At 31.3% G+C, this 137,655-nt stretch overlaps 12 protein-coding genes across 16 annotated transcripts; 6 read left to right on the top strand and 6 right to left on the bottom strand.

Moving 5' to 3' along the window:
* The first annotated feature begins 4,173 nt into the window (after nucleotides 1-4,173).
* On the top strand, nucleotides 4,174-12,981 carry LOC109795924 (uncharacterized). The gene is made up of 4 exons (XM_029271202.2): nucleotides 4,174-5,246; nucleotides 5,433-5,905; nucleotides 6,283-6,886; nucleotides 12,345-12,981. The coding sequence occupies exons 1-4, from the start codon at nucleotides 5,157-5,159 to the stop codon at nucleotides 12,798-12,800; spliced, it is 1,623 nt and encodes a 540-aa protein (XP_029127035.1). The 5' UTR covers nucleotides 4,174-5,156; the 3' UTR covers nucleotides 12,801-12,981.
* A 9,739-nt stretch (nucleotides 12,982-22,720) lies between these two features.
* LOC109795919 (uncharacterized) lies at nucleotides 22,721-25,628 on the bottom strand. The gene is made up of 4 exons (XM_029271198.2): nucleotides 25,459-25,628; nucleotides 24,856-25,328; nucleotides 23,629-24,232; nucleotides 22,721-23,255 (listed from the first exon to the last, which is right to left on the bottom strand). Exons 1-4 carry the CDS (start codon nucleotides 25,546-25,548, stop codon nucleotides 22,797-22,799), a joined length of 1,626 nt encoding a protein of 541 aa, XP_029127031.1. The 5' UTR covers nucleotides 25,549-25,628; the 3' UTR covers nucleotides 22,721-22,796.
* Nucleotides 25,629-30,144: 4,516 nt separating this feature from the next.
* On the bottom strand, nucleotides 30,145-33,840 carry LOC109795917 (WRKY transcription factor 72B). 2 transcript variants are annotated; one of them, XM_083073035.1, is made up of 4 exons: nucleotides 33,739-33,840; nucleotides 32,146-32,658; nucleotides 31,820-31,933; nucleotides 30,145-31,299 (listed from the first exon to the last, which is right to left on the bottom strand). In XM_083073035.1, the coding sequence occupies exons 1-4, from the start codon at nucleotides 33,838-33,840 to the stop codon at nucleotides 30,397-30,399; spliced, it is 1,632 nt and encodes a 543-aa protein (XP_082929161.1). In that variant the 3' UTR covers nucleotides 30,145-30,396. The 2 variants fall into 2 exon arrangements, with proteins under 2 accessions (XP_082929161.1, XP_029126622.1); XM_029270789.2 differs by lacking the exon at nucleotides 33,739-33,840 and adding an exon at nucleotides 33,094-33,569.
* A 10,384-nt stretch (nucleotides 33,841-44,224) lies between these two features.
* LOC109797281 (plant cysteine oxidase 2) lies at nucleotides 44,225-49,723 on the bottom strand. 2 transcript variants are annotated; one of them, XM_020357266.2, is made up of 5 exons: nucleotides 49,011-49,719; nucleotides 46,802-46,920; nucleotides 46,438-46,600; nucleotides 45,424-45,642; nucleotides 44,225-44,711 (listed from the first exon to the last, which is right to left on the bottom strand). In XM_020357266.2, the coding sequence occupies exons 1-5, from the start codon at nucleotides 49,243-49,245 to the stop codon at nucleotides 44,590-44,592; spliced, it is 858 nt and encodes a 285-aa protein (XP_020212855.1). In that variant the 5' UTR covers nucleotides 49,246-49,719; the 3' UTR covers nucleotides 44,225-44,589. The 2 variants fall into 2 exon arrangements, with proteins under 2 accessions (XP_020212855.1, XP_082929160.1); XM_083073034.1 differs by lacking the exon at nucleotides 44,225-44,711 and adding an exon at nucleotides 44,792-44,814 and having other exon boundaries at nucleotides 49,011-49,723.
* Nucleotides 49,724-61,276: 11,553 nt separating this feature from the next.
* On the bottom strand, nucleotides 61,277-66,260 carry LOC109795894 (uncharacterized). 2 transcript variants are annotated; one of them, XM_020355452.3, is made up of 10 exons: nucleotides 65,919-66,251; nucleotides 65,272-65,326; nucleotides 64,837-64,872; nucleotides 64,717-64,761; nucleotides 63,864-63,947; nucleotides 63,556-63,627; nucleotides 63,370-63,408; nucleotides 62,235-62,334; nucleotides 61,715-61,865; nucleotides 61,277-61,605 (listed from the first exon to the last, which is right to left on the bottom strand). In XM_020355452.3, exons 1-10 carry the CDS (start codon nucleotides 66,107-66,109, stop codon nucleotides 61,596-61,598), a joined length of 783 nt encoding a protein of 260 aa, XP_020211041.1. In that variant the 5' UTR covers nucleotides 66,110-66,251; the 3' UTR covers nucleotides 61,277-61,595. The 2 variants fall into 2 exon arrangements, with proteins under 2 accessions (XP_020211041.1, XP_020211043.1); XM_020355454.3 differs by lacking the exon at nucleotides 61,277-61,605 and having other exon boundaries at nucleotides 61,711-61,865; nucleotides 65,919-66,260.
* Nucleotides 66,261-80,789: 14,529 nt separating this feature from the next.
* LOC109795911 (E3 ubiquitin-protein ligase AIRP2-like) lies at nucleotides 80,790-82,032 on the top strand. Of its 2 annotated transcripts, XM_029270732.2 has the most exons (4): nucleotides 80,790-80,899; nucleotides 81,074-81,224; nucleotides 81,840-81,906; nucleotides 81,980-82,032. In XM_029270732.2, the coding sequence occupies exons 1-4, from the start codon at nucleotides 80,892-80,894 to the stop codon at nucleotides 82,015-82,017; spliced, it is 264 nt and encodes an 87-aa protein (XP_029126565.1). In that variant the 5' UTR covers nucleotides 80,790-80,891; the 3' UTR covers nucleotides 82,018-82,032. The 2 variants fall into 2 exon arrangements, with proteins under 2 accessions (XP_029126565.1, XP_082929448.1); XM_083073322.1 differs by having other exon boundaries at nucleotides 80,819-81,224.
* Nucleotides 82,033-82,716: 684 nt separating this feature from the next.
* On the top strand, nucleotides 82,717-86,975 carry LOC109795910 (protein neprosin). The gene is made up of 7 exons (XM_020355472.3): nucleotides 82,717-83,350; nucleotides 83,435-83,521; nucleotides 83,810-84,001; nucleotides 85,044-85,208; nucleotides 85,377-85,430; nucleotides 85,531-85,680; nucleotides 86,517-86,975. Exons 1-7 carry the CDS (start codon nucleotides 83,219-83,221, stop codon nucleotides 86,907-86,909), a joined length of 1,173 nt encoding a protein of 390 aa, XP_020211061.1. The 5' UTR covers nucleotides 82,717-83,218; the 3' UTR covers nucleotides 86,910-86,975.
* Nucleotides 86,976-97,180: 10,205 nt separating this feature from the next.
* On the top strand, nucleotides 97,181-101,196 carry LOC109797982 (V-type proton ATPase subunit d2). The gene is made up of 10 exons (XM_020358166.3): nucleotides 97,181-97,524; nucleotides 98,108-98,228; nucleotides 98,579-98,686; nucleotides 98,775-98,877; nucleotides 99,301-99,381; nucleotides 99,489-99,574; nucleotides 99,667-99,726; nucleotides 99,833-99,881; nucleotides 100,430-100,564; nucleotides 100,776-101,196. Exons 1-10 carry the CDS (start codon nucleotides 97,344-97,346, stop codon nucleotides 100,905-100,907), a joined length of 1,056 nt encoding a protein of 351 aa, XP_020213755.1. The 5' UTR covers nucleotides 97,181-97,343; the 3' UTR covers nucleotides 100,908-101,196.
* A 2,221-nt stretch (nucleotides 101,197-103,417) lies between these two features.
* LOC109795909 (receptor-like protein 6) lies at nucleotides 103,418-108,592 on the top strand. Its single transcript, XM_083073032.1, is given in 4 exon segments — nucleotides 103,418-104,037; nucleotides 104,039-105,573; nucleotides 105,576-106,061; nucleotides 106,064-108,592. Coding segments are annotated over 4 exon segments (2,808 nt in total). The 5' UTR covers nucleotides 103,418-103,591; the 3' UTR covers nucleotides 106,405-108,592.
* Nucleotides 108,593-108,679: 87 nt separating this feature from the next.
* LOC109797770 (AP2-like ethylene-responsive transcription factor AIL6) lies at nucleotides 108,680-112,300 on the bottom strand. The gene is made up of 7 exons (XM_083073033.1): nucleotides 111,132-112,300; nucleotides 110,939-111,021; nucleotides 110,604-110,692; nucleotides 110,431-110,504; nucleotides 110,161-110,211; nucleotides 109,866-109,942; nucleotides 108,680-109,749 (listed from the first exon to the last, which is right to left on the bottom strand). Exons 1-7 carry the CDS (start codon nucleotides 111,359-111,361, stop codon nucleotides 109,184-109,186), a joined length of 1,170 nt encoding a protein of 389 aa, XP_082929159.1. The 5' UTR covers nucleotides 111,362-112,300; the 3' UTR covers nucleotides 108,680-109,183.
* Nucleotides 112,301-118,652: 6,352 nt separating this feature from the next.
* LOC109797422 (pectate lyase) lies at nucleotides 118,653-120,738 on the bottom strand. Its single transcript, XM_020357459.3, has 3 exons — nucleotides 120,392-120,738; nucleotides 119,633-120,296; nucleotides 118,653-119,503 (listed from the first exon to the last, which is right to left on the bottom strand). The coding sequence occupies exons 1-3, from the start codon at nucleotides 120,586-120,588 to the stop codon at nucleotides 119,036-119,038; spliced, it is 1,329 nt and encodes a 442-aa protein (XP_020213048.1). The 5' UTR covers nucleotides 120,589-120,738; the 3' UTR covers nucleotides 118,653-119,035.
* An 11,258-nt stretch (nucleotides 120,739-131,996) lies between these two features.
* LOC109797733 (auxin efflux carrier component 8) lies at nucleotides 131,997-135,623 on the top strand. Its single transcript, XM_020357856.3, has 6 exons — nucleotides 131,997-132,860; nucleotides 133,630-133,804; nucleotides 134,174-134,259; nucleotides 134,414-134,571; nucleotides 134,659-134,735; nucleotides 135,373-135,623. The coding sequence occupies exons 1-6, from the start codon at nucleotides 132,356-132,358 to the stop codon at nucleotides 135,437-135,439; spliced, it is 1,068 nt and encodes a 355-aa protein (XP_020213445.1). The 5' UTR covers nucleotides 131,997-132,355; the 3' UTR covers nucleotides 135,440-135,623.
* The last annotated feature ends 2,032 nt before the right edge of the window (nucleotides 135,624-137,655 follow it).

Genomic DNA, 137,655 nt, shown 5'->3' with positions numbered 1-137,655 from the left:
GCACTGCAATTACTGTCTCTATCAATCCAAAGGAAGTTCACCGTCCAAGGTTTGTCCACCAAGGAGAAAATATCAAAGAGATAAGAAGCATGAAAGTGTAGGTAAGCTTGATCTCTATGAAGAAGAGACTGCACGATATCCATGGAGTCAATCATACATTGAACAGTTTTAAATCCCAAATGCCATGCGATCTTGAGACCTTCCAGAATGGCCAATAACTCAACTAAAGAAGGATCACCATGTGAAGAATTGCCGGAGAAACCAGCTAACCAATGACCTGATACGTCCCGGATTAGACCACCAAAGCCCAGACGAGATTGATCAGAGAACCAACAACCATCAACATTCAAGTGAAAAGTGGACGAGTCAAGAAGAAATAGGGTAGGTGTGAGTTGAAAATCAGAAGAGAGTGCCAAATGAAGATTCAAAGCATCCAAATAGATACACCTGACTACATAGTTCACCGACCAACAAGAAGAATCCAAAATCATGTTATTGCGCCAGCGCCAAGCCCACCAAATTGTTAACATTCTGAGTTCTTTATCCTCTGCCGAGAGTTGTTTAAAAGTCCAAGCCACAGGATCAAGAATATGAAAATCATTACTCTGAGCCAAATCCAATCTAGTCCAAAGCTCTCTGGAGTGGGGGCAGTCATGAATGCAATGAAGAATAGTCTCAATGTTACCAGAACACCTTGAACAATATGGAGAGTCTTGAAGATTACAACGGTTTCTAAAGGCGTTAGTTGGAAGAGCTTGGTGAATCAACAACCACAATAAAAATTTTATTTTCTCTGGAAGTTTAGACTTCCAAACCTTCCTCTATTGTATTGTGTCATTAGTGGTCCCCTTCAGCCAAGCATAAGCAGACCGTGTGGAATACACACCAGAGGTGCTAGCAGCCCACACAAAACTGTCCTGAGCCGAGATATTGGAGGGACCTGGGAATGGAGAGAGTTGATCTAAAAGATGGGAAGGTAGCTGGGTGCGTAAGCAGTTAAAGTTCCAACCATCAGCCGTGTAAAAATCCTGCACTTTAAGCTGAGTATCACTAATGTGTACATAATCCACCAAGTTGCAAAGACATCCTAGACCCGTCCAATCCTTATACCATAGAGAGGAATGACCATTGTTCAGCTTTGGTAGGAAACCATCTCTGAGTTCCTGGAGTGCAAGCAGAATGCTCCGCCAAGCAGGTGAAGAGGATGAAGGAGCTTTAGCATTTAAAACAGAGTCCCCTTTCAAATACTTACTAGAGAGAATCTGGACCCACGGTTTATCATGATCATGCAACATGGACCAGATCAGTTTCCCCAAGAGGGCTGAATTCATAAGCCGTAGATCCTTGATGCCTAGCCCACCAACGCCCTTGTCCGTCGTCACCTGATCCCAACCCACTAAGGCTTGGAAACGATCTTTATCCTTGTTAGCCCAAAGAAATCTTCTCATTGACTTTTCCAAGTCAGAACATAATCCTCTAGGAAGCCAGTTAACCTGCATAGAGTAAACTGGTAGAGAAGATACTACTGACTTGATTAAGCACAACTTCCCAACTCTATTCAGAAGCTTCAACTTCCAGGCTGCCAAACGCTGATTTGTCTTCTCCAGAATATGAAGAAAGTCTCTACGTTGAGGTCTCCCATTAGGTAGGGAGAAGCCTAGATAGCGACCCAAATTTGTAGTAATTCGCATTTGAGAGATTTGAGAGAGGTGTTCTTTGACTGATCTAGACACCCCAGTTGAGCACATCATTTTTGATTTAGAGAGGTTAATTTTAAGCCCAGAAGCTTCACAAAATACATTCAAGGCAGATTTGATCACTTTAACTTGAGAAACCTTTGCTTTTGCAAAAAGAAGAACATCATCTGCAAACAACAAATGAGTAATTCCAGGACCTCCCCGAGAGACATGGATGGGCTGCCAAACATTACTATCGACCAATTGTTGGATAGATAACGCTAATTTTTCCATACAGAGAATGAACAAATAATAATAATAATAATAATGATATGAACTGTCACTTCTAAAAACCAAGAAGATGTTTATGTAAACTGTAAAGGCTACAGTACTTAATCTCCTGCGAAGTGCGAAGTCAGCTTCACCAATCTATTGGATGGATTTAGATATGTCCAAACTTTGATAAACCTCACATCTACGTTATCCATTCTTTTTTTATATATATTTTTATGTGAGCTCATTTCAGATTGGTTTTATTTATACCTTCGCCGGCTAAATTGGTCAATTTATTTTGATTAGTAAAAAATAATAATAATAAAAGGCTCATGACTTTTGAGAAAGTAATTATAAGAAAAAAAATTATTCACATTAGAAAAAATTAGTTTACATTTAATTTTTTAATTTCATTAAAAAGAAATTTATTTTCTTAAATTATCCTTATTTGAAACTTAATATCAAAAATAACAAAATATGAAAAATATAATTGAAAGAGTATGTTAAAAATATAATTCTAAACCCTAAACTTAAAAATGATGTCGTTAAATACAGTAAAATTAATTAAAATTTATTTATATTTGAGTCATATTTTGTTTTTTATTTGCATTTAATTAGAATCAAAAGTAGTACTTTACACGTAAAATCTAAAGAACTCGGGTCAACCACGGTTGTGTGAGAAAAATGTAGGAAAATCCTCAGTTGGGAAACTCATCTACGTGATTCATCCACCCAACTAAAACTTTGCATGTTAACTTTGCCCCGAAGTTAGAGCTGAACTTTGGGCCATATTTCGTATGCCGTCAAAGTTGACTATGAAAAGAGGCTTCAAAAAACTCTTAACAGAGAGGGATTCAAGGTGTGGTCATCAACCTCATTAACAAAGGGTCATTAATATCATATGCACCCTCTTGAGAAGTTTTTACACTCGTGATGTTTTTTGTATAATGCCTTGCTGGTTGACATTTCAGCAACAGTGTTCTGGCGGTTGTTTTATGTTGTTTTTGCCTTTCTGGCCTTTTCGCCGTTCTTGCAATAAAATTAATTAAATAAATTAGAGTTCAGTTGAATTGAAATTACCCTAATAATAGAAATAATATAATTAAATAGAAATTCATAAATTTAAAAAATAATATTAAAAAAAGAATATTAATTTTATGTTGTTCGAATAGTGAGTGGTGGAAGAGTCTTTGAGATGAAGCTTGAAGTACATTCCAAAAAACTAGTGTCCCAAACTACAATGTGTGGCGATGGTAGCCACCTAATTGAGGTTAATAGGTAATTTACGATTAAATCACTGAAAATCCTAAATCTTAAATTCTAAACAATAATAGTAAGAGAAATAGAGAAAACAAGTCAAACTTATTGTGATAAAGAGTCTTACTTAATTATTACCAAGGAGTAACGTAAGAGTTAGGTGCTTAATCCCCGAGCTTGCATGGGGATGTCATAATGAGAAAATGTTTGTAGGGGAGGGAGGTATGACAGATTTTATTTATGCATATTATCAAACAGTTTGTGGATGTGGAGTTTATGCAGAATTTTTGGACATGTCTTTTGTCCATCCCATTTCTATTCCAAAAGGCTTTTTAGCAATACCATATGTAATTTTTCAGGTTAGAGTCAGGTATGTGTAAGGAAGTCATGGGTTGGGGCTATTATTTGTTTCTCCTACTTGAGAGAGGGTGCTATATGGTTTTATACAACTTAATTTGTAAATTTTTAATTTTTCTCAGGCGCATCTTGTGCTGTGTTCTTTTATAATATCGTCCTTGTTTAAAAAAAAATACAATTTTTTGTGAGAAATTTATTGCGAATTTTTCTATAAAGAAAAATGTAGGAATTCGATTTCTTGTTAAAGAATAACATCAAACACAATCCAAATCCTCTGCACGCCATGCATTTACAGAGAATGAGGGATGAAGTTATTTTAAAGTAATTCTTGCTAAAACCAATTTTTTTGTAAAAATTAAAGTTTTTCATTAAATAAATTAAATTTATTAAATTTTATAAAATTCCAAAACTTGTTGATACTTCGTTAAACAATTTTAATTTAATGTATAATATATTTTTAAGTAAATATTAATTATAAGATTCATACCTATATACATGTATGATTTGTTTAAATTTTGGTTTACATTGTTGAGTTAATATCTAAATATTCAACGATTGGATTAATACAATTTAGTTATGTACGGAGTAACTTATATCTAGGGCATGATTAAGCATAAAAAAAAATTATCTAGGGTATGATCTAGTTACTCTAGTCACTAATAAATTTTAGTATTGACCTCAATGGAGTTAGTAGGAATGTGTCAATCAAGAACTAAAATATCATGAATTATTGTAATTAATAACCATGACTTTTGCATAAACATAATGTAACTCAGTTACCAAAAATAGGCGTACTGAGTCTATAAATTATTTAAAACCATTAATGGTTGTTATTAATAATAAATTAATAAACATGACTTGCATATACAACATAATGTGTCTAATTAAATTAAGTAAAATAGGTAATGGCTATCTGCTCATTAGAATTGTTCTTTGTAAAGAAAATAGTTCGGGAATTCTTTACATTTTGTTTGAATGAGAGAATAGAAAAACATAAACAAAAATAAATAAATAAAATTGTATTTTTTTTAAAAGAAAATTAACATTTTTTTTGTCACCTAAATAATTAGGTCAATTTTTTAATTATTTTTTAATCCACAACATAATGTTAATTAAATTTTTTTTTTGAAGAAATTTTATGTTTTTTAGTTTTATTTAAACATTTTATACATTTCCTTTTATTAATTTAAGAAAATTAATTAATATATCACATCTTATTACATCTTTATCATAAAAATATTGAATAGTATTTTGGGCGACAAACATAATTTTAATTAACAACGAATAACTCTTCATCTTATGTTTTTATTATTTGTTGATGTCATTTGGCATTTCTTTTGTTCGTTGTTTGTTTCTCTTTTAATTTTTTGAATAATAAAAAAATTAACAACAAATAAAACTAAAAAATTAGATGAGAAAAGTTAATTAAAATTATATTAAACTTAGTCAAATGTTTTAATATCCGAGTGTACTCGTGCACACTTCACTTTTTCTTTTCTATACATACTCGAGTGTCGTTGGAACAAGTCCCTAAAAAATTATTACATATATATCTGGGCAATTATATCACACCATCTCCAGATCCAAATATCCATGGCACTGCCTAAATACAGCATGCACTTAGCACTTTCTTTACTGTTATTTTGTGTTCATGCAGTAGTAATCTTTGCTGCAAGTTCTGATGTAAGATAATACTCATCATTAATTTTTAACTATTTTATATCATTTTTATTATTTCATCGTACCACCGGTTATACTTATACCTTTCTTTTATTTCTTTCTCACAGTGTCTAAATAGATATTTGAGTGTTCAAAAATCATTTTTGTTAAAATTAATCTAATTACTTGCTATTGGTTTCTTGCCTTCAGGGGCTTGTACAACAATCACAAGACTGGTTAAACCATGGTGGAGATTTGTTCAACAGAAGATACGCTTTCAAAGAGTATAAGATCAGCCCCGAAACAGCCCCGAACCTCCGTTTGAAGTGGAAATTCTATGCAGGCAAAGATATCACTGCAACACCAGCAATCTCTGATGGTACCCTTTATTTTCCAAGCTGGAATGGTTACATCTATGCAGTTAAAGAAGACGATGGATCACTGGTTTGGAAGCAGAACTTGCAGAAATTGACAGGTCTAAATGCAACTGGTCGTGTTAACAATGTAAATTCGACAGTTTCAAGGTCAACTCCCACAGTTGCAGGGAATTTACTGATAATTGGAATCTATGGCCCTGGTGTTGTCATTGCTGTCAAAAGAACCACAGGTGAGCTTGTATGGAAGACCACTTTGGATCACCACCCTGCAGCAGTCATCACCATGTCTGGAACATACTACGGAGGGTCAGTACCATACTTCAGCACAAAATTTATTTCCCTCACCTTGTTAACAAAATTAGGTGTTATTCTCCCATCATAGATTTCAGATTTGTTATATAAATGTTGATGTGATCCAATCAATAGTCAATAAGTCAATAATCAGCAATCAATATTCAATATGACAGGTTAATACTCAACTAATATGTTATATAAAAAAATATGCAAAAATTTCAAAATTAAGTGAAAAATTGTGCAATTCCAAAATTGAGTAGTAAAATTTGCAAAATCGTAAAACAAGTGAAAAAAAAAAAAAAAAAAAGAGAAGCAATTAAGTCATTTAAATTTTATTCAAAAATTAATTAATATCTTTTTCATTGTATACATACTATAACGGTCCACAGATACTTTTATGTCGGAACATCCTCACTGGAAGAATTTGTACCCCTTGCGGAATGCTGCACATTTCGTGGAAGTCTTGTAAAGCTTAATGTTCTATCTGGTGCCATCTTGTGGAGGACCTATATGCTACCAGATAACAATAACATGAGAGGGGAATATGCAGGAGCTGCCATTTGGGGAAGCAGCCCCTCTATTGATGTTAACAGAAACCATGTCTATATTGCCACTGGAAACCTCTATTCTGCCCCACTACGCATACTTCAATGTCAAGAAAGGCAAAACAATCAAACTACGCCAACTGAATCAGATGAGTGCATTGAACCAGACAACCACTCCAATTCAATGTTGGCCCTTCATATGGGTTCTGGGAAGATCATATGGTACGAACAGTTTGGAGGTTACGATCTATGGCTCGCTGAATGTATTGTTCCTTCAACTCCTAATTGTCCTCCTCAAATTGATGAACCAGATATTAATTTTGGGGAGGCACCAATGATGTTAACCATATATGTTAATGGAACCAAGAAAGATATTGTTGTTGCAGTCCAGAAAAGTGGCTTTGCATGGGCCTTGGATCGTAATAATGGCAAACTCGTTTGGAGTAGGGTAAGTAATATATATTTTATCATTTTTTAAGAACAAAATAAAATTCTTATTAGATCATACGTACTCATTTAACTACGAAGAATACAAAAAATTATGCAGTAAAACTAAAAATGTGCTTTGAAATACACCTAAACATAGATATGCCTCAAAAAGTATGAAAATCTCATAACAAATGTTATCGAATGATATCCTTGTTGGAATATAAATTGATTTTGTATGTTGGGCTTAAAAGATAAAAGCCCAATATTAGCAAAGGCCCAAATAGAATTCTAGAAAATTATATCTAAAAGATTCTAGAATGATGTACAAAATATCTATAGATGTTTATCCATAAGATGTTTCTAGATAAGTTTAGAAAAGTTTAGAATTGTAGGAATGTTTTTAGAAAGTTCTAGAGAATGAATTATAACCCTTAGATGAATGTTGTGGTGGCAAGATCCTAACCATTGGTTAAGGAGGTGCCACTAGTATAAATAGGGGATGGTTGTATCATTTGGATGTAAGCCAAAAAGTTTAGAAGCATTCAATACAACAAGCCTTTCTTTCTCTCAAAATCTTCCAACCTCTCCCAATCTTAAACACTTCCTTCTAGCCTTTAAAGTTTCTTCCCAACAAAGTGGTATCAAGAGCCATAAGATCTTCAGAGAAATGACAAATACTGGAGTTCCTTTTCAAGTTCTGATGCTCACCAAGAGCAACTATGACAATTGGAGCTTAAGGATGGTAGCTCTCCTTGGTGCACATGATGTCTGGGAGGTGGTCGAGAAGGGCCACACCGAACCAGAGAATGTAGAGAGTCTTTCTCAAGCTCAAAAGGATAGCTTGAGAGACTCAAGGAAGAGAGACAAGAAAGCTCTCTGTCTAATCTATCAAGGATTAGATGAAGATACTTTTGAGAAGATTTCCGGAGTCAAGACAACCAAGGAATAGCATGGGAGAAGCTCAAGATCTCTTACAAGGGAGCAGATCAAGTAAAAAAGGTACGTCTTCAAACTTTGAGAGGAGAGTTTGAAGCTTTACATATGAAGGAAGGTGAACTAGTCTCCGATTACTTTTCGAGAGTTTTAACAGTTACTAATAACCTAAAAAGAAATGGTGAGAAGTTAGATGATGTAAGAATTATGGAGAAAATTCTTAGATCATTGGATCCAAAGTTCGAACATATTGTCACCATTACCGAAGAAACAAAAGACTTGGAGGCCATGTCAATAGAGCAACTTCTTGGTTCGTTGCAAGCTTATGAAGAAAAGAAAAAGAAGAAAGAAGAGATCGTGGAGCAAGTCTTCAAAGCACATGTTGATTCAAGAAAAGAAGAAAATGCACACAACCAATCAAGGCGAAGTTATAGTCAAGAACAAGGACGAGGGCATGCATATGGACATGGACAAGGACGAAGGCCTAACAATAATAAGCAGAGAGGAGAAAGCTCTAACAGAGGTCGTGGGAGAGGAAATCCGAATTCAAGGTATGACAAGTCACGAATCAAGTGTTACAATTGTAATAAGTTTGAACATTATGCTTCTGAATGTAGAGCCCCTAACAAAAATAAAGTCGAAGAGAAAGCCAATTATGCTGAAGAAAGGTGTCAAGAAGATGGTACCTTGCTATTGGCTTACAAGGGCCAAGATAAAGGCGAGGATAATCAGTGGTACCTTGACAGTGGAGCAAGTAACCATATGTGTGGGAAAAGAAGCATGTTCGTAGAGCTTGACGAATCAGTAAAGGGAAACGTGGCTTTTGGAGTTGAATCAAAGGTGGCGGTGGAAGGAAAAGGTAATGTCCTCATCCGACTAAAGAATGGAGAACATCAATTTATTTCCAACGTATATTATGTGCCAAGCATGAAGAGCAACATCTTGAGCTTAGGACAACTCTTAGAGAAAGGTTATGATATTCAACTTAAGAATAATAACCTTTCTATAAGAGATAACACAAGTAGATTCATTACAAAGGTGCCAATGACGAGAAATAGAATGTTCGTGCTCAACATTCAAAGTGATGGCCCACAATGTCTCAAGATGTGCTACAAAGACCAATCGTGGCTTTGGCATCTTCGATTTGGCCATCTTAATTTTAAAGGATTAGAGTTGCTCTCCAAGAAGGCAATGGTGAGAGGGCTGCCTTGTATTACTCACCCCAACCAAGTCTGTGAAGGATGTCTACTTGGAAAATAATTTCGATTGATTTTTCCAAAGGAGTCAGACTCAAGAGCTCAAAAGTCATTAGAACTCGTACACACAGATGTGTGCGGACCAATCAAGCCAAGATCACTTGGTAAGAGTAATTATTTCCTTCTCTTCATTGATGATTTTTCAAGAAAAACATGGGTATATTTCTTAAAAGAAAAATCAGAAGTATTCGAGAACTTCAAGAAGTTTAAAGCCCATGTTGAGAAGGAAAGTGGCCTTCTGATCAAAGCTTTGAGATCCGATCGTGGAGGAGAGTTCACATCAAAAGAGTTTCAGAAGTATTGTGAAGACAATGGAATTAAACGACAATTGACAGTGCCAAGATCGCCTCAAAAAAACGGAGTGGCTGAAAGGAAGAATAGAACAATCTTGGAGATGGCAAGAAGCATGCTTAAAAGTAAAAAACTTCCAAAGGAGTTTTGGGCTGAAGCTGTTGCATGTGCAGTCTATCTAACCAACCGCTCTCCAACAAGAAGCGTTAGTGGAAAAATACCACAAGAAGCATGGAGCGGTAGAAAACCAGGTATTTCTCATCTTAGAGTCTTTGGAAGCATAGCTCATGTGCATGTGCCAGATGAGAAACGAAGTAAACTTGATGACAAAAGTGAAAAATACATCTTCATTGGTTACGACGCCAACTCCAAAGGGTACAAACTCTACAATCCTGATTCAAGGAAAACAATCATCAGTCAGAATGTAGTGTTTGATGAAGAAGGAGAATGGGATTGGTCGACAAATTGTGAGGATCATACCTTCTTCCCGTGCGTTGAAGAAGATGATGTGGAACAACAACAACAACCGCAAGAGACACCTACTACTCCACCCACTTCACCAAATACAACCCTTCAAGATTATGAAAGCTCAAGTGAAAGAATGCCACGTTTTCGAAGTCTCCAAGAAATATATGAGGCAACCGAAAATCTAGACAATGTTACCTTATTCTGTCTATTTGCAGACTGTGAGCCCATGAACTTCCAAGAACAATTGGAAAGAAGAGTTGGAGAAATGCAATGGATGAAGAGATCGAGGCAATAAAGAAGAATGATACTTGGGAGCTAGTCTCGCTTCCAAAAGAACACACAGCAATTGGTGTCAAGTGGGTCTACAAAGCAAAGAAGGACTCCAAAGGAGAAGTTTAGAGATACAAAGCAAGATTGGTAGCAAAGGGCTACAGTCAAAGGGCTGGCATTGACTATGACGAGTTCTTGAAGAAGAAGTCTACATTGAGCAACCACAAGGATATGAAGTTAAAGGAGAAGAAGATAAAGTCTTGAGATTAAAGAAAGCTCTTTATGGATTGAAACAAGCTCCGAGAGCTTGGAATGTTCGGATTGACAAGTACTTCAAAGAAGTGAATTTCATCAAGTGTCCATATGAGCATGCACTCTATATCAAAGCTCAAGGTAAAGATATTTTGATTGTATGCTTGTATGTCGATGACTTGATCTTTACAGGGAACAATCCAAGCATGTTTGAGGAATTCAAGAAGGATATGACCAAGGAGTTTGAAATGACCGACATGGGGCTTATGGAATATTATCTCGGAATTGAAGTAAAGCAAGGAAACGAAGGAATTTTTATTACTCAAGAAAGCTATGCTAAAGACCTCCTCAAGAAGTTCAAGTTGGATGATGCTAATCCAGTTGGCACTCCTATGGAATGCGGCATCCAGTTGAGTAAGGATGAAGAGGGAGAAAAGGTGGATCCAACCCTCTATAAAAGTCTTGTTAGAAGTTTGCGCTATTTAACTTGTACAAGACCAGACATTCTCTATGCCGTTGGAGTCGTGAGTCGGTACATGGAAGCTCCAACAACTACTCACCTCAAGACTGCGAAGAGGATTCTTCGATCTATCAAAGGTACGACAAGCTTTGGCCTATACTACTCAAATTCTAACAATTACAAGCTTGTTGGATATAGTGACAGCGATTGGAGTGGAGATATGGATGACCGAAAGAACACAAGTGGATTTGTGTTCTACATGGGAGACACAGCCTTTACTTGGATGTCCAAGAAGCAGCCTATTGTCACTTTGTCAACATGTGAAGCAGAGTATGTAGCTGCAACTTCATGCGTTTGCCATGCTAGTTGGCTACGCAACCTATTGAAGGAGTTAAGCTTGCCACAAGTGGAGCCAACAAAGATTTACGTGGACAACAAGTCGGTAATAGCATTAGCAAAAAACCCAGTCTTCCATGATCGAAGTAAGCACATCCACACCCGTTACCATTACATTAGAGAATGCATCAGCAACAAGGATGTGCAAATGGAATATGTGAAGACGCATGATCAGGTAGCAGATATCTTCACCAAACCGCTGAAGAAAGAAGTCTTTATGAAGTTGAGAAGTTTGCTTGGAGTACAAAATCAAGTTTAAGAGGGGGTGTTGGAATATAAATTGATTTTGTATGTTGGGCTTAAAAGATAAAAGCCCAATATTAGCAAAGGCCCAAATAGAATTCTAGAAAATCTTATCTAAAAGATTCTAGAATGATGTACAAAATATCTATAGATGTTTATCCATAAGATGTTTCTAGATAAGTTTAGAAAAGTTTAGAATTGTAGGAATGTTTTTAGAAAGTTCTAGAGAATGAATTATAGCCCTTAGATGAATGTTGTGGTGGCAAGATCCTAACCATTGGTTAAGGAGGTGCCACTAGTATAAATAGGAGATGTTTGTATCATTTGGATGTAAGCCAAAAAGTTTAGAAGCATTCAATACAACAAGTCTTTCTTTCTCTCAAAATCTTCCAACCTCTTCCAATCTTAAACACTTCTTTCTAGCCTTTAAAGTTTCTTCCCAACAATCCTTTCACCTTCAACGAACTTATTTAACCAAGCACCTTAGGCAAGTCAATAAATACAAGGTCAAGAATCAACGGAGTGAATGAATCACTTTCTTCTTGTCTTCAACTAACTCCAACTTTATCTTTTGTTGAATCTACATTATCCAACAAATTTACTTGTTTTCTTTTAAACAATATATCATCCCTAGTTTCCCACATGGACCATATAGTAATATATATTTTATAAGATGACATTTATTCATATTCCAACTACTGAAACTGGATAAACTAAGCTTATGTGTGTACTGTGTACTGTAGAGTAATGATTTCAATTTTCAAACAAAACATAATATGTGATACATAAATTAAGTTTATAACATTATATGATCTTCGTAATTAATAAATTTGTGCTGGCAACTTAAAATTGCATAGAATTTGTGATACTATACAAAATTTGTTCAATTTCTTTATCTTTTTTTGCAGAGAGCTGGGCCTTACGGGCTAATAGGAGGTGGAATATGGGGTGCAGCAACTGATATAAGGAGGGTTTACACCAACATTGCGAATTCAGGGGCAAGAAATTTCACTCTTGCACCATCAAACATCACTACAAGAGCTGGTGGGTGGGTGGCAATGGATTCCAGCAATGGCAGGGTTCTATGGTCCACAGCTAACCCCACTAACAGCACTGCCTATGGCCCTGTTAGTGTTGCAAATGAAGTTGTCTTTGCTGGATCTGCTGATAGAAATGGATACATATATGCAATTGATGCCAAGAGTGGGAAGATTTTATGGTCCTACGAAACTGGAGCCAGTGTCTATGGAGGCATGTCAATCAGCAATGGGTGCATGTATGTAGGTCATGGATACAATGTTTCTGCAGGGTTTAGCTTAGGCTTAACGGGTGGATTCTATCTCTTTTGTTTCTGTGTCGTCTAAGAATTTACATGGCTAATACTCAATATGCCTGTTTGAATCAGTTGTAATTTTAAAAAATAATTATTTTTTATTAGCTTTTTGAAAAAGCTTTTGAAAAATAAGTATTTTCAAAATTATGTGATTATCAAGCACGTACAGAATATAATTGGATCAATAAAACAGAAACTATATTATTGTGGTATACTCTCTTTGTATTTTGTAGAATTTTAAACATTTGTTTAAAAATTATCATTTTCTAAATTCTAGATGAAAGTCTAACAGATTCATCAAATCAAAGGGGCTTGCATGAAAGATAATACCTTTATGCTATAACCAAAGACTCCACAAATTACATGCCACAAAACTTCCAAAACTTTTTTTGCCGTATACCTGTGATATGTCCACGATGATCCTCGGAATTGGAAGCACCACAGAAAAGCCAAGCCACATTGATAGATCGAAAAACAGAGGAATAATCACAAGAGGATTAGTTTTATTGTTTGAAGGATAATAATCTCGAGAAATAGTATATGATAGTTGAATAATAATTAATAGTGAATAATAGGAGTTTATTTGATTTGTAAGAATATAGATACGATGCAATCGTAATTTGTCTATTTAGAGGTATAATTTGGATGATGGTAGAAATTTTTCAAGTCTATACTTAGTTTATATTCTTTTAGTTTTTTGTAGAGACTCATAACTATATTTTAAGGTTTCTAAAATTTTCTTTTTCTTTTCTAAAATTTACATCATAATTTGACACATGTATAATGCATAAATACTACATCTTGAGGGCAAGTGGGCATGAGAAGAATAAATGTTTGACACCACACATACCACAAAAACATCCTGAAAATTGAGGATAACCTTTCTTTTGAACAAATTCAACTTATTAGGTAACATATTTTGAACAAGTTCAACCTGAAAATTATCTTAGTTATCATTTTTAGACCTGTCAGATTCTCCAAATTTTTGCTTCCAAACAAGCGATCCATCCTCTTCTTTAACTGCAAATATTTACCATTCCAGGAGTATCTTCCGTGGAACAAATCTCCACCATGGTTTAACCAATTTTGTGATTCTCTTGTGTAACCCCCTAAAACATGAAACCAATATATAGGAACTTAGATTAATTTTTATGCATGAGAGTAATCCTTAAACCTATACCTACAATTAAGCACTATATATTGGGAAATAACGATAGACAATGGGAATGAATATCGACAGATTTTAAAACAGGATACAGGAGCAATAATTAAAAGTATAATTTTTGAAATAGGTACACAAGGAGAACCGAGGCACAGTTTTGTAAAAAAAGTTAGTATTGCTTTGTTAAACTTTTAAAATTGATAGATAATACAAGATGTAGAAATAGAAGAGATAGTTGATTGGAGGAGTTTAATTTAATTTACAATCAGCAAGAAGTGACCAATTTATAGGCTCTTAAATTCGGTGAATTGTTTAACCATACTTCTAGAGTTTTCTAGGTATTTGTTTTTAGGTTTATCTAATATGTTTTTAGTTTTTTAAATTTAAGATAGATTTATTTTTTATCTCTTAAATTTAAAATTATTATTTTTAATCCTTGTAAATTTTAAAATATTATTTTAATTTTTCAGATTATCAATAACATATTTAAAAGTAGATTAAGACTTATAATTGACAAATATGTCAATATCTTTTTACCTAATTTAGGTGATTATCTAGCATATTTCATACTTTGGAGTCATGATTTTGTCCAAAAAAAATTAGTATTCTAATTTTATCCCTTAATTAATAGAGTTCTTTTAGTTTTGGGTATTTTTTATATTTTTTTTTTAGTTTTGAGATACAAGTAGGAAGGAGCTAACATCAAAGAAGTTAAACATTCATTACAAGAAAATGACGATTTTGCAACAGTTATATGGCCTACATTGCGACGGCTAGAACTGTCACAAAGACACCATTACGACGATTTACCAACTGTCGCTGACATGTCTGTCACGAGTAAATTTTGCGACGGTTACTGTAACTGTTGCACAAACCGTCACAAAATTGGAATTGCGACCTTTACAGCACCCGTCACACTAATTGCTTCTAAATCAATCCTAAATATTTATTTTTTATTTTATTAAATTTTTTAAAAGTCTCAAATTCGGTTACTATTCTTCTCAAGGATTCTATTTCACAATACTTCACTTTTTAGCATGTTTTGTCCTTACTTACACAGTTTCTGGGAAACTTCCCAGAAGGTCACCCATCCCTATATTACTCCAAGTCAAGCACACTTAACTGAGAAGTTCTGATGAGATAAGTTACAAAAAAGCAGATACATGTTGTCAGTATAAATAGTACAAATTAATTCATTTAAGTCATTCTCAACTATACAATCTCATACTTATACTATCTTTGGATCCCTCTCATTCCAGTGTGTCCGAACCGTTATAAATATATAATAATTATATTACTAATTATAATTATATTATATTTAATTAATCTTTATTTATATATATACACTTACTTTTATAATTAACAATCTACTTATTTCTATTTAAAATTAATATTATGATACAATTTAAATTATTTATTATAAATTTAAAAGTTTAAATAATAATTTATATATTTTAAAATAAGAAAGGTTATAATAACACCGGTGTAACTTTTACTAAGTATTACACCGCTTAATAATCGTATATTAAATGTGAATTTCGTAAATCCAAACGTTGGATTGAAAGTTCATATCACTTTATATATTTATATCAAACTTTGTTAAAATTGAACAACTTGAAGGTAATCAAAGTGTTTATATTTTAGTATATTTTGAAATGTATATATTACATCAATTTTTTTTTTACAAGAATGAAGTATAAAATCATCTTGAATTAATATAAAATTTTGTATATATGATGTAAGAGTAAAAAACTTTCAATCTAACGATTGAATTTATAAAATTCACATTTAATATAAAGTTATTGAGAGGTGTAATACTTAGTAAAAGTTACACTGGTATTATTATAACCTTTCTCTTTTAAAATATTATTTTTATAAATTAAATTTTAACATTTTAAAAAAATTATTAATTAACTTAATTTATTTATTCATCTTAAATCTAAGATATAAAATTCAAAAAATGTATTTATCCTTATTTTATTTTATAATCAATTTTTTCTATATTAATTATTAGTAAAATTTAATAACTTTTAATTTAATAATTGGATCGATAAAATTTAACTTACACCATGAGATATTGAGCGGAGTAACTTTATATATTAAGGGGGGTGTATTGGTTTAGGATTTCGTAGGATTTTAAAAGACTTTTTTTGAGTAAAAAAGTCCATTGGTATTCAATCAGGATTTTATGTCACTTAAAAACAATCCAGTGGTATTCAATCTAGATTTTCAAGATTTTTTAAAGAGTCCATTAAAATCCACTGGTATTCATTTGAGATTTTTTACAACTTAAAAATAATCTATTGGTATTCAAAAATATAAGGATTTTAAAGGATTGTTGTGTGAGAGGGATTTTGAAGGACTTTATAGTGTTATCTATAAATACCAGATTCATAAAATAATCTCATCCAAACCCATCGGATTTTGAAGGATTGTTTGAAGTGATTTTTCAAGTGTTTCAAGAATTTTTAAGTGAGTTTTTCATCTTTTTTTTCTATGCTCCTGTCTTCTCCATTTTTTCTCTACTAATAATACTACACTATTGTTCATTGTTCATATATAATATTTGTAGTACTGTTCTCATCCCATTCTCCTATTTTGTAAAACTCTAATATGTAAATGATAGTATTATTGACTTGCTCTATTTTTCTGTTCGTTCTCTTTAATTGACTTGTTTTATTTTATTCTATGTAGTTGAATTTGTTCCTTTATATAACAGAAAAAAAATGCTTAAAATTTTAATTTTTAAGTGGTAATTTTTTTTATAACACACGTCAAGAAAAGAAAAAGGTGAAAGATGAAATTGTTATCATAATTTCTACAATTATATATATATAAGATGAATTTGTTAGGGTTTCTGTGAGTAGAATGAGATGAAAATGGATCTTAGTTGGGGAAGAACCCTCTCAGCATATAAACTGTCTCCTTCCCTTGAATTTGTTACTCTTATCCCTCCCCCTTTTATGACTAAACAATTTTTTTATTTTTTTTACTATGAATTTTTCTTTTTATTTTTATATTATGAAATTAAGATTTTTTTATATTTTAAAAAAATGAAATTAACATAAGACATTGCAGTATCTAATTTTTTAGGGTTTAGGATTTATGCCTTCATTAGCTTATTTAAAAAAAAAAGAAATATTTTAAAATATTTGTTAGAATAATTTACATTTAAAAATATCGTTAAAAATTATCATATAATATATAACTAAAATAATATATATATATATATTCTCTATATCTAAATACTTCCGTTTATATAAAAAAAATTATATATCTAAATATTTTCTCAGTATCGAATATACTGATTTTTTTTATATAAAAAATTCTTATGTTTTTATATTTCCGTTTTTATATGTTTTTTTTTATAATGACTGAGGTATTTGATCCATTTGGATAACCAAGATATATTCGATCTTGTATGATTAGTGTGCTTCTAAAAATAATAATATAATTTTATTGATTTTGTCTCTTATCCATAATTATTTATATAACTAGTTTTCAACATATATTATTTTAGTAATTCAAATGGGAGATTCACAATGAAATAATAAAGAAAAAGGAAAAGAGAAAGAAAACTATGAAGCTTGGACCAAGGAAGATTCCGATGAATTGTTACAATTGATAGTGATATAAAAAGAGGATAAAATATTATGGAGAACTATTATTATTATTTATCTAGACATTATTGTTTTTTTTTATTATTTTTGTCTTTGACTCTTTTTAAATTTGAATGTATGAATTTTTTTTAAATCTTATCAAATGTCAAAACTCCACAAAATCCCACGGAATCCATTAAAATCTTAATTTAAAAGTCTTGCAGAATCCATTAAAATCCTGATTTTAAGTCTTGTAGAATCCTGCAAAATCTTAAAAGTCATGAAAATCCTGCAAAGTCTTTTAAAATCCGCAAGATTTTTTTTAACTAAAAAAGTCATTTAAAATCTTAATCCAATACACCCCCTTAAGAGTTACTTTATGAGTCATTTGATTCCTCCTCTCTCTCTCTCTCTCTCTCTCTCTCTCTCTCTCTCTCTCTCTCTCTATATATATATATATATATATATATATATATATATATATATATAATTTTTTTGATGATAATTGTATATCTCATATTAAACAAAATATATATAAAATTGTTAATAAAATATAAGTTTATTAAAATAATATAATACTTCCAAACAAAAAATATTACTTTTGGTCTAATCTACTATTAAATGTATTTTTAATCCTAAACCTTATCAAATTTCACCGTAATTTTTGAACAAAATAATATTTAGTTTGTACTAAAATTAACTTTTAGATTCTAATTAAATAGGGGTTATGTGTGTGTGTGTGTGTGTGCGCGTGCGTGCGTGCGTGCGTGCGTGTGTGTCTGTGTCTGTGTCTGTGTCTGTGTGTGTGTGTGTATTATATTCAAACCTAGAAGTGATTTTTAAGTTAATATTTGTGAAAAGATAATTTATGTGTGTGTGTGTATTATATTCAAACCTAGAAGTGATTTTTAAGTTAATATTTGTGAAAAGATAATTTAATTTATCAAATGTCTCATATTTAGTTAACCATTAAAAAAATAAATTTCATAAATTATTTATTAGTTTTTCAATGTTCTCGATTTAATCCACAATTAAGATGTATTATTAATTTCACTAACACATAAAAAAATGTAACATATATATATTTTTTTAATTTTTAGCTTCCTAGGATTAACATAAAACTTTTTTATTCTAAAATAAGTTAAAAGATAGAGAAATAAAATTAATATAGTATATAAAAGTATTTTTTCCTTTTTAACATTTCTAAATGTAATTACATGTCATTATGATTTTATTTTTCTATTTTTTTGAAAGTAAAATTATATAATTTTGGAGTGTGCATGACTTTGTGTGAATTTTTATTTCAATTTTTGTCTTGTAGATTGCGACCATTGGGAGGAACCGTCGCAATGTTGCAAAAGTTTGCGACGGTTTCTCCTAACCGTCGCAATGTTTGAAAATTTTGCGACAATTTTGAGAGAAACTGTCACAATGTTGAAAAATTTTGCGACGATTGGGAGAAATCGTCGCAATGTTGGAAAATTTTGCGACAGTTGGAAGAAACTGTCGTGTGAAGGGTTGCAATATCAAAGCGACAACGGTTTTAGGATAACTGTCGCAATTTGTCCGTCGCAATTCATCATTTTCCTTGTAGTGATTGGAAGCACTCGCTCAAAGCGTGCTTTAAGCGACTTCATACGCTCAAAGGGAATCATCTAGGCGCCCCGAGTGAGCTACTTAGAATATACTCTTGGACCACTATGAAGAGTTTATTCAACCAAGCCATCTAAGCGCTTTAAGCGAGTGGACATCATAAGCCCAATTGGAAAAAATCATTTAAAATCTTATAAAAAAATAGGGTTTGGAGATAATAGAAAAAGAGTTAATCATCCCTACACTGCCAGTGTAAAGTTTTTTACACTGGCAACCAATCATATCTTTTAATAGTGACATGTCAACTTTAAAAGATATGATTGGTTGCCAGTGTGAAAAAACTTTACACTAGCAGTATAAGAATGATTAACTCATAGAAAAATACTCCACATATTGTATATTTTAGAGAGATTTAAGTAAATAAAGTGATTCGTTGTTGGGAATTGATGTAGTTGACTCTAGTCCATGTTTTTTGTGGCCTGATGTTAACTCCTTGGCAAGTGTATCAAATTGTATAAGTAATTTAATCATAAGTATGAGTATCGTCTCCCAAGAGACTAACGCAATACTTGGCATAACCAATAATTATGCTAAACTCAACTACTAAAAAGGAAAATTTTGATTTGTTGCGAGAAAGAGTGTATGCGAACAATATAAATGTTATGAGAAGTCTTTTTGGAATTTCCACGAACACTTAAAGTGAAGAAACTGATTTTTAACACAATGCTGATAAATGTTGGGGTTCGACTTCACCAAACCTTTCTCTCGTGTTTACAAACAAGCTCAAATTAGTTATAATTCAGAATTTATCAACCATTCACAAATATAGGCAATCCTAAATTCCTTACAAGTTGGGAACTAAGTTCTTAGATTAGTTTATCAATTCCTTGAATAGTTTAACCAAGAAACCAACTTTCAAATCAAGAGCTTAAGAAAGATTAATGGCATTTACTCTATTCCTATATATAAGCACCATTAGTTTCTCTATTTTAGTTCAAAGGTTCATAAGTATCTTCCAATCACTTTAAAATCCCAAGTTCAAGTTAAGGGAGATTAAACCATAACAAGCATTAAATAAAAAAGATAGAGTAATAACACTAGATAACATTTGAGATTGATAATTTAGCGAGTATACATGACAATGGGTTAGGTTACATCAAACCCCAACAAGGGAGAGTTTAGCTACACATAGGCATGTAGCACACTACAAATGGTGAAAAAAGGAGGAAGTTTGATCTTAAAGGCTCCAGAACTCTCCAGCCACCACACAGACTTCAAGAATGATTCCTTAATGGTTGTCCTAGAATATCGCCCCTTTAGGTCATAAAACATTTTGTCTCATCTCAATAATGACATGCTAGCACTTCTGGTGCTAAGCGTGAGTAGCCATGCTTAACGCGAGACTTAGAACTCAAAAAGGAGGGCTTAGCATGGGAAAAAGAGCTTGCTCCACTGACTCTCTGCCAAGGCTGAGCGTTAGACTGAGGCTTAGCATGGAGAATGAGCTTGCTATACTAACTCTCTGCCAAGTTGAGGCTGAATGTGAGACTGAGGTTGAGTGTGAAGACTTAACCAAAAATTTCTTCACTTTTGAAACTTCTTTCAATGTTTCCCAACTCTTTTCTAAACTACAAAATAACAACCAAATGCTTCTGAGTTACCTAAAAACATGATTTAAGGACCAAAGTTAATCTTCTACAAATGAGATAATTTTTTCTTCAAATCAAGATATCAAGTCAACGGAAGTTGATATAAGTGCTTCAAATTGTACCATAAAATTAGTGAAATTATATAGCACTTATCACCTTATCAACCTCTTCATGATTTTATAGTTTTTAATAGTTTGAAAAATTATTTTAAAATTACTAACTAAATAAAATGTTGATAACATTTATTACCAAGGAATTAGGATAAATTTTATCAGTCGACTTTTAAACCTCTAATCTTAATGCATGTTGTTTAACAAACTTCACCAAGAAATTGATATTTTCCTTAAGTAACTTAGAATTTCCCATATAAGAAATTAGGGTTAAAATACTTTTGTTGATTATTAACCTTATAATTACTGAAATTGAATAATAATTAGAAATGATATGTGTGAGGAATAATAAATTTTCAATTTTCTTTTCAATCTTTTTTATTATTTTAAATTCCTAAAAGTATGTTCTTTATCTTTATTTCGTTCTTCAAATAAATCTATCTTTTTTTATTTTCCATAATTAATGTTAAATCTATCTAAGTGAGTGAACACAAAAAGGACATTGGAGTTCTCATAATATACATGCTTAAGCGACCACGGAGCTTTCTTTGAGCGAGTATATCAAAATACCAACAAATTAAAAATGACAAAAATAAGAAAGGAAGAATAATGTTACTCGTTGGATTGTCTCCCAACTAGCATTTCTTTAATGTCATTAGCTTCACGAATGATGAGACCTTCAAGAGTCATTGAATTCCATTTGAGGGTTTATTTTTTTCAGTTTGCCCTCAAGATACAACTTGACCCTTTCCTAAAGATTTGTCTTTCATCATATAATTAGAAGAGAAAAAGAATTATCACATCCTTTTCAAATTATCACAAATTAACTGATGGATTGTTTACTAATTAAATTAAGTCCCTGGTCTAGTCTTTTTTATCTTTCTTGTCTAAAGAAACAAAAATTCACACGTAAGAACTACAACTATATTTATGTATAAAATAAGCGATTATATTAATATATAAGATTTGTAAATATAACTTATATAATAATAACTTTCAATTCAAAAGTAGATTTTAAGAAAAATAGAAAAATATTAAATAATATAACAATTAGTATAATTTATAATATACAATTGTGAATATATCATAATTGATTTCAAATTTTTAGTCTTTTCCAAATTTCAAGGCATATTGTTTGGTCAATATTCCTTTTTCTTCATGTAAACTTTTATGACGATGATAGCATTAGCTGCTCATCCCAACTAATTAATGATAAATAAAAATAAAAAAAAGTAAGACATTTTTTTTATGGCGAAGACATCATCGTACGTTTTGAAATTCTTTAAGCAATGTATTTTTCCGAAGAATGTAATCTCTACCTTACAAAACTTTTTTTTTTCGACAGCCTCTAGTACCTTAACTTAACTAACAGAAATAATTAGTCAATTAAATTTAAAATAAGAAACATATCTATTCGTCTCTGTCAGATGAATGGTACGTAGCATTATTCTAGGCTTCTAGCAACAACAAAAGAAAATGTAGAATTGTGAGGGAAATATATTAGACAATTCAAAGGATATATATCAGTACACCGATCAGCTTTTCAGATCGAAAAATTCTTATACATATTCTTCGTCGCACCAATCAAAGGAGGTGTAATATTCGATGGACTAACTAGGATTTTTAGATGAAATCTCTAAAGTATTATTTGAGTCAAGTTCAAGGTGTTCAAATAATGCTCAAGTAATTTTAACATCAAGATGATGAGACTAAAATAAGAAAGTGAATATCTACCTTGAATTTTTTTAATATTTTTTGCCTTAATTATATTGTCATTCTTTTGTTGTTAGAGTGGATTAATAAAAAAGATGGTATCTAGGGATGTTTACGGGTATTCATAAACCAAAACATATATACTTCTGAATTTCTTTATTTTTGATAAAAGCGATCCATACATTTCAATACATATAAAAATTACTTCAGATCGACACAGAAGGCAAAGAGTGAAGTTCCACCTGTCAATATGGGAAACCCCAAACTTACATTATATCCATGACCCACGTATATGCATCCGTTGCTAATTGACATGCCTCCGTAGACACTTCCTCCGGTTTCATAGGACCACAAGATCTTCCCACTCTTGCCATTGATTGCATAAACGGATCCCATTTTATCAACAGATCCAGCAAAGACAACTTCATTTGCAACACTGACAGGGCCATAAGAAGTGCTGTTGCTAGGGTTAGCTGTGGACCATAGAATCTTGCCATTGCTGGAATTCATTGCCACCCACCCACCAGCGGTTGTAGTCATGTTTGATGGTGCAAGAGTGAAATTTTTGGCCCCGGAATTTGCAATGTTGGTGTAAACCCTCGTTTCATCTGTTGCTGCACCCCATGTTCCACCTCCTGCAAGCCCACCAGGTCCAGCTTCCTACAAAAGTATGAATGACTTTAATTTCATTCCATTGTTTCATTGATTGTGTAAAATATGAATATGTTTCTATTGAAATCTAACAAGATTCCACCATTTTGTGGCAAAAAGGTGGTTTTTCCTTTTAATAACATATATATTATTTATACAAAGTATTTATATGTAGGTTATTTTTAATAGAATTTTTTGTTCTGATCACATTTTTTAATTTCATCCTTAACACAACTTTATTCTAGAGATTCAAATCTAGAATTGGTCAAAACAACTACTTATTAATATGCAATAATGTAGTTTCTCGATAGATATGTTTGTGTAAAACAGTATAGTAATCTTTATGACAGTACATATTATATATTTATAAAATATTTATTACCGTAAACCAGACGAGGTTGCCATTGTTGCGATCTAAAGCCCAAGCAAAGCCACTTTTCTGAACGGCAACAACCATGTCTTTCTTGGTTCCATTTACGTATGAAGTAAACATCATTGGTGCCTCACCAAAATCAGCATCGGGGATGGGACCTGAAGGAGGACAATTAGGAGTTGAAGCATTGTTGCATGCAGCGAACCACACATCATAGCCTCCTAGCTGGCGATACCATGTAATATTCCCAGAGTCCAAATCAAGGGCCAAGATTGAGTTGGAGTGGTTTTCTGGTTCAACACACTCATCTGGTTCAGTAGGTTTAGTTTGATTACTTTGTCTTTCTTGACATTCAAGTATATGTGACGGGGCAGAATAGAGGTTTCCAGTGGCAACGTAGACATGGTTTCTGTTAACATCAATGGAGGGACTGCTACCCCAAATGGCAGCTCCTGCATATTCCCCTCTTGTGTTATTGTTATCTGGTAACATATAGGTCTTCCACACGATGGCACCAGATTGAGCATCAAATTTTGCAAGACTTCCTCGAAATATGCAGCATTGCTCAATGGTTGCGCCTTCTTCTAACGAAGATGTTCCGACATAGTAACTTCTGTAGAGGTAAAAAGGGGTCAAAACGAAGTTATTCGGAGTTTCTTGTTTTTTTTTCCCCTTTTTAAATGATCAACTTGTCAAGGTCATAGTATGAAAATAGTTAAAGTCGGACAATCTAAAATAATAATAAATTAAGCAAAGTTAATTACTTTGTTCAAATGGCATATAAACCTTGAAATCACTTGTCACATGTCCTGGTTTTTTTAATTAAAAAATGACACATCATTAAAAATAATTTATTTTTAATTAGAAATTTTGTAAGATGTTAGTTTTTATAATTGGGTAAGAGGGATCAAAACAGCGAGAAAGGTGGTTTTAATATCCATACCAGAGAATAGAGAAAGCACGAACAAAAATAAGTTTCTTTTTCTTTAATCAAAATGCTTTTGTTAATTACAGAATCAATTAATACTCAAAAAAGAATACGGTAGATGATGTACAACGTTGACTAAAGTGGTAAAAAGCTTGATTCTCCTTACATAAGGTCATGAATTCAAGTCAAAGAAAAAAGGATAATCAAACTCATCTTAATCATGGATGTTATAATAACTGAGAGTTCAAACAAACAAGTTAGAAAAGCATATAAGGAAAGAAGGTGAAGAGATGTTCAGTAGTACCAACCCGTTGTAATATGTTCCAGACATGGTGATGAGTGCTGCAGGATGATTATCCAAAGTGGTCTTCCACACAAGTTCACCACTTGTTCTTTTGAGACCAATAACAACAGCAGGGCCATAGATTCCAACAATCACTAAATCCCCAGCAACAGTGGGAGTTGATCTTGACACTGTCCAATTTATATTGAGAACAAAACCAGGTGCATTTATACCTGTCAGATTCTCCAAGTTCTGCTTCCAAACAAGGGATCCATCATCTTCTTTAACTGCATAGATGTAACCATTCCAGCTTGGAAAATAAAGGGTGCCATCATATATGGCTGGCGTTGCAGTGATATCTTTGCCTGCATAGAATTTCCACTTCAAACGTAGGTTCGGTGCCGTTTGAGGGCTGATCTTAAACTCTTTATCAGCGTATCTTCTGTTGAACAAATCTCCACCATGGTTTAACCAATCTTGTGATTGTGGTCTACGACCCTAAAAATGAAGTCAATTAGGAAATTAGAATGATTTTATTTCACGAGAAGTAATCTACTATTCCTTAAAACTATATATACAAACGCTAGAGGGAATTAATGATAGAGAGTAGGAATGAATTATATCGTACATCTGAGCTTGCCGCAAAGATTACTACCGCATGAACATAAACCAACAATAAACAAAGAACTAAGCGCATGCTGTATTTTGGCTGTGACATGGAATTGGATCCTAGATGGAGAGGATGTGGAAACTAGCAAGATATATATGTTAGGAAAACTTATGTCAAAGAGACTCAATTATTTGATAAAGAAAAAATGGCCCACGTACAGTCCGATATATACCAAAATCCTTTGACTTTGAATATATTGAATTTATTAAATAATGAAAACTTTATCTTCCCGGCCGTTATATTCATATGTCAATATTGGGTGATCGACAAGATGGAGGCTTTTTCTTAATTTTTTTTTTTTTTTTGACTCTTATGATATGTTTGAAGGGCTTATAAATAACGTTTGATATAAAAGGACGATTAGGTTTTGTTTTTTTAATGGTATGTAATGTGCGTAAAATTAAAGGCCGGGTATCCCATTACTTTTTATATATACAATAATCTACTCTAATCTTCCTGGCAGTTTATATTTTAAGGGAACTTTTTTTTTATATAGGTATTATTTGTATATAATTGGGAGAGATAAGAAAATAAAAAAGATATTTAAAAACGACATAAATAATGTGAAAAAAAAATATATAAAAAGTGTCTATAATATATATATTGTATTGTCCCATTGGTCGACGGATTGCGATTGCTAGTTTGAAGCCTCTTCACCTATATATGTACTCGAGGTTGAGAGACTGTCAACCATCCTATCAGCGAATCAGTTGGCTGAACAAGGTTGAGCTCATGGCTTGATGCCTCTTAGCTCAAGCGCTTCAAGTTTATGGACTCTATCTTATTTTAATAATAATTTTTGAAGCAATTTGACTTTTTCATTGGGATTATTTAGTCAAATTTTTGTTCATTTTTATTGTCTAAAGTAACAATGTCATACGCAACAACTGTGAAGAAATTAAGTATACTATAAAAATGGTTGAGTGTACAAGAACACGATGAATAGATAAAGTGATTTCCAATTTTTAGTTTTCTTTCTTTAGAAGACATTGTTTGGTCAAAATTCATTTCTCTTTACGATTTTACGTAAGCTTTTTATGGTCCTACAACTCATTATTTCAACTGAAAAAATAAATAAATAAATAGATTGCTATTGCTTGGAAAGTTATCCAATGTCATAAAATTTGTTTCAAAAATTACGTAGAATTTGTCCTCTAGTTTACAATATATTAGAAAATGTCTTAGTTGCAACACAATTTAAAAAATAATAATTTCCATTAAATTGTCTTAATTGTAATCGAAGATAATATATTTTTTTGACCAAGGGTATGTTTGATTCAAAGAGGAGAAATTGAAGACAGATTTCAAAGGAAGAGAGTGGGAGAAACAAGAAAGAGTTAGAAATTTTGTTTAGTTAAAAAAGAGAAGGAAAGGAGAAATAATTCTTTTCTTATTTAATTCACAAAGAAATGCGAAATTTTAAAAAAATTTATTTTGTATCATAATAATTTTAAATTTAAAGACATAAGTAAAGATATTTCAAATATTATACTACAAATGTTTTAAAATCTATCCTCCCTTTCAAATTCTCAAATATTAAAGGGGAATTAAAATTAGATTATGAGAAATTTTGTTCATCTCTCCTCCTTTCTCTTCCTAAGAATTGAACTAAACTAAAAGGATTATAAAAACAGTTTTCCTTCTTTCTTCTTGATTCTCCTCCAACCAAACACTTCAGATATTCTGCGATGCTAGAGGCAATGTCGTTTAAGTTTGAGTAGGACCAATTTCTCTCCAAGTATTTAATTAGTGCAACTATGTACTCATGATTTAAATTCAAGATCACTAGTTTAAACCAAAACAGTCTTGCACCAACTAATCCATGTATTTGTGGATTTAATAGATATATAATCACTTAAAATATCTTAATGGTTATTTTTTAATTAAATATGATTGTGATAAAATTTGCCATGTTTTGTAAATTGAGTGATAAAAGTTGAGAAAAAAATTAAGGAAAAAATTTACGATACCGTATATATAATTTTAGATATAAAAAGTGACATCAAGCCTAAAAAAAAGAATAAACGAAAAACTTTTAATGGAGAAATCACCTTTTTAAATTTTCTAATGTATCTTGGGAAAATAACGTAATCTCTACTACACAAAAATTAACAAACATAAATTATTATAAGGTCCGTAGATATGTTGTTCATTTAAATTTAGAGTTATAGAGCAAATCTTTTATGTCAACGATGAAGGATAAAATATATTATAGCAAAATTTAAATAAAAAAAAGTGTAGAACAATTAAGGAAAAATGAAAGAAAGTAAGAAGTAGAAAATTATTTGTAATAGCTTATAAATAACGGAGATAAGGACAACCATGATAAAATCAATTATAATGATCACGTACGTAATAATTTTATTTATAATATTTGAATCTTAGTCATTTATTGAGTTGCTATTAATTATTCTTCTATTTTCATATTAACAAGTGCTTTTACTTGCGTTAATGTCTCTTATAGATTAAAATATATATAGATGATAAATTCACTTATTCTAGTAAGTTTTGATAAACTGACTTCATTTAATGACTTATGTTTTACATTAAATTTCAATGATTTAATTATTAAATTAAAAATTTTAATATATAAATCAAGTCAACAAATTTTTTAAAATTAAAAAAAATTTATACTTTATTTCATTAATTCAAAATTGACCAATAATATCTAACCGTTAAACTAAAAATTCTTAATGTATAAATAAAGTCTATAAATTTTTATAAAAAAAAATTAAAAATCATATGATACTTTGTTATATAGAATCAACGTGTAGAATATTTTTATGATTATCCGTTAATTTAAATTAATGAAATGACGTATCAAATAGTTTTTATTTTTTTAAAAAAATTGTAAATTTGATCTATGTATTAAAAAAATTAATTTAAAAGTTTGATTAATGAAATTTAATATAAAATATGAGTTATTAAGTAAAGTAAGACTTATTCTTGAAATAAGTAAATCCCTTCTCAACTATATATGTGTGTGTGTGGTCAAGATCATTAATAAAATATAACTTCTTCCCATCGAATTAACTCTTATCGAAGAAAAGTGGTATCTCCATTTGCAACTCCATATTCAAGGTGGGTATTGAACCTCAATCATTGATTAAAAAGTACAAGTGTTGAATTACTTGAACTAATGACTTTTGATTGATGTATTTTAAATAAGAAAATTCTTAAAATAAGAAATAAGAATCACTAATAATAATCTTAAATTATAAATAAAAATAAATAATGGTTGAGAAGAAAACTCAATTATATAAATCTCTTTTATGAAATAATATATTGCATTACTACCTCTACAACTACCATCATCAATAATACTCATCGTTGTTGTCACAATGACAACTGTCACTATTGTCACTACCACTTTTGTCATTGTTGTGTGACAACGACAATAGTAGTAATAATGACGACAAAGATGAGTATGGCAACAAATGCGATATTAGTGGCAATTAATGATGTTAACAATAACGCTACCATCATTATTATTGGTATCGCCATTATCGCCATCCATCACTACCACTATCATCACTAATGTTACTATTGTCAATGACATTGCTACAACCACTATTATGTTTACCACATGATAACGACAACACCAATAATGAAGATAACAATAATAATGGTAATAATGATGACGATAATAATAATATAATAGTATGGACGTCAATAGTATTACCACAATATTGCCAACACAATTGTTAATGATGGATATAGAAATTTTAGATAATGGGAACAATATTTATCCATATATTTATAGTATTAAAAATTTTACATAACACTTTTAAAAGTATAAATATATATTATAATTATTTTTTACAAGTTTTTATATCTCTAATTATGACTAAAACTATGTCAAAATAGATTATCTATAATTTAGTAAACCTGAATTTAACCTTCACTAAAAATACATATCTTAAGTATGATTTATTTATTTGTCATAAACATTTTTTTAGTGTTTGGTTAAAACTACAGTCCTAAAAACTTATTTTATAATAATTTAATACTAATAAAAATATATAAATAAATATGTTAAATGTTATAAAAAGAAAATTTAATTTATTTATGATATAAACATATTTTTAATATTTAATATAAATTTTTAAATGATAATTTATTTTAAAACTTATTTTATAATAAAAATTCTAAATAGAATATAAATCTTACAATTTTTACTATTTTGATTTTTTTTAATCAATGTATACAATAAATAAAAAAGCACAAAATGTAAATATGCATGCTACAAATGTTATTTTATCAAAAGTTATTTCTTTTTTAATATATTACGTTATATATGTGAACATTAATTGAACTTTAAAAAAAATTCCTTATCAAGTAACATTCTTCGTTATCCTAGTTATTCCAAAATTTTAAAACCAGATAATTGTAAAGTTGGCACAATACTAAGCAAATCAATTAGTTAAATACTAAATTGAAAAATTTTAAAATAGGAATGCATGCATGCCTTGCGAACTGCGTTATATGGTCTGTTGATTTTAGAACAATCCAAAGCATAAAATTTATAGTACGGGCCTTTTGTAGTAACTTCTGTATTAGGTTGTCTATTACTCTGAACATCAGTTACTCGAGTATTACAAAAACGGCATCGAATAACTACACTGTAAGGAAAGACGATATTGATTTCTAGTTTTTTTTTTCAAAACTTAATTTCATTGATGAATGTTAGCAACATATTTTTTAAACACCTTTTCTTACATATATTTTATTATTTGAAAGTTACATAATTTTAGCTAATAATAAATAGCCTGACAGGGATTTTCTTGCTGGCATGTCTAATCTCTTGTTTGTGGAGTCCTATTAATTTTGACATTAAATAATAGGACCTTGGACCTTGGGGACGTCAGAGAGGAAGAGAAAGTTAATGATGCGTGTTCATTTCTGGAACATAATGGTTGATCTGGATTTTGTGTCAGTCTTGGAGAAAGATAATGGCAATGGTGGTTTAAGAAGAATGAAGTTTCCTGCCTCAGAACTTGTAGAGGACAAATTTTTGAAGTAGCCTGTCAAGAATCCTTTCCCATTCTGGTTCAAGGGATTGTGTGAAGCCAATTGAAGATGCTCCCCCAGTTTTAAGTTCAACCCTGAACCAAGAACATTCTCTGCTCCCTCTTGTTTCCCACTGTTTGATCCATGCGCCACTATTGATGTAACTGCAGCAGCTATTACTGAACGAAGACTTGGGTCTGTGCTGATTGCCTTGGTTATTGTTTCTGTCAAAGCTTCTCTGGAAGCAGTTTGGTTCGTTATGCATTGTTGGTAGAAGTTATTTTCTTGGAAATATTGATTTCCCTCGATAACTGGCCTTGTTTGTAGTTTGTCAATTGGTGTTGTACTTGTGCCATAACCCCAAATGGATGGTATAGAGTTATGCTGTGGGGAACAAAAGCTGAGACTAGCTGGAGAACATTTAGGGTTTGAAGATAAGCAATGATGGAATTGAGTTGATGCGGAGGAAGAAGATGGAGAAGTTAGGTCTAGAGTGATTGTTGGGAACAGATGTGGTGAGGCATGATTTGGTGGGTAGAAGATTTGTTTCGCTCTTGATTCATCAAATTGTTGACTGAAACTCGGACCATTGATTAGTGTGGCAGGAGAATTTCCAAAAGATGCAGAAAAGTGACCTGCATGGTGAGATGTTGAAGAACCTGACAACAGCATGGAAGCAGCAGCAGAAGTGGTTGAAGCCATGGCTGTGGCTGAGACTGGAAGAGGATGGTTGTGGGTTCCTTCATAGGTGGTGATTAAGATGGACAAGTCTTCAGCACACCTTTGCACCTGAAGTCACATCCATGTATGAGTTTAATTTGTATAATTATATAATTATACTGTAAATAATTATAATTTTTGTGGGTTCTTTCATGCATTAAATTTTGGAGTTGGAGTATTATTACTCAATAATATATATATGAAGCAATAACTTCAATTTGCACACAACATTTATAATGTATATGAGATTATATTTGTATAATTTGAATCTAAAATATATATATTTAGACAAATATTCAATAGGAACTAACTATTTTATCATGTTACTTTTTTTCTAAATCAAAATATTCTTTATTAGAAATAATTTTATTTAAGTCAGATGCATGAAATTATAATAAACAATAAAGTTCTCTCTTTAAGTATTACACAGATACATATCTGATATTCAATGTCGAGATAAAACTAAAATAACCTCGTATTAATTGATTTACATTGTCATACGCTGTTCTATGATATATTGATTAAGTGAATTCGTATTTAAAAATATTTTACATTGACAAGGTATATAAATTAAACTATGTGTATATACCTGCTTCCTGACTGGGCATGTTGGTGCAACTGTACAACGATAGTATGCTCTTGGACATGGATTTCCCTTTGCTACCTTCTGTCCATATTTCCTCCATTGGCACCCATCATTCATCTGTTTGAGAAGCACCCATCGTTAGAAATTAATTAAAGAAAAATAACAAAACCATTAAATCTCCTAGAATACAAGAATGAAAATATAAGTGCACATGTTTGGTTGTTTTCACAAATACCAAGAAAAATACCACTTTGATTTTACTTTTATTACTATTTTCAAAAACTAATTTAACGGTAGCCAAAGATATGTCCTTTTTCTTTGATACTAACCGTGGGAGTATCACATCTGGATCTCACGGATACCCTGGCTCTCTTAGCTGGCGTTTGGTCTGAAACATCGCCATTCGCATTTATCACTTTTGTTGATTGAATATTTGTTGACAATGTTCCCTTTGCTTCCACTTCCTTAGGTTCTTCTGAGCTCATTGGACTCAAATCAGACACAACCTTTGACAACACATGTTTGGAGTCTAATCCAAGAGTAAGGTTGGTTCCCACATCTCTCTCTTGTGGTTTGTTGGAGTTTCCAATTCTTGCTTCCTTCTTAGGCTCCCTTGGACTCCTTCCAAGGCAAAGTGACACAAGCTCATGAGGCTCTTCAGTTTCATCATATGCAGTAGATGAATCAGCTACACCCTTTGAAACGTCTTTGTGAAGGATGTCAAAGAAACGTAGTTGAAAGGAGTGGTAGTCCTTTTCTACTTGCTCTAACATCATCTTCAATCTCTCGTTTTCTTCCTTCACCTCACCCATCTCAGTTTTGCAAGATTTGACTTTATCATCCTAGATTTCAAAATAACAGTAACATCAATAATCACACCCACGGATTCAGTAGCACAAGAAAAATTATCTTTCAAAGACAACCAATAATAGCTTTAAAATTAGAAGAAAAGCTTTTGTTTTAATATCTACTTGCCATATTTTTCATGCCAAAATACAGTATGGTTTGTTCATACAATTAATTGGTTTGGTCTATTTAAGGTTTGCGTTACATGAACAGAAATCTTTGTGTATTTTTATCTATTTATGTAAATAAAAGTTTAATGGATTGATTCATATGATGATATGATGTAAAGGAATATTCCTGAGAAATATCACTTAAAATTGTATCCAATTAAAGACATTCATGAGTATAAGATCAAGAAAATCATTCAGAAACAGTATAGGATGCACAATAAGAAAGAAATGGAGAGGGAAAGGATCGAGTATAGCGTATACCTTTGTAATTCCCTTCTCTTCTATCTCAGAACCACTAGGACTAGACATTTTCGACATGGCCTCAATTATTATTACTATTTCTCTAGTAGAGCCCCCTCAATCTCACACATATAAATGCCATAAATATACAAAACATACCCTCTTATTGACCAATCAATTATGAGCTAGACACGGTATAAATATAATAATGAAACAAATACAGATCCCGGAGCTCTACCATTTACGCAGCCACCCCTAAAATGTCAACACCAAATTGCTAAAATAATTTGTGGGACTTTTCAATATTATTGTAATAAGGTTAAATTAATTATATGGTCTCCCAAATGGGAGTCATAAATGAGGTTGAGAAGGAGAATTTTGGCACACAAATTGTGCATTACTTAATATTATGGTTGAAGCTGGGCAGTGATGAGAGGAAGTCACATGGATATGTAGTCAAATTTGCAACATATAATACTAAAGTTTAAAGGTTGTTAGTTTAAAATTTGTTCGACACTTGTTTTCTTTTATTAAAGATTGAAATTTGATTTTTGATTTAAATAGGATTACTATTAAAATTATCACTTTATTCCTATAAGAATCAATCAAGAGGAAAAAAAAATTGCAACATGTAACCAGTTATTAGCCCTGGCGATGAGTGAGTACCTCTAGCTTCTTTGTCAATGGTGTAACCTCATTACGCGGTCCATACGCTACATGGTTGTAAACTATTGCTCTGCTGTCCACTGCCATTGACCTACTTTCCATGAATACATGTATTACTAATATAGGGTGTTTTAAATCATTTATGTACAAGTTGATTAAAAAAAATTAATACTAGCTATTATGCCCTTTCGTAATAGTTGTAATGTTTATTCTTATGAAATAAATATAGAATTATTTAGATGGAAAGGGTTTTCAAAGTGTATTCTATAGAAAATAGTCTAACGGGAGTGTAAGTGAGTCGAATTAACTTAATTAAACATATTCCTACATAATTGATAATTAAACTCATCTTAATCAAGCCTCGTTATTAAATGTAATTAATTGAGAATAAAATCACATGCTCATTTAAAGCCTGGTCGACGTAGAATATATATGCGGAAATAGCTGAATCAAGTTTTCAAAGGTTGCCAAACAGAGCATGGTTGCTAAATTTTAAATTATGAGTTTTCGGTCGTTAATTACAGTCACGTACTGTTACATTTTTCAAGTTGTAGATCCCAATCAAACATTGTAGGTTTGTCGACCGGTGGCATTCAGATTAAATTAATAAGCTACGTAACAACATTATTTTTTAAATATAGTTCATATATAAATCTTTGCATGGTTAACTCAATGCTTTTAAAAATTTCCCACTATAGCCCAAAAATGTATGACTCGGGATCTGAGTGTTGATTTAAATAGTGCGTTTTAAAATGTCGGAAAAATCTCACATATATATATTTTTGACTGTAGAAGACAGAAAGTAAAAAAGACAAAGAAAATGAAAGTAAAATATGTAATACTAATTTTTTATCATTATGAATTTTGCACGTTCTTTAAGCAATATTTAAAAGTGGTATGTTAAATTTAAAATATCCTCATTTAATATCTTTAACAAGAACAATTATGGAATAGGAATAATAATTATTACATATATAGGAGTATATGTGAAAAAAGTCAATTAATATTATTTGAAATGGGTAAAACATAAAAAAATTTAGAACAAAAGAGAAACTGTAAAACATTAAAAAAAATTATGATCTAGAAGGGTAGGTGATATGTAATATGATAAAAATATAGAAATAAAAAAATGAATATAATAGATAAAAAATATCATTCAGAAGAATAAATATCATTATAATTTTAAATGCCATCCATTTGAAATTTATTTATAAAAAAACTCGATAAATATGACGTGCAAAAACCTGTCAAATTAGCCGCGGTCCCAATGTTATACGAGTTCTGCTTGAAAAAAAAACAAGAAGCACGGATATATAACTATTGGATTTTCTTCTCTATTTTTTTGTGAGAAAATGAGAAATGACTGTTGGATTATAAATTATGTAATGGTATAATAAGTGTTAATAATTAATCCAAAGGTGTGTATAAATACATGCATTCATACAATAGTATGCATCGGTTATCCATTAAGTAACTCAAAGGAAGGCATGATTAGATTCAAAATACTAACATTCCATTCCCCATCTCCTAATTGGCAATCAACATAATATTTGCCACTGAGTAGTGGCATTGGGAGATTGTCTCTCCATTTCGAAATATGGCAAAGAGTCACGTTTTAACCCCTAAATATTTCAACCATCTAGGCATATATAGGATATTAATAAAGGCTTTGTCAAAAGAATAATAATAAAGGATATAAATAAAGATGCCTCTTGGAGCTTTGTAGGTTCTGCAGATTGGAGGTCAAGTAATATTGACCCATGTATAAACATGTTTTACCCTTTCCATTATGCAGTTTTAATTTTCTATAGAAACAGTCTTGTTATATATTCAAACCCAACGGTGAACCCCTATTATACTTGTCAAAGCACCTTTTCTACTAGTCTAAGTAATAATTGCTGTGAAGTATTGCCTTTATAGGCTAATAAACTAGCCTAATCCCTCTGTGTCAAGACTTATGTGATGCGTAATCTTGATGCTCTAAAACTAACATAATGAATTAAATCGTTTATAGTAATAGTAGTATTTATATATTAAACAATAATATAAATTTAATAAGACATGGAAAGGAAACTTCGTATGGATTGCATCACTTTATAGAAGCCTGGAGACTTTTCTTTTGTAATTAATTAAGTAGCCAGCCACTATAACGCAAGTTGGGTTTTTTTAGGGAGGTAGGTCAATGGTTTGGATTAGCCTTTGAGTTGAATGACTAGATGAGCATCTGACTAGGTTTGAAATGTATTCCCTCGTTAAAAGTTTGTGACTGCTATGTGTTTTTGAGAAAAAAAAAATCATATTATCTAATTACAATTTATCATTTATAGTAAATTTGTTGATTTTTAAGCTGATTTATTATGGAAAAAATAACTTTTTATCTAAATATAATCAAACATTTTAAAATCATTTTTTAACTAACTTGTCTAAATAAAATTTAATTATAATATTATAGCAATATTCACACCGGTGTAAAAAAAGATTTTTTTTTCGTACTTTCTATGTCAGGTGTTATCCACACAACACAAAAATTAACATAATAACATACTTATAAATATATTAAAGAATGTCATTTTATTATTTATACTGAGAATGTGAATATTTCATCATCTTTTTCACAAGCGATGTTATAAATGATTTCTAATGACTTTTCCATGCACACTAGCCACTCATTCCAACGGCCAGCACAACCAAAACGTTCTAACGACTAGTTCTCTTTCAATTCGACAAGCTTCTTCTTTAGTTTTCCTTCACGCTCCCAAGTTCAAAACTTTAATTCTCCTTCTTCCATGGTTTTTAGGGTTTGTGATGGGTAATAAGTATATTATTCTAAATGTGGGTTTGCACATTACCTATTTTCTCATTTTGGATTTGCACATTACCTATTTGTTCATTTTGGGTTTGCTCATTTTGAGTTTACTCCTTAATTATCTGTTATTTAAATTATTAACATGACTCATTTTATTTATATAGACTCATGGCTAGCATAGATGGTACTCTTCCTTTTTCTCCTCCTCCTCCTTCTCCTCCTCCTTCATCTCATTTAGGAGATCCAAAGCAGACTACTTAGCCTACCAAGAAAAAGGTTAGACAACCTACCACATTGAAAGATCTGACAGCTAGCCGAAACAAAGGTGAGATAAAGCATGTTGACATTGACATCGAGACAAGGCTTGCTTATGACCTCATAAGCAAAGGTTTCACAGCTTTGTAGCCTTGACCAGGCGAAGTAAGGCTTTAATTACCTATGACAGTTGGGACCATGTTCTAAAGAGTGTGAACAACTAGATATGACAGACTATCTGACTATCATAATATGAAACATCAACTCTGTATATATAATGATTGTTAACTAATGATTGAACATTTACTAATAAAATTGTTATATATGAGCTCACTTGTGTCATTCCCAACATTGACTAGCTAAGGAATAAATATGTTAGTTATGTAGGACAACATTGAAGGGTTTTAAAAGTCAACTCTGAATACATTTTTTGAGATAAAAAGGAGAAAAAAAACCATTGTCATGATTATCAATTTCTTGATCAAGAGAATTAGGACAGGTTCTACGAGTACCAACTCTCACCAAAATATTAAGTAATTAAGTCAACTCAATAGTTAAATAATTTATTTACATATATGTTTTGTTATTACTAATCAATTTTGTTTTTCTATTATGTATATAATAGGTAAAAAGGAAGCAGGCATAATAGTTGCAGACTCTTAATGCCTACACCAACATAATATCTCGTGGGGTATGACAAGCTTGAGGATGACATGATTAAAGAGGTTGCTACTTCTCTAGGTAATGGATCAAGGTCAGTCACTAGAGTCGACCTAGTTGTCATGCCAAATGGAAAGTGTCTCAATAGAGGAAATTAGGGGGAGTACACGAATGACACAACTCAAGAAGTAGTAGAAAAAATTATAAGTATCTTTTTTTTCATAGGTTGGATGGATTTTTAATCATCAATTACTAACAACTTTATTTAAACTATTATGTTTTAGGGAGAGTTAGAAGAGCAACTCATGCACAAGACATTTGTTGAGGGGCGTACAGACATATTGATGATTGCACTTGGTTGTTTAAAGAATTTGGGTTAAGTATGTACAACTAGATAAGGTGGAGGCATTTTCCATGTCTTTGGACCTCTTTCAACTAGGCATCTAAGTAGATCGTAGATTAGTGAGGACAACTAGGCACACCTTAAAGGTACATCGAGGGAGGATTTAGCTAATGAGGCACCACTAGAGGTACAATTATACATTGAGGACACCCCAAAGCAGTTTGTGGCCATAGGTAAGGTTTACATGTTGGAATCAACCATCTACCACCATGTGATTCCAGATAGTATAGTATAGGTGGAGGTTATCGACATTAGAGAGCATGACACTCAAGTCCTTGTTCCCATTGCAAAGGTTCAGACAATATGGCAAACCTTGGATACCTTTATTTTATGGTCGAGTAGGCTAACTAAGGTCCACGTGCCTAAGGCAATCAATGTTTCAATTTACTACATCTAAATGAGGTCCTTAATTAATTGTGTTTAGTTAACTTAATTATTTGTATTTTATGATGCTTAGGTTGATTCTAGAAAAGGGAAAGCAGTTTTTGTTACAAGTGCAACACCTTCTAAGCTTTCTCTTATCCATCGATTGGTTTTAGCAACAATTGATCTTGAGAAGCATAATGTAGAGATAACCATGTCTCGTGAGGTCGTTGGGAGGGACATGTCTATCCCTTTATTTTTATGCTAACGTGATGTCATGGACACCATTTTTGGTAATGACCTCTTCTTCATATTCGTGATACAATTATGGATTAAGTGAGTATTATTTGCAATTATTTTTTATTTTAATATATTTAATTACATATTTATAACATTATATATGTTTGTTTTCACAATTATAGGTCTTTTCACTACATTTTTATGGAGATGCAAAATGTTTTATATCATGGTTTCATTGACCCGATTGTCATCTAATATGTTGGGAATAAAGACACTAAGGTTAAACAATATTTGATAGACTGGTTCAGATTAGGAGGAAAAGAAGTGTACTTAGCACCTTATTTAAATGGGTAAGTACTTGTATTGTATTTTATTTAAATTTTACGATAACTTAGCGATTTCTAACACTATTACTAAATGCAATGTACATTGGTAGCTCCTCGTTATAATTTTGAGACAGTTTCTTGTAGTTTTCTTGTGTTCATTAGATAGGAAAACTATTGAGTTTTCCATTAGGCACCTCATTGACTCGTAAGTATCTACTTTTAATCTTTGTGGTTCTTCCTGAATATTTTCATGAAACAAATAATAACTTCATTCTTTAACTATTTTCATTTTATCATTCATCTGCATAGATCTTTGGATGCAAGCTTGATATTGTGAGGCTTCCTCTGATAGATCAGATGAAGCTTCAATATATTGTCCCAATAGTAAATCAACTAACAACCTAATAATACTTATAATTGAATTAAAATATATTTTAACTATGATTTATTTATGTTTTATATTCATTATTATAGTACCCACATCAACCGGGTAATCATGAGTCCTGTTATTATGTGATGAAACACATGTTCACCATTGTTACCAACAACATTAGAAACTCATTGAAAGAGGTAATATATTTTTAAATCAAATTAATTACTTTAAATATTTTTTTTAATGATTGATTAATATTTAATTTATCTCTATTTTGAATTATTTGTAGATATTCAAAAATCCAACCCCATTTAGCCATGAAAACTTGGTAAATATCCACAAAAGATGGACATTTGATTTTTTTTAAGTCAATTTAAGGATTGATTTATGTTTTTGTATATTATTTTAGTTTTATTTGTGTAAATAGACTAAATATTTATGTTTTGTTTACATTGTTTTTTATTTTATTTATGTACATTGTTATTAATTAATGATAATTATTATTAACTTTATCTTTATTATTATCTCTCTTTGATTACTATGTGATTTAATTTGTATATTATTTTAATTTAAATAATAGATATTGTATTTTATATAGGTTTGTATTGAACTAGACAACAATATGCTTTATTGAACTATATATCTAAATATATTTTTACTGTACATGTTAGAAAAAATTCAAAAAAAATAAATAGGATATTAAAAAAATACACATTCTATGACGAGTGTGGTCACATCTAACATAGAATGTACACTTTTTTATGTCGCTTGTAGTTACATCATCATAGAATAAAGATGCCAATGTGATTAATCATATATAGGTTTGTATTGAACTAGACAACAATATGCTTTATTGAACTATCTAAATGTATTTTTATTGTACATGTTGGAAATTTTTTAAAAATAAGTAGGATATTAAAAAAATACACGTTCTATGACGAGTGTGGTCACACCCAACATAAAATGTGCACGTTTTATGTCGCTTATAGTCACATCATCATAAAATATGGATGTCAATGTGATTAATATATATTTGGTATTCATACTATAATGGACGCTGACCACTTAACATAGAGAGTTAATTTTTTATGTCGTATGTTGACTTGTCATAAAATTATGGACATTGTATGTCGTCGGGATCTATGTTATATCACAAGCCAACATAGAATGTAAAAAATAATTAACATAAAATGTCCCCTAAACAATAATGTCAATTACTCAAAGAGTATACTCTAATAAAAATATATTTATCTATTATATATTATTTAATAATTTTTATAAATTTTAAATTTTAAGCATATATATTTTATAAATTGAGCATATTTCAATTTTAATCCTTATAAAAAAAATTAGGCTTATGTCCTCAAAATATAAAATTGTTATTTTTTATATCTATTGTCATGTAAGCAACTTTTTTTCTTGTGAAACTTACCAATGTTTACAGTACTACATTAAAATGTAACACCTTTAAAAGAGAATACCATTTATTTATTTGCTTCAAAATGAAGGTTAAGGAGTAGAAATAGTTATTTTCATACTTTGAAAGCATGAAACTCAAAGAAATGTTTCTTATAAGAGTCAAATGCATGCTACCATTACAAGAAAATGCTTTTTATTTTTTTAATGGATATTTACCCACGAATTTAAATATATCTGTAACTCAAAATTATCAACGATAAATCTGTTAGTAAAATATATATAGTGATTAATAATTGTGAAAGACTATTATAGGAATTGTTTTGAAAGTAATTAGCCTAAAAATAGTTTTGTAAGTAAAAAAAAAAATCATTGGTAACCTTGTAATATTTGTCGACATTTATAAATGAACAATTTTTTTTGAAAAATGTATATTAAATTATCCACATATTTGTTTCGTTGATAATAAATTCCACAATCAACAATAATAATAAAAAACCATAAATAATAAAGTGCCAAAATTTTGTCCTAAATTATTTTGCATAGTTTACTCACTTTTTCGTTCTTCCTCTTATTAATTTTATGCATTTTTCACGTAAGGTTTGTTTAGATATAAGATAAAAGTTCTTTTAAAAAAAATTATTAAAAAAAAACTAATTTCAATATAAAAATGCTTTAAACTATACACTTTTATCCAGAACATACTCATATGATTCTTCCACTCTCTCCATTGCTCTTATTTTTCTGTTTAGTCTATATTTGCAAGTCCTTATTCTTTACGCAACTCGCCTTCTTTCTTGCTTCTAGTTGGGTTAGGATAGAGTCAACATGAATCATGTCTTTGTCCAATCAACTTGCTCGACAAAGAAAAATGACTACAATTTTTAACGACAGATTTTTGTCCCTCCATATTCCATCGGTATAAAATTGTATTATTGATAGATTTTTGTGCGTCACATAATTAAAAAATAATGGTGTAAAATTGTTAGAATATTTCTGACAGACTAAAATCACTAGAGTTTTCTGGCGATATATTGCTAAACCGCCAAATATTTGAAAATTAAGATATTTGCATCAGCACCGTTATTATTTAAGGCAATTTTCAATAGCAAAGTTCCTCCCCTGTTCCTTCTCTCTTTTCTTCTGCTTTAAATTTTGTTTTTTTTCTTCCCTTCTTTCTCTCTCCATAGAAATCAATCAAATTTTTTACTGGAATAAAATTTAAAAAAAAAAACCCCAAATAACATTTGTACCAATTTATTTACCCAAGTAGCATTATTTAATGTTCACGTTCAGAATTCGGTTCTCGGGAAATCAAATTCTGAACATCGTTTTATATATCTTTTTTTTTGTATTTTAGGTTTAGGTCATGTGTTAATTTTGCATCTAGAACGGCCCGTTCTGCATTTAGAACGGCCCATTCTAGTTTTGAAACGGCACGTTCGGGCTTGTGACACGGGACCCAAGGCTAATGAGTTTTAATAAATTTAATTAATTATATTTATAATATTAATAAATAATAAATTTAATTAGTTATATTTATAATAAATATTATATTTAATAAATTATATTTATAATGAATTTTTTTTGTTAAATTAAAATTCAATAAATAATAATTATAATAAGTTATATAATAATGTATAATTATAATAGTTTATAAATTTAATAATACACCATGTTAATAAAAACAACAATTTTAATACTTCATTATAATTAAAAAGTTTATTTTTCACGTATACTAAATTTTAATTATCAATAAATTGTCCACATATTAAAGTTTATAATTTATAAAAAAAACATAATATACGTAATTAATTTCATTATTCATTATACAGCACATGAACCAGCGTGCATGCAGCACATGAACCAGTGTGAAGAGACGAGACATGTACACAATACGTTAATGTCCTTGACGTTTAATGTTCAAAAAATTTTCTAACGTCAATGGTGCTAACGACTTGTGTTGCACCTTGTCCTCGTCAACTTTGTTGATGTTTTCTTTTCATTTCTTCTCTATTACGTGTCCAAAATAATTTATTTTGGTAATTAGTTTTCTAAAAAATTTATTTTAATAATTTTTATTTATTTTTTATTTATTATGGCCAAAAAGCCGAATTATATAAGCTTTTTAATCTCTATAATGGTGTCTAGTTTCACAACGAGGGCGACGTCTGTTACGGCCTGGATTACGTCGTGGAGGTTGTTGCTAAGAAGGATTTGGTTCATCAAAGCACTGGTCGTTGAAATGCTACTAAAGAACTACCAGGTTCGTTAGTGAATTCCGGTTGGTAAAGAGATTGCATGTATGACTGTGTTGAAGATAGAGTTCTAAAATTTATTCCAAATAAATTATTAAATATAACTAATTAAATTTATTATTTATTAACATTATAAATATAACTAATTAAATTTATTAAAACTCATTAGTCCTAGGCCCACGCGTCAGTAACCCAGAACGGGCCGTTCTAAAACTAGAACGGTCCGTTCCAAACTACTAAAAATGCCTAAAACCCTAGTTTGGAACGGGTCGTTCCAACATTCAGGTTATGAGTTAAAACTCAACTCTAGAACGACTCGTTCTCTCTTAAGAACGGGTCGTTCCAGGTGCAGAACAAGTTGTTCCAGATGTAAAATTAACACATGGCCAAAGCCAAAAAGAAAAAAAAAAAAAATATATATATATATATATATATATATATATATATAACGTTGCTCAGAATTCGATTTCCCGGAAATCGAATTCTGATCGTGAATAGTAAACAGTACTGGTAAATAAATTAGTACAGGTGTTATTTGGGTATTTTTTTTATAAAAAAAAATATTCCAATAATAAATTCAAATCAATCACCACAAAGAATAACAGTGTATTTAGATTAGAGTTCAATTCTAATAAACGTAAGTTTAATTTAAAAGCAATTTTTTCTTTATTTCTGCTTTTTTTGGAAAATGCAAAATATTACTTATGTTATATTAAACGTGTTTTCAAAGATTCACTTAAGTCTTTTAGTTGCAACAAAATACTGCGGTATAAGACAAAAAAAAAAAAGAAGTATGACTTTGTAATCCTATCCTAAATAACATTTGTTTTCGTCATCTATAATTCGCTATATATACAATTTTGTTTTTATCACGATTGAAATGTCATAAAAAAATATTTAAAATAACAATAAAAATATTTATTAACATTTATAATATAAAAATTATATGTATTAATATTATTTTTGAAAGTATATGTATTAATATTATAATCTTCAAAAGAATGTAAAATAACACTAATAATGAATATAAAATTACTATAAAAAATAAATAATAGTAAAATAATATTAAAATGTTAAAAAAAATCATTAATATAGTTATAGGAACATAAGATTATAAGAATGAAACTAAACATAAATACATAATAAATAAAAGTCATACAGAATTTGTTACTATATTATGAAATAAACATTATAAAAATTGAGATATTTTTATCTATATATCAGCACATGAGCTTGCTAAAAATTATGAAAAATTTAAGGTTCAATGATGCTAGGATAGAGTCTTGTTTGGCCAAAAGTTCAACGGTATAAGAAGTCTCATGCCAGAAAAAACAAGCCGCTGACGAACAAGGACAAGAAAATGAAGCGCTCCAGACACCAACAACGTTGAAAACTTAAAAACTAATTTTCTTTTTATGTTTTAAAATAAATAACTTTTTTCTGCTACAAAAAGCACCTTAGAAAACCATCTCATTGCTATGCAGTATGCACCTTGATCATTTTCATCATACTTTCCGGTGTACGAAAGCATCACAATTGTTCTTTCCTGTTTTGGTATGTACACAGAGCACCAATTAATTAAGTGCCTCATGTTCCCTAAAAAGGTACAAAGACTCAGATGGATCAAATTTCAGTAGAGGACAAAGGGGTGGTATCAGATGGGATATAGAATGATCAATGATGAACAAATGGTCCACAGAAACATTTGACCGCAGCAACAGATCAGGAAGATGTTGGGTGACACGACAACCTTAGTACTCCACAATCTTAGGCCCGCTGTACATCTTTACAAGTACTCGAAATTTCTCGGGTTTCTCCTTCTCTTGAAGCCATTCATATGATGTTCTTTCCTCCTCTGCCATGGATATTTCATCTGCTCAAATTTTCAAGGTAAAGAGAAATCAGTCAAAATACTACATTTATTGGTCATATATGTCATGAGTATGTTTGGATTTTCGTCCATTAACTTCATCCACCTGAAAAACTCACGTCCAACCCACAAAAACGACTCTTATTAGCTTCTATGTGATGTGAATCGAACTCAACTTGATGGAGAATCAAGCATGCGCTGTATAGCCTTAGAAACCAACTTGTGATGACTATTGAAAAATGTTTATTTAAATCAAGAATACCCCAAGTGATAGTTTAAGTCGATTTTTTTTTAAACAGAGAAATTACTAAAGTGAATTCTGTCTTCCCAACAAAACAGTTTAAAAGGTTTATTATAGGAAGATCTTCACGTTTTGATTCACTAAAATAAAAAAGGTATACATTTCCTTCAAAAATTAAGATAACTAAAAGGATGCAACATATAGAGCTATAACAGCTTGCAAAACTTCATGGACAATAGTATAAAATTTTGAAACTATTAAGTAGATATTAAAATGAGTGCATCAGAGGTATTCCAAAACTCAGTAAACCATCGACCCAAAACTTTATGCTGAGTTGTCAGAAAAGATACGAGTGTTGTTTTAAGGACACTACTTAGTAATATTTGTCAAAAGATATCAAGAAAGATTCCTGAAAAGTTAGAGAAAGGGTAGCCATAAGGACACTTTGGCATTGATCAAAAGATATGAAGATACCTGAAGAGTTGGAGAAAGGGAAATTATGGTAGTATGTGCAGTCCCTGCCATCAGGATCAGAGTATGGAGGACCAAGCACATCTAGAACTGCACAAGCTGTCACTGCCGTGAAGCAATGCAAGTTTCCACCGTCAGCAGGATAAAGGATGGAGGGGTCACAAGGACCATCGAAATCAGCATCAACCTTAACTTTTGCCAACCTCATATCAGGAGTCTTTGCTGCATAGTCAAAATATGCAAATTAATTATTCTTGTAAATTTATTTACATATAGAAAGAATCAACTTGAAATTAGATACAGCAAATATCACATGGTCATTTGATCACATGCATGATGCATCTTCACTAAAACAAGATCTTAAACCATGAACATATCACTATTGTTAGATGACATAAAAATGAAACCAAGTTTTGATACCATCTTAAAAGTAGGTTTAATCTAACTCAACTTTATAAACCAAACTTTTAAGGTAAATATTACTCTTCATTAATATACATTATTTTGGCGATACTGCTAGTTAATGCAGAATCTCCAACAGTCAAAAGGATTTTTAACTAATCAAAGTTGTCTAATATTTGAAAATTCTCAAGGGTTTCACTCAATTATAGAGCTACACAAAAGAATGGTTGGTTTATTCATATTTGTTTAACAATGGTATTTTATTCCGCATTTCCTTAAACATAAAGCATGTTCCACATGTCAATGGGAGTGAACAAAGCTTCTCTAGTAAAAAAATATACATATACATCACTAGGTGACTAAACAATTTAATAAAGGAAAAAACATGAGAGAGACAAGGAAGGAAACAACTTCATTTTCTATTATATGTACTTTGTTATTAATTTAATCTAGTGATATGTCTTGGTACTCGGCTACCAATATGAAACTGAAAAACGGGAAACCTCTGAGAATTTCAAAATATTTTATTCAACTTTTTATAAGGGTCTCATTGTACGAAATCACATAAATAAGACATAGTGAATTCAAAAGATATGTATAAAAAATAAGACTCACTTTCTGATGGTTTCACAATGGTTGACATATGAGGAGGCGAGTCAACGACCCAATCATAAGATTTGATGTGCATGGTTCCAAAAAGAAGCTTACTAAAAACCGTCATTCCAGGGTGATTGTGAAGAGGAATAACTCCAGAAGGTGGCAAGCAAAATATTCCCATCTGCGATACATAAAAAATAATAATAATTATAATAAAAAAAAAAAAAAAAAAACTACACTCTTACACACCAACATGACAGCACTGCTAGGTTCTAGGTCCTTAATTGGGTTAGTATCCACGAGAACTTGAGGTTCAACTTTGTTGACATCAATAGAGAAAGATAAAAAGAAAAAAAATTGAAGTCATAGCTTAATTAATTACCGAGAATTGTTGACACTCATAAATGTGCAGGTATGTAATTTTTGGGATTTTTCGAGGATTGTTTGTAGTGAAATATGGCATGTCAGGTTTCAAGCCAACGTCTTCTTGTTTTATTCCACCTGCAAAAAGACAAGTCATTAGTTAAATATGCTTATCATAACGTATAAAATTAAGGAAAAGAAACGAAAAGTGGAATTAACTCTTGATAAATTAAACCAAGTTAAAAAATTAAAAGCGTGTTGGACTAGGAATGATAAAAGAAAATTAGACAATGTATAAAAATATGAATAACAGAAAACTAAGCACAAAAAAAAAATATATATTCTGAATTTTCTATTTGAAAAACTGAAGAAGAAATATCATTCTTAAAACAATATTAAAATCCTTTTATTATATAATTTTTAATATCAAAAATGGAAAATAATTTTCAAAAATAAGAAACAAAACATCCTTAATTAATTGATTTGGAAGAAAATAAGATCATCAAAGGCCCTTGAGAAAAATAAAAAGATAAAAGCCTATGAAAATTACTATATCTCTATCGAAGAAAATGACTAAAATACTTAATGTTCAGATGTTTATAATACTGTAGTAAAAGACAAAATAATTATTTTTATAATGATATGTCCTTAATATTTTTTTTTTCAAAACTAATTTAGGTAATTACTAAAAGATAAAGCCGAGTAGCTGTATCCAATTTCATATAGTGCCGCGTTATTTTTGACAGCTATGGTCTTAACTCTCACTAAATAACGTGTTTATCGTCAATGGCCTTAAGGTTCACCACGATTAACCTAAATGTGTTAATTAAAATATAATATATTATAACATATTTTAATAATATAATTATCTCTCATCTCTAGTATAATTTATAATTAAAAATCATTTATTAATTTCTTAATCATTACTACCTTTTTTCATTAGTTTGCTCGTTAATAAAACCCCAAAAAATCTCATTAGAAACTTGAAAACTTGATAATATCTACAATGATTGATTGTTTCCTGGCTAGTGACTAATAATAGGGAGTTCAAACCTTTACGTAAAGCACCTACATATGGCCCATGATCACGAAAAGACCTCTTACTTAGGGGCATAATACATCCAAATTAAGTTGACCAATGACGATTCGACACGATGATAGGAGAGAGAAGCACGTGTGCTTCACTTAACAAGACAGCACTTGGTTGAAAATGATTAAATTGAGAAAGCTATATATTCATGGTCTCCTTCGTATTATAATTTAGAAAGTGGACTTAAAAGACTTGACATCATATATAGTATAAGTAAGCAAAAAATGGTAATGTAAATTACTAGCATATATATCTCTTATAAGGGAACATCAAGCACAACAAGATAATGGGCACTTGCATCGATACTCGAATGCATATCAGACACAGGCACATCACAATTCACAACCTAGGGAAGATGGACACATACATAAATAGCATACAAAAGAACACACCCCCACCACCCAAAACCAATCTAAACAACATTTGTCTAGATCAGGATAAAACTTGGAGTTGATACAAACAATTAGATTATTAAAAAAACGTAATTAAGGTTAAAATTTTTTAATACAAATAGTAAATGTTTTTAATTAATAAAAATAAATATCAAATAATTTATATTTTGATAGCATCAAACTTATTTTATTTTTTATATTAAAATAAGTGCATTAAACAATTCATTAGTTCTCTAGGGGAAAAAAAACCTTTATCATTCTTCATTCAATAATTGAAATGGGAGATAAAAACAAATTGGTATCTGGCTTGATCTTCCCAGAATACAAAGTCGGATCCTATGAGAAAACAACATGATCAATCATCCCTATAAAAATTAAAATAAAAATTCAATCAAATCCGCATATAGATCACTGGAACTGAACTGACTCTCCAAAGGCTAAAAATAAAATAAAAATAAAAGCTTCAGTTTTAATCCAATTTTTTGAATCAGAAGGATACCCAGTTGAAAAAAAAAATGTTACATGTAATTGCCTAGGTGCTTTTATGTTATTCTTCAATCAATTTTGTTTTTCATAAGTAGGATCAAAATTGAAATTTTACTTCATTAAATTGCAGCCATTTGTAATACAAACCGCACAGAAAATTTAGACATGCGAATTCTACTAATTTTAAAAAATATGCACACAATTAAAAAAAAATGTGTAAAATGTAGAACTTGCAAGTGTTATGGTAGGAAGCCACATACCTAAGACAGAGCGAAGCATATCAATGTGTTGAGGAGAAGGGACGTGCCAAGGGCGAGAAGAAGCAAACACTTCTTTACACGTCTGAAACAGTTTCTGCCCCGCCGACATCTTCCTCTGACGTTGTTTCCGGTTCTTCCTCGATTTGTTGTTGTTGTTGTTGTTCGTGTTTGTGTCTTCACGCAATTCACGCAACTCTCTCCCTTTACTTTCAGACGAGTTCCTCCCAATCCCCATTTTAACCCCACCCGAATGCAGGACACGCACCCCCCAGAACAAAAAAGGAGAACTTTGGTAGAAAAATGAGTATGATCTCAGAACTACTGACACGTTCGAGGACAGAATGGGATTATGGGAAATGGGTACGGAAGAAAACTGTGAAAAAATGCAGAGGAACAAAAACCTCTGAATCCTGAAGAAGTAGAACAGAGGAAACAGAGGAAAACAGGGGAGGGTGTGTAAGAGGGGTGAGATTCTGAGAGGGTTTAAGGGGAGAGTGTAGAGAAATGAAAAGGGGGCATTGGAGGGAAGGAGAAGAGAAATAGCAGAAGCACAGAATGGAAAATGATATTTAATATTGCATGTTTGATATGGAAGAAGCAGAGGAAGAGGAATGAATGAGAAGTGAAAGTGAAATAGGGAGAGAGAAAGAGAGAGTGGTTTGGAAAGAAAGTAAAACTGAAAACCAGGGGCCAGTCAAGTATTCATTCCAGTGGGCTGTTCAAACAGCTGATTTCTTCTATGAATATATCCTATTGTGCACTTCATCTATTGTTATTACTTTTTTACTTTTCTTTATCACTCATTTATCCATTTTCCATTTATCATGCTGCAATATTAAACTGTAGGATTCAAGATTTGTTTTTATTTCAATTTATAAATATACAAAAATATAAATTTAGCTTTGATGTATTATTAGTAACAAAATTCATTAGTTAATTAAAAATATCTTAATTCTTATATATAATGATAACATGATTCTTTTAAAAACCAATGATACTATACCATTGACAATTTACATTTTTTTTTTGTCATGACAATTTACGTTTGACGAAATAATAATATAATAATGTTGTTTAAATGTGCATTGAATACGGTACTAATTTATTGCAATTAAATTCTTTTGCTTATTTCACATACGATAATAATAAATGTGTGTTCAATGTAAAATAAGTTATGCTTGAAATACGTATCGTGGTTTTCATTTTAAAAATCCTTTTCCTAAACCGTATATGAAGTATCATTGACTTTTATAAAGAGAAAATCTAGTTGGAGATGTTTAGTGAAATCTTTTTTTTAATTGTATTTTTTCATACATAAAATTTAAATTTGTTTCGTAAAAATTTAAATGAAACCTTTATTCTTAATTATATTTTTTTATACACAACTACTTATTAGTAAGGATGGAAATAGGTTTAAATAAACCAGATTTCAAAATATGGGTCAAATATATTTTGTAAAATTAAAGTTTAAGTCTAACTTATTTTATATTATAAACATTTTTATATATTTGATGTAATCTTTTCAAAAGTTTGATTTGATATAGTCTATTAGTTTATTTAAAAGTTTATTTTATGATAATAACATTAAATAAATTAATAAATTTAATTTTAAATAAGTCAGTAAATCTATTTTTAAATGTGTGTGCAAATCTTTTATATTTTGCGTGATAAAAAATATTTTACTGTGCATTGAAAAAAGATAAATTTATCAAAATAATTTTTTTTTTAAATATTTCATATATCTCATTTGAAATATTCTAAATAATCAACCATAAAGATAAAGAAAAAGAGTAGGTAAAGATATAGTTTGTGATACCCTTTATCTCGTATATCATAACACATAAAAATATAAAAATTAAAAAAACTCAATATGATAAATAACTCAAAATCCTAACAAGTAAAGAGAATCGCATTATATCTTAAACAAACAACATGACTGAAAGAATTACAAATAAATTAAAAATTGATGTTTTCAAAATGAACCAACAAAACATCCTAAATCCTAATTATGTTCGATGTCACATGTTCTATCAGAACAACCCAACATAAAACTTAAGTCTCATCACCAACATCTTCAGTATCATGTTGATCATCACCTGCAAAATCAACATTGTTGGTCAAAAGTTGCGGTGCCAACTTTCCAACTTTCGATGGCTCAAATTTTCAGCCAAACTCGGTGCAGCTTTCTTTGAATACAACATATTGTGTTCACACACATTTTTCTTCATTTGTTGCTTGATTCTCGGTGCATTCTTTGCCTATAAAAGGCACTCATTGCTCACCACAAGACACACCGAAGTTGAGAGAAAAAGGAGAGTTTTTTTTTACTCATCTTAATATCTTTCTAGTTCCATTTGAGAGAGTATTTTTAGTCAGAAAATTTGAGAGATCATTTTTGTTTTAAGTCTTCATATTATTGGGGATTTATTAACTTTCTGTTCTCATCATATTAGAGAACTTTCTTGTACTCTCCTTTTTACATAGTGAAATAATTTTGCTCTCGTTCTTCCGTGGTTTTTCTCCAAATTTGGAGTTTTCCACGTAAATATTGTGTGTCAATATTTTTGTCTCTCTACTTCCTTCTCATTATCTCCAATTGACGCGATCCAGCGCTTCCGTATCACGCTGATTTCATAACAACCATTACCCATTAAGACAATACCACTATCAACAGGTTCAAGAGTGGTAAATAAGTCCTTATAAGGACACATGTGAAAAGTACATCCAGAATCAAGAATCCACTCATCTTTGCTCCTCTTATCAGAAGAGACAGAGAACATAACATCACCATCGGAATCAGTTTCAATATTAGCAGCTTCAGCAGGTTGTTTATTTTTCTCTTGTTTTTCTTGTTTCTTTTTCAAGATAAAACAATTAGAGATATCATGCCCATATTTCTTGCAATAGTGACAGGTTTTGTTGGATTTACGCCCTCTAGATTTGGATCTGCTCTTCTTGTTACTGGTACTCCCTTTTTCTTGAGTTCTACCTCTGACACTTAATCCCTCACCCTTGTCCTCAGAATGAATATCAAGATCAAACTTTTCCTTAGACAATAAATTAGATTTAACATCTTCAAAGGATAAGGTATCATTGTTGCTATACAACATAATTTCTTTAAAGTGTTTATAGGTAGAAGGTAAAGAGACAACCAACAAAACAGCTTTATCTTCATCATCGATTTTAATATCGATATTTTCCAGATCCATAATAATAGAGTTAAATTCATCAAGATGAGATTGAATAGGAGTACCTTCGATCATACGGAGTGTGTATAGTCGTTCTTTGAGACGAAGTTTGTTTGCGAGACTTTTAGTCATATATAGAGATTCCAACTTTAACCACAAAGCAGCAGCGGTGGTTTCGTTGGCTACTTCACGGAGAACCTCCTTAGACAAACATAATTGGATTGCTGAAAGCGCCTTTTCATCCAACTCGTCCCATTGCTCATCTGTCATGGAATCCAGTTTTTCTGACTTTCCATATAAAGCTTTCCTTAATCCGTTCTGGATAAGAACGGCTCTCATTTGGACTTTCCAAATAGAAAAGCTAATTTTGCCGTCAAACTTCTCAATGTCAAATTTGGTGACTGTAGACATCTTGAATCTCCAATTGAACAAGCAGCTCTGATACCACTTGTTATGAAATCAGCGTGATACGGAAGCGCTGGATCGCGTCAATTGGAGATAATGAGAAGGAAGTAGAGAGACGTAAATATTGTGTGTCAATATTTTTGTCTCTCTACTTCCTTCTCATTATCTCCAATTGACGCGATCCAGCGCTTCCGTATCACGCTGATTTCATAACAAGTGGTATCAGAGTTGCTTGTTCAATTGGAGATTCAAGATGTCTACAGTCACCAAATTTGACATTGAGAAGTTTGACGGCAAAATTAGCTTTTCTATTTGGAAAGTCCAAATGAGAGCCGTTCTTATCCAGAACGGATTAAGGAAAGCTTTATATGGAAAGTCAGAAAAACTGGATTCCATGACAGATGAGCAATGGGACGAGTTGGATGAAAAGGCGCTTTCAGCAATCCAATTATGTTTGTCTAAGGAGGTTCTCCGTGAAGTAGCCAACGAAACCACCGCTGCTGCTTTGTGGTTAAAGTTGGAATCTCTATATATGACTAAAAGTCTCGCAAACAAACTTCGTCTCAAAGAACGACTATACACACTCCGTATGATCGAAGGTACTCCTATTCAATCTCATCTTGATGAATTTAACTTTATTATTATGGATCTGGAAAATATCGATATTAAAATCGATGATGAAGATAAAGCTGTTTTGTTGGTTGTCTCTTTACCTTCTACCTATAAACACTTTAAAGAAATTATGTTGTATAGCAACAATGATACCTTATCCTTTGAAGATGTTAAATCTAATTTATTGTCTAAGGAAAAGTTTGATCTTGATATTCATTCTGAGGACAAGGGTGAGGGATTAAGTGTCAGAGGTAGAACTCAAGAAAAAGGGAGTACCAGTAACAAGAAGAGCAGATCCAAATCTAGAGGGCGTAAATCCAACAAAACCTGTCACTATTGCAAGAAATATGGGCATGATATCTCTAATTGTTTTATCTTGAAAAAGAAACAAGAAAAACAAGAGAAAAATAAACAACCTGCTGAAGCTGCTAATATTGAAACTGATTCCGATGGTGATGTTATGTTCTCTGTCTCTTCTGATAAGAGGAGCAAAGATGAGTGGATTCTTGATTCTGGATGTACTTTTCACATGTGTCCTTATAAGGACTTATTTACCACTCTTGAACCTGTTGATAGTGGTATTGTCTTAATGGGTAATGATACCCAATGCAAGATTGCAGGAATTGGTACCATTCAGATCAAGACTCATGATGGCATTGTTAGGACTCTTTCCAAAGTTCGCTTTATTCCTGACTTAAAGCGGAATCTAATTTCTCTTGGCACCCTCGAATCACTTGGGTGCAAGTATTCAGCTGAAGGTGGAGTACTAAAAGTATCTAAAGGTGCCCTTACCTTATTAAAAGCTAACCGTGTTGGTAGTTTGTATATCTTGCAAGGATCTGTAGTGACAGGATCAGCAGCTGTTTCATCTTCTATGCATGATAAAGATGTCACCAAATTATGGCACATGCGCCTAGGCCATATGAGTGAAAAAGGCATGCACCTTCTGAGCAAGCAAGGTCTTCTTGGTAATCAAGGTATCGGTAAGTTGGAGTTTTGTGAACATTGTGTCTTTGGGAAGCAGAAAAGAGTTAGCTTCTCCACTGCAACTCACCGTACAAAAGGTATCCTTGATTACATTCATTCTGATCTTTGGGGACCTTCTAAAGTTCCTTCTTATGGAGGACGTCGCTATATGATGACCATTATTGATGATTTTTCTCGAAAAGTCTGGGTTTATTTTCTAAGGCATAAAAATGAGACCTTCCCCACTTTCAAGAAGTGGAAAACTCTTGTTGAAACTCAGACAGGAAAGAAAGTCAAAAAGCTCAGAACAGATAATGGTTTGGAGTTCTGTGAAGGTGACTTTAATGAGTTCTGCGCAAATCATGGTATTGCTAGACACAAAACCATTCCAGGCAAACCCCAGCAGAATGGTGTTGCAGAACGTTTGAACAGAACTATCCTTGAGAGAGCTCGTTGTATGCTCTCAAATGCTGGGTTGTGGCATCAACGTGAGCTGTGGGTTGAGGCAGCATCCACAGCTTGCTACTTGATCAACCGATCACCACACTCCTCACTTAACTTCAAAATTCCAGAAGAAATTTGGTCAGGTAATCCTGTTGATTATTCTAATTTAAGAATTTTTGGATGTCCTGCATATGCACATGTCAATGATGGAAAATTAGCTCCAAGAGCTATTAAGTGCATATTTCTTGGTTATGCATCTGAATCCAAAGGATATCGTTTATGGTGTTCAGACCCTAAGTCACGAAAAATAATTCTTAGTAGAGATGTGACTTTTAATGAGGATGCATTATTATCTTCTAGGAAACAATCTTCTGTCTCTTCTTCTAGTACTAATAATCTACAGGGTACTAGCGAGAAGGTGGAGTTGGATTTGAAGTCTGCAGCTCCTAATGTTGATGTTTCATCTTCCTCTACCACTGAGTCTAGCACTGATGATCATATTGATGATCACACTACTCATCCTATTCAACAACAGGATGATTATAATATTGCTCGAGATAGGCCAAGAAGACAAATCAAAAGGCCAGCTAGATACACTGGTGATGATAATTTGACTGCTTATGCATTGTCTATTGCACAAGAAGTAAATGATGATATTGAACCTGCCAGCTATACTGAAGCTGTTTCTTGTGCTGATTCGTCTAAGTGGCTAGTGGCTATGAATGAAGAAATTGAAAGTCTTCATAAGAACAACACTTGGAGTTTGACAAAGCTCCCTGAAGGCAAACGACCTCTAAGGTGCAAATGGATCTATAAAAAGAAAGATGGTATTCCTGGTGTTGAAGATCCTAGATGCAAGGCACGATTAGTTGTCAAAGGCTTTTATCAAAAGGAAGGCATTGACTTTAATGAGATCTTCTCACCTGTTGTACGTCATACCTCCATTCGTGTTTTGCTTGCTTTTGTTGCTCTGTTTGATTTGGAATTGGAGCAACTTGATGTAAAGACAGCTTTTCTACATGGAAAGCTGGAAGAAGAAATTTATATGCATCAGCCTGAGGGATTTGTTGTTCCTGGTAAGGAGCATCTTGTTTGTCAATTGAAGAAATCTTTATATGGACTCAAGCAAGCTCCTAGACAATGGTACAAAAGGTTTGATTCCTTTATGCTTCGGCAAGGTTATTCCAGGAGTCAATATGATGACTGTATATATTTCCAACAATTTTCTGATGGAACTTTCATATACTTGTTACTTTATGTTGATGATATGTTGATTGCATCACGTGATAAGTCTTTGATCAGGAAATTGAAAGCTCAACTCAACAGTGAGTTTGAGATGAAGGAATTAGGTGCAGCTAAGAAAATTCTTGGCATGGAGATTCACAGGGATCGTCAAGCTGGTAAATTGATCTTATCTCAACAAAAATATATTGTGAGATTGCTTGACAGATTTAATATGAGCAACAGCAAACCTGTTTCCACTCCACTTGCTGCACATTTCAAGTTATCATCAGACCTTTGTCCAGAAACAAAAGAAGAGATGGAGCGTATGTCACACGTTCCATATGCTAGTGCAGTTGGCAGTTTAATGTATGCTATGGTGTGCACTAGACCTGATATAGCATATGCTGTCAGCGTGGTGAGCAGATACATGCATAATCCTGGAAAGGATCACTGGAGTGCTGTCAAATGGATTTTTCGGTATCTTAAAAGTACTACAGATATTTGCTTGGTATTTGATAGATGCAAAGCTACAACCAATGATGTTGCAGGTTTTGTTGATTCAGATTATGGTGGTGATCTTGATAGAAGAAGATCTCTTTCTGGTTACATCTTTACTCTCTGCAATTCTGCTATTAGTTGGAAAGCATCACTTCAATCTATTGCTGCATTGTCAACAACTGAAGCAGAATATATTTCTGCAACAGAGGGTGTGAAAGAGGCTCTTTGGATTCGAGGTTTGGTCAATGAACTTGGTCTCACACAAAAGGTTCTTATTGTGTTTTGTGATAGCCAAAGTGCTATTCATTTGACCAAGAATAGTCGTTATCATGACAAGACCAAACACATAGATGTAAAACATCACTTTATCCGAGATATTGTTACTGTTGGTGAAGTTGTAGTAAAAAAGATTCATACTTCTGATAATCCAGCAGATATGCTTACTAAGCCACTTCCAAATGCTAAGTTTCAACATTGTTTGAACTTAGTTGGTCTTTACAGCACTTGAATATCCTTTGGGACTTTATCTGACGATGAGAAACTTATCAAATTTGAGCCAAGGTGGAGATTGTTGGTCAAAAGTTGCGGTGCCAACTTTCCAACTTTCGATGGCTCAAATTTTCAGCCAAACTCGGTGCAGCTTTCTTTGAATACAACATATTGTGTTCACACACATTTTTCTTCATTTGTTGCTTGATTCTCGGTGCATTCTTTGCCTATAAAAGGCACTCATTGCTCACCACAAGACACACCGAAGTTGAGAGAAAAAGGAGAGTTTTTTTTTTACTCATCTTAATATCTTTCTAGTTCCATTTGAGAGAGTATTTTTAGTCAGAAAATTTGAGAGATCATTTTTGTTTTAAGTCTTCATATTATTGGGGATTTATTAACTTTCTGTTCTCATCATATTAGAGAACTTTCTTGTACTCTCCTTTTTACATAGTGAAATAATTTTGCTCTCGTTCTTCCGTGGTTTTTCTCCAAATTTGGAGTTTTCCACGTAAATATTGTGTGTCAATATTTTTGTCTCTCTACTTCCTTCTCATTATCTCCAATTGACGCGATCCAGCGCTTCCGTATCACGCTGATTTCATAACAAACATAAAAGTAACAAAAGACAAAAGAAATGAAAAACATCTCATAGTACAAGAATACAAATAAGATAGTCAAACACAAATAAGGAATACACCAAGATATAGTATACATAGATAATATCATTATCACGTTTAGTTCATTCATGGCATAATAAACAATATTAGTTAACATTATAATGCATATGCAATAAACATAGACTAAATGTTATCATGCTATAGTGTCAATAAAAACATTACATTTGTGCATTGTCGCTAGCAATAAACATAGAGTAGCTTAGGAATATATGTCAAGTCACATTCTTTACGACTTTCACTAGGAGGATATACTACCAAAGTCTAGTCGAAATAGCTAAATCGCGCAAGATACATTTCATGCACACAAGGACAAGACTAGGACTATCAAATCGAGTTCTCCCTAATGATTGATCTATAAGCTTTTATACAAAGGGGTTTTTCCTAGTAATATATTTCATATTGTACCCTTAAAACACAACTTTATGTGAATGATGCATGTCAAACAAACTCAATACAATAACATATGCATGATCTCATTTCATATATCACATATTTCTAATATCACCTCATATATCACATGTATATTCTCAAATACATCAACTAGTCATTAGTAAAAAAGTAGTATCAAGATCACAAGGGTAAAATGCAACATCCCGAACTTTTTACTAATATTATAGTTTAATTATTATTTATTTTTATATTTATTGGAATTATTTTCTTATAATTGTTTTAATTAATTAAATGGGTTTTATAAAATATTTAAAGGCTTTTAATAATTATGAGTATTTTAATTAAATAATGAATATTTATGAAAATTATTTTGCATAATATTTATTAGAGAAATATGTATTTTTATGATATTTTGTTATAATATTGAAGAAAAATGTGTTTTCATTGTAATTGTTTATATATTTTATTTTAATTATAATTGTGTTGGAAGAAATAAATTAATTTTATATATTATATATTTATTAATTATTAATTATTTTATTTTTTTTATAATTATTTGGGTTGGAAGAAATATGTTTATTTGATATTATTTATTTAAGTTTTAATATTTGAGGAAAGGAAAAACATAATCATGGTTAAAGTATTTTTACTAAAGAGTTAAGTGTGAGTTAAGTTTTTAAAAATGGGTTATAATAATTCTTTTATTTTTAGAACACTCGGAGATCTATGTCCTTCATTAAGCTTTCATCATGGGATGAGTAACATCCCTCATATTTGACATCTCAACAGCTCTACTTTATGATATTTCACACGGTAACACTTCACAGAACTTTTCGTTGGTCAGAACCCTTCGTGAGTAGTCCTTTCTGAAATGTTTGTCAGCGTTTAGGATTAATGACTAACCTCACAAATCAACACAAGACTTTTCAATGTGTTTCATTCTCATTTACACGCTTTTAGATGTTCATTCGCTTTTAAGATCAACAATTAACCCACAAACCAACAAAATACTTTTTAATGTGTTTTGTCTTCACTCGCACACTTTTTGAGAAACTTTCCAAAAAGTCACCAATCTGTAAATTATTCCAAGTCAATTACACAGTTCTTATGGGATAAGCTACCAAAAAAATATATGCATCTTGTTGATATAAGTAGTACAAATTAATTCATTTAAGTCATCCTCAATTACACAACCTCATACTTGTACAATCTCTGGATTTCTCTCATTTTAGCTTGTTCGGGTTGTTACATAGAGAGAGAAAGAGAAGAGATTCACTTCTTTCAATAACTCACGTTTTGCATCAAGTTTTAACGATTTAACTATTAAATTAAAAATTCTTAATATATAGATCAACTCTTCAAATTCTTTTAAAATTTGAAAATCATATTATAATTCATTATATAGATTCAAATCAATGTATAAAATATTTTTATAATTATCCATCAATTTGAATTAATTAAATAAAGTATCAAATAGTTTTAAAAAATTTAAAAATTAGTAAACTTAATATATGCTTTAAAAATTTTTAATTTAACAGTTGAATCATTAAATTTAATATAAAATATAAGTTATATATCAAAAGTGAAATAAGAGTAAAAAAATTACTTTTGAAGTAAGTGAATCACTTCTCTCTTTTTCACACACATATATATATATATATAATTAAAAAATTATTTAATTATTTATTTGTGATACGGTTTCTAATTCTTAATGATATTCAAAAGGGAGAAAGTTTTTTCAACATTTGTATAATAACTTACAGACTTAAACATATTTCTAATCTAATAAATTTCAATTTTTTTACGCTTAAATTAAATTTGGTATCAAAAGTTTACAATGATACATACATCTACTCAAACAACTAAATTAGACTTCTTAGTGAATGTATTTTGATTTTAATTTATACATAAAAAAGGATATTTTATTCCTATAATCAGTATTGTATTCTGTATTTATAAAATGAAAAAAAATTAATTTCTATAAAAATATATTTTTATTTTCATTTTTCTAAAATTTGAATCTTAATATTTATTTTATGGCAAATAAAAAAAAATTCATTTTAAGAATATTGAAGAATTTTTTATTGAGGTAATACATATTAATTGATGACATCAAACCATAAATACTATTAGATATCACCTAGGATGATCACTCCATATTTTGTTAAGCACATATGTAAGATTTGTCACATGGCAATAGGAATCAAATCAATAGTTTCATATTTTTTTAAGATGAAAACCAAAGAAAGATTATATAAGGACCGATACTGAACATTACTCATGTAAACCAAAAATGTGTTGAACCCTAACTTATAATATCCCCTCCCCCCCAATTTTTTTTTCTTTATCTATCTCTACTGTATAACCTAAACTTTTCTCTCTTATCTTTTTATTTCTCTTGTTTATATTTTATATTATATATAAAAGAGATATTTATTTTGATAATTGCTTTTTTACTTTTCATTTTTATATAGATTTTTTTCTCCTTATTTATATATGTTTCACTTTACTCTAAAATTGAAAAATAACTTCTTACAAAATAACTATTTTTGTTTTCAATACAGGAAAAAAAGAAATAAGATAATATAATAATTACCTACTAGTTATATAAAATAATATTATACACAATTAAAGAAATACTAGCAAAAAATTGTTTTACCCTTTTTATTATTAAATGAAATTTATTATTTATTATAAAAAAAAATACAAGTTTTGTGAGTCCTCTCTTCTATGAATTGTTATACTAAAAGATACGAGAATGATTACCTACATGTTATCTAACTCGTTCTTTTAAACACACCTCTTATTAACCATTCGAGACTGTTTAATGGTGAAAATTGAAATGTAAATTCAGACTTTCTCATTGTTATAATTTCTACTAATTAATAATAAAAAATACACTATTTTTTTATCAGCTAAAACTTATTAAAATTCTCAAAATTACGAGTTTTTTCACTCCTTATTTAATTAGCTCTTGGTTATGATTTTGTAGTTAGCAATAAGTTTTGAATAATTATAAACAGTGGCGGTCGGCTCAAATTTCATATTTAGATTAGCCCATCCCCCATTTTGGCACCATCTTCCTTTCTCCGCCTTCCTCTCATTTGTTTTGTTTTCTCTTGTTCGGACGAGAAGGAGGTGGTGCTAATGGCTGCCGTTCTAAACCTGAGTTCATACAAATGTTGTTGAAAATATGATAAGTTAAATTTATATATAAAGTTTTCGGTAAAAACTTAATAAAAACTAATTCACAGTTGAAGAAATGACCCACTAATTAGTAACAAAATGATAATTGATCTAGTTTTGGTAACATTTGTTAAGAATGAAACCTTTCAACATTATAGACACAAACCGCAATATCTTAAGAAAGTGATAGCAATTGATCTGACTTTCATAACAAATGAATCATGCGTTTACTAGTAATAGAGAACAAATAGTTACCATTTACCAATTATTCACAACATTTCACCTTAAGACCTGAAGGAAGAAAATCAAAATTGAACGATTGTGTTCATATGGCATAATAGGGATTTAAGACAGATACAATTCTTGTAACTCCAGCCCTGTCTCATTGATATAAGTATACAACTCTTATAGATATAGGAAGGACTATAAGTTTAAATCCCTGAGAAGTCCACCCGCCGTTTCAGATCATCGTCCACTCTAGTATTTCTTGTTGATTAATTGCTCTAACAAATTCTAATGAAATGATTCAAAACAAATGCAACAACCACGTCAAACAACCATTCTGTCTAGATCTTGAAGAAAACAACAACCATTAAATATTGAAACAAGAACAAAATGTTACCTATTCACAGCTTTGTCAGCCAGCAAGGCAGCAGAATGTGCAAGTTCATATACCTTGCTGAAATTATGTTGTGCAATTGCCTCTTTATCAAATATTGCATCTGACAAAACAACTGATGATGCTCCTCGCGAAATATATTCCCCAATAGCAGCTACAAGCAATTAGAGATAAAGTCATTAACTTAATCTACTAATTAAAATGCCTGGTGTCTATTGGACGTATATGGATGAGGTTGGTACTGTGCATATTTGTCAAAAGCTGTTATAGACAAATTCTTCTAAAAACTAGTTCCATAAGAAGTTTGTTAAAAGAAGTGTATGCAAAAAATATCATACAGTGCATAAGCACATTGGATAGTGATTTTTTTTTTATATATATATGCATTATAACTTAACAAGAAACTTCACCACTAGTAAGTTATAAACTATATGTTTGGCAAAAGAAAACAATGGAGAGTTAAGTGAAGTAGTTAATATCACTCAATATATAATCCACCACACCAGGAAAACTGTAAAACTACCTATTGTTATTCCCTGAGAAGCAACCATAGAGACATGAGGAAAAGACTTCTTCAGTGCTGATATGTACTGAAATCCTCCGAGTGCAGAAACTGGATAAATCTATCATACAAGTTAAAAGCCAAGTATAAGAAATTCTCTTAAAATATAAAATGTGTTTGATGCTAGTCTATGAATGTGACCCTTATCTTGACCATTGGATCACTCATAATGTGACCTTTGAATAACTCAGTAATTTCTAATCCTGACCTTTAATGTGTACATACATATTAGTGTCTGATTCAATATATGACTGCAAAGTCTGCAACTGAAGTGGATAATAAAAACTATGAAGACAGAGAAGTCTAGATTTCAATCCATTTACAACTTCAGTAATAATTGCAGTGGATGACAATTTAATGCATTGCTCCAACAGTCAAAGGAGAAAAGGAGCTAGATGTAGCAAGAATATCAATATCTCAAGGCCTTTGTTAGGATGGAGGGTTGGACTATGATAAGGCAGAAAATTCATCCCAAGCAAGCAAGTAAATGCTTCCTCCGAATAAAACACCCGAAGAACCTAAACTTAGTAGAAGAATCATAAATATGTAAGTGAAGTGGGAATTTAACCTGAGTTGGAATCTTTATGATGTGAATTAGAACCCTAGAAAGGAAAAAATAAATTGAGCATGGGTCGACAGCTCTAAATATAAAGATTAAATAACCCTTCAGATCCTTTTTTCCAACACCTGTTGATTATCTTTCCACAGGTTTGGTTCTGTCTTTTTCTCGTTCATTTTATTTCTCTCCTTTGCTGGCTATTGAGTTAATATCAAATCAAGAATTATATATCTATAGTATATTTGAGAAGAAATACTTGAGACAAGCTTAAAAACATGGGAAAGATTTTTGTTTAAAAAATAAATAAGTTGCCTGCTGACTGGTATATGCACGCAACCTGGGACATATTGTTCCAAATGTAGCAGATAGAAGAATGAAATTTTGAAGAAATGGGAAAATGACAGGCCGAAAAAAATCAAGAGTCTTCACTCATCTCTGCAGAAGGTGTCGTCATGCATATCTATCAAATGCATGTATATTATCCACATTTCGATACTCTTCAACACAGTAAACATTAAATAACACGGAAAGGCCTACCTTGACCATTTTAGCACCTGCATCACATGCAGACAATATCTGCATTGCAAAAAATGATCATTAAGGAGATGTCAATGTATTCTAGGAAAAAATGCAAAAGGTAGAATATTAATGAAATAAGGAATAAGGATACACAAATGAATCATGAGATCTGTAGAAGGCTTGAATCTAAAAGTTGGCACTTACTTCGGTTGGAGTCATTGTGCCAGGAATATATAAAATTTCACCACTTTGTACGTCATCCATTTCCATTATGTCCTGATAACCAATAAACAATTTTAAAGAAAAATGCACACTGGTTAGACATCCGAGTATGTCCACAAATAGTGAACTACCCAAAGAAAATCTGACAGTCAATAATCTCCCAAGCTAATTCAAACAAGAGTAATAATAAGAAAAAGAAGAAAAACAAAATAATACTAATAAACATTTTAGCACAAGCACAAATTATGTGACACATTAGTAATTTATTATATATAAATAAAATTGCAAACCTTAACAGTTGCAGGACTCATTAGAAATTTGGCTCCAGCATTAATTGCAGATTTTGCATCCTCAATCCTGAGAACAGTTCCAACCTAAGGGCAATATCTGTTAAGTTCAGACAACCGTTGAAAAGAAATGTGATTTCATGAAATAATATTGTAAATGATAAGATTCTTGATCATCAATATGTTAAAACAAATCATCAGAATTCAATAGGATTCCTTCACGAGCTAGTAATATCCTGCAATTAAAAAAAAAACTCCCATCTTATAATAATTTCTGTGTACAGTTAAAATTTGCAAGAGAAATCAATTTATTACAGTCTTCTAGACGATATTGAAACAGAAGAAAGTTTGAAACTTCAGGTAAATTTTGGTGATATTACTTAGAAAAAGTATTAGAAGCTAGGTAGGACACTCCTCTTAACTGATGATGGGGAAATCATGGAGATGTACTTGTCCACAGGCATAACGCATCCAACACTAGAACTATTTCAAATGCCTCAGCTTTAAATTTCCCCCAAAATTTCTACAAGATATTGTGGTCTTGTTAGATATAATCCAAAGGATAAATCACTTTTCTGTGTTTGATAACCATGCAAAATTCACAGAAAGAAAAAAATCCAAGAGTCAAGAGTGAGGATTAGTGGTTCTTGATGATAATCATCATATGTGTCAATCAGCATGTCCATTAGGTGATTCTATACATCAACACAATCTTAAAACTCAATGAACTGGGAGAATGCAATGATATGTTCTTCTGATTCATTGACTTCGGGCAGGTTCACATGGCATACACCCTAACAAAGAACATTGATGCCATGTGAGAAACTAGATAGAAACTTAGAGAATGAAAGGATACCCCTAGGGCCATTGTAGGATGCTCCTTCACCAGCTGCTGTAGAACCTACACAGACCAGAAGCGTATGAATTAGAAATCTAAGAACAAGACAAGTGACGTAGAAAAATTTAGGTAAACAACCTCGAACACACCTGGGGTAGACGCCACAATCTCCAACTACATGTAAAAATAAAAAGAAAATAGATGATGAGAAACACACCACTAAATTATATAGTCAAGTAAATTATTTTCCAAACAGATATATCTATCTTTGTCCATTGCTCCACAAACTGAAGACCTGGCTGTTTCCACTCATAAAACTTCTCAACTTTCCCAAGTTTCATATAATCTTGGGCAATTTAGGTTGAACAAAAGACTCAAAAGTAATTCATATCTTCTCAAATGCCACAAGGCTGAGTAATTCTACATCTAGATGGCCCAAAAGCATTTAAACTGATTCAACTATTTGGTTAAATTTTAAAACTTGACAAATCAGATTCATGTAAATGTCCTCTGATTTTTTTATTAAAAATAAATTTATAAAACAAAAATAAAAGAACATCAAAGTACACTCACAACTGAAACGCCCCCTGCTATTGCCGCATTTGCAGCTTCCATGGCCACTTCTGCACTATACATAAGTGAAAAATAAAAAGTAAGCCAGCATAAATAGGCTTCAAAAGACAGTATTGACTATGGTAGTGCCTTTGTGAGAATTAGCCTGTACTAGCATATAAAATTGAATTAGCCTGTACTAAACTTAATACATTGAGTAAACTTAACCCTGCTCAGCAAAAAAGAGGACAGAAAAACAAATATAAAAAAATCACATCCTCTACATAATCTTCTCCGAAACAAATCTAGAAAAGATAAATAAAAATAAAATAAAAATAAAATTTTTATAAACTAAAATTAGTTCATACATAAATTAATAATGATATTTTTGACAATCTGATAAGACAGAATTTTTACAAATTAAATTATGCATAAACTAATTTAGTTTTCTAGAAAGGCTTATTTCATCTTTTCCACCCTATTTTACTTTTCTAGAATATTTTTGAAGAAAGCCAATGAGAAACTACAAAGACGGGAAAATAAAAAACAAATTTGATTATAAGAATTAAAAAAAAAAAAAAAAAAAAAACTTGCGCACTTTTTTTTTTGTTGTTGTTAAAACTTAAAGCTGCTTCATATGAAAAGAGAGAGAGAGAAGAAAGAAGGACCTGTTAGCTCTGAGGCAAGCTATGACACCATAATTCTTGATTTGGCAAAGGGTTTTGTCAACTGCTGAAGCTGAAAGGTTATGGGCTCTACATGAAAACCTGACCTGCATGGGTAGAGAAGAAGAAGAAGAAGAAGAAGATGAAGGCCATTGACAGTGACACAGTGCCAAGTTTGCAGTTGCAGTGGCCATTGTAGTTGTACCCTTCTGTTACCGTTTCTTCTGGTTTTGTACTCAGAAGATACTAATAGAACAAGGGTGTAGTGTTTTTTTTTTTTTTTTTTCGAGAGATAAATCAATGGCTTATCCGTTGAAATTTGCAAGGTCTCACCAGTGTTGGGACTTGGGATCAATCAAGCAAAGCAAATTTTCACAGTAAAAGATAAAATTTTATATAATTAAAGTTTATAATAAATTAATTATTTTAAATATAAATTATATTATAATTCAAATAATAATAAATAAATATCACATATAGTAATATTAAAATATAAACTAATTATATTTATAACAAATTTATATTATTGATGGAATAAATAGTAAATATTTCTCTTTTAAAAATTAGTTGTTTAAAATGTTTTACCTGTTTAATATTATTCAATTATTTATAATAAAAAATATTTACTTAATTTTAAAGATTATTTCGAATAAAACAAATATTTTATTTATATGGATATTCTAATAATTTTTAAGTATTAAACTTTAAAAATTATTTTTTTATCAATTAAAAACTTACCATTTTACATAAATATTTTGAATTATAATAATTTTTTTATAAAATGTTTATAAATGAAAAAGATGGATAAATTATAAAGTAAATGATAATCAAATAAAGTGTTTTCTTAAATTAATAGATACTAAAAATAATATTATTATAATAATTGATTTATAGAGTTTCTACTTGATTCACACTCGACGTCACAATACTAGCATCTAGTGTTGTCTAGACAAAGAGCTATTACCTTAATCATGTATAATGTTACTTAATTAGGATCTAACATCACCAAGTTAGAGATTTCCAAAGAGATTTACGTTTGACACCCTTCAACTCACATCTAATATGATCAAGTTAGATAGTTCTCTTCTAATTCATGTCAAATGCTATCAACACTATGTTTGACGTTAGTGAGAGAAAAAACCTTTAATCTGTTACACGCTTAGTGCCATAAAATCGCGCTTAACACGATGATGATTTTTGCACTTAGTTGAATCATGATTTTAACACAAAACCTAAAATTTAGCAACCAAAACAACATGTGACTACTAACAACACATATATACATTTTAAACAAGTCAATTTTAGGCTCAAAATATGCATGCAACCATTCATCATTCAATATTCTCCCAACATATTTCAAGAACAACTCAAAAAATCAAAACAAGTAATCTTCATTCTTGATTTCCAACTCAAAATATCTAAAGTATTGTTTTAGCCTGAATTAGTGTAATCTTTGTCTAGTGAAAAATAAGATGTTGGCATATATTTTATCGATTTACATTAGTAGTATAATATATTAATTTTGATAATTTTGTTAGTATAGAAATTAATATATTTTAATTAGAATTATTAATTATTGATAATGTAAAAAAAATTTACACCATTATCATATATATATATATATATATATATATATATATATATATAAACTACAAATATTTTTCAAGAATCAAATTTAAAATCATTTATAAAGTTGAAACAACTGCATGCTAGCCGATTCACATTTTTATGGATCCATAATCTTCCAATCATGAATTATATGGTAGTAATGTTTATTTTTATAATATTACTTTAACAAGTTATAGAATCATTTATAATTTATTAGAGGTGTAGAAAAATTATTAATTAAATTAAAGTTCTTAGAATAGTAGATTCAAGTCTAACTCAACCTTACAAAACTGACTTGTAAGGTGAGGGTTGTTTTCCACTTATATACTATTTAATTGCCTAATCTTTAATCGATGTAGAATTTGAGTTTTTCCCAATACACCTCCTCATGTCCAGCACTATTGGATTTGGTACATGGATAAATGGTAGGTGACCCTTTTTAAATGATCTAGGATTCGCGGGACTTGAATACACTCCCTCATGTCTAGGGTGCACCCCCTTCACGTCCAACACTATTGGGCTTAGTACGTGGATAAATGGTAGGTGACCCTTTTTTAATGATTTAGGATTAGCGAGACTTGAATAGACTCCCTCATGCCCAGGATGCACTCCCCTCACGTCCAGTACTATTGGACTTGGTACGTGAATAAATGATAGGTGACCCTTTTTTAATGATCTAGGATTGGCGGGACTTGAATACACCCCCTCATGCCCAAGGTACATGTATCAATGGTAAGTGACCCATTTTTAAGAATCTAAGATAGCTCTGCTAGCATCTTAGAATAGTAAATTTAAGTCTAACTCAACCCTAAAAAATTGGCTTGTAAGGTAAGGGTTGCTTTCTACTTATATATTATTTAATTGCTTAATCTCTAGTCGATGTAAGACTTAAGTTTTTTTCAATAAAAGTCAAACATTATATATTAAATTAAAGGAAGCAGTCAAGCCAAAAAAAAAATCTCTTAAAACAAAAAAAAAGTTCATTAACTTATTATTTATCCTTTGTAAATATTAACATCAAAAAACAATTTATTCGATAACTTATCAATTACAGTATAATATTTCCATGATCCTCGTTTACATTATTTGATTTATTTTCATATCCTCATCGTTTTCACTTCCAACAGTCGTATCATAAAACACGACGAATATAATAAAATCCTAAAAAAAATTATAAGATCTAATTGCAAAACAGTTTACACAACTAATAATATAATTTTGTGATAAAGTTTTGAAGTAAAAAAATAACAATATCAATGACAATAACGATAAATTATCTATGAAGTAAAAAAAATAATTAAAATTTATCCATAATTACATACCAATTAATGTTGTAATTAAAAAATTTTAATTTTAATTTTGTACGTCAAAGTAAAAAATTAATATTTTATTAAGATTTTTTTTACAGCTATATTATATTAGGATATTTGGATTTGTTACTCGGGATTTGTTTGATAAAGTATAATTAAATGAATATTAAATATAATAAGTTTTGAAATCTGAAATAGAATTTAAAAAGAAGAAGAATTTGACTAAATTAAATGAAATAAAGTGTAATATTCTTATTTTGAGAGGAGTTAAAATTTATTATCATCAATATGGTTGACATTCTTAATTAAAATGAAAATCTCAAGTATTAAAAACTTCAAATAATAAATAAATGACACAATTTTTTTATTATAAGATATTTTTAACTAAAACTAATATAAGTACTTATGTAAATTGATTTTTTTAATTTTTAAAATAAATCATGATTTATCAATTTTATTTTTTTTACTTATATTTAAATTTTTATGAAAGGTTAAAAATATTACTGCATATCAAGCTTATACACTAATATTAACATAAATGATAAATATCAATGAAAGAAAGTTTATAAAGAGAGAGAAAAATACATATTTTTATGATTTCTAATAAAAAGGATAAAAAAATTTAGTACTGCATATAATAACGTCTGATATTGCACAAATGCAAGTTTTCTGGAAATAAAATGTCGAAAATTATGTGTTAAGTACCTTTTATTCATGAATTACATTCAACTTTTGGCACTCTTTTTGGAAAAATTGTATATATATATATATATATATATATATATATATATATATATATATGATAATTTACTTCTAATTAGAAAGAATTAAGTTTATATTAAAAGATAGAAGAGTAGTAGAAAATTAATGATGATTTCCCTCCTTTTTTTTGCAGAAAATTCAAGAAGACAAAATTCCACAGCCACAGTTGTGGTTCTGGAGCTATAGTTGTGAAAATCTGGAGAGAAATCAGAAGGTTAGAAAGTTGCAGCTATAGCTGTGGTTCTGCAACTATAGCTGTAGAAATCTGGAATGTAAATTTAAAGGTCCAAAGACTTGAAGCTAAAGTTGTAGGATCACAGCTTGAGCCATGAAACACTGATGATTGAGAGAGAGAACTAGAGAGTCATAGTCATAGCTGTGAAATTCATATAGCTACAGCGTTAGAGGTTCCTTAAGCTTGAAGGAGTTTCTACAGTTATGACTGTGAAACCACAGTTGCAGCTGTGAAACTTACTTCACCTTGAAGAACTCTCCACAGCCATAGTTGTGATTCTACAGCTGCAGCAGTGGGCTTGAAAGTTGTAATTTCTCCCCTGTTTTGAAGCTAATATAAAAGGGGAATAGAAGAACTGAAAGGAGGATCAGAAAACAGACAGAAAAAACAGAGCAAAAAACAAGATCGAGAGCACAAGAGGAAGAAAGAACAAAGTGAGAACGAAGATTTAGAGGCTGGATCACTTGGGAACAAGGATCATCCCCTTTTCTTCATCTCTTCCTTTCACTACTAGAAAGTTACTGTTCAACATCGTCAATTCTACATCGATTTAGGTAGAACCAATGTAAAAATTGGTTGCGGTGGCATATTCGTAAATATGAGTTGAATGTAAAGCAAATTTACATTGGTTATGTACAAAACTGATGTAATTATTGAACATTTTACATCATTTTTAATTGGACCGATATAGATTTAAATGCGCGGTGGTAATTTTGTAAATATTTACAAGTAGATCTACATCGATTTTCAAAATAACTGATGTAGTCGCGCAAGCTAGCATCTTGTTCAACACGTACAGAGTGTGCGTTGCAATGGAGGTCGTGGTGGAGGGGCTATGGCGACTCTCAGAATACCACAAGAAGCGAGGCGAAATAGGGAAGGTCGTGAAGTGCCTCGAAGCCATATGCCAGAGCGAGGTCTCCTTCTTCCCAATCGTCGAGGTCAAGACTCGCCTCCGCGTCGCCACTCTCCTCCTCCACCATTCTCACAACGTCAACCACGCCAAGTCCCACCTCGAACGTTCCGTTAGTCCTCTCCTTCATTCTCTATTTCCACCGCTTTAAATTTAAATTCAAATTCAAATTCAAATTTCATTGTCTTTATTTCTTTCTTTCCCTTTCAGCAATTGCTTCTCAAGTCCATTCCTTCTTGCTTCGAATTGAAGTGCCGAGCCTACAGCTTGCCCAGCCAGTGCTACCATCTCGTCGGAGCTATTGCGCCACAGAAACAGGTCCTGTACAAGGGCCTCGAGCTCACTGCATCCGCTGGATACGAGTATGTATTGGTTTCGCTTTCTGTTGTTTATATCTTCCTTTGAAGTTTTAATTTTAGGTTTTGGTTTAGCTACTCCGAAAATAAGGAAGAAATTGCACTTTAGAGAGTAAAATTAAAATGCACTTGTCGCTTCGAAGTTTGTTGTTGTCCCTGTAGTTGCAGCTTGAAATTCAATGGTTATTGTCTCTGCACTTTATCCTCTAATGTTATGCTTCACCATTTGGACAAGGCACGTGTGGCGTTTCTATTATTGTTTGGTTTAGCTTTGGTCTTTTCAGCATTTTTGTTTTTGAAATCTTAATCTTTGGTTAGGGATTCTTAGGTTGTTGTTGAGATTTCCGTTGAAGTACTTTTGTTATAATTGTAAATCAGTTTGATTCAATCAACGGTCTCAAACACGGCAAGTATACCGGCCGTTCAAGTAGTAAAAATATCATATCCACAGGGATTAGAAGGTAATATAAGCATTTATTGACTATTCATGACTAAAGAATAATTCCAATTTCATAGTTTGTGCAGTGAATTCAAAGTTGTGACTATTGGAATGAGAGCTGTAAATAAATATTGTTTTGTGAGTGGAAAAGGTAAGGAATGGTATTGTGGTATTGTGAGGTTGTGGGGGTCAGATTTCACCAAACGTAACACTAATGTATCCTTAATCTCTTGTTGAATTCATTGCTTAGTCAACCCAAGAGTTTACTCAAACCTAATCCCTTAGAGAAAGAGCCTAGGTGCGGATATTGAATATCAATCCCTTGAGTACCCAATATCTACACCCGCATTACGGGCTAGGGTTTAAGACTACTAATGGGTCAAGCTCTATCCCTAGATACAATCACCACTAGGCATATGTTTCAGAACTAGTTTCAAAGGTTATTTTCCAATACCCATGGAACCTTAAATCATGCAAAGGGTGATCAATCCAAAGCAAGCATTACGAATAGAAACAAACACAACAAAGAATAAAACAACATGTATATATATCATTAAAACCGTAAAGATTACAATAGAGTACGTTGGTTACATCTAACCCCACAAAATGGGTGAAACCACTCAACAAAGAGGGCAAATACAAAATAGAGATGGAAGAGGAAGTGAAGAACCGAAGGAAAGATCCGCACACGGACGATCACAAGCCCTGGGAATCCCTTCCGCAGCTCCTGGAGGCACCCAATGTGAGAATGGGGGAGAAGTCCCCGAAAATGCCTTCAAATACGAGCTTGGGGAGACAGATTAGGGTTCATGCGCCCGGCGCATAAGTCTTCGCGCCCGGCGCATGGCCTTCCAAATGCCCTCTGTCTTCAGGACACGCCCGGCGCAATTCATATTGCGCCCGGCGCAATAGCTTCCAGAGGTGAGATGCTCTATTTTGCTCGCCCGGCGCGGATCACCTTGCGCCCGGCGCATAACCTCTTCTCTGCTCCTTAGCTCCTTTTAGTTTCCAATCCTATGGATCTTCAATCCTCAAGTCCCTAGCTCAATACCTGCACAAAAAATGAGGTGTATTAAGGTATTGTTAGCTAAATTTGGGTTAGTTATATCTGCACACAAAATGAACCAAAAAGAGAACAATTATATTGCAATGGTTCAAAGGATGAGTGGAATTTGTTCAATAAGTCTCATCCACAAAGAGGTAAAATTGAGACTTAACAACTCCCCCAAACTTAGAACCTTGCTTGTCCTCAAGCAAAAGGTCATTAATCTAGCAGATAACAAGCAGTGCAAGTATGTCAAATTCTACATCCCAGTTCACTTGTATTTTCTTTTCGCAAGCATGAACCTAAGATGGATCTCCAGTCACAATTATTGCAAAAGAACATGACAAGGTGCAAACAAAGGTTTCAAAAGAGATCAAAGAGCTGAGAAGAGTAATGACTATCTGTGTATACATCCTCACTAGGAAGGTGTTTCTCTCTATGCACACTAGTTTATCAGGGTGAGTGTTTCTCTCTAGTCTACTACTCACGCCACATAATTCAACTTTGCTCTTCGTTTCCAAATGAAACCAGTGGTAAAACAAATGCAGGCACTTATCACAAGGTCTTTATTAGGGCAATTCTAGGTCAAGCAGGGTCAAGCATTAGCAGTTTTATGGTTTTTCAAGGATTGAAGGTGCTATAGCTTAAGAGAGCAAATAAGATTTTACAATGATGTCCCTCTCCATACCCTTTTACACATTTTTGGCACATGCCCTTTACCGGATCCAACCATTAGCCTTTTTGTTTTTGTTTTGCTTTTTGTTTTTCTCTTTTTTTATTTTTTTATTTTTTATTTAGTAATGGCTGACCACATACTTTCTTCTTCCCAAATTTCCTCATTCTTCAACTCCCCCAAACTTATTTGATGTCATCATTTTTGTTCTCTTAACCAAGACAAAGGTTATGGTTAATTTTTCTTGGTTTTGGACAAGTGGAAGGTATGGTGTTTAGGCTTAGGAAGGTATGGGTCAAGTGGAAAGTGGATATGGCTTTTTGGCTTAGATGGTTAACAAAATATGGAAATGTGAATGCCTTGATCATATAAGTGCATAACATAAGCAAACCACCAGGGAAACTCAAGCAAAGTCTATCATGCAACCTAAGCGTAGTTCACTCATCAGTGTTTAGGCTCAAACCTCACCCGGCTATGCATCTACAAACTATCAAACTCAGCTCAGTTCTATGATCAACATTGAAACCCGTATGCAACTAGTTATGAACTAAAGATCTAATGTGACTTGAAAATGTCTCAGGTACACACACCATAAACATCAAGCAAACTCTAATCCAGAATCGACCACAAGCAAAACAAGTATCAACAAGATTAAAAACCATGCTAAGGCAGACTATTCACAAAAGAACCAACAAAGTAATCACCAAAAAGACTATATATAAAAACAGTTAAATACTAAAAATAAAAGACAGAAAAATAAATTGCAATAGACAAAGGTAAACTAAGGTAGGCTCCATCTGCTTCCATCTATGGGGTCTGGTCATCATCATCTTCAGGGGCTGCTCCACCATCATCGGCTCCGTCTACATCAGCAGCTCCACTACTCCCCCAAACTTAGGAGCCTGGTCCCCAGGCCAACCAGTATATGCCTGAAAGTCCTAGTAACCAGAAGTGATTGCAGAGTGTACTCATGAAAGAACATGGTGAGCACAAAATTTATACACAGTGATGACCAAGCAAATATAGCAAAAGTGGAGAATATCCTTAGACCAAAATTAAGCACAACATCCATGCACACGGAAATGAACTATAACAATGCAACATAAAGCACACAAACATACAACATACAACAGAACATAAAGAAACATGATTGAAAACAGATAAATATGGGCTGTCAGGAATGTCCTACGCCGGGCGCAACACAGATGCGTCGGGCTTCATATCAGTAAAATTCAACGAGGCTTCAAAACCTGATATCGCGCCGGGCGTGCGTTAAACGCGCCCGGCGTGGTGGGTTCCAGAGACCACAATTCGAGTCTTGCGCTGGGCGCGAGGTGAAGCGCGCCGGGCGCGTAACCCTGATATGGTCAGTTTTGCCTAAATTTACTTTGAAAGGAGGCCTTATAACCACCCGGAAACAGAGTTACCTCATCTCTCACACTCCAAACAAAGTATATATACCCTATATTTACTCATTCAAACATGATTCAAACACTTAACAATTAACGCATACCACAAAACAACACATACACACAATAACATATGACACAAAACATATATAACATAAAACAACATATAACACAATCCAACACATAATACAAAACAACACATATATCACAGAACAACATGCAACACAAATCTAAAACACAGTTCAGATGTCTGGGTTGCCTCCCAGGAAGCGCTTGTTTACTGTCCCGAGCCTGACGATGACCAACTTGAAGTGCTCTAATTCCCCTTCTCCTCCTGTTGCTCTTGTTCCCCTTTGCCCTGTGTTCAACCTCATGATTGCTCAACAACGGCTCAGAAGGATTGGTCAATTTAGTTCACAGTACCTTGCATACAAGAGAAAGCTGAAGACTAGAGTACACAAGTTAGTTCCAACACTTCATTGCTAACAAAAAATAACAAAAACAATAAAGGATTAAATCACAAATAGCTATAAATACTAAATCGCCATTCTAATCCCCGGCAACGGCGCCAAAAACTTGTTGAGATTTCCGTTGAAGTACTTTTGTTATAATTGTAAATCAGTTTGATTCAATCAACGGTCTCAAACACGGCAAGTATACCGGCCGTTCAAGTAGTAAAAATATCGTATCCACAGGGATTAGAAGGTAATATAAGCATTTATTGACTATTCATGACTAAAGAATAATTCCAATTTCATAGTTTGTGCAGTGAATTCAAAGTTGTGACTATTGGAATGAGAGCTGTAAATAAATATTGTTTTGTGAGTGGAAAAGGTAAGGAATGGTATTGTGGTATTGTGGGTTGTGGGGGTCAGATTTCACCAAACGTAACACTAATGTATCATTAATCTCTTGTTGAATTCATTGCTTAGTCAACCCAAGAGTTTACTCAAACCTAATCCCTTAGAGAAAGAGCCTAGGTGCGGATATTGAATATCAATCCCTTGAGTACCCAATATCTACACCCGCATTACGGGCTAAGGTTTAAGACTACTAATGGGTCAAGCTCTATCCCTAGATACAATCACCACTAGGCATATGTTTCAGAACTAGTTTCAAAGGTTATTTTCCAATACCCATGGAACCTTAAATCATGCAAAGGGTGATCAATCCAAAGCAAGCATTACGAATAGAAACAAACACAACAAAGAATAAAACAACATGTATATATATCATTAAAACCGTAAAGATTACAATAGAGTACGTTGGTTACATCTAACCCCACAAAATGGGTGAAACCACTCAACAAAGAGGGCAAATACAAAATAGAGATGGAAGAGGAAGTGAAGAACCGAAGGAAAGATCCGCACACGGACGATCCCAAGCCCTGGGAATCCCTTCCGCAGCTCCTGGAGGCGCCCAATGTGAGAATGGGGGAGAAGTCCCCAAAAATGCCTTCAAATACGAGCTTGGGGAGACAGATTAGGGTTCATGCGCCCGGCGCATAAGTCTTCGCGCCCGGCGCATGGCCTTCCAAATGCCCTCTGTCTTCAGGACACGCCCGGCGCAATTCATATTGCGCCCGGCGCAATAGCTTCCAGAGGTGAGATGCTCTGTTTTGCTCGCCCGGCGCGGATCACCTTGCGCCCGGCGCATAACCTCTTCTCTGCTCCTTAGCTCCTTTTAGTTTCCAATCCTATGGATCTTCAATCCTCAAGTCCCTAGCTCAATACCTGCACAAAAAATGAGGTGTATTAAGGTATTGTTAGCTAAATTTGGGTTAGTTATATCTGCACACAAAATGAACCAAAAAGAGAACAATTATATTGCAATGGTTCAAAGGATGAGTGGAATTTGTTCAATAAGTCTCATCCACAAAGAGGTAAAATTGAGACTTAACAGTTGTGCGGAAGATAGAAATGGCTTCTTAACCTTTAGGTCCCTTCTTGAATGAATAATCATCTTTTGTCTGGCTTTTTTATATTCTTGTTGGGTGGTTCTACTGTTTCCATTTTTTTTGGCTTAGATGGAAGGTTTAGGAGTAGTAGTATAATAAAATTGGATCAGAATTGGGGTGAAGAATGTAGCGTTTATTGATGGAACAAGCGATTTCTGAATTTGTTTTTTCAAAATGACATTGAAGAAGAAATCGAGAAATACAAGAAATAGGGATGCATAATATCTTATTTTTTCTCCTAGTCTCACTAGTGCAAAAATTAGATTTAAAATCGGAGTTTTAAGATCGGTTACAAGGTAACCGATCTTAAAAGTGACGCGGTGGCAAATTTGTAAATAACATGAACACTTTTAAGATCGGTTAAAATTTAACCGATCTTAAAAGTACTTTTAAGATCGGTTAAAATGTAACCGATCTTAAAAGTACTTTTAAGATTGGTTATAAAAGAACCGATCTTAAAAGTGCCACTTTTAAGATCGATTATAAAATAACCGATCTTAAAAGTACTTTTAAGATCGGTTATAAAAGAACCGATCTTAAAAGTGACACTTTTAAGATCGGTCATTTTATGACCGATCTTAAAACTACTTTTAAGATCGGTTATTTAAGAACCGATTTTAAAAGTACTACTTTTAAAATCGGTTCTTCAATCGGTTAAAATTTAACCGATCTTAAAAGTACTTTTAAGATCGGTTAAAATGTAACCGATCTTAAAAGTACTTTTAAGATTGGTTATAAAAGAACCGATCTTAAAAGTGCCACTTTTAAGATCGATTATAAAATAACCGATCTTAAAAGTACTTTTAAGATCGGTTATAAAAGAACCAATCTTAAAAGTGACACTTTTAAGATCGGTTACAAAAGAACCGATCTTAAAAGTAACACTTTTAAGATCGGTCATTTTATGACCGATCTTAAAACTACTTTTAAGATCGGTTATTTAAGAACCGATTTTAAAAGTACTACTTTTAAAATCGGTTCTTCAATAACCAATTTTAAAAGTATCGTCAGAAATCTTTTATATTCCCCTCCATTCTCATTCTCTTTAATCTTTTCCTCCATTCCTTTTATTAATTTTTGACGCTCTCATTTTCTAAAGTCTCCAATAAGGTAAATTTCATTGTCGTTTTTGTTTTCATTTTCGTCTTCTCATGTTCTTCTTGTGTCTCTTTTCGTTTTCTCATGTTTTTCTCGTCTATTTTCGTTGTAGGTTCAGATTTGGTAAATGTCGAACCTGGAACGGGCCGTTCTCCAAGGAGAACGGGCCGTTCTCCAAGGAGAACGGGCCGTTCTCCAAGGAGAACGGGCCGTTCTCCAATGAGAACGCCCCGTATTAAAGTTATTTTTTAGGCATTTTGGACAGACTGGAACGGCCCGTTCCAGTTTAATTTTTTTCCACTGCCAGGCGTTTAAGATCGGTTATGAAACAACCGATTTTAAAAGTGAACTTTTAAAATCGGTTGTTTAACCGATTTTAAAAGTCTAACCTTTAAAATCGGCTCTTTCAAAATCGGTTACGGAACCGATTTTAAAAGTTAAAAATAACCGATTTTAAAAGTTTTTTTTCCACTAGTCTAAAAAACTGATCACTGTTATTTTTGTTTCACTCCTGTTATTTATACTCTAACATAGCATGTCATGTCTCTGTTGAGAATTTCCGTTGAACTACTTTTGTTATCACTTTAAATCACTTTTGTTCTATCAACGGTCTCAAACACGACAAGTATACCGGCCGTTCATGTAGCAAAATTATCGTATCCACAGGGATTAGTAGGTAAAATAAGCATTTATTGACTATTCGTGACTAAAGAATAATTCCAATTTTGTAGTTTATCATGTAAATGTGAATTGAAGAGTATGACTACTGGAATGTTAAACCGTAAAAATATTTGTTTTAGTGTGAAAAAATGGTAGAAATGGTATTATGGTTTTGTGAGATTGTGGGGTCAAATTTCACCAAACGTCAAACTACTTAATCCTTAATCTCTTGTTACATCTATTGCTTAGTCAACCCATAAGTTTACTCAAACCTAATCCCTTAGAGCAAGAGCCTAGGTGCGGATAATGAATATCAATCCCTTGAGTATTCAATACCTACACCCGCATTACGGGTTAGGGTTTAAGACTACTAATGGGCCAAACTCCATTCCTAGATACATTTCCCACTAGGCATTTATTTCAGAGCTAGTTTCAAAGGTTATTTTCCAATACTCAATGGAACCTATATCATGCAAGGAGAATCAATCCAAAGCAAGCATTAAGAATAGAAACATACACAACAATGAATGAAACAACATATATATATATATATATATATATATATATATCATTAAAACGTAAGGATTACAATAGAATTCGTTGGTTACATCTAACCCCACAAAACAATGGGTAGAACCACTCAAAACAATGAGGGTAAAGCAAAAATAGAGATGGAAGAGAGAATGAAGAACCGAAGGAAAGACCCACACACGAACGGTTCCAAGCTCCGGGAATCCCTTTCTCAGCTCCTAAAATGCGTCCAATGTGCGAATGAGGAAGAAGCCCTTGAAAATTTCTTCAAATACAAGCTTGGGGAGTTAGATTAGGGTTACACGCCCGGCGCATAAGTCTTTGTGCCCGGCACAGGGCCTTCCAGGGAAGTTAAGCACTCTCTGCCTCAGGACACGCCCGACACAATTTCCTTTTACGTCCGACGCAATGCCTTCCAGAGAGTTTGAGTTACTCTCTGTCTCGATCACACCTGGCGAGGGTAGTCTCGCGCCCGGCGCAGGTATGACTTGCAAAGGTGTAGCACTTTGTTTGCTCACGCCCGGCGCGGGTCATCTTGCGCCCGGCGCAATCACTCTTCTCTGCTCCTTAGCTCCTTAGATTTCCAATCCTATGAGTCTCAATCCTCAATTCTCTAGCTCAATACCTGCACAAAAATGAGGTGTATTAGGGTATTGTTAGCTAAATTCTGGGTTAGCTATATCTGCACAAAAAATAATCAAAATGAAAACAATTATCTTGTAATGATGCAAAGGATGAGTGGAATTGTTCACTAAGTCTTGTTCAAAAAGAAGTATAGTTGAGACTTAACAATCTCCCACTCTGACTTCTAAATAACTGGGAGTGGTCCACCTTGTAATTTTGGGGTTTGCCAATAGTAGCTTTAAACAATGTGGTTGCAAGTTCCATTTGTAACTCATAACAAGCTTGGTCCATATCCTTTATATGTTTCAGTTAGAGGCAGAGTATGAAAATAGTAGCTGTTGGCATGTAGCCTTTAGATAGTAAAAACTAATTATAGTATATAGCATACATATTTTGTATATTTTTAGCCTTAAAATTAACTTTTACTTTTTAACATGAGTATGTGTGTCTAATAAGTGTCAAAGATGTTTGATATTTGATATTAATGAACCACCGGGTAAGTGGCAGAGCAAGTTTTTTATTATCTAAAAAGCAAATAATGATTCAGGAGCAACTGAAAAACATGACTGGATTGAGTTCAACTGGGCAGGAATCACTTCAACCAGTATATTTTGGGACTGTCAGAAGGACAATAGGAGATAAGCTTCGGTTAGCACCTCCTCCAATTGATGGTGATTGGTGAATGGCTTCTTAAAAGTGTTGTTTACGCATTAGTTGATCTAATAGTTGTTGTATTTGGGCGCCCAAAAGGACTTTTTAAGGAGTGTGCAAAACGCATACAGTCTGGGATGCATATAATTCAAGGTTGTTCACCAACTCTTTTTGTGAGTTAGTGTATTTTTTTTCTTCTTTTGGGTTTGATCCCAATTTATTGCTTGGCATATAAAGGCAAAATACTTGACAGCGAATACAAATACAACTTAGGTACAAAATAATAATTGCTTATTATGGTATGTGAAATCAATTTGTATGATTTGGCTGTCCAAATAGCCATGTGATAATTTTTTTATTTTGTTTGAATTATACCCTTACCAGCACTTCCACCGTCTATCAATCAGTAGCAATTCCATATATCCTATCACAGCCATAAAATGTCTTTCCTAAGTAATATCACTGATTCCAAATTAAATTAGTTCTACATATTTTTTTCCTAAGTAATTTAACTCCACGGAGAATATTTTTTAATTGAATGATATTTTCCCCCAGGCATTGGATTTGATTGGGCCAGTTTATGGAGTAATGGATTCTTTTGTAGGAGTTAGAGAGAAAACAGGTGTATGACATTCAGTTTCTTTTTTGGACTTTGAAGCTGAGAATTTGTTTAAAGAAGTGGTTGATGATTGATGAACTCCACCTATGAATTTGTATGACACTCAGTTTCTTTTTTGGAAAATTGAATTGGACAAGACTTTTCAATATCTAACACTTCATTGATATGCTTATACTTGGATCTTTCATACAAATTCTTTTACCAGAGTTCAACAGTTTTCTTATGTGAGATTGTACTTAATGTGCTATCTTTTTCCCCTCTTTGTTAGGGCATTAGGATATCCAAGGGACAAAGATGGAGGATGTTTTCAGATGAGGATATCATACAGTCCAGCAGCCCCTATTTTTCTATTTCTTGTTCAGTGGGCAGATTTTCGCCTCGCTGGTGCTCTGGGTTTGCTGAGAATTCTAATTTATGTGGTATGTATATATGTCCTAAATGTTTAAGTTGCAAGGTTCTAGAGAAAAAGGAGAGAAGAGAACAAGATAGTATCCTTGAATTATGAACATGATTTTCTTTTTAATAACCATGTTAATAGTACAAAATATCTATTGATCCTTGTTTAAGAGGATTGAGTCCATTACTACTTGGAACAACTTTTTAGGGAATTATTAATATGATTTGATATAATGATCTTATTCAAAAGAATAAGGCTCTAACCCTTATTTATATTGATTAAATAGATTTCCGATTCTGCTTAACCTTAAATAAGGAAGCAATCGTTAAATTACTAAGAAATATGAAAGTAATCCTAGGAGATATTCTACGATAAGAAACTAGTCCTAAAGATAATCTAACATAATCTAATCCTTAGAAGTAATTTAGGATGTTCTATTATAAATTAAAAGAATTTCCTAACTTTCTAACACTAAATGTTATATATATTCAATGCTTTAGTAGAGCACCATATATTTCTGTGTTTAAATGTTATTTTCTTCTTTTGTTTCCTTCCTAATTTTCCATTTCTTGTTTTGAAATTATCGTAATCATTTTGTAGATTTAATTTCATAATATTTCCTTCAACATTTATGCAGACGTATGAGAATGGGAATAATACTATGTCAATGTATGAAAGGAAAGCAAGCATTAGACAATTTTACTGTAAGTTACTGTTATATGCAGTAGAGATGAATGTATACTCAATTACTTATAGCTTTATGCTTTTTGCTCCCAGGGTGCTACTGGCTCCATGTTTATGTTCATGATGATTAACATAAAAATAACGTTTTTCTGATAAAAAACGGTTATATTTCTTGCTTTATTGCAACTTGAGAAAGGCATCACAGATTTGGAGGAAAGGAAACAGAAAGAAGTCTAGTAAGTCACTCAAAGTAATGAGCTTTCTAAAAAATAAATGAATTTTTTTTTTATAAAAAAAATACAATCTACATCGGTTGTCAATAGAACTGATGTAGATTTGTGTACAAATCTACATCGATTTTACTACAAATTTACATCGGTTGTCAGCAAAATCGATGTAAATTTTGCACAAATCTACATCGATTTCAAAAATCGATGTAGAAATATATGTATTTCTACGTCGCCCTATTGTACATCGATTTTCGAACTGATGTAGATTACCTCGTAGAACCGATGTAGATAATACATCTTGTAGTAGTGTTTGTAATTTCTTCTTCCACTCCTTTGATCTTGCAAATGGCCATGACTGGCTGAATCATTGAGGATTGGTTGGATGTAACTACTAATTCTCTTAATGCTTATATCGGCTTGATCACCTGTTGTATGATTTTTGATTTTTGAATCCAGTTGGAAAACGTTTTTAACAACCCGAACCGAATCTTGCACCTAAACATATCTTGCTCTAGGAATAGACTTGATTTGTTTAGTCACCTTGTTCAAGTCATTGTTCTTAATGTAAAATGTTAATTTCAAAACATAGAGGAATCATGTTTTAGATTAATCACTTTAGGATTCAACATTTGAGGGATCTTGTTGAATTACTAAATGAATGTGGAAGTCATGAAATTGAAATCATATTTATTTTAAGAAGATTTAAGAGTTAGCAAGTACTCCTAAGGTCCAATCCTTGCTTCTTATAATTGTTCTTATAAATTTTACATTATCATTTTATTTTACTTTGCATTAATTCACTTTCAATCATATCAATGTCTTTTATTGGATCATTAGAGTAAGAATTACTAAATTCTCAAATCCTTGAAGACGATACTTAAATATTACATCGAAACTTGATCCACTCGCCAAGTGGAGTGATCGCAAAAACATCATCATTATGCAAATATTGTTCTTTCTTCATTTAAAAGCATTTATTATTCCTGTAAAAAAAAAAAATATTTATTATTATTAATAGAGTATAATTAATTTTTATTTCAATATCACAACATAAATAATATATATATTCCTTTAAGTCGGCATTACCTTCAACAGTTTGATCATGGCATTGCTTCAGCTTCTAATTCTAGTATTGTGCATAATATGTCACAAAGTTGATGCAAGAAGTCACAGCCAACAAGAACGACATCAAAGGTTTTCCAGATCTCAAGAAGTCGATAGCAATATTAATCTGGTATACTGTTTAATTAACTATCATTTCAAAATCTTTGAATCAACATTATTCTTTACTAATTAATTTCATTTCATTAATATTCAGGTTAGTAGAGAAAATGAATTTGATTGTATTGATATCTATAAACAACCAGGCCTTCAACACCCGCTGCTCAAAAATCACAAAATTCAGGTAATTAGCTTGGCACTGCTCTTAACATTTCAGCAAGTCAATTTTGGTAGAATCAATGAGCAAGTATTCATTACTTTTAATAATTTTAATTACACTGTTCTATTTGGGTTCAGAAATTGGAATTTAGGATTTTAATCAATGCCATTTGAAAATTTCGGAATTTAGGTTTGAGATTGTTTGGTTCTTCTATTAGAACTTGCAAGTATTTCATTACTTATAATTTTAAATATAATGTGCCTAATGTCTAATTTTTCCCCCCTTGTTCTTTTTTCTTCTTCTCAACAAAAGCTTAACCCAACTTTCACAAGGGCAAGAAAGCAATACATTCAGAAAGATTTTAACGCTGGCAATTTCATTGGATGTCCACCAGGAAAAGTCCCAATTTACAGAGAAAAAATGAAACATCAAATGAATTTTAATTCTATGGAATCACAAATTGAGAATTTTCCACTATATCCTCGGGAATTGCCTATTGAACGTGTAAGTTTCTAACTTCTTAGTATCTTTTTTTCAATTGTATCGTACAGATTTTGCGCTTAATGGACAATTAAAGGAATCATTACTTAAGATTCAAAAGATATTCACGATTATGATGTGTTTGAGGGATTTTCTTATCTAAGTGTAGTTTTGCTTTCGGAGTTACATGACATGTGCTTACTATTGCTTTTTTGGATAATTTAATTTCACTTTTCGTTTAATCATTGTTCTCAAGTAGTTTGGTGCTAGGACTATTTGTATATGCAGAGAAGGGTTAAAGGACTTAACATAAATGGTTGGGAGATTTTTATGTATACTGTTGTAGTTAGTTTGACCCCATCTTATTGTCAACCAGAAGTCTCATTGGTTTAGTCTTTCAGATTTAACTCCTCTAATAAGGTTTCAAACCATAGAGCTTCACAAGATGCCATAGATGCAGTTATATACACTGCTTTACATGAAGACAATGCCAATGTCATCATAATGTTGAACCTTTTTTTTTTGGCTTAAGCAAATTCTTGGACCTATTAATTGGGTGCTTTTTCATCAAAATTTGGCTTAAGTCAGACGATTGTGACTAATTAAGTGAATTCTATGGTGAATTGCTTTGTGTTTTTTTTCCCTTCATATTTTTGCTCAATCCAGAAATTTGTAGCTTAAGGCATTTTGCTAGTAGGAGTATCGATCCTTGTTATATGGTTATCCTTTATTCATTCTCTCATTGTCTTGAATAAATAAAATATAATCATTAAATTTGAGTCTGTGTACCCTTTGTACACTCTTTGTAATACACGCAAAGGTAAAATTATGTACGTTGCAACTTTTCTATTCTAGCTCATGAACATGGTTAGTTAAGGATTGACTCGTACATAAAGTTGTTTTTTAATTGATTAAAACATAAATATTTTGTTTTAAAAAAGTATCGCGGTTGCAAAGCTTTGATTTATGTTAATGTTATTGAATAGTTGAACATAATCTTGAAATAACCATGTATCCTTTTGTAATTAATGTAACAAGAGTGAATGATTTTATTACCATTCTTTAGTATGTTACCCTTGATACAACTCCAAATACAACATACCATGGAGCTTATGCAAATGTCAATATATGCGCCGTATCGCCGCTACAAAAGAATCAGTATAGCTTGGGTCAAATTTATGCACAAGGTGGTCCTCCTGCAGAACTTAATACTATACAAGCTGGTTGGGGAGTAAGTTAATTAATTTCAATTCTCATCATTTCTTTATATTTTCTATCTGTTTATTTAAATTAAGGAGGAATTTATAACTCCTCAATTAAAGTCGTCTCTCTTTTAATCTTTTTGAATCCCTATAAATATACTATTCTTATCATTTTAATTATCCGATGTATATATCAGGTGTCTCCAGATTTATATGGAGACAGTAAAACGAGATTAACTGGCTTTTGGAAAGTAAGGATTGCAACATATTATTTTTCTATATTATTTCGTGTCTGAATTAATTTGTTTAACGATTTACATTTTTTGTGGTAATGAAATATATACGCTTTAGGTCCAAGGAGATCAAAAATCTGCTGGATGCTTTAATGTGCTGTGCCCGGGTTTTATCCAAGTCCATCAAACTGTTGGCTTTGGAACTATCCTTGAGCCTTCTCAAACTGGATCGACAACAAAATTATATTTAAATTTTATAATCGAACAGGTAATTTTTTTTATATTTTTAATAACATTCAACTGGTAACTTTTAATGCATTTAAGGACACACAGCATATATATACTTTTGTTTTTATGTACACATTTTTACTTCCATGATAGTAAAGTCTTTAATACTTTGTAGAGAAGGGGGGAGATTAATTTCATTCTAGTTTTAGCAATTAGATTTAAAATGAAAGTGGCAGGATATGTTACTACAACTCAATGCTAAATAACTATTAAGATTGATATTTATTGGTGGGAGTTAGATAATATGTATGAGATCTCAGGTTCTAATTTTAGCATCATCACCATTATAAAGAAACCAAAAAAATACTAAATAAGTTATTTCTTGAGACCAAATCTTCAACCAAGGGTTTATTCGATATAAATTAATATCTCTGAGAGAAAGGGAAGACCAGAGAGAATGATTGAACAACTCACATCTCTTGTTTAATGTGCATTCATAGATCGAAAAACATGTTATAAAAAAAAAAAAAAATTTATAAAATTGTTTTTATTTTAAGTAGATAAATTTTTTTAAAAGAAAAAACTCCTTATTTTATATAAAAAAGTATTATTTTTTAAATAAATTTAAACAAACAAGAACAATATCCAACCAGAAAGGTCATAACTCTTCTACTTTATGATCTCTACCCTTTTATTAATTTGTTTTCCGATGATTCAAATGGAAATTACTATGGCTTCCAATTATTTGTTGACATTATGTTTTTACTTAGTATACATGCATATGCTCTATAATTTGTTTTTCCTCTTAAGTATTATTGTTGAACATATATGATGAATTAGTAACTTAGCGGGTGAAGTTTTGTTTGTCTGATGAAGGATAATCAATTAGGTAACTGGTGGTTAACGCTGAAAGGAAACATAAATATTGGATATTGGCCAAAAGATATTGTCCCCCACCTAGGTAATGGGGCATCTGTGATCAGATTTGGAGGAGAAACAGGTTCTATGGCCAGTGTATCAAATCCTCCAATGGGAACTGGGTATTTGCCAGAGGCTAAATATCGTTACGCATGTTACTTTGCTCGATTGAAGATTTTGGATTCGCAGTTTAAGGAGCAAGAAGTAAAGCCTGATGACATGAAGATTTATCGCAACGCTGACCCTAAATGCTATGACCTCTTGTATCCTGGTTATTCGGGAGAACAACATAGGCAAGCGTTTCTCTATGGTGGTCCTGGTGCCCCTGCTGACCAATGTGGTCCACTATGATTATTGCTTTTGTAGTATATATAAGGTGGTGGTGTTATTAATAAAACAAATAATATTAACATACCATGCATCGTGTTTCATCTTTAATTTCTATTACATTTTATGTGCACGCAAAAGTTATTTTTTTTAATGAAAATAAAGGAGGGACGTAAGTGAATCTTGAGGGTATAAAAATTCATAAACAAACTACACATATATATTTGTGAAGCGATACAATCGTTGGCAAATTCTACGAAATAGTTGAGACAAAAATAAATGAAACCAATTACAAATTTACAATAGACAAAGATTATTATCTCTCATCAACTGACAACTAAAAATTGGAGGACTCCTCCATCCCGTATAAATAGCAATTCTTAACTCTCAATCCATAAAAGTATCAGTGACTTTTGTTTATATCTCAAGATACTCACAAAAATAATTTTCCAGTCTTAAGCCACCATTCTCTCTATATTATTAATAATATCCTAATGTTTGTGAAAATAACTCTCATGATTCCTAAGTTATAAATTTGTTTACAATTTATTAAATTTCAAAAAATATTATTGATATATATGGATGATGATACTAAATAATAACCTAATATGATTGGCCATGTATTTATGTTAAAAATATTTTGTAAACGTTCACATATTATAAATGAATTTATAATCATAAAGACTAATTACAAAATTATAAAAAAAAGAATAAAGAACTTAATTATAATTTTTTTTAGTTTAAGGACCTAATTAATTTTTTTTTCAAAAAATCTAGCAGTAAAATGATGTATTAATCATATTTTTGTTAACATGTGTTCTTTTATTATTGTTATAACACGTTTTTATGGTGATAAATAATTATATATGATAAAACAATTTCATCTCCCATTTTATAAAAGTTATAATGAAAAAGTATTTGTGAATGTAATAGTTTACGCTACCAAATTTGTAAAGTCACAGAATCTAAGTTGTGATGACCTTCTACTATTTCAAAAATAATCAGCTTAAAAAAAATGCAATTTTAAAATATGCATGTAATTCTATAACTAACCAATTTCATAATCAAACATCAAAGTCTATGTTAAAGAAACAAAAATTTCAAGTTTCTTATAACATATTTATTAATTTTAAAATAGTAGTGTGCTTGTAAGGTCTATTCTAGGATATTAGAGGTTGATTTAGTACTCTTAAGTTTGATTTTTATTTATATTAAAATAACTATTATTCCATGAGGACATATTAGTCTTTAATTACTATGTAAACAATGTACGTGAAGGGAAAAAAATAATTGTTATATATATATATATATATATATATATATATAAATTTCAAAACCCTAAATCTAACACTTCTAATTTCAACAATTTTTTTAGTACATTAAGATAATAAAATTACACCCTTTTGTTTTTTTGAAAATACACATTTCTAATTATATTCATTATTGCTATGTCACACTTTTTTATGTATCATTTGTTATGGTATGTTACATCCTCCACGTTACATGCCATAACATATAAGAATATAAAAATTAAATAACCTTAATATAATAAAATAATTCAAAATTTTTATAAGTAGAGAGAATTACATTATATCTTAAACAAATAATATAATGCAATTGAAAGAATTAAAAAGAAACTAAAAATTAATGTTGTCCAAATGAACCAATAGAAACAAAGTCTTAAACTAGTCCTAACTATATCTTAATGTCACATATTATATCAGAGCAATCCAATATAAAGTCAAAGTTTTATCACCAACATCTTAAGCATCATGATGATCATTTCCTACAAATTAACACAAGACCAACAACAAAGACAAAAGGAGTGAGAAATATCTCACTTTGGCTCATGATGCAAAAATACAAACTGGATAATCAAACATAAACAAGACATACAACAATGCATAACATACACACATGATACCATTATCATGTTTGGTTTACTCATGGCATAATAAACCATAACAATTAACATTATAATGCATGTGCCATGAACACATACTACATGTTATCATGCATGTGACACTAGTAAAAATATCACACTTGTGTATTGTCACTAGCAATACGCATAAAGTAGCCTAGGAGTACATGTCGCGACATACCCTCTGTGCATTCTTATTAGGAGGACATACTACCAGGGTTTGGTCGGGATAGTTAAGCCGCGCAAGATACATCCCATGCACACGAAGACAAGACTAAAACTTTCAAAATGAGCTATCCCTAAGGAATAATTCCCAAACTTTTACGCAAGGGAGGTCTTCTCTAACAGTGTATTTCATATCGTATCCTTAAAACACATTTTTATGTGAATGATGCATGTCAAATAGACTCAATGCAATAACATGCACATGATCTCACTTCACATATCACATATTCCTCATATCACCTCATATATTCCATGTATATTCTCAAATACATCGACTAGTCATTAATAAAAGGTGGTATCAAGATCACAAGGGTAAAACAACCATCTAACAGTACTAAGTGATCTCAGCACACTTTCATTAAGTGAATAACATCTAGTTGATCTACCAACATCTAGCTGAGCGAGCTAAGTTCCTTAAGACTTCTAATTGAGCGACTAACATCTAACTGAATAAGTTGAGCCCCGTAAGGCTTTTCATTGAGCAACCAACATTTAGTTGAGTGAGCTGAGCCCCCTAAGACTTCTCGTTGTGCGACCCACATCTAATTAAGCAAGTTGAGTCCCTTAAGACTTCTCATTGAATAATGAGGCAATCTTCTTCCCTGGAAATCACATATCTTCAATGACTATAGGTTACCTACATCCAATTTCATGCACAAACACATACAATTGGTAAAAGTGCTTTATAACATGTAATTAACATTTCAAATCACTCAATGACACATATCATTAGTATCTTCACAAACCATCACAATAATTAGTTTCCTTAGGGTTTCTCATAGGAGGAACTTCATATCATACAATTTCAATCTAAAACATACTATTAATCATATATTCAAACAAATCATGTCATTAAGAATGTGTAAAAAAAACAAGAGACAAAACAAACACATTTTAAAAAAATCATTCATACATAGACATACAATATACACAGGATTGGGACTAATTCCACCATCTAACATATAATCTCACACCTAGAGTAAGGTTTCTCACTCTCTCTTACGTTGGTAAGCATAAGAACACAGGTGCATGATTTAAGGGTGATTTCCTTCTTACTTCTATATTTTTCGAGCTTTGAAGCACGTATGTAAAATAAAAGCATAAAAGGGTCTAATCAGAAAATTGCTCTCTTAAAAAACCTTAATCTTTCTTTAACCTTATAGTTAAAACACTTAACCTTAATTATTAATTCCCTTCCTCTTAATTTAATTAAATAAAATATTTAATTAAAGCATCTTATACAATATTCTAAAACATGTCAAATAATTAAAATAATTATTAACACAATTCTATTAATTAAAAAAAATACCAAAAATATATATTATATACTTATATTATATTTTATGAAAAATGAGATGTTTCATGGTGTATTTAAAGTTTTTTATTGAATTGAACCAACTAAAAAATAGTTTGATATTCGATTCAATAATTAATTCATTAAATTTGGATTAAAAATTAATATTATTAAATAACTTAAAGTATGTATAATTTAATTTATTTGATTTATAAATCAGGTTGATATATAAATATTAAATTCATATGTTTTTCTTTGTATAAAATAAATATATAAAACAAAACATGTAGCATAATCAATATTTTGAGTCAAATAAGTTAATGAGGTGATTGTTGAGGTTTCCGTTGAAGTACTTTTGTTATAATTGTAAATCAGTTTAATTCCATCAACGGTCTCAAACACGGCAAGTATATCGGCCGTTCAAGTAGTAAAAATATCGTATCCACAGGGATTAGAAGGTAATATAAGCATTTATTGACTATTCGTGACTAAAGAATAATTCCAATTTCATAGTTTGTGCAGTGAATTCAAAGTTGTGACTATTGGAATGAAAGCTGTAAATAAATATTGTTTTGTGAGTGGAAAAGGTAAGGAATGGTATTGTGGTATTGTGAGGTTGTGGGGGTCAGATTTCACCAAACGTAACACTAATGTATCCTTAATCTCTTGTTGAATTCATTGCTTAGTCAACCCAAGAGTTTACTCAAACCTAATCCCTTAGAGAAAGAGCCTAGGTGCGGATATTGAATATCAATCCCTTGAGTACCCAATATCTACACCCGCATTACGGGCTAGGGTTTAAGACTACTAATGGGTCAAGCTCTATCCCTAGATACAATCACCACTAGGCATATGTTTCAGAACTAGTTTCAAAGGTTATTTTCCAATACCCATGGAACCTTAAATCATGCAAAGGGTGATCAATCCAAAGCAAGCATTAAGAATAGAAACAAACACAACAAAGAATAAAACAACATGTATATATATCATTAAAATCGTAAAGATTACAATAGAGTACGTTGGTTACATCTAACCCCACAAAATGGGTGAAACCACTCAACAAAGAGGGCAAATACAAAATAGAGATGAAAGGAGGATGAAGAACCGAAGGAAAGATCCGCACACGGACGATCCCAAGCCCTGGGAATCCCTTCCGCAGCTCCTGGAGGCGCCCAATGTGAGAATGGAGAGAAAGATCCCCGAAAATGGCTTCAACTACGAGCCTGGGAGATCAGATTAGGGTTTCGCGCCCGGCGCACAATTCTTCGCGCTCGGCGCAAGTTCTTCCAGAGAAGTCAAGCACTCTCTGTCTCAACACAAGCCCGGCGCAATTCCTTTTGCGCCCGGTGTTAAGTCTCTATTTTACTTCTTTTTAGATGAGACTTATTGAACAAATTACACTCATCCTCTAAACCATTGCAATATAATTGTTCTCTTTTTGGTTCATTTTGTGTACAGATATAACTAACCCAAATTCAGCTAACAATACCTTAATACACCTCATTTTTTGAGCAGGTATTGAGCTAGTGACTAGAGGATTGAAGACTCTTAGGATTGGAAACCTAAGAAGCTAAGGAGCAGAGAAGAGGTTCTGCGCCGGGCTCAATATAACCCGCGCTGGGCGTGACAAAAATAGAGTATTTCATCTCTGCCAGTTATATTGCGCCGGGCGCAAAAGGAATTAAGCCGGGCGCAAAAGGAATTAAGCCGGGCGCAAAAGGAATTGCGCCGGGCTTGTGTTGAGACAGAGAGTGCTTGACTTCTCTGGAAGAACTTGCGCCGGGCGCGAAGAATTGTGCGCCGGGCGCGGAACCCTAATCTGATCTCCCAGGCTCGTATTTGAAGCCATTTTCGGGGATCTTTCTCTCCATTCTCACATTGGGCGCCTCCAGGAGCTGCGGAAGGGATTCCCAGGGCTTGGGATCGTCCGTGTGCGGATCTTTCCTTCGGTTCTTCATCCTCCTTTCATCTCTATTTTGTATTTGCCCTCTTTGTTGAGTGGTTTCACCCATTTTGTGGGGTTAGATGTAACCAACGTACTCTATTGTAATCTTTACGATTTTAATGATATATATACATGTTGTTTTATTCTTTGTTGTGTTTGTTTCTATTCGTAATGCTTGCTTTGGATTGATCACCCTTTGCATGATTTAAGGTTCCATGGGTATTGGAAAATAACCTTTGAAACTAGTTCTGAAACATATGCCTAGTGGTGATTGTATCTAGGGATAGAGCTTGACCCATTAGTAGTCTTAAACCCTAGCCCGTAATGCGGGTGTAGATATTGGGTACTCAAGGGATTGATATTCAATATCCGCACCTAGGCTCTTTCTCTAAGGGATTAGGTTTGAGTAAACTCTTGGGTTGACTAAGCAATGAATTCAACAAGAGATTAAGGATACATTAGTGTTACGTTTGGTGAAATCTGACCCCCACAACCTCACAATACCACAATACCATTCCTTACCTTTTCCACTCACAAAACAATATTTATTTACAGCTTTTATTATAATAGTCACAACTTTGAATTCACTGCACAAACTATGAAATTGGAATTATTCTTTAGTCACGAATAGTCAATAAATGCTTATATTACCTTCTAATCCCTGTGGATACGATATTTTTACTACTTGAACGGCCGGTATACTTGCCGTGTTTGAGACCGTTGATAGAATTAAACGAATTTACAAATATTAACAAAAGTGTTTCAACGGAAATCTCAACAAGTTTTTGGCGCCGTTGCCGGGGATTAGAATGGAGATTTAGTATTTGTAGCTATTTGTGACTTATTCTTTTGTTTTTATTGTTATTTTTATTTGTGTGCTGGCAATGAAGTGTTGGAACTAACCTGTGTACTCTAGTCTTTAGCTTTCTCTTGTATGCAAGGTACTGTGAACCAAATTGACCAATCCTTCTGAGCCGTTGTTAAGCAATCATGAGATTGAGCACAAAGCAAGGAGGAACAAGAGCAACAGGAGGAGAAGGAGAGTAGAGAATTTCAAGTTGGTCACCGTCAGGCTCGGGACAGTAAACAAGCGCTTCCTGGGAGGCAACCCAGAGATCTGAACTGTGTTTTAGATTTTTGTTGCATGTTGTTCTGTGTTATATGTGTTGTTTTGTATTGTGTGTTGTGTTTTGTGTTATATGTTGTTCTTTGGTATATGTTGTTCTTTGTTATGTGTGTATTAGAAGCATGCTTGAGTGGGTCAATATAGGGTGCATTTTGTTTGGGATGTGAGGAATGAGGTAATTCTGTGTCTAGGTGGAAATAAGGTCTTTTCTAAAAGAAAACTTAGGCAAATTGACCATGTAAGTGGCTACACGCCGGGCGTAATTCTTGTGCGCCCGGCTTATTGCTCAAATTTTGGGTCTCTGGAACCACCAAGCCGGGCGCGCTTAACTCACGCCCGGCGAGATATCAGATTTTGAAACCTCGTGATTTTTACTGATATGAAGCTCGGCGCACCTGTATTGCGCCCGACGCACCACAGCCCCGACACCCACTATTTATCTGTTTTCAATCATGTTTCTTTATGTTCTGTTGTGTGTTGTATGTTTGTGTGCTTTATGTTGCATTGTTATAATTCATTTTCGTGTGCATGCATGTTGTGCTTAATTTTGGTCTAAGGATATTCCCCATTTTTGCTACATTTGATTGGTCATCACTGTGTATAAATTTTGTGCTCACCATGTTCTTTCATGATTACACTCTACAATCACTTCTGGTTACCAGGACTTTCAGGCATATACTGATTGGCCTGGGGACCAGGCTCCTAAGTTTGGGGGAGTAGTGGAGCTGTTGATGCTGATAGAGTTGATTATGGTGGAGCAGCTCTTGGAGATGATGATGACTAGACCCCACAGATGGAAGCAGATGGAGTTTACCTTAGTTTACCTTTGTTATTGCAATTTACTTTTCTGTCTTTTATTTTCAGTATTTAACTGTTTTTATATATAGTCTTTTTGATGATTACTCTGTTGGTTCTTTTTGTGAATAGTCTGCCTTAGCATGGTTTTTAATCTTGTTGATACTTGTTTTGCTTGTGGTCGATTCTGGATTATAGTTTGCTTGATATTTATGGTGTGTGTACCTTAGACATTTTCAAGTCACATTAGATCTTTAGTTCATGACTAGTTGCATACGGGTTTCAATGTTGATCATAGAACTGAGCTGAGTTTGATAGTTTGTGGATGCATAGCCGGGTGAGGTTTGAGCCTAAAACACTTATGAGTAAACTATGCTTAAGTTGCATGATAGACTTTGCTTGAGTTTCCCTGGTGGTTTGCTTATGTTGTGCACTTATATGATCAAGGCATTCATACTCCTCTATTTTGTAACCATCTAAGCCAAAAAGCCATCTCCACTCTTCACTTGACCCATACCTTTCTAAGCCTAAACACCACACCTTCCACTTGTCCCAAACCATGAAAAATTAATCATAACCCTTGCTTTGGTTAAGAGAGCAAACTGATGACATCAAATAAGTTTGGGGGAGTTGAAGAATGGGAAATTTTGGGAAGAAGAAAGTATGTGGTCAGCCATTACAAAACAAAATAAAAAAAAAGAAAAAAAAAGGAGAAAAACAAAGCAAAACAAAAACAAAAATATTAAGATGCAAAAATGTAAATATGCATCTCATAAAGGCTAATGGCTTGGATCAGGTAAAGGGCATGTGCCAAATTGTTGTAATGGGGTATGGAGAGGGACATCATTGTAAAATTTTATTTGCTCTCTTAAGCTATAGCACCTTCAATCCTTGAAAAATCATAAAACTGCTACCGCTTGACCCTGCTTGACCCAGATTGCCCTAATAAAGACCTTGTGATAAGTGTCTGCATTTGTTTTACCACTGGTTTCATTTGGAAACGAAGAGCAAAGTTGAATTATGTGGCGTGAGTAGTAGACTAGAGAGAAACACTCACCCTGATACACTAGTGTGCATAGAGAGAAACATTTTCCTAGTGAGGATGCATACACATAGTCATTACTCTTCTCACCTCTTTGATCTCTTTTGAAACCTTTGTTTGCACCTTGTCATGTTCTATTGCAATAATTGTGATTGGAAATTCATCTGAGGTTCATGCTTGCGAAAAGAAGATATAAGTGAACTAGGATGTAGAAATTGACTCCCTTGCATTGCTTGTTATCTGCTAGATTAATTACTTTTTGCTTGAGGACAAGCAAGGTTCTAAGTTTGGGGGAGTTAATTCCTTTTGCGCCCGGCTTAATATAACTGGCAGAGATGAAATACTCTGTTTTTGTCACGCCCAGTGCGGGTTATATTAAGTCCGGCGCAGAACCTCTTCTCTGCTCCTTAGCTTCTTAGGTTTCCAATCCTAAGAGTCTTTAATCCTCAAGTCACTAGCTCAATACCTGCACAAAAAATGAGGTGTATTAAGGTATTGTTAGCTGAATTTGGGTTAGTTATATCTGCACACAAAATGAACCAAAAAGAGAACAATTATATTGCAATGGTTCAGAGGATGAGTGTAATTTGTTCAATAAGTCTCATCTAAAAAGAAGTAAAATTGAGACTTAACAGTGATGAATTGGGTTGTTAATGAGAATAAATTAAAGAGAGTTTAAGCTAAAAAAATGTTTTTATCAAGCTCAAGTCATACAAATTCTTGTAGAGTTCCAACTCAAATTGACCAGACTCGTGTACTTAACATTAGGCACAAATATATATATTTTAAAATAATAATTATAAAAATCACTAAATCTACATTATATTACAAGATAATGATTCAATTTGTTTAAAATTAAAAAATATATTTCTTTAAAGAAAAATTAAAAATTAATTCTTATTAAAATAAATAGAAGTTTTTTTTCAAAAAAATATTTTAAAAAAATAGTTTAAGCAAACACATTAAAATAGTAAAATGTTTAATTGTGTTTTTAATTCTTAAAATATTGCAATTGAATGTTTTGATTTTTAAAATTTTAATTAAATAATTTTAGTTTCATATCATAATTATGAAATTTTAATTGCTCAAACTTTAATAGAATAATTTTAATATTTTAAGTATTAGAATTATTATCTATTTAAATTATATATTATAATTTTCTGTATTATATATATATATATATATATATATATTTATCATTACTAAAATTAATAATATATTTAACTTAAATAAATTAAAAATTATATCATTTCGATTGTTAAACGATTAAATTTACTTAATTATAATACTTGAAAGATAAAATTTGTTTAATTAAAATTTGAGGATTCAAAATTATATAATTATGATACTTGAATAACTAAAATTAATTAATTAAAATTAAAGAAATTAAAATAGCAATATTTAAGAAATTAAAATGTATTTAAATTAAAGTAAAAAAGATATCTTATTTTATAAAAATATATTTAAAAAATAAGAAACAGACTCGATAACTAAGACAAATATTAATATCACATTATCTAAATACTATTTTGAATATATTCTCTATTATTAATTATAAAATATTTGAAATTATAATTTTATTGATATTTTTATAATTTTGAATATATTTTATTTCTTAATTATATAATTGTAATAAATTTTAGTCCATAACAAAAATATGTGTTTTTTTTACACCAACAAAACACGTGTTAGAAGATAACATTACAAACACTCCTCCAATTTACAACCAGATGATAACACGTAAATTTTCTTCACAACGTGAGATTGTATCTTAAATTAAATTCTAAACAAAAAATATAGATTCCCTAGTTTTAGGTGGGAGTTGAGTTAAACTACTAAAAAAATGGAAAAAAGAAAAGATATACATATATATATATATATATATACCCTTAATCTATTTTTTAAACGACAGCCAAAGCGTGAAAGTGAAACACAGGGCTGAAATTATTAATTAATTAGATGAATAAAAAGGAAAAAGGGATAATAGAATTTCCATTGCGCATTAGAATTATTATTCATCTCCGTGCAGAAATTTCCTGAAGGAGGAGGTTCTGTGTGTTTTCTCGTTCCCTTTCCTTCAAACCATTCCAGATCTCATCCGATCCCTAAAATGTACGGATTCGAAGCTCTCACCTTCAACATTCACGGCGGTTTCCTCGAGGCCATCGTCCGTGGCCACCGCGCCGGCCTCCTCACCACTGCCGATTACAACAACCTCTGCCAATGCGAAACTCTCGACGACATCAAGATGCACCTCTCCGCCACCGAGTACGGCCCTTACCTCCAAAACGGTGCGTTTTCCATTTCTCGCACTTCCTCCTCCATCACCAATCTCAATTTATCATTATCTTTATCATCATTAATTAATCGATAATTGTTTTATCACCAGACTGTTATTGTTATTTTTTTTTTTTTTGAAGATGATATAATATGGATCCTTTTATTGTGTGTGGATTTGAAGTGGAAATGCCTATGAAATATTTCTCGGAAGAATAAAACGTTATGTAGTGTAACCAATTCAAGTACTTGTGAGATTCGTCAAAGCATGTGATCTAGGTTTTTCGTTTAATTTTTCAATGAGTGTTACTTCATGATCCTGTTGATATTCTGAACCTCAGTGAGATCTTGTGTATATTCGTCCGAGGGTTAACTGTTATTGGTGCGCGTTTTGTTTAATTTTCTCTTTCGAATTGAATCTGAATGAAGGTTTTGGGAGAATTTATTTTTTCTAGGTTGCTTCTTGCGTAAATAAGTTAGGAAAAAAAATATTGACTCTGTTGCTTTTGTATTAGTACAATGGTGTTTACTCGATGACAATATGTAATTAAGATTATTGATTGGTCTTTGCTGATGGTGGTGATTTACCTATTGCAGAGCCTTCTCCATTGCATACCACCACAATTGTGGAGAAGTGTACTCTGAAGCTGGTTGATGATTACAAGAATATGCTATGCCAAGCCACAGAACCCTTGTCAACCTTTTTAGAATATATCACGTATGTCATCTTTGACTTTTCTGTTTGGTCTCCTTTTGTATTTACTGATTTACTCTGTCAATGTCGGCTTTATATTGAGAATATTATGTAGGTTGAGCTAGAAGAGACTAAAATTTTAAAGAATATCTTATTAATAGTTAGTTGATTCCTGTGTAAGATCCAAGTAGTCTTAGGTGCTGTAACTGTGTGCAACTGAGCCTATAAGTACGGGCATTAACTCTGACTAATTTTGTTCTGGCTGATGAGTTCTGTGCGGTCCTTTATATTTGACCAAATGTACTGTTATACTGGGTATTCCACAAAAAAAGAGTGAAACTGAAACCAATATACTTTCTGATTTCATCTTGCAGATATGGTCACATGATAGACAATGTTGTTTTGATTGTTACCGGCACCTTGCATGAGAGAGATGTTCAAGAATTACTAGAAAAATGCCATCCCCTGGGCATGTTTGACAGGTAAAATAATTTCTATGTAGTTTTCAATACATTAACTGTAAGCAGATGACTTTTAATTTTCCTATCTCTTTCTGTGGGTTCTCTGCAGTATTGCTACTCTGGCTGTTGCTCAGAATATGCGGGAGCTTTACAGGCTGGTTCTTGTTGACACTCCTCTGGCTCCATACTTCTCTGAGTGCATTACATCAGAGGTCAATCATCTTTCCAATTTTTTGCCTTTTTATTTTCTTTAATTATTCTGTTTGATAGTGTTAAAGATTTTTAGTCCTGTTGCAGAAACTGCAAATAATCTATATCTACGTCCCCTGTAGTTTGTGATAAAAATAATTTCAAAGTTGTGGTACAACATTATTGTGAAATGAATGGAAACTAGGTCTTGGTCCCCATAATGAAGACAACTTTCCCGCAGTATCTTTTTCTGGGTTATATTAGGATGGAAACAATACTTTGAGTTTGATAGTATTGGCATCAATGGCTTTGTTGCATTAGAGTTGATGTAGCTTTATATGTTTCTATGTTACTGCTTTATTTCTTAGATATATGCTCATGATACTTGTCTGAAATTTTGGACTGCTGATCTTATTTTATTGCTGGAATATTCTTTATGAATCTAGGACTTGGATGATATGAACATTGAAATAATGAGGAACACTCTTTACAAGGCATACCTTGAAGACTTCTACAGATTTTGTCAGGTAAAGGGTCTGAAGCTCTTTGTTGTCCGCTAGATATATGTACTCTCTTGTTGCACTTGTTTTTCTTCTTCCCTATTCTTCAATAACTTTTATTTTTTTCTAAACAGAAACTTGGTGGTGCCACAGCTGAGATAATGTCTGACCTTCTAGCTTTTGAGGCTGATAGAAGGGCTGTGAATATTACCATAAACAGGTATATTGTAAGTAAAAGAAAGAGGTTTTGTATAGCCTTTTTGTTTTTCTGGATACTTGCATAACTAGCATCCTTGGTTTTCACTTGTGTAGCATTGGCACCGAGCTTACCAGAGATGACCGTAGAAAATTGTACTCTAATTTTGGTTTGCTGTAAGCTCTTAGCCCTCAGCTATATATTTACATTTGTTTTAATGAAATGTGTCTGTATACTGCTTTGGCATGGTTCATTTGGTATTGACTGACTTATTTTAAACAGATACCCATATGGACATGAGGAACTTGCTGTCTGTGAGGACATTGATCAGGTATGGTTTACATCTAAGTCGTGACATTTTACATTGTTACAATACAAGGTGTTTTTGCTTCTTTCAATTTGTATGTTTCTTAGGCCCTGCTAGATTGTGTTTATTGATAGCCAAGTTTGTACAATGTACTGCTAGTCATGATGTTGTTTTTACTGAAAGATGTATGAGTAATTTGATGTTTTTATGATATTTTTTGTCTTTGGTTAAAACCTTGTTGTATGACTTATGCTACATAAGCACACCAGTTATGGAGATGTTTTTCTCAGGTGTCACTTTGAAGCTTTCCTTTTTACCTCCTATTATCGAGGCATATATGATTTGATTGCTTTTTATTTCATTTGTAATTTTTGCAATTGCCTACATACATGGTTTTGGTTACCAATTTCCAGAGGGTCTTGCGTAGTTGGGTAATTCTTTATTCTTTTCTGTTGGGATCTGTCCTGAAATGGTCAATCATCAAAGCCATTGGTTGTTGTTGCATATTTCTGATTGATGTCTTTTAGTAATGCGTGTTTGGCCTTAAATTTCTTATCTGATTGCTCATGTAGGTTCGTGCTGTTATGGAAAAATACCCACCCTATCAATCTATTTTTGCTAAGCTATCATATGGAGAGAGCCAGATGCTTGACAAGGCATTCTACGAGGAGGAGGTGAAAAGGCTTTGCTTGGCATTTGAGCAACAGGTTTATTTTTTACAGTTCTGAGTATCATAATTTTAGTTCATGTAGTGAAGTAGTTAAATATTCTAATGATTGCTGGATACTTATTTACAAAACTGATGGAGAAATAAAATTGGAAGTCATTGCGCTTGAAGCAATTGATTGGCTTAAATTTAGTTGTTTATTCTTTGTCTAAGATACGGCTTATATTCATTAGTAAGCCTCTCTATTGCAGTTTCATTATGCTGTGTTCTTCGCATATATGAGGTTAAGGGAACAGGAGATCAGGAACTTAATGTGGATTTCAGAATGTGTTGCTCAGAATCAAAAGTCCAGAGTTCATGACAGTGTTGTCTTCATATTTTAGTCGGATTGCTCATTATAGTCTGTATGTTCGTTTGGACAAATTGTATACTTTCTGCATTCTCCGTCTGAGTTGTCGCTTGGTAGGCACTAGACAGCCACTGTTCAGAAGATTGAGATAAAAATAAGTAATCTTATGCTGATAAGATCTTCTGTAGTATGGAAGGAAGATTTTTATAGTCAAATTTTATTGAAATATGTTCAGCTTTAAAGATGTTAAATTCAATTTGTATGTTGTGATTTTTACAGTAAATATCTCTCTATGGAATAAACTTGCTAGTTGTATCTGCGTATTGAGGTGACAAGGTCTTTTTCTTCTGCTGTTACTCGTTATTGGGGTTCACATGAATCGATTGGATTTGAGGCATAATTTTATCCGATCCTAATAAGATAAATCGTAATTGGTTTGGTTTTTCGTTTCCAAGTCTCTAATGCGAACCAATTCAATTGTATTCGGTATGTTTGATTTGAATCGACTATTATATTTATTATTAAAATAATGAAAAAAAAACTATATTAGACAACTGAAAGTGTATATTTTATGTCATTATGCCTAACTGATAAAATATTTATTCATATAAACTTACTTGTCCAGCAAAGTCCAAACTTAGGCTTTGCTTGGCATATGTAAAATGGGTTTATATATTTATCTTCTTAACTATTTCTTTATATATTTAAAATTATATTAGTCTCTTTGATATATTTTTTTTCTTCATGTAATTAAGGTTGAACAATGTGTTTAAAACTATAATTTTCATTAACAGATAATATTGAAAATGAGAATTCATCCATCAATTCAATTGAAAATTTATCATAACGATATTCTTTGCGAAGAAAGTTATGTAATCATACGTGCAAATATGATACTAACTTAAAAATTATGAAGTATAATTTAAAAATATTAAAAATTTTCTCAATCACATTTCTTAGGAATGTATTGCATAAATTGATGTTTTCATTTTTAGAATTAATATATATTTCAAAATTTTATATTTCAATATTAAAAATAAACAATTAAATTTTAATAATTTAAAAAAATTAACAATAGATAATATTTAATAATTAAAAAATAAATATTGATAAATTATATATCAATTGATAAATAAAAAAATAGGAGGAGAAAAAGAAAAAGATAAATGAGAGAAATGAATAAAAAGAGAAAGAGAAGAGATAAAGAAGAAAAAGAGAAGCAAGAAAGGTGAGAGAGAAAGAGAGAGAAAAAAAAAGAGAATATGAGAAGAAGAAGAGATAAATGAGAGAAATGAATAAAAAGAAGAAAAAAAATGAGATAAAGAAGAAAAGAAGAGAGAGAAGTAAGAATGCTGGGAGAGAAAAAAAAGAGAGAATATGATAGAAAGAAACAAGAAAGATGAGAAAAAAAATTTAAGAGTGAAAGAAAAAAAAAAGGAAAGACTAGAAATAAAAAGGAAAAAAAAGTCATGTGAAATCTCAAAGATTTTATTGAGATTGTTTAATGGGTGAATTCCATATAAATTAACTAAAAAGTCTTACAAAATCCAATATTCAAAATAATTTATTAAAATTTCTATACTTTTAAATACTAACAAACTTTTTTTAAGTAAAAAAAAGTCTTAATTAAATATTATTAAATTTTAACGAATTCTTAAAAAAAATATTGATTGTCCTGGTTGAATATTACATAATTTTTTTATAATAAAAAAGTTTTGATTGAATATTACAAAATTTATTTATAATAAAAAAATATTTTAAAATTCATTTAAATCCTAATTCAACATATCCTCTTAAGACTTTACCTTTCTTTATTTATACACAAGTCATGAATCTAATTTAATTTGATCCGATTTAATTATGCTATTAAACCTTAAACAAGTATTTTGATTTATCCGATTTTAAAAATATTCTTTATGATAAAATTTTCTAACTTTTTTCTTAATTTAATAAACTTTGATGACAAAACTCTATAGCATAATTATTAAATATCATACCATTTTTCCATGGCAATTCTTGCTGAAATAGTAGGTCAAGCTTAAAGTAAGAGACGAGAAAGTTATTGGATGATAGTGAAGAAAGTCTAGGATAAAAACTTCCATCTAAGTCGTCGAATTAAATAAAGAGTATCCATGCATTTGTTCATTAAATAAAGAGTATCCATGTATTTCATTAATTGTTATATTAAATTTTTTTTCTTTTGATTTGTAAATTTTTTGCGCTTTTCTCCAAAAACATCATCGGACCGGAAGTGGTATTTGTTCAGCAAAAATATGTAATGTTTCTTCTCTTTTTATATTTTATCTCATTTTTCTCTTTTGTCGTTTATCTCAGAAATTGATTTTAATTTTCGTTAACTAATGTGCTAATTAAATTGACCATTGGTGCTCATTTCGATGACTAAATTGATGTATTATTACTCTAAGAACAGAGACAAAATGAACCAAGGACAACTAAAAAATCAGTCCAAGTAAACACGCAAAGTTGACTTAACGATTAACGTAAACAGACCGGGACCCATTCTTTTCTTACCCAAAGTGCACGATACTCTTTCTGATTTCAATTTCATAATTAAACATTTTCATTATTAATAAAACTCAATGCTTGTGACTAGACATTTATTCACAGATAGTCAATTAATTGAGTACAAATACCACTTAGTGCATGTCATTTTTTACGTGAACATTTCAGCTTATAAATTATTAGAATATATATACAATGGGGTTTCCATGGTCTTTTGCTCTGTCAATTCATATTCTATTGCTTTATTCACTGTTATCATTCACAGTTACTAATTGTCTTCATTTCGTTCCACTTGCAAGATGTCATGAAGATGAAAGCTATGCTTTGTTGCAATTTAAGGAAAGATTTGTTATTAACAAGTCTTCTTCTTATGATCCTTTCAGTTATCCTAAAATTGCATCTTGGAATGCATCCACAGATTGCTGCTCATGGGATGGAATTCAATGTGATAACCACACAGGTCATGTCATTACCGTTGATCTTAGAAGCAGCCTTATCTATGGTACAATGGATGCTAGCACCCTCTTTCACCTCAAACACCTTCAAAACCTTGATCTTTCGGATAATCACTTCAATCACTCTCAAATCCCATCCAGAATTGGTGAGGTTTCACAGTTAAGGTATCTGAACCTTTCTCTATCTGAATTTTTGTGGTGAAATCCCACAACAAGTTTCACATTTGTGTAAGTTGTTGTCTCTTGATCTATGCAGTGCATTTTATTCTCCAGATGTACTCAACCTTTTGAGTTTCAAAATAACCTCTCTAACAAGCTTAATTCAAAACTCAACTAATCTTAAAGTACTCCGTCTTGATTATGTGACCATTTCCTCGTCTGTACCTAATATTTTCACAAATATTACATCTTTCCAACAACTATCTCTTTACCATTGTGAACTATATGGAGAATTTCCAGCTGAAATATTCCATCTTCCAAACTTGAAAATTCTGGATCTGGGACATAACCAAAACCTCACTGGTAAATTTCCTGATTTTCATTCAAGTGCAAAAATAATGGGGTTACAAGTCGCTTACACTAGTTTCTATGGCACACTGCCTGCTTCCATTGGAAATCTCAAGTCTTTGAATACGTTCTCAATTTCATCTAGCAATTTTTCAGGGTCCATTCCTTCTTCATTCAGAAATCTCACTGAGCTTACATTTCTAAATATTGAATACAACAACTTCAAGGGTTGTCTTTCTTCATTCTTGGTAAATCTTACCAAATTACAGACCGTGAGAGTTGGTTATAATGAATTTACTACTGACACCATCTCATGGATTTGTAAGCTCTCAGAAATAATTGATTTGGAACTAGGCTTGATAAATATTGGCAACGAGATTCCATTTTGTTTTGCAAATTTCACCCAACTATCTATATTATCCCTATCTCACAGCAATTTAAGCGGACAAATTCCATCTTGGATAATGAACCTAACTAATTTAGCTTACATGGATCTTATAGAAAATAATCTTCAGGGTGAAGTTCCAAACTCTCTCTTCAAACTTGAGAACCTAGAAATTCTTTATCTTACCAATAATTTGTTGGAGGGAGAATTAGAGCTTGACAAGTTTCTAATGCTCAAAATGCTAAATTTGGTTGGATTATCTTCAAATAAATTGTCAATAATCAGTGGAAAAAAACCATCGAATGCAAGCCTTTCTCGAATTCAAGTGTTAGGTTTGGGTTCATGCAATTTGAATGAGTTTCCACATTTGCTCCAGGACTTGACTGAGCTGTCATCCCTTTACATGCCAGAAAATAATATCAATTCATTCCCCAGTTGGATGTGGAGAAAAACAAGTCTTCAGAGGTTAGGTGTTGCATACAACTCATTGATAGGAAAAATATCCCCACTGATATGCAATTTGAAATCTCTTGTACAACTTGATTTATCATTTAACAACTTAACTGGCATAGTTCCCTCGTGTTTGGGAAGTTCGATCCAATCTCTACAAACTGTATTGCTGAATGGAAACAAATTGACTGGCCCCATTCCTCAAACATATATGACAACAAGTGATCTGAGAATGATAGATTTAAGCAATAACAATCTGCAAGGTCAACTGCCAAGAGCATTGGTCAATTGTAGAATGCTAGAGGTTATTGATGTCAGCCATAATCAAATCAATGATTCATTTCCTTGTTGGTTGGGAACACTTCCTTAGTTGAAGTTATTGCTTTAAGTGATAATCATTTGTATGGATCTATAGAGTGCCCCGGAACATTCACATTTCCCAAACTGCACATCATTAATCTTTCTCGCAATCAGTTCTCTGGAATTTTGCCTGCAAAAACAATTCAGAATTGGAAATCCATGAAATCCTTCAATAAGAGTCAATTACAGTATGAGAATTATAAGTTCCTTAATTTGTTGGGAAGGTTCGGTTGGGATTATGATGATAATAGTTATTCATTTACATTGCTTAACAAAGGGACGGTCCTGGTTTATCAACACCTCCAAGATTTTTACTACTTGATAGCCATTGATCTTTCAAGTAATAAATTCTGTGGGGAGATTCCAGATGTTATGGGAGACTTAACAGGCCTTGTTTTGCTCAACCTTTCCAACAACATGCTCAGTGGCAACATTCCTTCTTCCTTAGGGAACCTTTCAAACATTGAAGGATTGGACCTCTCTCTCAATAATTTATCAGGAAAAATTCCCCTACATTGACAGAACTAACCTTTCTGTCATACTTAAATGTGTCCTTTAACAACCTCTCAGGTCCTATACCACAAACTAAGCAGTTTGCAACATTCGATGGTAGTTCATTTGAGGGTAACCAAGGACTGTGTGGGAATCAATTATTAAAGAAATGTGAGGATCATGGAGGGTCACCATTTTCTCCACCTTCAGCCTCTAATGATGATCAAGATTCGGGCTTTATTGGTGAATTTGAGTGGAAAGTGGCTCTGATTGGGTATGGCAGTGGACTTATTGCAGGAGTGGCGTTAGGAAGAGCTTTCGGACAGGAAGTACTTCTATGGCTTAAAAGGCTCGTTTGAGTTGATTGGTATATAGGGAAGAAGAATTCGCATTTCTTTGAGAATCTAAGAGTGTGTTTAGTTTTCTGTTTGTGAAAAATAAAAGGTTTAAATATATTTTTAGTCTTTTAAATTGAAGATAAATTTATTTTTAGTCCTTAAAATTTAAAATTGCTGTTTTTAGTCCTTATAATTTTCAAAAATCTTGTTTTAGTCTCTTAGGTCACCAATAACATATTTAAAAGTGACTAATTAAGACAGTTATGAAATATCAATCAAATTTAATGTGATATTTTTACTAATAAAAATACTAATAGGTAGATTTTATACAATAATGTTTGATAAATTTCTTAACAAAATTTGAATATAAGGACTAAAATAAGATTTTTTGAAATTACAAGGACTAAAAACAACAATTTTAAATTTGAGAGACCAAAAACAAATTTACCCTAAATTTGAGGGACTAAAAACATATTTAACCCAAGATAAAATTACGTTCAATTCGAAGCTTCCTTTCATATATTTCTTCATTTAATTATCTAAGAATGAATGCTACCAATCAAATGAACATACCTATCATCAATGTCAAAAAGCTTGTAAATATTTGTTTTATGCATAAAAGCTAGTAAGTATTTACATTGTATACATTGCTAGTAGAATAATTTTTTTAATCATTCTGGGAAAATAAAATTGCTTCATAATTTTGTATGTAAAATTAAGATTTTGTGATATGCATATTATACTTTAATTAGATTTGAAAATTTTAAAAAGTATAATTTAAAATAATAAAATAACACATATATGATTAACTTAAATAAATATCTAAGTTGAAAAAATATAAGTAACTTGTATAAGGAAAAGGTATAATTTGAAAATATTTGACATTTAAGAAAAAACAAAAAAAGTCTCGTATCCTCTCTATCTATCTATTAATCTCTCTCTATATATATATATAATTTTTAATATTTTAGATTAAAATATAAATAAATAAAAATAAACTTATATATCATAATATTTTTTTATTATAAATTTAAAATGTAATTTGTATATTAAAAATATTTATTATAAATTTTAATTATAATATATTTTATATATTTAAAATTATTTATTTATTCCAAGTTTTAAAAATACTAGTTAATATAGAAACTTCTTAATGTAAAAGAAAGTTTGAAAATAATTAATAATTTAAAAGTATAACAAAAAAAAAGAGTAAATAATGGTAAAAAAAATACGTATCAAATAGGAAATTAGGATTTGAATAAAATGTCCTTTTTTTTATTATGATAATATAGAATGTCTTGTTGTGAAAGAAAAAAAAATGAAAATAATTAATAATTTAAAATTTATAAAACGTGATGGTAAAGTGATGTTATAAAATGAAGATAGTAAAAAATAAGTTCATTCGAGGTAACCAAGGTAATCCATTATTCAAGAAGTGTGTTAGTGTGAGTATGATTAAGGGTCACCATTTGCTCCACCTTCTGCCTCTGATGATGATGATGATGATAGACTAGGATTTTTTTGTTGAATTTGAGTGGAAAGTGATACTGATTGGGTATGGGGGCATACTTCTTGTGGGAGTGGCGTTACGAAGCACTTTCATGTGTTTGTTGAGAAATGAGAAGGAAATAAGATAATTTTCAGAATATCACTTTCTTGTGGAAATCTCTTTCCTCTGTATTTGTGGTTTTCATTGTTATCATTTCTTTTAAGTTATTGTAATTGCAGAGTGCGCATTGTTACAATGTGTTTATGCAGCTTAGCTTCTGTCTTCTTTTTTTTGTTTGCTTCCGTGACTACATTGTACTTTTCCTCTATGTAGTTTGCTCTAATTCACAATTGAAATACAATGATAATTAATTACATGACACAAAAAGGTAATAGCTAGTGTTTAACTAAGTAGGTTGAGAAAATAATGTAAAAATCATGAATAAGCACTACAGAGCTTTCTGTCTGGGGTCAACTTTATCCTTGAATACTCCAGCCACTTGTAACATCTACTGCCACGGATACTATACGAAGTTCAATTTAACAATGTCTATTGGAAAAGTTATTCAACTACTAGTATTTCTAAAATTGAATAGCTAATCGACAGATGAGCCTGCTCAAGTTGCACATATTAAAAGAATACATATACACTACTGTTACAAAGTTTACACACATAAAAGCTAGTTTCAATGCTTAACCAGAACATGTACGCATGTATAGCAAACTAAATTGCAGTTTAGAAAAACAGTTACAATTCACCAAAAACGCGACTCACGGTAATAAGAAAAATTAACCATGTTGGGTTGCTGAGAAAATAATGAAGATATATTGTGCAAGCGCAGCAATAGTGCTCTCCATTCGAATGCTGAGCAAAATGGTTGCAGAAAATTATTCAGCTGCATAATGAAAGACATCCTAAAACTTTAACGTGATCCAAGACTCTCTCCTTCCCTTTTAATGTTTGATTTACTTGTTTATACAATATAATGAAAAGCATGTACCGATGCAATTTAAATATTTAATTGTTTACAATAGACCATGATTAAGGACTGCAGCAACCGCAATTAGCCCACATCAGCCTTCAACCACACTTGTGCAATAACAACCAAAACCACAATTTAAAACCTTTCTTGAAGCGTATCATGAGGGAATTACTTTCTGTTAAGCAGGAACTTGTTAACTATGATTTCCATGTACATATTCTGGCTGCTATCATGCCTGTTCTTTTAACAACTATCATTATTCTCTTGTCCAAAAATTGAAAGTAATTGAGATCAAGACAAATTAAGCGCAAAATCTACATAATCTAAGTTCAAAATATTGAGTGCAGGTCTCTTTCTTGCAACTCCAAGTTGTATCTATTGGGATCACAGACAAATGGGATATCACCAATGTTATCATAAAAGATTCCACCCAGTTCATCATCACTGGCTATTTGTGGTTGTTGATCCTTTGTGACTTCGCCATCACCTTCATCTCCAGATACAATTGAATTCTTTTCAACCAATTCTCTAAATAACGAAGAGCGGAGAAGAAGGCTAAGTGCAGTGGGAGAAGATGACTTATTGCTTGAGAATTGGTAAGTTTTGCTTCCAAAATTTCCAGGCCTTATAGGGGAACTCAGAGAATCTGGACTGAAAAAACTGCTGTAAAGGGCCAAAGACTTTGACTCTTCTGTTAGAGCATAGCTAGATGGGGATGACACCTTTTGAGACTCTAGTAGTACTGCATGTGATTCAAGTTTTGCTTCTGGGGTGCTTCCTCCCGAAGGCTTTAACCATTTTATGTAAGTGCTCAAATCAAAGTTTGTTACAGCATGAATCCCTCTGTACTCAATGGCTGCTATGTCATAAGCACGTGCAGCTTCCTCTTGGGTGCCTATGTTGGTTAACAAAATATGCTACTCAGATGCTAATTAATGAAAGAAGCATAACTATATCTTTGTTTTGAGTGTGTTTGTGACTAAACCGATGGCTTGTGGAGATTTAACTTACTGTAGGTTCCAAGGTAGAGATATTTGTTTCCAAATACCCTTCCTATCCTTGCTTCCCATCTACCATTGTGGTGGTGCCTGCAAAAAAATCACCACATTTTAGTGATTTATCTTCACAAGCAACAATTCATTAGTCAATTAGTGTCATAAAGTCTATTTGGATACAACTTTAGGAGAGCTTTTGAGAACTTCTCTACTAAAGATAAAGAGTTTTTTTTTTTTTTTTTTAATAGAGAACCTCTGAAAAACTCTCAAGTTTTTTTCCAAACAGGCTTATATTCAACAGAGGTATCCACCTTGCAACCCCCCTATACTTTGATACACCTCTTGAAAAGCCACTGCTCTTTCTGCAAAATCAATTTCAAAATAACAAAAGTCAGAAAAGTCATTCTGATGGAGTGATCATGGAAGTGTACCAAAACCTGTATATATAATATCAAATTCTATACAACTTAATCTGCTGCAAATCAAACACTACTATTACTATCTCTTATGAAAAATGAAACTGCAGCTACATTCTTGCACCTTGTCAACGTGTCCAAGAGAACAAAATCACAAGTATTTACCTCCTTAAAGTGGCCAAATACTCCTCTTTGGTCATGGTCTGCATTATTTCTATCTCTTTCTCGTAATCTGATATCTGTTCAAATTATAAGAAGCATTAGATAAATCATCTGTCTCTAACCTAAAATGTATTTTGTTATTTCGTAGGTAATATATAATTACTATCATATCTTACCGGAAAATTGGTGAAAGTTGATGTTCCCCAATACTTAAGTGCAGCTAAATCATATGCTCTGGCAGCAGATTCCTCTTCATCATAAGCCCCTGCGATATTTGAAAGATAACTTCTTGTCATCTTATTCTTTAGTGATAGAATGATTAAACCAAAATCATGCTTTTCATAATTAGGCTACTCACCAAGATAAACTGTTAATTAATCCCAATTCCGGTTCAAGTTCCAAAATGAAAGGATGCACATCAAAACATGTTAGTATGTTTGCAAGGACAAGTGAATAAGAAAAGGTAGGCAATAGAGTCGTTGATGCTAAAACCAAAAAGTAGAAACTCTACCTTGCTTCCCTTTCTTCTTTTGTGTTATGTTCCAAGAGAGTTTGTCCCACAAATGAGCTTCAAATCGACCCGTCCATCTATGTCTGTTTACAGTTTAGTTTTGATTAGCAAATAAAACATAAGCCTAAAGTAGTTAGCTAGCGCTCAAGGTCTATTTGAAACTATAGAACAAAGAAACTCCTTCTTATATAACCTGCTAACACCACGAAATTTTGAGCTTCTCTTTGTAGTGCTTATAGTAGAATTTTCACCAACTTCTTGTGTTAGCTTCTGCTGGTGTTTATCATTACCACTGGTTGCTGCTGCTGCAGCAACCTCTCTTCGCCGTCTCTTGACACAACGTGTTGCTTGTAACTCACCTTCTGGCATGGACATTTGGCTCCTCCCAAGACTCACTTCAATATTCTCTTTCATCATTGCCATTTCTTGTATTATGATGTTCTAAATGTTTGGTATAGATTCTTCTTTTCTTTTCCTTCTCAACTGGACTTAGCTTGATGCAGTGTGTGTGAGGAGGATATGTGTTGTTCTTATAATTTGCATGGTTGATTTGGCCTTATTATGTTTTTGTATTCATTGTAAGCTACAAGATTGAAGTTACAAACAAGGAGGGCGATAATTACGGGAAATTAGAGGACAGGTTTGTGTTGTCCTATTGCCAGCTCAAAGTTCACGAGTCTTAAATTTGCTTCTTGAGAATTCTAATTTCTAACCTCCCCATGTACATTGATATACTATAATAAGAACTCCTCTTCCGAAATGATAGTGATGTACAAAAATTTCAAATTCACAATCACATTTTCATTGGTAGTAGGACTCATACGAACTAAACTTTAAGAAGAGACATTGATATACTATGATAAAATAAGTGTGAAGTGTGTGAACATAGTTTGTTAGCAACCTTCGGGTTGGTTATAATCATTCACTTTTGTAGTTACCGCGATAAATGCAAAGCAGGTCAATATACTTTAAGCTTTCACAAACCAAATTTTCTTAATATATTTATTCAGTTTTGACCAGGATTACCAAATAGTAGCGTTAGGTTGACAAATTGCTGCCATAATGGGGGTTTGTTCCTGTAAGGAAACCAATATCCCATCAAGCTGGTGAATTGAAGTTGTTTGTCTTTGTTTGCTCTTGCATTATTTTTCTTTGACAATCCTAATTCGTTTGTAACCAACATTTTACAATTAACTTGAAATTATGAATTCCAGTCTTAAAATAATGATGATGAAAATAAGCACCTGTGATGCTTATGACTGGTAATAACTTAATTACCCATGCCCTTAATTACCTTCACCAAAATAATTACCTTTATTAGTTTTAAATTTTATTTTATTTTTTATAATTGAAGTTCAAATTAAAATCTAATTATTTTGGGGATTTTAATTATTGTAAAAAAAATTGTCATAGTAGTTGAAATTTTGTTTGGACCATTTGCAAAATTGATTATGAAATAATATGATTAATGTTTTGATATTTTTATTCTAAAATCAATTCAGTAGTAAAATTTAGTATAATATAAAAGTTTAAATAAAATCTTAATTATTATTTCAACCTAATTCTAAATTATCTGATGTGAATAAAGAAATGCAACTAATGTATATTCTTGGACAAGGAAAAATAGTCCTTAAAGTGATAATAGTGCATGCTTGGTAGCATGGTGAGTTGAACTCAAGTAACTTTCTCAAACAACAAAGACTTTTGTTAATGAATTTTACCATAATTTTGCATACATCATGATTTTCTTTACCACCCCAATTCAAAGAAAGTATACAGAAGCCAAACAATTTTGTAATTAAGCATTGCAAGTTTGACTTGTCGCTGACATACATGATACTAGATCCAGAATGTTTTCTTCAATTTTGTTGTGACTTGTGAGCAATACAGCTTAAAGGAAAACGAAAGGTGGACTGTTGTTTAACAATAAAAGACAACATGAATACTTGAATAGAAAGGTTTATGCTTTTGTGCATTATAGTATTTTCCTTGGATTCATCACTGTCCAGTTGGAATCTTTCTTGGTGCAGGAAGAATTTGCTTACCCCACGGTATCTAAAATTTACGGGGTTTCCAATGACAAAAACCTCATATAATGTTCATTTACCTTGTCGCTATTAATTTATTTAATGAGTTGTTGGTATACAATTCATTATATTATTATCAAATAGTGTATTACTATATTATTTAATTAGTTTTATAATTTATTAAAATGCTATATTTCTTAAATAATATAAATATACAATAATACATTATTAAACATATACATTTAATTTATTATACTGGTAAAATATATAAATTAAATTCTACTTGTTGAGAGTTGAAAACTTGCCAACTTTATATATGTCTTTTATTTGCATTTAGGTTGATGTTACGGACTAGTTTATTACACAACAACAAAAATTATTTTTAACGACAATTGTTTAATAGCAATAATTTAATTGCCGCTATTTAATTATATAATAAAAATATTAATGACTAATATATAATAGCCACTAAAAGTGTATTTATATTACATTAAAGTTTACTATTAGCGACAATTATTTATTGAAAAAAACTAGTCTCACATCGATTAGAGATAAGATAATTAAATAGTATATAAGTGAGTAATAACTATCACCTTATAAGTTGATTTATAGGATTGAGTTAGACTCTTAATTCACCATAATAAATTAATATCAAATCACTCACTATTACCAAATGCAATAGTGCTATAAAACAATTAGAGAACAACTTTCACCTTATAAATCTCACATCTCTTAAGAGATAAAACAATTAAAAAAATATATAAATAGAAGACAACCCTCATCTTACAAATCTCACATCGACTAGAGATAAAAAAAAAGAGTATATAAGTTATGAATTTAGAAAAGAAAATTATAAGAATAAATTATTTAAAGTTTTACTAGCAAAAGATAAAAGTCACTAAATGGATGGAAAGGAGACAATTGAAAAAATAACTTTTAATAGCCTTTAAAATGACTACTAAAATTGCCACTAAAAAAAATAAGTTTTCCCGACAATTTAGTAGGTCTTTACCAGCATTTTATATAAATGCCGGTAATAATATTAGCGACACTGGATATACCAGCCATTATCTAAATGCTGGTAAAAAAAAATAATGACCATTTATATGATCGCTAAAGAATAAATTAATTGTCACAAAAACCTAATTTTGGTGTAGTGTTAATTAAGCAAGCAAAAGCAAATTAGTGTATAAATGAAGAATATTTTAATTATACAGATATATATCCTGGATGTGACAATATATACCATTGTCCTCCTATAAAAGAAAATTAAAGAGTTTGTGGTTCATCTCTAATTTTTGTGGTTTTGATCTGTGTATATTATTCGAAGAAAGCCAACATGTCGATTTAATGTTTTATTAGCTTTTGCGTGATTATTTTAAGATTTAACATGCCATTTGATGAAAGTGAGTGACAATGATATAGTCTTCCTCACATACAAATAGTTGAAATTTCGAATAATATAACCGAAAATAATGGCTTTCCGACTTTATAAGAAAGCTGAAATTTTACGTTTGCTTGCAATAAAAAGACATAATCAGTACACTTGATGGGGGATATGAGGGATTAAGTTTGGTAAATTATAAATCTTGAACACATAGAATTAAGGAAGTCTCTAGAGGTATTCGAAAGAACATTGCTACTGTGGTTAATGTTTGCAACTTGCATGTGTCGAAGTTTTTGAAATTTTCAAACTACTGTATTTCCTTTTAAATATTTGTTACGAAATGACTATGACCATAACTAACTCTCACATACCAGTTATTTTGGTTCGATTAGCTATAAGTCAAAATTAACAAATGAGAAGAAGTTAAATTAAGGTTTTGTTAAAAAAATTTAATCTCTCTATATTACAAGAGTTATATTAAGTTTTAATGTTTGGAAAACTATTTATAAAATAAAATCAGCGAAAGATTAAACCTTTAAGATGTTAATATGTAAAAGGAATAAAATTTAATTGTAATTAAATTGAAATTATTCTAGACCAACATATGAGGTCCAAATCCTTTGAGTGGCAGGTCAACCCAAAAGCTAATTAACCGATGGCCTATTGTTCTTGCACAATAACTTCTGAGCAAACACATCAAGTGATATATATATATATATATATATATATATATATATATATATATATATATATATATATATATATATATATATATATATATATATATATATAACATATCAAGTAAGAAGGAATTTATTATGAGAGATGAGAATGTTAAAATATAATCCTTAGATTAATATTCTCTTACTTGATTAAACTCTAAATTTTCTCTCATTTAATTAATCTAAGAATTATATTTTAATCATCTTATCTTTCATAATAAATTCCTTCTTACTTGATATACTCCTTATATATATATATATATATACCAAAACTAATATATAAGTGAAAAGAATTATTAACTCACACGAACTTATTGTTTGATAAGACAACCATTCATACAACCTTTTTATTCTTCTAATGTTTAAAATAAAGCAATTTTATTACAAAATGGTAAAATTAATAAAAGTGAGGTTAGAACACAAGACCTTTTCCTTTTCTTAAGAACTAAAGCAAATATAAGTCAGTTGACTTACTTAATTTATAATATAAATACTAGGTTATAAATAACATTATTAAATGAGTTAATTTTAATTTTAGTTCACATTATTGTACGAATTTAATTTTTATTCAATACTTAGTCTTTATTATTCTAATTTTAAAAAATAGAAGATCATATAAATATTATAATATTAAATAAATAATAAAGCATAGTAATGAGGTAGAAAAATAATAGGAAAAAAATGGGATAAAATAAGAAATAAAAATTTGACTATATGTTTATATTTATTGCATGAAAAAATATTAAAACTAAAGATGAAAAATATATTTATTAAATTATATAATTTATTTGTCAGATATTTTATGCTATTTTGAAATTAAATACTTTTTTTTTAACCTCTAATTTAATATTTACAACAAATCAATTTTTTTTAAAATCTATTCTAAAATGAAACATTATATTATAAAATAAATAAATATTTAATAAATATATTATATAGCTTATTGTTAACATATTTATATACAATAAATATAAACATGTAATTAATTTTCTCTTTGATCTCCTTTTTTTATCCTAATTTTTTTTCTCATTTTTCTACAATATCACTTATACTCTAATATTTATTCGATATATTATAATATTTATATTAGTTTTTAAAATTAAAATTAAAATGATAAAAATTAAATATTAAAAAAATTAATTTCGCACAATAGTTGAATAATAGTCTATAAACGGACTAAACTTCCTTAATTTTAAAAATTAAAGAATTAAAATTTAATAATTAAAAAAAGGGAAAAAAATAGCCTAAAACATTATAAAGGTATACAATTAAAAAAAAGGATAAAAATAGCATAAAAAATTATAAAGGGGTTTGATTGTTAAATGGGTTGATCATCTGCATAGTATGGATTAATACATATGTATATCGACTCAACATGAATTTTTTTATGATGAGTTACTTATTTTTGTAAATGGCCTAATCCATCAAGTCAAACCAAATAAACTATTTATTTTATTTTTTATTTAAATTTAACAAAGAAAAAAGGGAATAGGTACATAGGTTTCAAGCCTAGAAACTAGTTATCCATTAGGCCGAACTATATTGATCCAAATTTTTTGGAGTACTTTTTTTTTTAAGTCCAACCTACTATTCCATTTTTGACACCTCAAAATTAGGGACAAAAATAAAGTTTTAAGTCATAAATTCATTTTTCATGTCATAAATAATATGTCACATTTAAATTGACTCATTGTCACTCTTTTTTTTTATTCTTTTCTTGTCTTCTTCCTTTTATTAATTACCTATATTGCTAAAAATAAGTTATATATTTATTAGTTTGAAATATAATATATATTATAATTGTTTTGAAAAAGTATGATATGAAATACACTGTTAAGAAAATAAATTTTATATAAAAGTTTGGAGAATATTAATCCTTGAGAGCACTTAGGTTTGGGGAATTTTGATTTCTCCCATTTTGAACATGATGAGGTGAAACATGTGCAACTTTGCTATCTTAACTTATAGACTATGTCCTCCTAATGTAGAATGTGTTAAAGGTGTGTGACTCAATATAAACTCCTAAGCTAGCTACTTAATTTGTGTGTTGTTATATAAAAATACATCACGCGATTTATTGGCATCACATGCATGAGTAATTGTAGTCCATATCCATTGTGTCGTGCATGCGAATGATTTTACGTATTAAACTTATGATGTTAATGAGGGGATATATTGTATTATTTATTGTATTAAAATCTGTTATTTTACCATAACTCTTATTACTATGTTGTTATTAAGAACTTGTTTATTGTATTATTACTTGTGTTTGATTATATTCTATATCATAAATTAGAATAAAATGTTTTTCACTCCCATTGTCCAACGTTACTCCTATTACATATTATAGGAGGTGATTTACAACACGAGGTTAAGAATGTTAACTATGAAACTTCATCCTTGTAATTAAGTTTATGTTTTGATATGATATGATTAACGTCGGAGCTTATTTAAGATTTGTATTTCTTTAGTTACGTTTTAAAATAGTTGTTGTTTCTATGGTATTAGATTTTATCAATTGAACTTCAATTAGTTTTATTTTGTTAAATATAATACTCTCTTTATTGAATATGATAAATTTTTATTTATGATAGATTTTTTTATTCAATTTTATTTATTTATATTCTAATATATAGAATAGTGGATGTCACACTAATCCACTAAACCATTTTTTATACTTCAAAATTAAGGATAAAAATAAAATTTTAAGTCGTAAATTCACTTTTCATACCATAATTAATTAACATGTCATATTTAAATCGACTAATAGTCAACCGATAATTAATATATGATCAACTAATGCAAAAACTTAAATTGCTTAATTTTAGAAGACGAAGAACGCACTAAGAACGATGAAGTAAAGAAAACCAAAAGTTGGATATAAAAATTATAGCGGCCACAAGTACAATTGTGAAAAAAATAAAAACAAAACACCAACTGTTCGACTTTATTTTTTGTGGGTACGTGAAAATTGAAATAGAACTTTATTCCTTATCTTACACTAACATTTTTCTTGGAATTTTAAATAAAGTTTTAACATAATAAAACCACATGTCACAAGGGGTGAATTATTATTTTAACTAACATCCTCTTGATTGTTATATTAACAAAATTAGTACAATTAATCATTATTATCAAATAAAAATGTATTAAATTAAAATTAATTCATAATTATTATATGCTAATTGATCACTTTTATATTATATTTATATATATTGAAACTTTACTAATTTCAAACAAGATGCTTTAAATTCAAGTGCCTATTCTCTATTAATATATCAAAGGATCTACGCAAATTCCTATTTCTCTAGACGATTTATGGATATCACAATAAATATGTGTATATAACAGTTGATTATATATGTAGTACAATATATTTTAATAAATACGTAGTAAAATATAGTTTGTTATGGATGATGATAAATAACAGTTGATTATATGTTGATTTTATATTGTCTGTTTTTTGGGCGAATAATCCAATAATATTTAATTCAGTCTCCAAAATTCAAATTTGTTTGAAACAAAAGTTGGCAGAGAGAGAGAGAGAGAGATATTTTAGGAATCGAAGGCAAACTATATCAAGTGAATTATTGAATATGAATTACTGAAAGACAAACAGAAAGAAAAATGTTTTCTAAATGATATGGATCTATGTTTTCTGCCACCCTTTTCCCTTACCTCAATCCCAAGCAGCAACCTCCCTTCCTCGCTCTCAAACCCTAGCTAGATCACAAAATCACCCCTACATTTTTCCCTCTAACGTATTTACAAAAGAAATATTATAATAGCATTGTCCATGAAGACATGCATCCTCTAAGCCCTAAAGCAGAAGTGTTTATACCAATAGAGGATTTCCTACTTAGTTTAGTTTTACTTTGTCATTGTCTGCTTAATTAGTAAGCATGTGACAATTAGAAATCAGGAAAAAGAGAAAAAAAAAGTGATGAACTTAATTAATCATCTAGCAAGGCTTACCAGCCTTGCAATTGAGGGCCCCAGAAAAGCGTGCGAGCCTATTGGCTTCTGAGCCATGTCTAGGTTTCATTAGGAACCCTTTGTTGAATGGTAGTTTCCCAATAGGTGATCCTGACTCAGTGAACGTAGCACCATTCATGAAGAGATCATTCTCTGATCTCCATTGCCACTTGCTCCACACATCAGGGGGTGCATAGTCCCTGTGTGTTATTTCCTTGGCAGCATCATTGTTGGGTGCAATGAAGCGGTTTCCCTGGCTCAGAATCGTTGGCCCTGAACTCCCTCCAATTGCATACATCAGCCAGTGAGTGTAGTCGTTGTTCAGCACATGGAAGAAACCAAATCTGCATCTCGGCATTCTTTGGATCAGTCCCTGCCCAAAATGGTTGAATGCCACTGTTATCTGCATTATCTTGTCCTCAGAGAAGGTATCGCTAGCTCCAAACAGCATCACCTGCAACCATGCACCATATTAACGTACACACACATGTTATCAGCATTATCTTTATACTCTTTTAAGTTTTGTGAAGGAAATTAAATATCTCCTTAACCCTAGAAACAAAATAAGGAAGAAATTAATTACATCGTTGTGTTTGGTCATGTGACAATTTGAGATGGTGACGGCGGTGGAAGCGGCGATGACGTCGATGAGACCATCCTCGCAGTCAGACAAAGAAAGATGATCGAGCCAAATGTTGGAAGAGCCAAAAACGGAGACGGCGTCACCGTCGCTCTTGGTTCTGATTCCGACGTGGTTCCACGAGTCCCTAATCATGCCACCTTCCTTGGCCTTGATATGGTGGATGTGGAGGCCATGAATGATGACGTTGTTCACAAACTGCAAGGAGATGCCAGCGCCGTCCTTGATGGAAACATGGGCGCCGCGACCGTCGATGGTTTTGTCGGAGGTGACCAACAGCTCCTGCTTCAGTGTTATGACCATGCTTCGCGCGAACACGATCCACAGTGGTCCCTTTTGGATGGCGCCGTAACGGAGAGTCCCGCGTTTCGGCTCCACCATGTCGTCGTCGGAGGGGTCCGTCACGGTGTAGATCTTCCCGCCGAGTCCTCCCACCGCCCTTCTTCCGAAACCCTTGGCGCATTTCGCCAACTTGAACCGGTTTTTGTCCCACTTTTTCTTGCACCTCCAACAACGATCGATTGGGTTCAGCGCCATGCATGGCCCACGGTATTTCTCCTTTAGTTCCCTCCTTGTGTTGTTTGCTTCATCTTCCTCCATCAATGCCCTACATCACCATGCATGCATGGGAACATAACGTATCTATTATTGAATTATTGGTAGGATTAATTGACAATGGAGTAGTTTGTAAGTTAGCTATACCTATGAACGTGCATATTGAGGTCCACTGTAACGTTTATAGGGTCGGGCACGTAGGACTCGAGAGCGATTTCGTGAGCCTCCTCAGATTGTTGTTTCAGATGTTCATCAAACTCACCAATGCGCGCATCAAGGCTTGGAATAGTAACGGCAAAAGCAACCAACAAGATGAACATGACCTTACTTGCACCTCCTGCCATTATTTTTTCCAATGCCTCCTAATTTTTCTTTTTTGTTTCTTTCTTCTTCTTTTTTTATGTGGAGTTTTTTTTTTCTTTTCTTTTTTTTGTTTTGCTTGAGACTCTAAAACTTAATTGATTTTGGAGGCAAAGATGGCCAAGGCCTTGGGGTCTATTTGAGCCTTGGCGAGCCAATGCCAATTAAAACCGAGTAATTTAGGTCCACAGCATAGTGATCGATTTGAGCTATTCAGAGAAAGAAGTGCATGCCCAAATAACAATGGCATTCCTTGAAGATTGAAAGGAACATTTCTAAATTTAGCAGCGCCGAGTGTGGGTAACCAATAACCATTCTATTTGTGGAATACTTTCAATTCCGTTCAGATTTGGTTAATAAAAGGAACTTTTGGATGTAATTGAGTTTCTTTATCATAAGCGTTATACATGGGTAACACTGTATAATTGGTTAAAATTAAGACAGCATTTTATATCATTCTTACATAAATGTACTTGAAATAATTACAATATATTTAGAAAAATATAATTAAATAACTCATCTCAAATAATAATGTTCACTATTTAAATCTAGTAATCCATTTTGTAAAAATCAAATGGATCGAATAATAGAGTGAAACAGTTTTACTCCGTAGTTATTCTTTAAACTTCTCTCACACCATAATTTAAATTTTTTGAAATACCTAAGTTTCAAAAAGTTTTTTTTGAAATCATTTACGATTTAAATCAACATATTAAATATTTTTATAATTATTTATTAATTTGAATTAATGAAATAAAATATTAAATAATTTTTAAAATTTGTAAAAATTTATAGACTTCATTTATACATTAAAATTTTTTAATTTAACAGCTAAATTATTAAAATTTTATATAAAATATGAGTTATTGTAGAAAATAAGTTTATCAATATATATATATATCATGATTCTAAATTTTGGTTGTGATTATGGTCACTACAATCGTAACTATTGCTTCTATTGCAATGTGGATTGTGACTGTTGCGATATAAAATTATTATATATTTGCATGAAGATAAACAAATAATTAGATTTTTTTTTATTTTTTCTACTCAAAACCTTTTTTTCCCTTTCTTAAAACACACTAAGTACATTCCAAAATTCCAACTAACTATCATTAGTTGTCTTTCTTTCCCTCTTAATATCTCATATGATCAGTTTTTTTAGAATAGAAGATTAAAACTTGAATTTATGTAAATGTTTTGACACAAAAATAGAATATAATGATGTTATCGATTTATTATGATTGTGTTGCAGTTAAATTACAAAATTTTAAGTGATTTAAAATCACACTACAATTACAGGCCGTTACGGTTGTAGTGATCACTACAACAATAATATTATGACTAATTGCGGACCATAATTTAAAACCATGATATATATATACTTTTTCCCTTAAATAGTTGATCCAAACACTAAAAGTGGTTACGAGTTAGGTTCGCAGCAAATAATTTTGTGTTTGTTCTTTTAAGTAAAGCTTATGCATGTTGCTTACGTCCTAACCAGTATTTATTAATAAATTAATATATATCTTTACCTTTTTTTTGTGAAAAAATCTCTATTGATGCATGCAGTTCTTTAGTGCAGAATCAGCGAGAAAAAGGGCTTTATTTAAAGAATGGACACTAAGGACTATATCTAGATAATCAAATAGATAGCTGAGAAAAAGACTAATTTTAGCATTAACAATGTAAGTGGTAGGGTTGGTCAAAAGCTTCCACTGCTGCATCAACGACTATTAAATATTAACTTAAAACAAACTTTAACTTTAGCAGAAAGAAGAGCTGCTGTTTAACACCTACAAGGAATTTATTATATTTATATAAATAAACATTCCTTGCTTCAAACAGAAGAACAAAAAGAGGCTTAAGAGTCAAGATATATATATACACACATAACACACACCAGGATAACAATTTGTACTTCACGCTTCTTCCTCCATATATAGCAATACATGTTCGTGTAAAATTTTATACATATGAAAATTGTTAATTACACGTTACTTTTCTACTTGTATCCGGCCCTGATATCTTCCTTGATAATTAAATATAGATATGCATAATACGGTATAAGTCCTTTTGTGATAAAAAAAAAAAAAAAAAATAGTGTGTACGTGTTTAACTATTATTTTTCTTTTACGTTAACCTTTCCTTTACTCAATGTCTTCTTCAACCAGGAGTATATACATCTCATAAGAGGCTGAAACAATCTTTTTCCATATATGTATGCATGTATATGTCAATATATGGCACTGATGGCGTACGTTAGAATATTGACTTATGAAACCCTTGAGAATAGACTGCACCCTTTTGGGGATGAGATCAGAGACAAAATAAATATGGATGGTATGGTGTAAAGACAGGAGAGAGGGGAAGTGAAAAATAGGACTTTAAAAATTATGGCTGATAATATTATATATAAAAAGTTAAATGTTAAAGGCAGAAATTGTTGTTTTTGTACCTCGTTACTGCGACTAATTTAAAATATATTATTCTTCTTAGTATAAATTTATATTATTATAATTAAATCATATTAATTCATGCAAAAAATTCTTAGTTACTTTATTCGGTATTGCGAGACTCCTTTTCTCTGGTATATTAATTAAGTCAAATTAATTTGGCGACGGACCTGCAACTTGTGGATTGGATAGCTATTAAGCTTAATTAGGAACATTTTCTGTCGGAAACTTTGTATAGTAAGTTTTCTTGTCTCATACAAATTCATAACCCCTTTGCTCTTTGTTAGAGAGAGCATCTTTAGTGGGAATCACATGAAATTAAGCAAGAAATTGTTTCATATCTGAAAATGAAATGTTTCTCTCACACGATAAATTATTAATTAGGAAGTATCATCAAATATTTATTGTTTTAGTTAATTAATTACTACTACTTGGTATGTATTTAAATTTTTTAACTTAAAAAAATATATTAATTACATATTATATAAAACTAAAACTAAAAACCATATTGTACAAGATCACCTAAAAACCATATTCACTCACTGGCACTTCACTCTGCCTTCTTGCTGGTCAGAACCCTCCGTGAGTAGCCCTTCTTGATTTGGCTGGCTTTCGACGAGAGCACCATTGTAACGAGCATAAGGCTAAGGAGGGGAACCATCCCTCAAAAGCCGGCCCAAGAGGTTGGAGAACCTCCCGCCTTATAAAGCCTCCTTGGTGAGGAGACCTCCCCGATGTGGGACTTGTTACATTACCACCCCCTTCGAAAGCCAACGTCTTCGATGGCTGCACTCCACGGTACTTCACTCACCGGCACTTCACTTGGCCTTCTTGCCGGTCAGAACCCTCCGTGGGTAGCCCTTCTCGATTTGGCTGACTCTCAATGAAAGCACCATTGTAACGAGCATAAGGCTAAGGAAGGGAACCATCCCTCAAAAGCCGGCCCAAGAGGTTGGAGAACCTCCTGCCTTATAAAGCCTCCTTGGTGAGGAGACCTCCCCGATGTGGGACTTGTTACATTACCACCCCCTTCGAAAGCCAGCGTCTTCGATGACTGCACTCCACGGTACTTCACTCACCGGCACTTCACTCGGCCTTCTTGCCGGTCAGAACCCTCCGTGGGTAGCCCTTCTCGATTTGGCTGACTCTCAATGAAAGCACCATTGTAACGAGCATAAGGCTAAGGAGGGGAACCATCCCTCAAAAGCCGGCCCAAGAGGTTGGAGAACCTCCCGCCTTATAAAGCCTCCTTGGTGAGGAGACCTCCCCGATGTGGGACTTGTTACATTACCACCTCCTTCGAAAGCCAGCGTCTTCGATGGCTGCACTCCATGGTACTTCACTCACCGGCACTTCACTCGGCCTTCTTGCCGGTCAGAACCCTCCGATGGTCAGAACCCTCCGTGGGTAGCCCTTCTCGATTTGGCTGGCTCTCAATGAAAGCACCATTGTAACGAGCATAAGGCTAAGGAGGGGAACCATCCCTCAAAAGCCGGCCCAAGAGGTTGGAGAACCTCCTACCTTATAAAGCCTCGTTGGTGAGGAGACCTCCCCTATGTGGGACTTGTTACATTACCGCCCCCTTCGAAAGCCAGCGTCTTCGATGGCTGCACTCCACGGTACTTCACTCACCGGCACTTCACTCGGCCTTCTTGCCAGTCAGAACCCTCCGTGGGTAACCCTTCTCGATTTGGCTGGCTCTCAATGAAAGCACCATTGTAACGAGCATAAGGCTAAGGAGGGGAACCATCCCTCAAAAGCCGGCCCAAGAGGTTGGAGAACCTCCCACCTTATAAAGCCTCCTTGGTGAGGAGACCTCCCCGATGTGGGACTTGTTACATTACCACCCCCTTCGAAAGCCAGCGTCTTCGATGGCTGCACTCCACGGTACTTCACTCACCGGCACTTCACTCGGCCTTTTTGCCGGTCAGAACCCTCCGATGGTCAGAACCCTCCGTGGGTAGCCCTTCTCGATTTGGCTGACTCTCAATGAAAGAACCATTGTAACGAGCATAAGGCTAAGGAGGGGAACCATTCCTCAAAAGCCGGCCCAAGAGGTTGGAGAACCTCCCGCCTTATAGAGCCTCCTTGGTGAGGAGACCTCCCCGATATGGGACTTGTTACACGTATACTCAAATTTAATGTGAAAGAAAACAATATATATATATATATAACTCATCTTTAATTGCAGGCTGATAAAGATGCTTTCACAGTACTCAACCAAATCCTCATGGAAGACCACTGCAAACTTGCTTTATTGAAATTGTCCATTTTGAAAAAATGGAAAGAATAATTCACCACAATTAATTTGATCAACTACATGGGTGGTTATGAACACGGTTAAGGTGAAAGACCGTTCAAGACTTTATTTTTTTAGAGGGATGCCAATTTTTTTTTTAATTTGTATAAATATAAAAAAAAATTACATAATTAAATTATATAAAAAACTATTATAAATAAATTAATTAATCAACAACATTTAATAGATTCATATGTGATGTTAATAAAAATCTACTTATAATTTTAAGAAAGTAAATTAGTGATATTAAATATAAAGAAAAAAGTACGATATATAATGTAGTATAGTATTGACTTATTTCTTTTAATTTCTCTTATTGTTAATAATAAGGTTATTCTTAGAATTTCTTTCTATATCTTTATATATATAATTCATTGATTCTCTTAATCATGATATTTTACATTTTGTTAGAATCTTAAAATTAAATTAATTAAAAAAATTATTTGTTAGTCATTGTAAATTTTTTGATGATGTGTCATTATTATTAATTTTTTTCTTCCATTACAAAAAATTAAGATTTCAAGATGAAGGTTTAAAAATAAATAATTAGGTATTATTGTGTCATTTCATTGTCATTTACTCATTAAAGACTCATAATTTGAATCATATATTATAATTTAGTTTTTTGTCTATATTTGTGTAATTGTTTGGGGTTGGACATGTTGTATAAAAAATAATCTTCTAGACATCTAAAATGGAAAAGAAGTAAGCAAATTGATATTGATATTGATTCTTAGAAGAGTGCTTTGATAATTTTTTTGTTAAACATCCGACAATTTTCCTTCGAAACGATACAACTGTAGTAATATAGACTTCAAAACTAAAAATTTTGAGAATGAAGAACTATATAAGATGATAAAGAGGTAAGTATTTTATTTAAAAATAGTATAAATAAAGATAATTATCATGATGAAATTGAATATATATATTCATGATAATAAAAAAACTAACATATTCACATTAGATAATCTAACCAATATAATTCATTAGACATTTACAATCTAATAACATGAAATAACCTTAAAAGTGATTTAAAAGATGAATTATTAAAAAATGACACTAAATGATATATGTCTACTATGAATGATATTAAGAATATTTTTGATGTCCTAATAATTTTACAATAAAAAATACAAGGACAATAAGGGCATCATGTTTTTTATTTGTCCAAGGACTTAAAAAATTCACACTACTAGAAAATTGTAAAATAGTGACCGAAATTAGCGATCGAAATTTATCAGTCGCTATTTAGCGACTGATTTAGCGACCGATTACGAATAATCAAAATAGCGACCGATTTAGCGACCGATTTAGCGACCAAAATAAGTCGTCGCTAGAAAATCGGTCGCTATTTCGGTCGTTAAATAAGAAATTTTGATTTTTTTAGTGACAAAATTAAATTCGATCGCTATTTCAGTCGCTAAATTTTAAATTTTGATTTTTTTAGCGATGGAATTAAATTTGGTCGCTATTTCAGTCGCTAAATTATAAATTTTGATTTTTTTAGCAATGGAATTTAATTCGGTCGCTAAATATTAGTTAAAATTAGCGATGGAATTGAATTCGGTCACTAAATAATAGTTAAATTTAGCGACAGAATTGAATTCGGTCGCTATTTTTGTCGCTAAATTATAAATTTTGATTTTTTTTAGCGACGGAATTTAATTTGGTCGCTAAATAGTAGTTAAAATTAGCGACGGAATTGAATTTGATCACTAAATAGTAGTTAAATTTAGTGATGGAATTAAATTCGGTCGCTATTTCGATCGCTAAATTATAAATTTTGATTTTTTTTAGCGACAAATTCAATTCGGTCGCTAAATATTAGTTAAAATTAGCGACGGAATTGAATTCGGTCGCTAAATAGTAGTTAAATTTAGTGAAGGAATTGAATTCGGTCGCTAAACTAGAAATTTTGATTTTTTTTAGCAACAAAATTGAACTCGGTCGCTAAATAGTAGTTAATTTTAGCGACCGAATTGAATTCGGTCGCTAAATATAACTAATATTTGGCGACGGAATTTAATTCGGTCGCTAAATCAGAAATTTTGATTTTTTTAGCGACAAAATTAAATTCGGTCGCTAAATATTAGTTAAAATTAGTGACGGAATTGAATTGGTCTCTAAATAAAAAATTTTAATTTTTTTAGCTACAGAATTAAATTCGATCACTAAATATTAGTTACAATTAGTGATGTAATTCTATTCAGTCGCTAAATATTAGTTAAAATTAACAACGAAATTCTATTCGGTCGCTAAATATTAGTCAAAATTAGCGACAAAATTGTATTCGGTTACTAAGTAAAACTTAAAAAAAATTATAAATTGCTTAAAAGTGATGATAATATTGTTGTTGAGTATCAATCCCATTTTCTTTTTTTTGTAAGAGCAAGACATTAATTTATAATAAAAAATATTTATATGCACTCCTACATAATTAATTCCAATAGTTATTTATGTGAAAAAATATTTAGAGGTTTTTTTCCTACGATTGGATTTTTAGGCAGTTTTTTAATTAGAGTATATGAATTTTAAAATTTCTTATTTATTTTGAGTCATATTTATAATATATATTTCTAACTTATGATTACTTTATTTTTAAATAAATTTTTATATTTAAATTTTAAATTAGTATTTTATTAATGGTTGATAATTACAAAATAAAACAAGGATAAATACATTTTTTGAATTTTATATCTTAGATTTAATATGAATAAATATATTAAGTTAATTAATATTTATTTAAAATGTTAAAATTTAATTTATAAAAATAATATTTTAAAAGAGGGGTTATAATAACATCAGTGTAACTTTTACTAAGTATACATCGCTCAATAACTTTATATTAAATGTGAATTTTATAAATTCAATCGTTAGATTGAAAGTTGTTTTCTCTTAGATCATATATACAGAATCTTATATGAATTCAAGATGATTTGATACTTCATTCTTGTAAAACAAATTTGACGTAATATATACATTTGAAATAAAATATGAGCACTTTGATTACTTTTAAGTTGTTGTTCAATTTTAACAAAAATTGATATAAACATATAAAGTGATATGAACTTTCAATCTATCGGTTGGATTTACAAAATTCACATTTAATATAAATTTATTGAGCGGTGTAATACTTAGTAAAAGTTATGTCAGTGTTATTATAACCCTTCTCATTTTAAAATATATAAATTATTACTTAAACTTTTAAATTTATAATAAATAATTTAAATTGTATCATAAAATTAATTTTAAATAGAAATAAGTAGATTCTTAATTCTAAAAGTAAGTATATATATAAATAAAGATTAATTAAATATAATATAATTATTATTAGTAATATAATTATTATATATATTATTATATATTTATAACGGTCTGGATATACCAAAATGATAAGGATCCAAAAATAATATAAGTATGAGATTAGATAGTTAAGGATGATTTAAATGAATTAATTTGTACTACTTATACTAACAACATGCATTTGCTTTTCGGTAGCTTATCATAAGAACTTCACAGTTAAGCGTACTTGACTTGGAGTAATATAGGGATGGGTGACCTTCTGGGAAGTTTCCAAAAATTGTGTAATTAAGGACAAAACATGCTAAAAACTTAAGTATTGTGAAATAAAATCCTTTAGAGGTCAAATATGAGTGATTCATAGCGACCAAATTTGCGATGTCTATAAAATTTAATAAAATAAAAATAAATATTTAGCGACCGATTTAACGACCGATTTATTCGGTCACTAAGTTGGTCTCATACACTTCAGCGACCAAAATCATTTCAACCATTTAGTGACCAAATTAGCGACCGAAAATTTTTCCGTCACTAAATAGTTTAGCGACCAGGGTTTTAGCGACTGATTAAATTCGGTCGCTAAGATAAATAGCGACCGATTTTTGCAATTTAGCGACCGATTTTGGTGGTCGCTAAATTGCATATTTTTTGTAGTATATAAACCACAACTAAATATAATTTAAGGTGACAACTCATTCTATTAACTACAAACCATCTAATTCATCTCTATGCATAAATCTAACGAATTCTTCCAATTATAAAAAAATAATTAATGAATTTATCATTATAAAAAAAAAATCATGTAGTGACGCATATCTTATAATAATATGATATTTATTATTAAAAATTATTTTTACCTATATAGATATATACAATTTAGTTAGTACGTTATTAGTTAAAAAGTATTAAATATAGATTATAGTGATATATAAAATATACTATTAAATTTCATTAAAAGATAATACTAAAATTATGTATGAATATATATGTTAAATAAATTTATACTTACGTATATTATATTTATAATGATATTTTTTATATATTAATATATATAATATTTATTGTTGTGTAATTGAATGGATAATGAATCACCCAACATAATTTATATAATACATTGTATCAAGTTGACCAAAGTTCACAAGTCTTCACTACTAGAATTTCTCTTATTATATGCGATTTTTCCTGCGAATTTTTCATAAAAATTTGCAGGAAACGTTGTTCTTACAAATTTTTCTGCGAAATTTTATTTACAGGTAATACCTTCGTAGATAATATATTTTTGCGAATTTTAAAATTCGTAGGAAATTTTCTTGCGAAAAAAATTCGCAAGAAAGTTTCCTACAAAAAAAAAAATTTTGCAGGAAATTTTCCTGAAAAAAAATTTGCAGGAAAATTCGCAGGAAACTTTCCTGCGAATTTTTTCGCAAGAAGTTCTGCAGGAATATTTTTTACGAAAAATTAAAAAAAAAAATACTATAAATTATATATTTTAAAAATTCATAATCTTTTATTTTCATGTCTCATACATAATCTTTTAAATTCTAAGATTGTAGATTATAAGCCTAACATTCAACCATACAATTCAACTTGTAAGGTAAATGTTGCCCCAACTTATATACTCTTTAATTGTTTTATTTTCAATCGATGTGGGACTTGAAGATTTTTTAAAATATTAAACTTATGAATTTAAATATTTTTTTTATTTTTCCTGCGAATTAAAATTTGCAGAAAAATCTGCAAGAAAAGTTACTTGCAAAATTTTTCTACCATTTAGTAAACATTACTTGCGAATTTATTTTTGCAAGAAACAAAATAAAATTCTTACAATATTTTCTGCAAATTTTTACCATGAAATTTTTTTTTCATGATTATTAAAATTGTAGCAAAATTTGTAAGAAATATCTGTAAATTATTTTTTGCAGGAAAATTGGCAAAACATTTCTGCGAATATTTTTTGGCAGAAAAATTTGCAAATAATTTCTGGAAATATTTTTTTGCAGGAAATTTCGCAAAAACTTTCTACAAATATCTTTTTGCAGGAAAATTTACAAAAAAAATGACACTTTTTTAATAGTGCTTTGAGGGACGCTTTCACTCAACAATGTTTAGCTACATAAATTTGTATAAATAATATTGAGCATTATTTTTTAAAAATATTTCAAAAGCAAATATAATATACTTTAAATCATAGTTGGGCACCAGATAACTAATAATTTTTTTAATTTATAAACATAATTTACACGAAAGTTGATAACTAATGTTTAATTTATCTTTATAAAATGTGACTTTTGTTGATCATTATTTTAACGCAAATAAAAATTAATAAATAAACTAATGATTTATTTTTATCAATCCTTTACAATTTAATTCAAAAATTATTTAATCTATATATATTTGTTTAGATCGTCCCGGCATGAAAAAGACAATATCTAATGACCTTGGTGGATTGAGTTTTTTATTCTCTTACAAAGACAACCCGAAGAAAGAGATGATGGGGCTTTTATGGCAAAAAAAAATCACGTTTTGGAAAGTAAATTCCCTACATTTGAACACTTTTGACCAAAATTAGAAAGTATTCTTCTTCACACAGTTCTTAACAGTGCTTCGTTACTTAACTTGCAATTAACTTCTTTATTCTTCCCAGCATTGAAAAGTTTTAATTAAATTTTATAAAAATAAAAAAGATAGAAAAAGAAATATCAAGTTCGATGTATATATAGGAAAATTTAAGCTAAAATTTGAGTTAGCATAATTACAAAAGTCTAAATCCAAAGATTTTTGCACGTACCTGAATGAAGATTATTGTTGAGAGGGATAACAGACAAAGGCTGAACATAAACTGAATGGAAAAAAAGGGCACTTGAATTTATGTTCTTTTGCATTAAAAAATAATATTGAACCATATATCATGATTTTCTGGTCTGATAGTGTTTTGCATATTTGTCAGCATGCAGGTCTTGTCTAGGTCTGCTTTGAAAAAGAACCTATGTACCGAAAGACTATGCGAACAAGAAAATTGGAATCTAATTTTTATGTTTCTCATTTGGACTTGAATGCCCTCACTTTATTTATTGATTACTAAACTCCTTTCTATCAATAATTTTCAAATCATGATATCTACACCAAAAATATCGTTGTATTCAATATAATAATTTAAAGGTATCGCAGAGACACAGACATGCTCACTGTAGTATATATATTTAAGAGAATAATGAAACTAGATTAATGCACATTGCAAAAACGAAGTTAGCAACTCCAAATTAATGGTGATAACTCAGATTACAAAGGCGGAAAAGAAGAAAAAAAACAAGAAATTAAAATGATCCAGTGCACAAGACTTACACCTAAGATAATATTATATGCTGCCTTTAATTACTCTAATTAAGTAGTTTTTTTCAATATTTAAAGCAGCAACCTTACTATTACGCTAAGGTTCATTCTCGGGAAAAAAGGAAGAAAAAAGAAACGGCTAAAATTAGCAATCCAATCCAACTACAGGTACAGTTTAATTTTGGGCTTCAACAAGATTTAGTCACTATTAATTTAAATTATATATAGAAAGAAAGCCTCCAAAGAAGTTTCTTAAACATATTATTCGATCTTAGTCATTCAATATTCAATGACAAAATAGCCTAAAAAGCATGCAAGACATCTTAGTAAGGCATAGGTGATCCTAAATCTTGAACACTAGCCATCATGATTTCCTTAGCCGATGCCTATCATGTAGTGGCAGCCACTGTCCCATTATATGTGACCATGATACTTGCCTACGTTTCTGTGAAATGGTGGAAGATCTTCTCACCAGATCAATGTTCAGGCATAAACAAATTTGTGGCGAAGTTCTCTATCCCACTCTTGTCATTTCAAATCATTTCCTCTAACAACATCTACAAAATGAGCCTCAAACTCATGTATGCCGACTTTGTTCAGAAACTGCTTGCATTTCTGGTCCTAATAGCAATCACTAAGATCAGTGGCCGAGGAGGTTTAAAGTGGATCGTAACTGGCTTGTCGTTAACAGCACTTCCAAACACTTTGATTCTGGGAATCCCTCTCATGAAAGCTATGTATAAGGGTGAAGCTGTTGTTCTCCTGGCACAGGTTATTTTCTTGCAGAGCATGATCTGGTACAATTTGCTTTTGTTTCTTTATGAACTTGATGCTGTCAAGACCAGGCCTGTACCACCATCACAAGGATCAGGTAGGTGTTTATAATTGGTTGATTAGGAATGAGATTTATAGAGAGGTTGATATGTGAAACAAGCTAAAACTGTCAAATTCTTCTTCATGACATTAATTTTCTCTTATAAACAGGAACATTAAAGCCATCATTGATATCGATTCATTCGGGATTGGTTGGATATTAAATTAAAAAAATTAAAAGTAAAGCTTCTGATGGAAATCAAAGTAGGGTGATGAGAGTTTTCTTGCATGTACGAATTCAGCATTATCTATATATATCAATTAATCATGTTCAACCAAATAGAGTTAACAATATCAAAGTGGGACCAGATCATATATATATATTAACTGTCTCTACGTTTCTATGTGATCTTTTCTTTCTCTCCCTCTTGAATTAGATGCTCTTTGAATTTTTATTTTTCAGGTATAAATATACATTCACTTTCTCTTCTATTCTACTTTCCATCTCATTTTTTTCTCTTATGTCTTTCTAATTTTCCCATCACATCACTTATAATAATTAATATCTATTACCTTCTCATTCTACATTTTTTTTTTTCATCACATCACTTTGACAGTATTCCATATTCATCTTAAACACAATTTTGTTGTTAAGTTATATCCTAGTGCTTTAACAACATATATAAGTTAAACTAACACCAGTGTGATATGATGTCTATTTGTGCTTGGAACTAGTATATGATACAAAAGTTAGGTACAAATTAATATTCCCGTAAAATAGTTCCAGAAATGAAAATGTTCTCGATCATTGTCTGTTTAAATTAAAGGAGAAACGGAGACAGCCCATGAAGTACAAGCTAAAAGAGAGGAAGACAACGAACCTAGAACAAAAAGGAGGATGAAGGTCTTACCCATTCTTCTCACAGTGGGAAAGAAGCTAATCAGAAATCCTAATACATATGCAACATTAATGGGTTTTATTTGGTCAAGCATACGGTTCAGGTAAGCACGTATAACAAATGCAAAAGCCCATTAAATACAACCACAATTCTTTAAGAGAAAAATAAAATAAAAAAATAAAAATAAACTTCTTGATAGACTAGTTTAACTTATTCATATATAATTTAATTAGTAGAAATTCTATAATATTAATTTTTTCAAAACCTTTATGTGTAACTTAATTTTTATCTTTAAAAAAGTTATTTTAATTTATTTTTTTACTTTTTTTTCTTAAAATTACTTTTAAAGAAGTTTATTCAAACAAATTCAAACTCTTAATGTCCATTCCATTCAAGTAAGTCCAAGAGATTATTGCATTTAACTTCCTATGCATAACTAAGGCGACAAATAAGGTTAACTAACTTGTTGCAGGTGGGGATTACATATGCCTGAAGTTGTTAGTCAGTCAATAGAAATATTGTCCAACGGAGGTCTTGGTATGGCAATGTTCAGTTTAGGTAAGAGAAATAATCAGTTTGACTAGGACACTTGTTTCTTGTTAAAGAATATTATATGAGTTTTGAAAATAAACCAACACTAGAATTCTTTAAAAGGGTTTAATTGTTTATATTATTTATATATATTAATTTGGTGGACATTTATATATATCAGGTCTGTTTATGGCATCTCAGTCGAGCATTATAGCATGTGGGCCAAGGATGGCAATGGTGGCAATAGGACTGAAAGTTGTGGTTGGACCTGCCCTTATGGCTTTGGCTTCCCTTGTGATTGGATTAAGAGACACATTGTTTAAAGTGGCAGTTGTTCAGGTGATGATCTTTTCTTAATTTCTTTTCTTTTACTTTTCATGTCATTTTAAAGGTAAATAGTTTGTTTGCATGAATTTGCATGTGCAGGCAGCTCTACCCCAAGGAATTGTTCCTTTTGTTTTTGCCAAAGAGTATGATGTCCATCCAGCAGTTTTAAGCACTGCGTGAGTTCTACTGTCAAACCATCTCTTAATATGATAATACATGTATATGTATAGGAAAATAATGTGAGAACTCTCTTATTAGTTATTACTGTACAATGAATGACACTACAAATATAAATCATTAAATCATATATTAAATTATTTATATTAAACAAAATATGTACAGTCTTTTAAGCGATATTGGTCAAGTATGATTTCTAATTAATTAATTTTTAATTTTGATTATTCTCATATGACTATATATAACTAACTTACATTTATATATGTTATTATTTTTCGTGATAATAAGATATTTGATTTAATATATATCTATATATAGGACATGTCAAGTGAGAACTATTCTTATAATGAGAAACAAGAACTTCAAATGCAAGTTATATAACTATTTATGAAAAGTCAAAATTAAAAGTTAGTTAGTGGTCATAATTACTTAAAAAAGTTACATGCATTTTTTCCTCCAAACTTGACATCTAATAGTCTAAAAAGTTATCATTTAATTAATATGATTTCTCTCTCTGTGTGTGTCAAAATTTTCCACTTATATTACTTAATAATTTTTAAAATATAAATTTAATATATATATATATATATATATATGACTTGAGATTTGATGTTTCTTGTTTTTCATTAATTACAGGATCTTGTTAGGAATGCTCATTGCCTTGCCGGTGGAATTGGCCTTCTATTTTCTATTAGCAATTTGAAGAGCAGTTAAATATATATATATGCTATAGAAACAAGAATAACCAGCATTACATTGCTGAAAAATAACAATTTACAAATAGCCGTAAATTTACTGCATTATTCATTTATTGTAATTAGAATACATGTAATCATCAAACTAATTAATACTTCCATGCTTATAAACTAATTAATATATATCGTTAAATAAATTTTTGGTCATCTAAGTTAAATTAAGGGAAGAGTTGCTTTAGTAATTCTTTTTAAAAAAAAGTGTTTTTTTTATATTATTTATGAAATTTGAATATAATATACTAACGAATTTATACAACTTACTCTATTCAATCAAGAAAACCAAATTTCATCACTATTTCTTGCGTAAATATTTCATATTAATATCATGATTATTTAAAAGTTATATTTCATCTATTAAAAAAAAAGAGTTGTTTTATAATGGTTAAAAAAATTATTATTAATTTATAAATCCAAATTGGTTATTTTATAAGGGCATTGAAGAGTTTTTTTTTTTTTTTAAGTTTGTGACATAGTTTTTTTTTATGAATAAATGTGGTAGAACGACACAACAATTTTAATATTATCAAATACTGTTAATAGCATATATTAAGACTTTCAACAAAGGTTTATCTAGAGAAATTAACTGAAAAATGTATGGATCCTAGTTTACATTAAAAAGAAACTATATAGTTTTCGTAACGGAAACTGTACATTGTGGAAACTAGTTTCTATAACAATAATTTTTATATTATATATGAAACTAGTTTCGTAAAGTAAAATCACTAATTTGTGGTGGTTTTATCATCTATTAAAACAAGTTTTTTATATAAGTTGTGAAACTGATATTATTCTCGCCGATGTATAAAAGAGAACCATTTCACATTACTCAGTGATAATTGATGTAGAATTTCTACATCATTTGTAGTCGCAATTGGAGTAAAAAAATGAGATTGTACACCACTTATGGTACAAGTAATATAGAGTATACGTTTTTTTTAGTACGTATATGATTTGTTTTTTATATTATACCAAACCTGTAACATGAAAAATATGCAACGTACAAAATATACTCTAGACAAAAACAAGTAATTACAGTTCATTTAAAAAATCCAAAATCACTATATTAATATTAACTCTAAAAATATTATTTACATTAAAAACTACAAAGTTACATTCCTAAGTTCTAAATATTTGGAGGAAAAAATTGTCTTTTATATATAATTATCCTAACTTATTTAAATATATAGGATTGCTCCGAGATATCTGTGGTATATACTAAAACAATTCCTAAAATCTTAAACTAACCAATGAAGTTCTATAACACCCTAAACTACCAATACACCGTAACAAATTTTAAACTACATAAATATAATCTAAACTAGCAACATAAAATGTAAACTACACAAACTAAAATAAAAATTTACTCATGTAATCTCAAAGAAAAGATTATTGAATTCCATTAAGATTAATATTAAAATTATATATAGATATATGTTAGATAAATTTATATTCATATATATTATATTTATGATGATACTTTTTATATATTATTATATATGTAATATTTCTTGAAATGTTTGTTTTTAAACTTTTGAATGATTTCAAGCTTCAAGAATTTATACAAGTCTGCATTATCCTTTTACATATAAACTTGATTTAATTACGTACCTTAAATGATAAAATAAATATTAGTAAATTGTGAGTTATTTAATTACTAATCAAAATTACAAATAAAAAGTACTTTCAATAAAGAATTGAGATATGTCCTTATACATACTATTTCAATTATATCATTCATATATGTATATGTGTGTGCAGTCGTGCAGAGGCATTAATTGTACTAGGATTGTTGAAGATACTTTCATGCTATGCCACTTGTACAAGCTTTCTTCTGCATGACATAACCACAGGCATATGATCAACCATATCTAGGTCCGTCGAGAATCGATTATGTCTTTCTCCTTTTGTGGTTGTGGGACTAGTGTCTTTAGACACTATATCCTAAAACAATAAATATAAAATAAAATTAGGTATATTAGTTATGAAAAATGCTAATTAAATAAAATTCTACTAATAAAGTAAATAATATATCTTGGTTTAAACAACCTTCACCAATCTGAGTGCCCAATAAATGAAATGTTGTGTGGCTTACCTCATTGTCTAAATCTCTACGATGGATAAAGAAAACTCAAGCATTTACAACTCAAACCTTTTTCACCACCAT

Source organism: Cajanus cajan, chromosome 4, assembly GCF_000230855.2.
Source record: "Cajanus cajan strain Asha chromosome 4, NIPB_CcT2T_4, whole genome shotgun sequence".
Classification (NCBI taxonomy): Eukaryota; Viridiplantae; Streptophyta; class Magnoliopsida; order Fabales; family Fabaceae; genus Cajanus; species Cajanus cajan.
Note: the sequence above shows the minus strand (reverse complement) of the source record. Positions and strands in the feature narration are given on the sequence as shown.

Excerpts from the sequence above, each read along its gene's own strand:
- LOC109795911 (XM_083073322.1), top strand. The coding sequence starts at position 81,045 with ATGTGCTATCTTTTTCCCCTCTTTGTTAGGGCATTAGGATATCCAAGG. Across the intron at positions 81,225-81,839 it reads TGAGAATTCTAATTTATGTG|ACGTATGAGAATGGGAATAA; the intron begins GTATGTATATAT and ends ACATTTATGCAG. Across the intron at positions 81,907-81,979 it reads AAGCATTAGACAATTTTACT|GGTGCTACTGGCTCCATGTT; the intron begins GTAAGTTACTGT and ends TTTTGCTCCCAG.
- LOC109795917 (XM_083073035.1), bottom strand. The coding sequence starts at position 33,840 with ATGGAAAGTAGGTCAATGGCAGTGGACAGCAGAGCAATAGTTTACAAC. Across the intron at positions 31,934-32,145 it reads CCAGATGTGATACTCCCACG|ATGAATGATGGGTGCCAATG; the intron begins GTTAGTATCAAA and ends CTTCTCAAACAG. Across the intron at positions 31,300-31,819 it reads CATGCCCAGTCAGGAAGCAG|GTGCAAAGGTGTGCTGAAGA; the intron begins GTATATACACAT and ends ATGTGACTTCAG.
- LOC109795894 (XM_020355452.3), bottom strand. The coding sequence starts at position 66,109 with ATGGCCACTGCAACTGCAAACTTGGCACTGTGTCACTGTCAATGGCCT. Across the intron at positions 63,948-64,716 it reads ATCCTACAATGGCCCTAGGG|GTTGGAACTGTTCTCAGGAT; the intron begins GTATCCTTTCAT and ends TATTGCCCTTAG. Across the intron at positions 63,409-63,555 it reads GCACAATGACTCCAACCGAA|ATATTGTCTGCATGTGATGC; the intron begins GTAAGTGCCAAC and ends TTTGCAATGCAG.
- LOC109795910 (XM_020355472.3), top strand. The coding sequence starts at position 83,219 with ATGGCATTGCTTCAGCTTCTAATTCTAGTATTGTGCATAATATGTCAC. Across the intron at positions 84,002-85,043 it reads GGGAATTGCCTATTGAACGT|TATGTTACCCTTGATACAAC; the intron begins GTAAGTTTCTAA and ends ACCATTCTTTAG. Across the intron at positions 85,431-85,530 it reads GATTAACTGGCTTTTGGAAA|GTCCAAGGAGATCAAAAATC; the intron begins GTAAGGATTGCA and ends TATACGCTTTAG.
- LOC109797770 (XM_083073033.1), bottom strand. The coding sequence starts at position 111,361 with ATGGCAATGATGAAAGAGAATATTGAAGTGAGTCTTGGGAGGAGCCAA. Across the intron at positions 110,505-110,603 it reads CAACTTTCACCAATTTTCCG|ATATCAGATTACGAGAAAGA; the intron begins GTAAGATATGAT and ends TAATTTGAACAG. Across the intron at positions 109,943-110,160 it reads AAGTATAGGGGGGTTGCAAG|GCACCACCACAATGGTAGAT; the intron begins GTGGATACCTCT and ends ATTTTTTTGCAG.
- LOC109797281 (XM_020357266.2), bottom strand. The coding sequence starts at position 49,245 with ATGGGGATTGGGAGGAACTCGTCTGAAAGTAAAGGGAGAGAGTTGCGT. Across the intron at positions 46,921-49,010 it reads TATGCTTCGCTCTGTCTTAG|GTGGAATAAAACAAGAAGAC; the intron begins GTATGTGGCTTC and ends GTCTTTTTGCAG. Across the intron at positions 46,601-46,801 it reads ATGAGTGTCAACAATTCTCG|ATGGGAATATTTTGCTTGCC; the intron begins GTAATTAATTAA and ends TATGTATCGCAG.
- LOC109795919 (XM_029271198.2), bottom strand. The coding sequence starts at position 25,548 with ATGTCACAGCCAAAATACAGCATGCGCTTAGTTCTTTGTTTATTGTTG. Across the intron at positions 25,329-25,458 it reads TCTTTGCGGCAAGCTCAGAT|GGTCGTAGACCACAATCACA; the intron begins GTACGATATAAT and ends CTTCATTTTTAG. Across the intron at positions 24,233-24,855 it reads TCTGGAACATATTACAACGG|AAGTTACTATGTCGGAACAT; the intron begins GTTGGTACTACT and ends TTACCTCTACAG.
- LOC109795924 (XM_029271202.2), top strand. The coding sequence starts at position 5,157 with ATGGCACTGCCTAAATACAGCATGCACTTAGCACTTTCTTTACTGTTA. Across the intron at positions 5,906-6,282 it reads TCTGGAACATACTACGGAGG|ATACTTTTATGTCGGAACAT; the intron begins GTCAGTACCATA and ends AACGGTCCACAG. Across the intron at positions 6,887-12,344 it reads GCAAACTCGTTTGGAGTAGG|AGAGCTGGGCCTTACGGGCT; the intron begins GTAAGTAATATA and ends CTTTTTTTGCAG.
- LOC109797982 (XM_020358166.3), top strand. The coding sequence starts at position 97,344 with ATGTACGGATTCGAAGCTCTCACCTTCAACATTCACGGCGGTTTCCTC. Across the intron at positions 98,878-99,300 it reads CTGAGTGCATTACATCAGAG|GACTTGGATGATATGAACAT; the intron begins GTCAATCATCTT and ends TTATGAATCTAG. Across the intron at positions 100,565-100,775 it reads GCTTGGCATTTGAGCAACAG|TTTCATTATGCTGTGTTCTT; the intron begins GTTTATTTTTTA and ends TCTCTATTGCAG.
- LOC109797422 (XM_020357459.3), bottom strand. The coding sequence starts at position 120,588 with ATGGCAGGAGGTGCAAGTAAGGTCATGTTCATCTTGTTGGTTGCTTTT. Across the intron at positions 120,297-120,391 it reads CTCAATATGCACGTTCATAG|GGCATTGATGGAGGAAGATG; the intron begins GTATAGCTAACT and ends ATGGTGATGTAG. Across the intron at positions 119,504-119,632 it reads ACATGACCAAACACAACGAT|GTGATGCTGTTTGGAGCTAG; the intron begins GTAATTAATTTC and ends GCATGGTTGCAG.
- LOC109797733 (XM_020357856.3), top strand. The coding sequence starts at position 132,356 with ATGATTTCCTTAGCCGATGCCTATCATGTAGTGGCAGCCACTGTCCCA. Across the intron at positions 132,861-133,629 it reads ACCACCATCACAAGGATCAG|GAGAAACGGAGACAGCCCAT; the intron begins GTAGGTGTTTAT and ends TTTAAATTAAAG. Across the intron at positions 134,736-135,372 it reads CCAGCAGTTTTAAGCACTGC|GATCTTGTTAGGAATGCTCA; the intron begins GTGAGTTCTACT and ends CATTAATTACAG.